Raw genomic sequence first — 102,448 nt, 5'->3', positions numbered from 1 at the left:
TCCGGTATAGTAGCTGGTACCGGCGTCATTTTATCCACGGTGACCATGATGGCCCCGATCGCTGTTCCAATCGCTATCTCCGCGGCGACAACAATTGCTGGAGTCGCCAACGCAATCACTAGAAAGATATCATCGTGTTCTCAAAAAAAACTCAACGAGTATACAGTAAAACATCAAATAGTATCCGACGCGTACTCGAAATTATCCGGGTTGATCTCATTGTCGATTGATAATTCGTTCCTATCCGATGTTGAATTCTCCACGATGGTCCAGTTGTATGGCTCCGCGATGTAAAAAATCGAAAATTTCCAACTGGAAGCCGGAAACCACGTCGCTGAAACCACTTCAATGGGCTTAAAACATTCTCCTGAAAACAAGCAGGTTGTTAATATTCGGTGTTGAAATTAAACACTAAAAACACCGAATAATAATAATGTCGCTGAACCCCGAAGGGTTTCAATTACTTCAACGGATCGCGGAGAACACCACTCCGGTACAAACAAGTATGATATCGATAACGTCAACGAAACCCGAATTCAGTGTGAACTTCCCATCATCGGTTCCAGCAAAAGGAAATAGCGCTGGCAAAATTGCGAGTATATCACAGTTGGCCTAATATCCGAGCGGACGCATTTAACGGACAACAACCTAATAACTCGGCGCGCAGAAGGTATTAATTAAACCAAATGACGATTGGACGATCCCCCCGACGACGACGTCGTTTTTTTTTTACCAGGCGCTGACGACACCGGATCCGCTGAGTGCAGAAAGTATTAATTAAACCAAATGACGATTCGACAAAATGTCCGATTCGCCCCCCCCCCCTGCTGCTGGTAATACAATAGCAACGAATCCTAAAATCCAATTGAAAATCAAATATAAGATCCAGTGGTGTTCACTAATTTCATGGCTGCTTCTAAACGTCTTTCTCAAAGAAATTTGAAATCGAGGAGAATAAAAGACATTAGTTTGTTGCTGTCACGATCATAAAATTCAATCAGATCATGCAGGATTTTCTTGACAGTTATATCATGAAAAGGAAATAAGGAATAACCGCCATGCAATTTGCCTACAACAAAATCAGCTATCATTGTATCATTATAATCATTTTTGCATTGTTATGATCAAGAAAGTTACCAGCATCAAGGTGAAATCATCAAATCTTTAAAAACATCTGCAATCTCATCTTAACCAGTAAACTCTTTATTACTGACAACAGTTCTTGCAATTTGACATCTGTACAATGAAGGTCCCGATATCTTTTGAAACTATTTTCAATGTTACTTGTCAAACGTTATCGTATGGGCTTTCTCGTAAGAGTAATTACACTATTTCTTCATTTCTTAAAGCTACCTAATCTACTATTTCAGTCAGTGACATAATAAGTGATCGTCTCAAACCTCTTATGAAGGGAATCTGCTTGTAATGCTAGTATCTAATGAGGGTTATGACCTGGTCGCGAAAGACTCTCAAATATTCATTATAGAAGCTATTGGCATCATAAAGTCAAGGACCCTAAATTTAAATGCGAATTGAAGAATTTGATAAGTAATAAAAACGCTTAAAAATGGTATGGCAAAATAGTATGGTTCCGCTGGGGGTCGATCCCAGGACCTCTCGCGTGTGAGGCGAGCGTGATAACCACTACACTACGGAACCATTGGTTCGAAGGTTACAAACTACACTTTGTGATGACATCTGTACCTTTCATGGTCCTTTCATTAGTAATTATAGTTCATTCGGCACAGCATCATCAATATTATACGCATTTGTAGCTCAGTGACATGTCATGTCATGTCCGTATCTCAAAATGAAGTTAACATTACCGAATTCGTTTTGCTCAGGAACAATTTCAACACCATAATGATCAAAGTACAGCTCAAAGCTACTCATTCGATACATGATTCAAATCATGGTATGCATGATGTTGATCCTGGGGATATGGAAAGGTTCCTATTTAATGGAGAATTCAGATGTTATGCGTATTGCCATATGGCACATGTAAACCAGCAACATATGCATCATTTATTTGTCATTCTATTACTTTTCATTTCTACTAAATCTGTGCTTATGGTGCGATTTGTTTACTACGTAGACCACGTATGTCTTTCTGTGACACGCAACGGCTGTCAAATCTTCGTTTGTTAATGATGTGATATATTAACAGTATTTACACCATGGCAAATAGATTAGATAGTTCAGTGCTTTGTCCTAGCGACATCTTCTCGATTGCATAGTTACCTCCCTTTGAATGTAATGTCAACTAACCAATAGCGTGTAACAACGGTGCTTTGTGCATGGGCCGAAAATGGTAGGGACGATTCACTTCAGAAGGATACTTTGTCGGTTCAGCAATGACATACCACCACAGAGAAGCCATTACAAGTGTATTTCTATGAAAGGCTATATTTGTACATAAAACGTATCGCCATTGGAATATCGCTTATTTATCAGTCTATTGAAGCTGTGATCTCCCCTCTCGATCATGTAGAAAGAGTGTTCAAGTTTTGGAGTAGCTGATTTTGACTATATGCGGTGGCTTGCCTCTACTTCTCATTAGATTAATTGACCCAAAATTCTGCAGCGTCTGATTGACCCGCCATTGTGTTAATAGGGTTAACATATAGGAACCATGCCTAGCGAAGATGTTGCTGTCATGAGAGTTCAGTCGTGTCTAAGAAATAGATCCTTCTATAACTGAAGGGCCAACATTGCGTAACACATAAACACGGGACTCTCTCTATCTCTCTCCATGTAAAGAAGTGGTATTGATATTAGTAGTCTACCTCTTGCATGTACGCGGTTCTAATTGAATGCTAAAGCTGTCATCGAAGCAGAAGACCAGGATTCACACCGAGGTGTTTTTCACATACATCTTTCTTGTTTGTAACAATGTATACATAAGACTATCAACTGGAACGACTTTAGTTTATTCCAGCTAAAAGGTGTGTGTAACCAAAATGAGTCTACTTGACCTCTAAACAATCAAAGAGTTTAAGGCCGCCATTCGGAATACAGCATCTGCACATCATCACATTGTTAAGGTTTCAGTGTATATGAGATTAGGTTATCGTTAGTAACATCAAAGAGTTTTCTTGGGGTCAACAATTAAGATGTTTCAGCTAATCTAGTTAGCAAAGTAATACAGGAGTAACGAATCCTAAAATACAATTGAAAATCAAGTATAAGATTCAGTGCTGTTCACTAATTCCATGGCTGCTTCTAAACTTCTTTCTCAAAGACATTTGAAATCGAGGAGAATAAAAAATATTAAATTCTTGCTGTCAGGATCATAAAATCCAATCAGGTCATTCAGGATTTTCTTGACAGTTATATCATGAAAACGAAATAAGGAATAAGCGCCATGCAATTTGTCTACAACAAGATCAGCTATCATTGTATCATTGTAATCCTTTATGCATAGTTATGATCAAGAGGTTTACCAGCATCAAGGTGAAATTGTCAAATCTTTATAAGTAAAACATCTGCAATCTCATCTTAACCAGTGAACCCTTTATTACTGACAACAGTTCTTGCAATTTCACATTTGTATAATGAAGGTCCCGATATCTTTTGTTACTATTTTTAAAGTTATTTGTTAAACATTCTCGTATGGGCTTTCTCGCAAGATTAATTACACTATTTCTTCATTTCTTAAAGCTCACTAAATCTCTTATTTCAGTCAGTGACATAATATGTGATCGTTTCAAAGGTCAAATGAAGGGAATCTCCTTATAATGCTAGTATCTAATGAGGGTTATGGCCTGGTCGCGAAACACTCTCAAACATTCATGATAGAAGCTATTGGCATCATAAAGTCAATGACCCTAAATTCAAAGCGAACTGAAGAATTTGATAAGTAATAAAAGCGCTTAAAAATGGTATGGCAAAATATTATGGTTCCGCTGGGGGTCGATCCCAGGACCTCTCGCGTGTGAGGCGAGCATGATAACCACTACACTACGGAACCATTGGTACTCAGCTTCCAAACTACACTTTGTGATGACAACTGTACCTTTCATGGTCCTTCCATTAGTTTTTATAGTTCATTCGGCACAGCATCATCAGTGCTATCCGCGTTTGTAGCTCAGTAACATGTTATGTCTGTGTCTCAAAATGAAGTCAAAATTAGCTGAATTCGTTTTGCTCACGAACAATTTCAGCACCATAATCATCAATGTCAAGCTCAACGCTACTCATTCGATACATAGGTGATACACGCGAGCTGGATGGAGACAAAAAAAAAACACATTATCTGAAGGAGAATTCTTGTATAGAGCGAGAAAATTACCTTAGATAACCCCCATGATCCTTTCTGACATAGGACCCTCTCTATCATAATATATAAGAGGGAAGGTACGTAACTTCCAAATATTTAGTTCCACCCATGACCCTCGATTTCCTTCTTCTCTTTCCGTCTATAAAGGCACACGACCATACTATATGGCTTGTTCTACTCCGGAGATATTTTTCTATTCATCAAGCCATATTGACTTTTCTGCGTTGTACCAAACTGAAGTTACGGGCTCCGAAACGTGCGATTTCGCGAATTTTGTCTCTTGGGACAAGTACGTGCACATGTGGAAACCGGTGAACAGAGCTACATGTACCATGTTTGCGACTCTACGATGCAACCATCCTTGAATTACAGAAAAGTGGGAGATGCAAACGTAATTTTTACTTCCCATTAACTCGATTCAACTTAATGAACCATGTTCCATGCAAGAATTAGACATTGTCTTCTTCACTGCACATACATCGCATACATGAGACACGATTTTCAAAGTAGGTAATCTATGCGGCACACACGTCAACGCCGAAATATGATTGGCTCAAAAGGTTATACTTATTATCACGTGAGCTCGGACTTGTCCCAGCAGCTAATCTAATCAGCGTGGTAATACAATAGCAACGAATCCTAAAATCCAATTGAAAATCAAATATAAGATCCAGTGGTGTTCACTAATTTCATGGCTGCTTCTAAACGTCTTTCTCAAAGAAATTTGAAATCGAGGAGAATAAAAGACATTAGTTTGTTGCTGTCACGATCATAAAATTCAATCAGATCATTCAGGATTTTCTTGACAGTTATATCATGAAAAGGAAATAAGGAATAACCGCCATGCAATTTGCCTACAACAAAATCAGCTATCATTGTATCATTATAATCATTTTTGCATTGTTATGATCAAGAAAGTTACCAGCATCAAGGTGAAATCATCAAATCTTTAAAAACATCTGCAATCTCATCTTAACCAGTAAACTCTTTATTACTGACAACAGTTCTTGCTATTTGACATCTGTATAATGAAGGTCCCGATATCTTTTGATACTATTTTCAATGTTACTTGTTATACATTCTCGTATGGGCTTTCTCGCAAGAGTAATTACACTATTTCTTCATTTCTTAAAGCTACCTAATCTACTATTTCAGTCAGTGACATAATAAGTGATCGTCTCAAACCTCTTATGAAGGGAATCTGCTTGTAATGCTAGTATCTAATGAGGGTTATGACCTGGTCGCGAAAGACTCTCAAATATTCATTATAGAAGCTATTGGCATCATAAAGTCAAGGACGCTAAATTTAACAGCGAATTGAAGAATTTGATAATTAATAAAAACGCTTAAAAATGGTTTGGCAAAATATTATGGTTCCGCTGAGGGTCGATCCCAGGACCTCTCGCGTGTGAGGCGAGCGTGATAACCACTACACTACGGAACCATTGGTTCGAAGGTTACAAAATACACTTTCTGATGATATCTGTACCTTTCATCGTCCTTCCATTAGTAATTATAGTTCATTCGGCACAGCATCATCAATATTATACGCATTTGTAGCTCAGTGACATGTCATGTCATGTCCGTATCTCAAAATGAAGTTAACATTACCGAATTCGTTTTGCTCACGAACAATTTCAACACCATAATGATCAACGTACAGCTCAAAGCTACTCATTCGATCCATGATATAAATCATGGTATGCATGATGTTGATCCTGGGGATATGGAAAGGTTCCTATTTGATGGAGAATTCAGATGTTATGCGTATTGCCATATGGCACATGTAAACCAGCAACATATGCATCATTTATTTGTCATTCTATTACTTTTCATTTCTACTAAATCTGTGCTTATGGTGCGATTTGTTTACTACGTAGACCACGTATATCTTTCTGTGACACGCAACGGCTGTCAAATCTTCGTTTGTTAATGATTTGATATATTAACAGTATTTACACCATGGCAAATAGATTAGATAGTTCAGTGCTTTGTCCTAGCGACATCTTCTCGATTGCATAGTTACCTCCCTTTGAATGTAATGTCAACTAACCAATAGCGTGTAACAGCGGTGCTTTGCGCATGGGCCGAAAATGGTAGGGACGATTCACTTCAGAAGGATACTTTGTCGGTTCAGCAATGACATACCACCACAGAGAAGCCATTACAAGTGTATTTCTATGAAAGGCTATATTTGTACATAAAACGTATCGCCATTGGAATATCGCTTATTTATCAGTCTATTGCAGCTGTGATCTCCCCTTTCGATCATGTAGAAAGAGTGTTCAAGTTTTGGAGTAGCTGATTTTGACTATATGCGGTGGCTTGCCTCTACTTCTCATTAGATTAATTGACCCAAAATTCTGCAGCGTCTGATTGACCCGCCATTGTGCTGATAGGGTTAACATATAGGAACCATGCCTAGCGAAGATGTTGCTGTCATGACTGTTCAGTCGTGTCTAAGAAATAGATCCTTCTATAACTGAAGGACCAACATTGCGTAACACATAAACACGGGACTCTCTCTATCTCTCTCCATGTAAAGAAGTGGTATTGATATTAGTAGTCTACCTCTTGCATGTACGCGGTTCTAATTGAATGCTAAAGCTATCATCGAAGCAGAAGACCAGGATTCACACCGAGGTGTTTTTCACATACATCTTTCTTGTTTGTAACAATGTATACATAAGACTATCAACTGGAACGACTTTAGTTTATTCCAGCTAAAAGGTGTGTGTAACCAAAATGAGTCTACTTGACCTCTAAACAATCAAAGAGTTTAAGGCCGCCATTCAGAATACAGCATCTGCACATCATCACATTGTTAAGGTTTCAGTGTATATAAGATTAGGTTATCGTTAGTAACATCAAAGAGTTTTCTTGGGGTCAACAATTAAGATGTTTCAGCTAATCTAGTTAGCAAAGTAATACAGGAGTAACGAATCCTAAAATACAATTGAAAATCAAGTATAAGATTCAGTGCTGTTCACTAATTCCATGGCTGCTTCTAAACTTCTTTCTCAAAGACATTTGAAATCGAGGAGAATAAAAAATATTAAATTCTTGCTGTCAGGATCATAAAATCCAATCAGGTCATTCAGGATTTTCTTGACAGTTATATCATGAAAACGAAATAAGGAATAAGCGCCATGCAATTTGTCTACAACAAGATCAGCTATCATTGTATCATTGTAATCCTTTATGCATAGTTATGATCAAGAGGTTTACCAGCATCAAGGTGAAATTGTTAAATCTTTATGAGTAAAACATCTGCAATCTCATCTTAACCAGTGAACCCTTTATTACTGACAACAGTTCTTGCAATTTCACATTTGTATAATGAAGGTCCCGATATCTTTTGTTACTATTTTTAAAGTTATTTGTTAAACATTCTCGTATGGGCTTTCTCGCAAGATTAATTACACTATTTCTTCATTTCTTAAAGCTCACTAAATCTACTATTTCAGTCAGTGACATAATATGTGATCGTTTCAAAGGTCAAATGAAGGGAATCTCCTTGTAATGCTAGTATCTAATGAGGGTTATGGCCTGGTCGCGAAACACTCTCAAACATTCATGATAGAAGCTATTGGCATCATAAAGTCAATGACCCTAAATTCAAAGCGAATTGAAGAATTTGATAAGTAATAAAAGCGCTTAAAAATGGTATGGCAAAATATTATGGTTCCGCTGGGGGTCGATCCCAGGACCTCTCGCGTGTGAGGCGAGCGTGATAACCACTACACTACGGAACCATTGGTACTCAGCTTCCAAACTACACTTTGTGATGACAACCGTACCTTTCATGGTCCTTCCATTAGTTTTTATAGTTCATTCGGCACAGCATCATCAGTGCTATCCGCGTTTGTAGCTCAGTAACATGTTATGTCTGTGTCTCAAAATGAAGTTAAAATTAGCTGAATTCGTTTTGCTCACGAACAATTTCAGCACCATAATCATCAATGTCAAGCTCAACGCTACTCATTCGATACATAGGTGATATACGCGAGCTGGATGGAGACAAAAAAAAAAAACACATTATCTGAAGGAGAATTCTTATATAGAGTGACAAAATTACCTTAGATAACCCCCATGATCCTTTCTGGCATAGGACCCTCTCTATCATAATATATAAGAGGGAAGGTACGTAACTTCCAAATATTTAGTTCCACCCATTATCCTCGATTTCCTTCTTCTCTTTCCGTCTATAAAGGCACACGACCATACTATATGGCTTGTTCTACTCCGGAGATATTTTTCTATTCATCAAGCCATATTGACTTTTCTGAAGTTACGGGCTCCGAAACGTGCGATTTCGCGAATTTGGTCTCTTGGGACAAGTACGTGCACATGTGGAAACCGGTGAACAGAGCTACATGTACCATGTTTGCGACTCTACGATGCAACCATCCTTGAATTACAGAAAAGTGGGAGATGCAAACGTAATTTTTACTTCCCATTAACTCGATTCAACTTAATGAACCATGTTCCATGCAAGAATTAGACATTGTCTTCTTCACTGCACATACATCGCATACATGAGACACGATTTTCAAAGTAGGTAATCTATGCGGGACACACGTTAACGCCGAAATATGATTGGCTCAAAAGGTTATACTTATTAGCACGTGAGCTCGGACTTGTCCCAGCAGCTAATCTAATCAGCGTGGTAAAGCAGCGGGGGGGGGGGGGGGCGAATCGGACATTTTGTCGAATCGTCATTTGGTTTAATTAATACTTTCTGCACTCAGCGGATCCGGTGTCGTCAGCGCCTGGTAAAAAAAAAACGACGTCGTCGTCGGGGGGATCGTCCAATCGTCATTTGGTTTAATTAATACCTTCTGCGCGCCGATCCCAGCGTCGTCAGCGTCCGGTAAAAAAGCGCGACGACCGCGTCGATGTCATCCCCCCCCCCGCTGCTAAGTGGCTATTTACAATGAAAATTATTTACAACTAACCGAATATTTGGTCAAGTCCGATACGATATCGTGTCCGAGGATCATGTAAATTTATCGTTACAAATCCATGTGGGGTCGACTGAGCATGACTAAAAAAGTTTCGAAAAACATTAAAGTCTATGTCACTGCCGCACCATGTCTGCCAAATATTTCGTAGCGTGTGTGTATCAACGCCGTTGAATACAGCAAGAATATTGCAGTTGTCTCTGATTACTTTTGGAATCTGAGTGTATCGTTGAGTGACATATATCACGTCAGTGTTTTTATGCCTGCCTCTGGAAAATATCCTAGCTGGGTTTTTTTGATTGTCTAACATAACATCATCGTACACGACTAGATTGTTAACGTCGCCATCAATATCATCGATACCTGGTGCATCATTGATATCTGTAATAAACTCAAGAACATTTTTTTCAGCGATCGCTGATGCATTCTCGTAAAAATCTTTCAACACATCGTAGCATCGTTGATCATCCACGCTAGGGGCGATTAAATACAACTTATCCCACTTCATCCATCTCATTATTAAATTGAGTAACAATTGCGTCTTGCCGGATCCAGATGGTCCGATGATAATCATCCGGATCGAGTTTGGTAACGCTGCAACATGCTTAACTGGTTCTCTTGTTTTAGTCGCCGAAAAATCAATTATATTCATATCTCTATACATAAATTATGGATCTATATTGTGTGAAGTGTAGAGTGCGTACTGGCACAAATGATATGACAACCGTTACAACAAGAAATAACAGATCGGCACTTACTGGTAAGTGTGTACAATGCGGTATAAAGAAATTTAGATTTATTTCTATTAGACCCGGAGATGTTTTAAAAAAAAAGCGAGGAGGTGACATCGCAGCCAAGTTATCAAAACTCCCCGGAACCCCGTGGGCAAAGTATCCAGGAGAAAAGCACCTCCCAGGATATAGCTACTGTGGCCCCGGAACACGATTAGATATCAGACTCGATGATCAAAATCAACCCAAACCCGGTGAGTATCCAATAAACGCTATCGATAAGGCGTGTCATGCTCATGATGTTGCTTACTACAAAAGTAGCGATCTGCAACAGCGTCATATCGCGGATGTAAAATTAATTCACGCGTTAAATGCTATTCCTGATAAATCCTTCAAGGAAAAATTGGCCTCATGGTTGGTAAAATCGGCTATGAAAGGTAAATTAATGATTGGAAGCGGAGCTTCTGGCGCTGGTAATTGAAAACGCTAGCGTTTATAATAACAACATGGAATCCATCTATTATTCTCCGAGAGGATACTGGAAGGGGAGGGCCGCAATTGGTAAGCTTGCAAGCGCTGCAAAAGTAACGAGGGCCACTGCGGCTAATTGGTTATCCAAACAGGCTATATGGCAAATTTATCTACCACCGCCTAAACAAATCAACTTCTCGCGCTTTGATGTCAGCGTACCTAATGAAGTTCATCAGGCTGATATACTATTTCTACCGCATGACAACGGTTACAAATACGCGCTAACCGTAGTTGATGTTGCGAGTCGATACAAACAAGCGGAACCGTTAAAAACAAAGTCGGCAACTGAAGTAGCCGATGCGTTTGAGCGGATTTATCGAAGAGGTCCTCTGCGCTGGCCAAATCTATTACAAGTTGATCCTGGTAGTGAATTTCGCGGCGCTGTTCTATCAACGCTGAAACATCATAGCGTCGCGATACGACGAGGTCATACTGCGATACATCGTGATCAGGCAATTCAATCGGACTCTTGCTGAACGGTTATTTGGATATCAATACGCAAAAGAATTCATCCAAGAAAAACGATCTCGTGAATGGGTCAAAAGGTTGCCAGGCGTAATTGCAGCGTTAAATAACGAGATTACCCGAGCAATCAACATGAAGCCCAGCGACGCGATTAAAAAAAAGCATATACCCGGAAGATCAAAAATAAATAGCGTTTCCAAGCCGATTCTCGGCGATGTCACTGTTAGATATCTATATGAACCAGGAGAGCTTGAAGGCGGTAAAAAAAGAGCTACTGATCCTATCTGGAGTGTTACCACACATAACATATCAACGATAACACGATCAACTGATAGACCACCGATCTATAGACTGGATTCAACTGCCCCACAGCGGGGGTTTACACGCGAGCAACTACAAGTGATACCTGACGATACTCAATTACCCCCGCGTGGTCTTAACTAGCGCCGTTGCGTCTATTACACTCAAGACAGGTCAACCTCACATTGGTTTTGACATGACCGAGACTGTTATCGATCCTGTCCACGGTAAATTGGCGAGCGTCTTTATCCGAATAACGCCAACGCATTACACAATTATAACTCGCGCAGTGATTATTCTGTTGTTGTCGTAACGCAATTATTAATTCGGCATCAATATCAAAACGCCGCTGTTTTTTTTTATCCTGTTGGCGGTAACCCGAGAGTTTTCTATCAATGACGCTTGCATCGATGATGTCGTTGGTGACTCCGTCACTGGCTTCGTCAATAACAATTCTTCGAAGCTGATTTATCCTCCGTACTCTGGACACTGCAAGATAGACTAGATTTGACCATTCGATGCGATTATCAACCATCCAAACAATTGTGTCCGTGATGGTTAGTCCCTGCGAGGAATGTATTGTTGTTGCGTATCCTAGCGTCCACGGGGATTTATCAGCACGTAGCGCGTCCTCGACGACGCTGATATCAACGAGCACGATATCATTCAGCACGAGAATTTGTTTTTTTGTCCCCGACGCTGTCGGGCCTGGAATCTCAACTTCAATGTTCTGCCGCCGTGTATCCGCGGGTCTATAACATAACGGCACTGGACGCGTTGGAAACTTTTCCTTATGCAACGTAAACAACTTTTGCTGAAGTGTGTCTCTGACTATCTTTCTACTCGCTACAATCAAATCGTTTGGTCTCCATGTTTCCCAGAATTCATTTAACGGCGTTTCCGGAATCACCTCGCGGATTATTTCACATTGAATTCTATCCGGCTGTAATCTGATTAATTTCTTAACCCCGCGCAGTTGTTCATCAAGTGCTCGGTAATCAGTATCGGTTTCTTCATAATAGTCCACAAAACCCTTTAACCAATCATGTGGACCCTCGCCGACAAATGGTGGTGGTTGACCATGATCTCCGCACATTATCACCGCTGTATTCGCGCGCAGCAACCACTCAAGAAACATTTGTAAAACATCTAACGAAACAGTACATATCTCATCCCAGATGATAACCTCAGGAATAAATTTTTCACCCATTCGATCAGGAGTCCACACACCACCGCTGTATCGAAAAAAGCTGTGATAAGTAACGGCGTCAACATTTCGTTGTTTTATCTCTCGCGCTAGTCTATGGGTTGGTGTAAGCACGATTATACTTGCCCGCGTTCGAAATAATTCAATTGCCCGAGTCGTCTTTCCTGACCCGCCACAGCCGCTTAAATAAACTGTTTTGTGCCTACAAATTGGATCAGAACACGGTGGTGCATTAGACCATTCTGATAGATTATCACCGCGTAGGTAATTGTTTTCAACGGTGACATCTGCTGACGGGGAATAATCGCGTCGTATTTCTTTTTTAATTCTCCATGTACCCCAACTTTCGTCCGGACTAGTAAACTCGGCTATGTTTCCCTTATACTTTACGTCTATGTAAAATGAATCAACGGCTACTCTAACCGCGGTGTCGGGAAATCTATTTAACATTGAAAATAAATTTATGCAAGCATAACCCAGCATAGACGCCCTCAAATGCGGGTATGCTGGGCTGTCTCCGTCGCTGTAAGTAACAACTGTACCCAACCTTGTTCCATTGGACAAGAAAGCTGTTTTGCAGTTCACGTATCTATTTTTTGCCACTGCGTCCTTGATTACGAGATCATATTCTGCGTCATCTATAATCAGCCGTGAGCAATATCGTTTGTAGTCGCAGTTTTTTCCACCTTGTGTGAACTTACCGATTATTCTTCTACCGAGATCTTTTGCCTCTCTGTTTCGTTGGTTGAATATCTTTTTGGACCATTCGATGATATATTCCTCGTTGGCATCAATGTGTTTTCTGGACTCGTCAATTATGCTATCTAGACGCTCCGGTTCTGGTAACCAGACTTCAGTCTGCGCTCGATATGATATAATCGCGTCACTGACAATCAACGAAACTAGCATTTTACAATCAATCATATACCGTAGCAGCGCTATTGGCAACCACTTCTTTTCAGCCATGTGTCTACCGATCCAAATATAGCAACAGCGATGAAGTCCTGCCGCGAATTCAAATGATACTATGCGAGCGAATCCGGTTAAATCAAAATCAGGCAGTGGTCCATTAATAGCAACACGAGTCATTTCATGTCTGGGGTGTCCAAATCGTTTAAAGTACTCAGCGGCGGATCCATACCCGAGAAAACTCGCTGGATAACAGGCAACCATATCAACCGAGATCATAGCGTCGCGGTTGTATCCAGTGTTCCATAGTCCACCGTGATAGTATTCCAAACAACTGGATTGTACATCCGGTAGAAATTCCTTGCGTGTTGGACTCCACGCATTTTTCCTTGCTGCAACATGAGCCACAACCGATGGAATCGTAAAACAATTTGTTAGCAGTTGTTCATCATGCTCTTCAAATTCCATGGCGGTTTTTTTCATCTTGTTGTGGAACGCTTCAGTGCGATATAATTCACCGTTTGGTCTTACAAACTGATCAAAGGTATCCGCATCGTTTTCAGCGCTGCGAAGTAACCACACTGATACAGGGTCGTTTTTACACAAGCAGGCAATAGCATCAAATAGTTTCCTCTCCGCGAAAAAACCGTCCTCTCCCAGGAATTCCCCCGGGATATACTTTACTGTTCTATCCCGTGGAAATACTGTGATCGCGGGCGTCCACGCGTGTTCGTTATGATCAATAATTTTGATTGGGGTTCCCTTTGATTTGTACTTTGATTCGTATAATACTTCACCGGTTATCGTTGTAACGGTTATTGGAAATCTCAACGACGTTTCTAATCTCGCTATGTCGCTGATGGTTGCTCCTCGCTCGCGCACTGTCTCCTCCCACTGGTTTATTTTGCTACGTCGTAAATCGGTCAGTTTATTTCCTCGACACGCATTTGTAAAATGCTCTATTATTCGTTCTGCTACACAATTTATCCCCGTTGACTGTTTCATCGGCGCTAGTTTTCTGATATCAGGTTTCTTATTTAACGGGTATATTCCATAAACAACTGCTGTTTCAGGATACGCTCGTTCATAGTATGGTCTGTCAATTCCGGTTAACAGCCCGGGCTTGGAGTCGCGGCTAACAATGACTGTTTTCTTGTCGCTGAGAACTGGTTCAAATTTATCACGTATGATCCAATTACCTGATTCCACCCGGACAATAAATTTTACTCTAAAGAAATACTTTTTACCGTCAAGTTGTAATATTATCGTTGCTGCGCGGTTGTCGTTCATGGTAGCATCAACAACGCCATCAATTCGAAATGTTGACCAACTATGAGATGCACCATCACGCTTGAATTCATTGATACAATCACGGATTTTATTTAACAGGGTTCTATCGTTTATTAACGCTTTTGGTGCGCCCTCGAGGGCTCTATCGAGATTAAACCTAATATTTTTCCAGGGCTTAATTGCTGCTAATTTCTTGAACTCCTCCTCCATATAATTAAAACAAGTATTTAAATGAAAGAATATAGTATAATGAATCACTGCAAATGGTTGATGATTGGGTCGACAACCCCGTGCAATAAATCATGTAGAGGTGAATTCTGCGGGTATCATTTACAAAGCGTTCGTAATGGTTCTCTTGGCTCCCTCCCGTGCTTGGTTTGCCATGTTGGTGTAAGAGGAAAATCGCAGTTGTGTATTAATTGTGGCGGAAAGCGATACAGGGAGCTAAAACGCTATTATGACAAACGAATAAAAAATGCCGTCATTGACCCCACCGCTGACTCCGTCAAGGACAAAATCATCAAAACTCCTCAAGACTACATTGAAAGGTTTATGATTAAACCAAATAATGAATTAGACAAGTAGTATTATTATACAAATGGACCAAGAGTTCAGACCTCACCCTGTGCTCGTTAATTACGAGGCATCTCGCGACGGCGTTGTTCGAAACCGCAGACTGAAGAAGCCGGTTGGTACCGTAAATAATCACGGGTATTTGGTGTTTGGTGCCGGGGGGGAAATTTATCTTGTTCACAGGGTGGTATATGAAGCGTTTAACGGACCAATCGAGGACGGTCTCGTTATTGATCATATTGATGGATGCCCTCAAAATAATTCTCTTATAAACCTGCAAGCTATCTCTCAGAGTGAAAATAGTAAAAAAGGCCAAACTGGTAAATGCTCAAAGCAAGCAAGGGGTGTCAAATCGTTTGATACAATAACGCACGAGGAAAAAACATTTCACTCTATAAATGCGGCAGGAAAATATTTCGACATTTGTAGGGCCTCAGTACGATTTGTTGCAGAACGAGTATATCAAACAGCTTTATCAGGTAAAAATGTACACAGAATTCGATTTTCGTACATAAATAAACCCTCCGATTATATCAGCGAGTGACAAGGTCACCATGACGAATTGTCTGTAATACTTCATACTATCAATAGTGATAGATAACACACCTCGGGATTGATACGCAGGGTTCATTTTGTAAAATAATTTTTTTTATATTTAAAAATAAGGTGTTTTATAAGAATATGAATATCGAAGACATCAATAATATATTAACCGAGATTTCAAAATTAAAAAATCAAGGAATTGAATTATCCGATGGTCTGAACAGCGAAAGAATATTATCCGATTATGAAATTATTAACGAACAATCGAAACGGGGGCGTTTTACCCTGGCCCGCGAGTACGCTTTTATAAAACGATTACAACATACGATTAATGAGAACCTGTACCACAATGACGTAAATGCATTCATTGGACTATTCACTGCCGTTGAAATAGTACGAAAAAAACTTGGACGTGTTTATGAACGACGCCGGGAGATTTCTAGTAAGATCAAAAACATTAGAAGGATTATAGACGAAAACTCCGTGGAGCCCCCGATGGCGCATTAAATGTATACATATTTCCCCCCCCCCCCCATTCCTGCCACACTCGGCGGGGAATTAGAAATTGCGGAGCAATTGCAATAATGGTAGGTAAATCACTTACTACTCGGCTAGCCAGAGAGCGGCTAGCGGCGCTTAAAAAGTTCATACCGTTACGAGACAGGGTCCGAGAACAACTTCAAACGCGGCAGCAACTACAAACTGATTTTACTGTTGGAAGTGAACAACTCTTTGCTCCGATAACGAGTGCAACCAAGGACGTGAAAACAGCGATATACGGGGATATTTCCGACGAAGAAAGAAAGAAAAAGGCGCCACTGCTTGGCGTACTTGAAAAGATAGCGGCTCAGACCAAACAAACAAAAAGGTCTTTAGAAACACTTCCTGCGGAAATAGCGGTTGCTACAACACACCAACGGAGGGAGAGGCCACCACCACTCGCTATAACGGACCCACAAGAACCTTATGTTACAATGGCCGACGAAGAAGAACTAGGTGCTACCGCAAGAGAACCAGAAGAAGAAATACCCGAAGAAATACCCGAAGAAATGCCGGAACAAGAAAAGATAAGGGCGGGGAATATACCCCGTAATGTACTTAAAAAGGACACAATAGATAAAATTAGAGGCTTCGACAGCGATGAAGAATTGATTAATTTTATTGTTACAAATTTTGATAAGGACGTTCAAAAGGAGTATATCAACAAAGGTTACGAAAAGTATGTAAGGTCGACGGATAATTGGGCAAGAATCGTGTATTTAGCAAGTAGATATAAAGACGAATTATCACGTCGTGGTGATGCCGATTACAAAGCATTCCTCAAGAAAGTAAAAAGTACAAAACCAAAAAAAGGAAAAGGATACAGCGGTGTGGTTGAAAACGCTTGTCCAGGTAGTGTTCTCAGTGATATATCACGGCTGGAAGTACTAATCGGAGGAAAACGAGCCGGAAATAACTCTCCGGAAATAATCAATGAGGCCGCTGATATTTGCAGGCGGTTATTTGCAGGCGGTATTATGGACATTAATGTATATCGAACGCTCATAGACGAGCTCGTGGATGATTAATTGGAAAACTGGTGTTTTTATAATAAAGACGATTATACACTACAACCATGATAAACCAGTCAGCGTCTACGTGGTAAACTCGCGATTGCCTGTTTACCGCGCGTACTATGGAGATGGTCTCGGTAATACCATTGCGGGGTTATTTACAAGAATGGCTCCAAAAGTAGCGCCGTTAGCCAAACAATTAGGAATGAAGGCTATTGATGTTATTCGTGATAGGGGTATTAGTGCTATTGGAGATGTTGCCGGAAAGGCGTTTTCTGCAGCAAAGGACAAACTAATGTCGTTGGTGAGAAAAAGAAAACAGAAACCACCGGTGATGCCATCAACGACAGTGATGCCTGCAAATGTCAGCAGGGTAATAAATAACGCGGTGGAAAAAAAACTAGCGTCGATGGCTTCGCCAACGACCCCGCCGTCGATGGCTTCGCCATTGATGGCAACAACGGAGCCATCCGCCGATGCAACAATCAGCGCTATCATGAACGCGATAGCGGGAAGTGGTCTTAAACAGAATTCAAAGAACTTACGACGAAAACGACGTTGATGAATCGCAATTGAAAACACTCACATGATAATAATAAAATGTTTGCCGAACCGCTGATCCCGCGTTTGATATGGATGCCCCAGTGCGCAGGGATGATTCTGTCCGTGATTATCAATTTTATTCCTATCAACCACCACAAGCCGACCTACGATCGCGAATTGAACTTCAAGTCCAAGATACCAGTAGATACTTTTTGCCGTGTGAAGCGTTTATCGAAATTGAGGGGGAACTCGTGACAAATGTTGCCGCTAATACACCATACGCAGATGACCCTCGTGTTCGAGTTGGCTTTGTCAACAACGGCATCATGGCGTTATTTGGGAGTGCTAGATATCTCATTGACGGGCGAGAAATTGAATCAATAGAAAACGATGTTGATGTTGCAACAACGATAATTGGATTAGCGAGATACTCGGATGATTATACAAGATCGGCGGGCCCATCTATGATTTTCGCGAAGGATACCACTGATAACGCTGATCACCTTCAGTACATTAACGTGCTGACGAAAGAAAATACCGCAGTTGACCAGGCTGAAGCAGCTAACCCAGACCGCAGAGCAAAACCAGGCGCTGATTTCACTGTTATAAAAAGTATTAACGGTAATCACAATCTAGGATTCGCAACACGATTAGGGATGTTGCAAGGACAACGCCGACGTTTTTCATGCGCGATTCCACTCCATCACATATTCGGATTTTGTAGAAATGTCAGAAAAGTTATCTATGGGGCTAAGCATACAATTGTGCTAGCGCGAAGGGGCGATGATAACAATGCAATATGGCGTGCTGCTGGCGTCGATAACGGTAAAGTCGTTTTAACTAAAATAGCATTGTGGATGCCGGTGTTGACTCCATCAGTTACCACGGAAGCACGATTGTTATCGTTTATGGAACAGGGAGGGAAATCGTTGTTAAGTTGGCTAGCGGTAACAACTGATGCTAAAGAGGATAATGTTGCTGATACATTTACATGGCATTTGGCATCAAAACAAGGCGTTTCAGCCCCGCGTCATATATTTATAGCGCTACAGAATAAGGATCGATTGGGCAATCAAGAACACAGCCATATGATATTTGATCAATTAGGAGTCAGGGATGTTTCGCTGAGAATAAACGGACAACAGGAACCATCCGAGGATATACAGCTTAATTACGGCGACAATCATGTCGCACGTGTGTACCATCGATTGCTGTCATATATGGGTCGTGATCAAAACGTCGACACTGGTTTGCAAATATCACAACTTGATTTTAAAAACCTGTATCCGATTTATTATTTTTCGTTGGAACATCTTGATTTAACGAGACAATCCGTCGTTGATATACACTTCCGAGCTCGTATAGCCCCGGGTGGTGTTAATTATAGAGCGGTTGCTGTCATTCTCAGCGATAAATCAATGCTGCTAGAAGGCGTTGGTGGACGAATGAGAATCGTTGATGCGCCAGTGGAAAACATGTAATTGAAAACACAAACGCGTTTACAATAAAATGTCGTATAGTGTTGTCGGCGTTACACTAACTGATGGTCAAGTCAAGAAATTACGATCAAAGTCGGCTAAACAATGCGGGATCACAATAACGCTGAAGCCGTCGCAGATGGCAGGTGGTAATCATAGGATATCGTTGACGGCGCGTCAAATAAAACATTTCAATGATGCGATGAGGAATAAAAAGGGTGTTCAAATAGATTTTTCGGCCGCAGCGATTAAAAACATGGAAAAGACCGGTGGGATATTTCCGCTGTTAGCTGTGATTCCAGCGTTGATTGCCGCGGCCGCACCAGCAGTGGCTAAGGCGGCGGCGTTGGGGGCCGTTGGAACCGCGGCGGGGATGGCATTGAAGAAGGCAACCGGGAGAGGCTATAAAAAAAAGAAACGAGGACGATCCGTGGCCGGAAAGGGTCTAAGACTACCGGGAACCCCGTATTCATGGTATTCGGGAAAGGGTCTAAGACTACCGGGAACCGTTTATTAACGCAAGAGTCAATGACTCCTATGTCTAATTTTGATTTAATAGATGCCGCCGACGCGTTAGCGATAAAAAACTTCAGAGGTGTTTTTATGAGGGATCAATTACCGGCGGCACCAAGGAATATTGAGACCGGCATAATTAACCTCGATAAATCCTCCGGAGCGGGAACTCATTGGGTTGCGTACGCGATTGATCCGCGTGCGATCGTCTATTTTGATTCATACGGGTTAGCCCCGCCGAACGAGTTCATGCGGTATATCCGGGCGTGTTCAGCCCCGGTTTTTTATTCCACGCTGCCAACACAGCAATTAAGTGACCCACCGATATGTGGCCGTGAGGTATTGAACGTACTCGCGGCGATTTCATCATCGCGGAAACCACCTCATGTGGTTGTAAACGAATACACTAGTGGGGTCGTAGAGGCCCGGCGGGTTAATTAAAAACACTGGTTTTTTTTACAATAACGATGATTGATATTTGGGGACGACCTATCTCGGCGCTGAAAGAATCCACGGAAACGCCCGCCACCAATGACATAAAAAAACTAATCGAGGATGAAATCGCTGAAACGTTGAACCTAACCAGTGTTGACCCGGGCGAAATAGTTGTATTTCAAGACCGCCAGGGTAAATTGAAATCCAGTAATGTGTCGCTGGATGACGTTTTAACACGACAGCGTGATGCCGCCGAGAACGCTATCGCGCTGTATACCAGCGACGGACGACTCAAACCGGGTGAACATCTACTGACGATAACGAATAGGGTAACATTAATCCAAGACGGTTTTATAAGGTTGGATAGATTGGTGACCGAACTTGACACGCAGGTGAAAAAATCTGTCACCGAGGTGAAAAAATCTGTCACCGATATACAACTCACTACCGCTAGTTTTTTTGGGACCCCGACGGTAACCGAACCGAATATTACAACAATAAAAAATACTATTTCGGAGTTTACAACGCTGTCGGGCCAATTTTACACGTTACGAAAAAATGTTAACAGGATCGATGACAACTTTGATAAATTTTTTGGTAAAAAAAATACCAAGCTGGATGAAATTACAACAACTATAAATGATATCACTGCGTATGGACAGGAAATAAGAACAATCAAAACTGATGTTGCAGCGAACAAAGGGAATATAGACGCGCATACAGGGGAAATAAAAACAATCAAAACTGATGTTGAAGCGAACAAAAAAAATGTAGACGCGTATGGAGGGGAAATAAGAACGATCAAAACTGATGTCGCAGCGAACAAAAAAAGTATAGACGCGTATGGAGGGGAAATAAGAACGATCAAAACTGATGTTGCAGCGAACAAGAATAATGTAGACGCGCATACAGGGGAAATAAGAACGATCAAAACTGATGTCGCAGCGAACAAAAAAAATGTAGACGCGTATGGAGGGGAAATAAGAACAATCAAAACTGATGTTGCAGCGAACAAAAAAAGTATAGACGCGTATGGAGGGGAAATAAGAACGATCAAAACTGATGTTGCAGCGAACAAAAAAAGTATAGACGCGAATACAGGGGAAATAGTAACGCTCAAAACTGATGTTGCAGCGAACAAAAAAAGTATAACCGAGAATACACGGGAAATAAATATACTCATTACTAAGGTTGCAGCGAACAAAAGGAATATAGACGCGCATACAGGGGAAATAGGAACGATCAAAACTGATGTTGCAGCGAACGGAAAAAATGTAGACGCGCATACACAGGAAATAAATACACTCATTACTAAGGTTGCAGCGAACAAAAGGAATATAGACGCGTATACAGGGGAAATAGGAACAATCAAACTTGATGTTGCAGCGAACAAAAAAAGTATAACCGAGAATACACGGGAAATAGAAACAATCAAAACTGATGTTGAAGCAAACAAAAAAAATGTAGACGCGCATACACAGGAAATAGTAACGCTCAAAACTAATGTTGGAGCGAACAAAAAAAATGTAGACGCGCATACACAGGAAATAGTAACGCTCAAAACTAATGTTGGAGCGAACAAAAAAAATGTAGACGCGCATACACAGGAAATAGTAACGCTCAAAACTAATGTTGGAGCGAACAAAAAAATGTAGACGCGCATACACAGGAAATAGTAACGCTCAAAACTAATGTTGAAGCAAACAAAAAAAATGTAGACGCGTATGGAGGGGAAATAGTAACGCTCAAAACTAATGTTGAAGCGAACAAAAAAAGTATAGACGCGTATGGAGGGGAAATAAAAACAATCAAAACTGATGTTGCAGCGAACAGAAAAAGTATAACCGAGAATACACGGGAAATAGGAACGATCAAAACTGATGTTGCAGCGAACAAAAAAAGTATAGACGCGCATGTATATGAAATAGGAACAATCAAACTTGATGTTACAGCGAACAGAAAAAGTATAACCGAGAATACACGGGAAATAGGAACGATCAAAACTGATGTTGAAGCGATTAAAGACAGACTACCTAGAATGACAGAGCAACTCGAAAAAATAAAAATCCCTCATGAGAACGCCATCAACACAGTATACACAATTCGGCATGGATCATTCGATTGGACTCCTACGGATAATACAGTAAATATCACCGCAACTGTTAAGGGCATTTATCGATTGACATTGATTTCAGCGATGCAGTTCAGTATATCATCGTCGAGTTCATCCGGGTTTAACAATACAATATCAACAATCGTTGACAAAAATGCAACCGAACGGTTTACAATTAGAGCCGTTGATAGCGGTCTATTTAGGACAAACATGACATGGTATGTGGAATTTGTAGTGGATTTAAGTGAGTAATTGAAAACAATAGTTCTTTTAAAATAAAATGACCACCAAGGTAATTGAATCAGAGGTATCACCGACGTCACATCAATATCGATTCGATACCGTAAAAGAGTTCTCCGCGAACTTGAAAACGCTTTCCGAACAATACCGCGCAAAAATAAAAAAATACCGCCGAAAAATAACCACCATCGACGTGGCCGTGTACTCGGTGTCCGGTATAGTAGCTGGTACCGGCGTCATTTTATCCACGGTGACCATGATGGCCCCGATCGCTGTTCCAATCGCTATCTCCGCGGCGACAACAATTGCTGGAGTCGCCAACGCAATCACTAGAAAGATATCATCGTGTTCTCAAAAAAAACTCAACGAGTATACAGTAAAACATCAAATAGTATCCGACGCGTACTCGAAATTATCCGGGTTGATCTCGTTGTCGATTGATAATTCGTTCCTATCCGATGTTGAATTCTCCACGATGGTCCAGTTGTATGGCTCCGCGATGTAAAAAATCGAAAATTTCCAACTGGAAGCCGGAAACCACGTCGCTGAAACCACTTCAATGGGCTTAAAACATTCTCCTGAAAACAAGCAGGTTGTTAATATTCGGTGTTGAAATTAAACACTAAAAACACCGAATAATAATAATGTCGCTGAACCCCGAAGGGTTTCAATCACTTCAACGGATCGCGGAGAACACCACTCCGGTACAAACAAGTATGATATCGATAACGTCAACGAAACCCGAATTCAGTGTGAACTTCCCATCATCGGTTCCAGTAAAGGAAATAGCGCTGGCAAAATTGCGAGTATATCACAGTTGGCCTAATATCCGAGCGGACGCATTTAACGGACAACAACCTAATAACTCGGCGCGCAGAAGGTATTAATTAAACCAAATGACGATTGGACGATCCCCCCGACGACGACGTCGTTTTTTTTTTACCAGGCGCTGACGACACCGGATCCGCTGAGTGCAGAAAGTATTAATTAAACCAAATGACGATTGGACAAAATGTCCGATTCGCCCCCCCCCCCCTGCTGCTGGTAATACAATAGCAACGAATCCTAAAATCCAATTGAAAATCAAATATAAGATCCAGTGGTGTTCACTGATTTCATGGCTGCTTCTAAACGTCTTTCTCAAAGAAATTTGAAATCGAGGAGAATAAAAGACATTAGTTTGTTGCTGTCACGATCATAAAATTCAATCAGATCATGCAGGATTTTCTTGACAGTTATATCATGAAAAGGAAATAAGGAATAACCGCCATGCAATTTGCCTACAACAAAATCAGCTATCATTGTATCATTATAATCATTTTTGCATTGTTATGATCAAGAAAGTTACCAGCATCAAGGTGAAATCATCAAATCTTTAAAAACATCTGCAATCTCATCTTAACCAGTAAACTCTTTATTACTGACAACAGTTCTTGCAATTTGACATCTGTACAATGAAGGTCCCGATATCTTTTGAAACTATTTTCAATGTTACCTGTCAAACGTTATCGTATGGGCTTTCTCGCAAGAGTAATTACACTATTTCTTCATTTCTTAAAGCTACCTAATCTACTATTTCAGTCAGTGACATAATAAGTGATCGTCTCAAACCTCTTATGAAGGGAATCTGCTTGTAATGCTAGTATCTAATGAGGGTTATGACCTGGTCGCGAAAGACTCTCAAATATTCATTATAGAAGCTATTGGCATCATAAAGTCAAGGACCCTAAATTTAAATGCGAATTGAAGAATTTGATAAGTAATAAAAACGCTTAAAAATGGTATGGCAAAATATTATGGTTCCGCTGGGGGTCGATCCCAGGACCTCTCGCGTGTGAGGCGAGCGTGATAACCACTACACTACGGAACCATTGGTTCGAAGGTTACAAACTACACTTTGTGATGACATCTGTACCTTTCATGGTCCTTTCATTAGTAATTATAGTTCATTCGGCACAGCATCATCAATATTATACGCATTTGTAGCTCAGTGACATGTCATGTCATGTCCGTATCTCAAAATGAAGTTAACATTACCGAATTCGTTTTGCTCACGAACAATTTCAACACCATAATGATCAAAGTACAGCTCAAAGCTACTCATTCGATACATGATTCAAATCATGGTATGCATGATGTTGATCCTGGGGATATGGAAAGGTTCCTATTTAATGGAGAATTCAGATGTTATGCGTATTGCCATATGGCACATGTAAACCAGCAACATATGCATCATTTATTTGTCATTCTATTACTTTTCATTTCTACTAAATCTGTGCTTATGGTGCGATTTGTTTACTACGTAGACCACGTATGTCTTTCTGTGACACGCAACGGCTGTCAAATCTTCGTTTGTTAATGATGTGATATATTAACAGTATTTACACCATGGCAAATAGATTAGATAGTTCAGTGCTTTGTCCTAGCGACATCTTCTCGATTGCATAGTTACCTCCCTTTGAATGTAATGTCAACTAACCAATAGCGTGTAACAACGGTGCTTTGTGCATGGGCCGAAAATGGTAGGGACGATTCACTTCAGAAGGATACTTTGTCGGTTCAGCAATGACATACCACCACAGAGAAGCCATTACAAGTGTATTTCTATGAAAGGCTATATTTGTACATAAAACGTATCGCCATTGGAATATCGCTTATTTATCAGTCTATTGCAGCTGTGATCTCCCCTCTCGATCATGTAGAAAGAGTGTTCAAGTTTTGGAGTAGCTGATTTTGACTATATGCGGTGGCTTGCCTCTACTTCTCATTAGATTAATTGACCCAAAATTCTGCAGCGTCTGATTGACCCGCCATTGTGTTGATAGGGTTAACATATAGGAACCATGCCTAGCGAAGATGTTGCTGTCATGAGAGTTCAGTCGTGTCTAAGAAATAGATCCTTCTATAACTGAAGGGCCAACATTGCGTAACACATAAACACGGGACTCTCTCTATCTCTCTCCATGTAAAGAAGTGGTATTGATATTAGTAGTCTACCTCTTGCATGTACGCGGTTCTAATTGAATGCTAAAGCTGTCATCGAAGCAGAAGACCAGGATTCACACCGAGGTGTTTTTCACATACATCTTTCTTGTTTGTAACAATGTATACATAAGACTATCAACTGGAACGACTTTAGTTTATTCCAGCTAAAAGGTGTGTGTAACCAAAATGAGTCTACTTGACCTCTAAACAATCAAAGAGTTTAAGGCCGCCATTCGGAATACAGCATCTGCACATCATCACATTGTTAAGGTTTCAGTGTATATGAGATTAGGTTATCGTTAGTAACATCAACGAGTTTTCTTGGGGTCAACAATTAAGATGTTTCAGCTAATCTAGTTAGCAAAGTAATACAGGAGTAACGAATCCTAAAATACAATTGAAAATCAAGTATAAGATTCAGTGCTGTTCACTAATTCCATGGCTGCTTCTAAACTTCTTTCTCAAAGACATTTGAAATCGAGGAGAATAAAAAATATTAAATTCTTGCTGTCAGGATCATAAAATCCAATCAGGTCATTCAGGATTTTCTTGACAGTTATATCATGAAAACGAAATAAGGAATAAGCGCCATGCAATTTGTCTACAACAAGATCAGCTATCACTGTAATCCTTTATGCATAGTTTATGATCAAGAGGTTTACCAGCATCAAGGTGAAATCGTGAAATCTTTATGAGTAAAACATCTGCAATATCATCTTAACCAGTGAACCCTTTGTTACTGACAACAGTTCTTGCAATTTCACATTTGTATAATGAAGGTCCCGATATCTTTTGTTACTATTTTTAAAGTTACTTGTTAAACATTCTCGTATGGGCTTTCTCGCAAGATTAATTACACTATTTCTTCATTTCTTAAAGCTCACTAAATCTACTATTTCAGTCAGTGACATAATATGTGATCGTTTCAAAGGTCAAATGAAGGGAATCTCCTTGTAATGCTAGTATCTAATGAGGGTTATGGCCTGGTCGCGAAAGACTCTAAAACATTCATGATAGAAGCTATTGGCATCATAAAGTCAATGACCCTAAATTTAAAGCGAATTGAAGAATTTGATAAGTAATAAAAGCGCTTAAAAATGGTATGGCAAAATATTATGGTTCCGCTGGGGGTCGATCCCAGGACCTCTCGCGTGTGAGGCGAGCGTGATAACCACTACACTACGGAACCATTGGTACTCAGCTTTCAAACTACACTTTGTGATGACAACTGTACCTTTCATGGTCCTTCCATTAGCTTTTATAGTTCATTCGGCACAGCATCATCAATGCTATCCGCGTTTGTAGCTCAGTAACATGTTATGTCTTTGTCTCAAAATGAAGTTAAAATTAGCTTAATTCGTTTTGCTCACGAACAATTTCAGCACCAGAATCATCAATGTCAAGATGAACGCTACTCATTCGATACATAGGTATTAGACGCGAGCTGGATGGAGAGAAAAAAAACATAATCTGAAGGAGAATTCTCATATAGAGTGACAAAATTACCTTAGATAACCCCCATGATCCTTTCTGGCATAGGACCCTCTCTATCATAATATATAAGAGGGAAGGTACGTAACTTCCAAATATTTAGTTCCACCCATGACCCTCGATTTCCTTCTTCTCTTTCTGTCTATAAAGGCACACGACCATACTATATGGCTTGTTCTACTCCGGAGATATTTTTCTATTCATCAAGCCATCATTGACTTTTCTGCGTTGTACCAAACTGAAGTTACGGGCTCCGAAACGTGCGATTTTGCGAATTTTGTCTCTTGGGACAAGTACGTGCACATGTGGAAACCGGTGAACAGAGCTACATGTACCATGTTTGCGACTCTACGATGCAACCATCCTTGAATTACAGAAAAGTGGGAGATGCAAACGTAATTTTTACTTCCCATTAACTCGATTCAACTTAATGAACCATGTTCCATGCAAGAATTAGACATTGTCTTCTTCACTGCACATACATCGCATACATGCGACACGATTTTCAAAGTAGGTAATCTATGCGGCACACACGTCAACGCCGAAATATGATTGGCTCAAAAGGTTATACTTATTATCACGTGAGATCGGACTTGTCCCAGCAGCTAATCTAGTCATCGTAGTATTACAATAGCAACGAATCCAAAAATCCAATTGAAAATCAAATATAAGATCCAGTGGTGTTCACTAATTTCATGGCTGCTTCTAAATGTCTTTCTCAAAGAAATTTGAAATCGAGGAGAATAAAAGACATTAGTTTGTTGCTGTCACGATCATAAAATTCAATCAGATCATGCAGGATTTTCTTGACAGTTATATCATGAAAAGGAAATAAGGAATAACCGCCATGCAATTTGCCTACAACAAAATCAACTATAATTGTATCATTATAATCATTTTTGCATTGTTATGATCAAGAAAGTTACCAGCATCAAGGTGAAATCATCAAATCTTTAAAAACATCTGCAATCTCATCTTAACCAGTAAACTCTTTATTATTGACAACAGTTCTTGCAATCTGACATCTGTACAATGAAGGTCCCGATATCTTTTGAAACTATTTTCAATGTTACTTGTCAAACGTTCTCGTATGGGCTTTCTCGCAAGAGTAATTACACTATTTCTTCATTTCTTAAAGCTACCTAATCTACTATTTCAGTCAGTGACATAATAAGTGATCGTCTCAAACCTCTTATGAAGGGAATCTGCTTGTAATGCTAGTATCTAATGAGGGTTATGACCTGGTCGCGAAAGACTCTCAAATATTCATGATAGAAGCTATAGGCATCATAAAGTCAAGGACCCTAAATTTAAATGCGAATTGAAGAATTTGATAAGTAATAAAAACGCTTAAAAATGGTATGGCAAAATATTATGGTTCCGCTGGGGGTCGATCCCAGGACCTCTCGCGTGTGAGGCGAGCGTGATAACCACTACACTACGGAACCATTGGTTCGAAGGTTACAAAATACACTTTCTGATGATATCTGTACATTTCATGGTCCTTCCATTAGTTATTATAGTTCATTCGGCACAGCATCATCAATATTATACGCATTTGTAGCTCAGTGACATGTCATGTCATGTCCGTATCTCAAAATGAAGTTAACATTACCGAATTCGTTTTGCTCAGGAACAATTTCAACACCATAATGATCAACGTACAGCTCAAAGCTACTCATTCGATACATGATACAAATCATGGTATGCATGATGTTGATCCTGGGGATATGGAAAGGTTCCTATTTAATGGAGAATTCAGATGTTATGCGTATTGCCATATGGCACATGTAAACCAGCAACATATGCATCATTTATTTGTCATTCTATTACTTTTCATTTCTACTAAATCTGTGCTTATGGTGCGATTTGTTTACTACGTAGACCACGTATGTCTTTCTGTGACACGCAACGGCTGTCAAATCTTCGTTTGTTAATGATGTGATATATTAACAGTATTTACACCATGGCAAATAGATTAGATAGTTCAGTGCTTTGTCCTAGCGACATCTTCTCGATTGCATAGTTACCTCCCTTTGAATGTAATGTCAACTAACCAATAGCGTGTAACAGCGGTGCTTTGTGCATGGGCCGAAAATGGTAGGGACGATTCACTTCAGAAGGATACTTTGTCGGTTCAGCAATGACATACCACCACAGAGAAGCCATTACAAGTGTATTTCTATGAAAGGCTATATTTGTACATAAAACGTATCGCCATTGGAATATCGCTTATTTATCAGTCTATTGCAGCTGTGATCTCCCCTCTCGATCATGTAGAAAGAGTGTTCAAGTTTTGGAGTAGCTGATTTTGACTATATGCGGTGGCTTGCCTCTACTTCTCATTAGATTAATTGACCCAAAATTCTGCAGCGTCTGATTGACCCGCCATTGTGTTGATAGGGTTAACATATAGGAACCATGCCTAGCGAAGATGTTGCTGTCATGAGAGTTCAGTCGTGTCTAAGAAATAGATCCTTCTATAACTGAAGGACCAACATTGCGTAACACATAAACACGGGACTCTCTCTATCTCTCTCCATGTAAAGAAGTGGTATTGATATTAGTAGTCTACCTCTTGCATGTACGCGGTTCTAATTGAATGCTAAAGCTGTCATCGAAGCAGAAGACCAGGATTCACACCGAGGGGTTTTTCACATAAATCTTTCTTGTTTGTAACAATGTATACATAAGACTGTCAACTGGAACGACTTTAGTTTATTCCAGCTAAAAGGTGTGTGTAACCAAAATGAGTCTACTTGACCTCTAAACAATCAAAGAGTTTAAGGCCGCCATTCGGAATACAGCATCTGCACATCATCACATTGTTAAGGTTTCAGTGTATATGAGATTAGGTTATCGTTAGTAACATCAAAGAGTTTTCTTGGGGTCAACAATTAAGATGTTTCAGCTAATCTAGTTAGCAAAGTAATACAGGAGTAACGAATCCTAAAATACAATTGAAAATCAAGTATAAGATTCAGTGCTGTTCACTAATTCCATGGCTGCTTCTAAACTTCTTTCTCAAAGACATTTGAAATCGAGGAGAATAAAAAATATTAAATTCTTGCTGTCAGGATCATAAAATCCAATCAGGTCATTCAGGATTTTCTTGACAGTTATATCATGAAAACGAAATAAGGAATAAGCGCCATGCAATTTGTCTACAACAAGATCAGCTATCACTGTAATCCTTTATGCATAGTTTATGATCAAGAGGTTTACCAGCATCAAGGTGAAATCGTGAAATATTTATGAGTAAAACATCTGCAATATCATCTTAACCAGTGAACCCTTTGTTACTGACAACAGTTCTTGCAATTTCACATTTGTATAATGAAGGTCCCGATATCTTTTGTTACTATTTTTAAAGTTACTTGTTAAACATTCTCGTATGGGCTTTCTCGCAAGATTAATTACACTATTTCTTCATTTCTTAAAGCTCACTAAATCTACTATTTCAGTCAGTGACATAATATGTGATCGTTTCAAAGGTCAAATGAAGGGAATCTCCTTGTAATGCTAGTATCTAATGAGGGTTATGGCCTGGTCGCGAAAGACTCTAAAACATTCATGATAGAAGCTATTGGCATCATAAAGTCAATGACCCTAAATTTAAAGCGAATTGAAGAATTTGATAAGTAATAAAAGCGCTTAAAAATGGTATGGCAAAATATTATGGTTCCGCTGGGGGTCGATCCCAGGACCTCTCGCGTGTGAGGCGAGCGTGATAACCACTACACTACGGAACCATTGGTACTCAGCTTTCAAACTACACTTTGTGATGACAACTGTACCTTTCATGGTCCTTCCATTAGCTTTTATAGTTCATTCGGCACAGCATCATCAATGCTATCCGCGTTTGTAGCTCAGTAACATGTTATGTCTTTGTCTCAAAATGAAGTTAAAATTAGCTTAATTCGTTTTGCTCACGAACAATTTCAGCACCAGAATCATCAATGTCAAGATGAACGCTACTCATTCGATACATAGGTATTAGACGCGAGCTGGATGGAGAGAAAAAAAACATAATCTGAAGGAGAATTCTCATATAGAGTGACAAAATTACCTTAGATAACCCCCATGATCCTTTCTGGCATAGGACCCTCTCTATCATAATATATAAGAGGGAAGGTACGTAACTTCCAAATATTTAGTTCCACCCATGACCCTCGATTTCCTTCTTCTCTTTCTGTCTATAAAGGCACACGACCATACTATATGGCTTGTTCTACTCCGGAGATATTTTTCTATTCATCAAGCCATCATTGACTTTTCTGCGTTGTACCAAACTGAAGTTACGGGCTCCGAAACGTGCGATTTTGCGAATTTTGTCTCTTGGGACAAGTACGTGCACATGTGGAAACCGGTGAACAGAGCTACATGTACCATGTTTGCGACTCTACGATGCAACCATCCTTGAATTACAGAAAAGTGGGAGATGCAAACGTAATTTTTACTTCCCATTAACTCGATTCAACTTAATGAACCATGTTCCATGCAAGAATTAGACATTGTCTTCTTCACTGCACATACATCGCATACATGCGACACGATTTTCAAAGTAGGTAATCTATGCGGCACACACGTCAACGCCGAAATATGATTGGCTCAAAAGGTTATACTTATTATCACGTGAGATCGGACTTGTCCCAGCAGCTAATCTAGTCATCGTAGTATTACAATAGCAACGAATCCAAAAATCCAATTGAAAATCAAATATAAGATCCAGTGGTGTTCACTAATTTTATGGCTGCTTCTAAACGTCTTTCTCAAAGAAATTTGAAATCGAGGAGAATAAAAGACATTAGTTTGTTGCTGTCACGATCATAAAATTCAATCAGATCATGCAGGATTTTCTTGACAGTTATATCATGAAAAGGAAATAAGGAATAACCGCCATGCAATTTGCCTACAACAAAATCAACTATAATTGTATCATTATAATCATTTTTGCATTGTTATGATCAAGAAAGTTACCAGCATCAAGGTGAAATCATCAAATCTTTAAAAACATCTGCAATCTCATCTTAACCAGTAAACTCTTTATTACTGACAACAGTTCTTGCAATCTGACATCTGTACAATGAAGGTCCCGATATCTTTTGAAACTATTTTCAATGTTACTTGTCAAATGTTCTCGTATGGGCTTTCTCGCAAGAGTAATTACACTATTTCTTCATTTCGTAAAGCTACCTAATCTACTATTTCAGTCAGTGACATAATAAGTGATCGTCTCAAACCTCTTATGAAGGGAATCTGCTTGTAATGCTAGTATCTAATGAGGGTTATGACCTGGTCGCGAAAGACTCTCAAATATTCATGATAGAAGCTATTGGCATCATAAAGTCAAGGAACCTAAATTTAAAAGCGAATTGAAGAATTTGATAAGTAATAAAAACGCTTAAAAATGGTATGGCAAAATATTATGGTTCCGCTGGGGGTCGATCCCAGGACCTCTCGCGTGTGAGGCGAGCGTGATAACCACTACACTACGGAACCATTGGTTCGAAGGTTACAAAATACACTTTCTGATGATATCTGTACATTTCATGGTCCTTCCATTAGTTATTATAGTTCATTCGGCACAGCATCATCAATATTATACGCATTTGTAGCTCAGTGACATGTCATGTCATGTCCGTATCTCAAAATGAAGTTAACATTACCGAATTCGTTTTGCTCAGGAACAATTTCAACACCATAATGATCAACGTACAGCTCAAAGCTACTCATTCGATACATGATTCAAATCATGGTATGCATGATGTTGATCCTGGGGATATGGAAAGGTTCCTATTTGATGGAGAATTCAGATGTTATGCGTATTGCCATATGGCACATGTAAACCAGCAACATATGCATCATTTATTTGTCATTCTATTACTTTTCATTTCTACTAAATCTGTGCTTATGGTGCGATTTGTTTACTACGTAGACCACGTATGTCTTTCTGTGACACGCAACGGCTGTCAAATCTTCGTTTGTTAATGATGTGATATATTAACAGTATTTACACCATGGCAAATAGATTAGATAGTTCAGTGCTTTGTCCTAGCGACATCTTCTCGATTGCATAGTTACCTCCCTTTGAATGTAATGTCAACTAACCAATAGCGTGTAACAGCGGTGCTTTGTGCATGGGCCGAAAATGGTAGGGACGATTCACTTCAGAAGGATACTTTGTCGGTTCAGCAATGACATACCACCACAGAGAAGCCATTACAAGTGTATTTCTATGAAAGGCTATATTTGTACATAAAACGTATCGCCATTGGAATATCGCTTATTTATCAGTCTATTGCAGCTGTGATCTCCCCTCTCGATCATGTAGAAAGAGTGTTCAAGTTTTGGAGTAGCTGATTTTGACTATATGCGGTGGCTTGCCTCTACTTCTCATTAGATTAACTGACCCAAAATTCTGCAGCGTTTGATTGACCCGCCATTGTGTTGATAGAGTTAACATATAGGAACCATGCCTAGCGAAGATGTTGCTGTCATGACTGTTCAGTCGTGTCTAAGAAATAGATCCTTCTATAACTGAAGGACCAACATTGCGTAACACATAAACACGGGACTCTCTCTATCTCTCTCCATGTAAAGAAGTGGTATTGATATTAGTAGTCTACCTCTTGCATGTACGCGGTTCTAATTGAATGCTAAAGCTGTCATCGAAGCAGAAGACCAGGATTCACACCGAGGGGTTTTTCACATAAATCTTTCTTGTTTGTAACAATGTATACATAAGACTGTCAACTGGAACGACTTTAGTTTATTCCAGCTAAAAGGTGTGTGTAACCAAAATGAGTCTACTTGACCTCTAAACAATCAAAGAGTTTAAGGCCGCCATTCGGAATACAGCATCTGCACATCATCACATTATTAAGGTTTCAGTGTATATGAGATTAGGTTATCGTTAGTAACATCAAAGAGTTTTCTTGGGGTCAACAATTAAGATGTTTCAGCTAATCTAGTTAGCAAAGTAATACAGGAGTAACGAATCCTAAAATACAATTGAAAATCAAGTATAAGATTCAGTGCTGTTCACTAATTCCATGGCTGCTTCTAAACTTCTTTCTCAAAGACATTTGAAATCGAGGAGAATAAAAAATATTAAATTCTTGCTGTCAGGATCATAAAATCCAATCAGGTCATTCAGGATTTTCTTGACAGTTATATCATGAAAACGAAATAAGGAATAAGCGCCATGCAATTTGTCTACAACAAGATCAGCTATCACTGTAATCCTTTATGCATAGTTTATGATCAAGAGGTTTACCAGCATCAAGGTGAAATCGTGAAATCTTTATGAGTAAAACATCTGCAATATCATCTTAACCAGTGAACCCTTTGTTACTGACAACAGTTCTTGCAATTTCACATTTGTATAATGAAGGTCCCGATATCTTTTGTTACTATTTTTAAAGTTACTTGTTAAACATTCTCGTATGGGCTTTCTCGCAAGATTAATTACACTATTTCTTCATTTCTTAAAGCTCACTAAATCTACTATTTCAGTCAGTGACATAATATGTGATCGTTTCAAAGGTCAAATGAAGGGAATCTCCTTGTAATGCTAGTATCTAATGAGGGTTATGGCCTGGTCGCGAAAGACTCTAAAACATTCATGATAGAAGCTATTGGCATCATAAAGTCAATGACCCTAAATTTAAAGCGAATTGAAGAATTTGATAAGTAATAAAAGCGCTTAAAAATGGTATGGCAAAATATTATGGTTCCGCTGGGGGTCGATCCCAGGACCTCTCGCGTGTGAGGCGAGCGTGATAACCACTACACTACGGAACCATTGGTACTCAGCTTTCAAACTACACTTTGTGATGACAACTGTACCTTTCATGGTCCTTCCATTAGCTTTTATAGTTCATTCGGCACAGCATCATCAATGCTATCCGCGTTTGTAGCTCAGTAACATGTTATGTCTTTGTCTCAAAATGAAGTTAAAATTAGCTTAATTCGTTTTGCTCACGAACAATTTCAGCACCAGAATCATCAATGTCAAGATGAACGCTACTCATTCGATACATAGGTATTAGACGCGAGCTGGATGGAGAGAAAAAAAACATAATCTGAAGGAGAATTCTCATATAGAGTGACAAAATTACCTTAGATAACCCCCATGATCCTTTCTGGCATAGGACCCTCTCTATCATAATATATAAGAGGGAAGGTACGTAACTTCCAAATATTTAGTTCCACCCATGACCCTCGATTTCCTTCTTCTCTTTCTGTCTATAAAGGCACACGACCATACTATATGGCTTGTTCTACTCCGGAGATATTTTTCTATTCATCAAGCCATCATTGACTTTTCTGCGTTGTACCAAACTGAAGTTACGGGCTCCGAAACGTGCGATTTTGCGAATTTTGTCTCTTGGGACAAGTACGTGCACATGTGGAAACCGGTGAACAGAGCTACATGTACCATGTTTGCGACTCTACGATGCAACCATCCTTGAATTACAGAAAAGTGGGAGATGCAAACGTAATTTTTACTTCCCATTAACTCGATTCAACTTAATGAACCATGTTCCATGCAAGAATTAGACATTGTCTTCTTCACTGCACATACATCGCATACATGCGACACGATTTTCAAAGTAGGTAATCTATGCGGCACACACGTCAACGCCGAAATATGATTGGCTCAAAAGGTTATACTTATTATCACGTGAGATCGGACTTGTCCCAGCAGCTAATCTAGTCATCGTAGTATTACAATAGCAACGAATCCAAAAATCCAATTGAAAATCAAATATAAGATCCAGTGGTGTTCACTAATTTCATGGCTGCTTCTAAATGTCTTTCTCAAAGAAATTTGAAATCGAGGAGAATAAAAGACATTAGTTTGTTGCTGTCACGATCATAAAATTCAATCAGATCATGCAGGATTTTCTTGACAGTTATATCATGAAAAGGAAATAAGGAATAACCGCCATGCAATTTGCCTACAACAAAATCAACTATAATTGTATCATTATAATCATTTTTGCATTGTTATGATCAAGAAAGTTACCAGCATCAAGGTGAAATCATCAAATCTTTAAAAACATCTGCAATCTCATCTTAACCAGTAAACTCTTTATTATTGACAACAGTTCTTGCAATCTGACATCTGTACAATGAAGGTCCCGATATCTTTTGAAACTATTTTCAATGTTACTTGTCAAACGTTCTCGTATGGGCTTTCTCGCAAGAGTAATTACACTATTTCTTCATTTCTTAAAGCTACCTAATCTACTATTTCAGTCAGTGACATAATAAGTGATCGTCTCAAACCTCTTATGAAGGGAATCTGCTTGTAATGCTAGTATCTAATGAGGGTTATGACCTGGTCGCGAAAGACTCTCAAATATTCATGATAGAAGCTATAGGCATCATAAAGTCAAGGACCCTAAATTTAAATGCGAATTGAAGAATTTGATAAGTAATAAAAACGCTTAAAAATGGTATGGCAAAATATTATGGTTCCGCTGGGGGTCGATCCCAGGACCTCTCGCGTGTGAGGCGAGCGTGATAACCACTACACTACGGAACCATTGGTTCGAAGGTTACAAAATACACTTTCTGATGATATCTGTACATTTCATGGTCCTTCCATTAGTTATTATAGTTCATTCGGCACAGCATCATCAATATTATACGCATTTGTAGCTCAGTGACATGTCATGTCATGTCCGTATCTCAAAATGAAGTTAACATTACCGAATTCGTTTTGCTCAGGAACAATTTCAACACCATAATGATCAACGTACAGCTCAAAGCTACTCATTCGATACATGATACAAATCATGGTATGCATGATGTTGATCCTGGGGATATGGAAAGGTTCCTATTTAATGGAGAATTCAGATGTTATGCGTATTGCCATATGGCACATGTAAACCAGCAACATATGCATCATTTATTTGTCATTCTATTACTTTTCATTTCTACTAAATCTGTGCTTATGGTGCGATTTGTTTACTACGTAGACCACGTATGTCTTTCTGTGACACGCAACGGCTGTCAAATCTTCGTTTGTTAATGATGTGATATATTAACAGTATTTACACCATGGCAAATAGATTAGATAGTTCAGTGCTTTGTCCTAGCGACATCTTCTCGATTGCATAGTTACCTCCCTTTGAATGTAATGTCAACTAACCAATAGCGTGTAACAGCGGTGCTTTGTGCATGGGCCGAAAATGGTAGGGACGATTCACTTCAGAAGGATACTTTGTCGGTTCAGCAATGACATACCACCACAGAGAAGCCATTACAAGTGTATTTCTATGAAAGGCTATATTTGTACATAAAACGTATCGCCATTGGAATATCGCTTATTTATCAGTCTATTGCAGCTGTGATCTCCCCTCTCGATCATGTAGAAAGAGTGTTCAAGTTTTGGAGTAGCTGATTTTGACTATATGCGGTGGCTTGCCTCTACTTCTCATTAGATTAATTGACCCAAAATTCTGCAGCGTCTGATTGACCCGCCATTGTGTTGATAGGGTTAACATATAGGAACCATGCCTAGCGAAGATGTTGCTGTCATGAGAGTTCAGTCGTGTCTAAGAAATAGATCCTTCTATAACTGAAGGACCAACATTGCGTAACACATAAACACGGGACTCTCTCTATCTCTCTCCATGTAAAGAAGTGGTATTGATATTAGTAGTCTACCTCTTGCATGTACGCGGTTCTAATTGAATGCTAAAGCTGTCATCGAAGCAGAAGACCAGGATTCACACCGAGGGGTTTTTCACATAAATCTTTCTTGTTTGTAACAATGTATACATAAGACTGTCAACTGGAACGACTTTAGTTTATTCCAGCTAAAAGGTGTGTGTAACCAAAATGAGTCTACTTGACCTCTAAACAATCAAAGAGTTTAAGGCCGCCATTCGGAATACAGCATCTGCACATCATCACATTGTTAAGGTTTCAGTGTATATGAGATTAGGTTATCGTTAGTAACATCAAAGAGTTTTCTTGGGGTCAACAATTAAGATGTTTCAGCTAATCTAGTTAGCAAAGTAATACAGGAGTAACGAATCCTAAAATACAATTGAAAATCAAGTATAAGATTCAGTGCTGTTCACTAATTCCATGGCTGCTTCTAAACTTCTTTCTCAAAGACATTTGAAATCGAGGAGAATAAAAAATATTAAATTCTTGCTGTCAGGATCATAAAATCCAATCAGGTCATTCAGGATTTTCTTGACAGTTATATCATGAAAACGAAATAAGGAATAAGCGCCATGCAATTTGTCTACAACAAGATCAGCTATCACTGTAATCCTTTATGCATAGTTTATGATCAAGAGGTTTACCAGCATCAAGGTGAAATCGTGAAATATTTATGAGTAAAACATCTGCAATATCATCTTAACCAGTGAACCCTTTGTTACTGACAACAGTTCTTGCAATTTCACATTTGTATAATGAAGGTCCCGATATCTTTTGTTACTATTTTTAAAGTTACTTGTTAAACATTCTCGTATGGGCTTTCTCGCAAGATTAATTACACTATTTCTTCATTTCTTAAAGCTCACTAAATCTACTATTTCAGTCAGTGACATAATATGTGATCGTTTCAAAGGTCAAATGAAGGGAATCTCCTTGTAATGCTAGTATCTAATGAGGGTTATGGCCTGGTCGCGAAAGACTCTAAAACATTCATGATAGAAGCTATTGGCATCATAAAGTCAATGACCCTAAATTTAAAGCGAATTGAAGAATTTGATAAGTAATAAAAGCGCTTAAAAATGGTATGGCAAAATATTATGGTTCCGCTGGGGGTCGATCCCAGGACCTCTCGCGTGTGAGGCGAGCGTGATAACCACTACACTACGGAACCATTGGTACTCAGCTTTCAAACTACACTTTGTGATGACAACTGTACCTTTCATGGTCCTTCCATTAGCTTTTATAGTTCATTCGGCACAGCATCATCAATGCTATCCGCGTTTGTAGCTCAGTAACATGTTATGTCTTTGTCTCAAAATGAAGTTAAAATTAGCTTAATTCGTTTTGCTCACGAACAATTTCAGCACCAGAATCATCAATGTCAAGATGAACGCTACTCATTCGATACATAGGTATTAGACGCGAGCTGGATGGAGAGAAAAAAAACATAATCTGAAGGAGAATTCTCATATAGAGTGACAAAATTACCTTAGATAACCCCCATGATCCTTTCTGGCATAGGACCCTCTCTATCATAATATATAAGAGGGAAGGTACGTAACTTCCAAATATTTAGTTCCACCCATGACCCTCGATTTCCTTCTTCTCTTTCTGTCTATAAAGGCACACGACCATACTATATGGCTTGTTCTACTCCGGAGATATTTTTCTATTCATCAAGCCATCATTGACTTTTCTGCGTTGTACCAAACTGAAGTTACGGGCTCCGAAACGTGCGATTTTGCGAATTTTGTCTCTTGGGACAAGTACGTGCACATGTGGAAACCGGTGAACAGAGCTACATGTACCATGTTTGCGACTCTACGATGCAACCATCCTTGAATTACAGAAAAGTGGGAGATGCAAACGTAATTTTTACTTCCCATTAACTCGATTCAACTTAATGAACCATGTTCCATGCAAGAATTAGACATTGTCTTCTTCACTGCACATACATCGCATACATGCGACACGATTTTCAAAGTAGGTAATCTATGCGGCACACACGTCAACGCCGAAATATGATTGGCTCAAAAGGTTATACTTATTATCACGTGAGATCGGACTTGTCCCAGCAGCTAATCTAGTCATCGTAGTATTACAATAGCAACGAATCCAAAAATCCAATTGAAAATCAAATATAAGATCCAGTGGTGTTCACTAATTTTATGGCTGCTTCTAAACGTCTTTCTCAAAGAAATTTGAAATCGAGGAGAATAAAAGACATTAGTTTGTTGCTGTCACGATCATAAAATTCAATCAGATCATGCAGGATTTTCTTGACAGTTATATCATGAAAAGGAAATAAGGAATAACCGCCATGCAATTTGCCTACAACAAAATCAACTATAATTGTATCATTATAATCATTTTTGCATTGTTATGATCAAGAAAGTTACCAGCATCAAGGTGAAATCATCAAATCTTTAAAAACATCTGCAATCTCATCTTAACCAGTAAACTCTTTATTACTGACAACAGTTCTTGCAATCTGACATCTGTACAATGAAGGTCCCGATATCTTTTGAAACTATTTTCAATGTTACTTGTCAAATGTTCTCGTATGGGCTTTCTCGCAAGAGTAATTACACTATTTCTTCATTTCGTAAAGCTACCTAATCTACTATTTCAGTCAGTGACATAATAAGTGATCGTCTCAAACCTCTTATGAAGGGAATCTGCTTGTAATGCTAGTATCTAATGAGGGTTATGACCTGGTCGCGAAAGACTCTCAAATATTCATGATAGAAGCTATTGGCATCATAAAGTCAAGGAACCTAAATTTAAAAGCGAATTGAAGAATTTGATAAGTAATAAAAACGCTTAAAAATGGTATGGCAAAATATTATGGTTCCGCTGGGGGTCGATCCCAGGACCTCTCGCGTGTGAGGCGAGCGTGATAACCACTACACTACGGAACCATTGGTTCGAAGGTTACAAAATACACTTTCTGATGATATCTGTACATTTCATGGTCCTTCCATTAGTTATTATAGTTCATTCGGCACAGCATCATCAATATTATACGCATTTGTAGCTCAGTGACATGTCATGTCATGTCCGTATCTCAAAATGAAGTTAACATTACCGAATTCGTTTTGCTCAGGAACAATTTCAACACCATAATGATCAACGTACAGCTCAAAGCTACTCATTCGATACATGATTCAAATCATGGTATGCATGATGTTGATCCTGGGGATATGGAAAGGTTCCTATTTGATGGAGAATTCAGATGTTATGCGTATTGCCATATGGCACATGTAAACCAGCAACATATGCATCATTTATTTGTCATTCTATTACTTTTCATTTCTACTAAATCTGTGCTTATGGTGCGATTTGTTTACTACGTAGACCACGTATGTCTTTCTGTGACACGCAACGGCTGTCAAATCTTCGTTTGTTAATGATGTGATATATTAACAGTATTTACACCATGGCAAATAGATTAGATAGTTCAGTGCTTTGTCCTAGCGACATCTTCTCGATTGCATAGTTACCTCCCTTTGAATGTAATGTCAACTAACCAATAGCGTGTAACAGCGGTGCTTTGTGCATGGGCCGAAAATGGTAGGGACGATTCACTTCAGAAGGATACTTTGTCGGTTCAGCAATGACATACCACCACAGAGAAGCCATTACAAGTGTATTTCTATGAAAGGCTATATTTGTACATAAAACGTATCGCCATTGGAATATCGCTTATTTATCAGTCTATTGCAGCTGTGATCTCCCCTCTCGATCATGTAGAAAGAGTGTTCAAGTTTTGGAGTAGCTGATTTTGACTATATGCGGTGGCTTGCCTCTACTTCTCATTAGATTAACTGACCCAAAATTCTGCAGCGTTTGATTGACCCGCCATTGTGTTGATAGAGTTAACATATAGGAACCATGCCTAGCGAAGATGTTGCTGTCATGAGAGTTCAGTCGTGTCTAAGAAATAGATCCTTCTATAACTGAAGGACCAACATTGCGTAACACATAAACACGGGACTCTCTCTATCTCTCTCCATGTAAAGAAGTGGTATTGATATTAGTAGTCTACCTCTTGCATGTACGCGGTTCTAATTGAATGCTAAAGCTGTCATCGAAGCAGAAGACCAGGATTCACACCGAGGGGTTTTTCACATAAATCTTTCTTGTTTGTAACAATGTATACATAAGACTGTCAACTGGAACGACTTTAGTTTATTCCAGCTAAAAGGTGTGTGTAACCAAAATGAGTCTACTTGACCTCTAAACAATCAAAGAGTTTAAGGCCGCCATTCGGAATACAGCATCTGCACATCATCACATTATTAAGGTTTCAGTGTATATGAGATTAGGTTATCGTTAGTAACATCAAAGAGTTTTCTTGGGGTCAACAATTAAGATGTTTCAGCTAATCTAGTTAGCAAAGTAATACAGGAGTAACGAATCCTAAAATACAATTGAAAATCAAGTATAAGATTCAGTGCTGTTCACTAATTCCATGGCTGCTTCTAAACTTCTTTCTCAAAGACATTTGAAATCGAGGAGAATAAAAAATATTAAATTCTTGCTGTCAGGATCATAAAATCCAATCAGGTCATTCAGGATTTTCTTGACAGTTATATCATGAAAACGAAATAAGGAATAAGCGCCATGCAATTTGTCTACAACAAGATCAGCTATCATTGTATCATTGTAATCCTTTATGCATAGTTATGATCAAGAGGTTTACCAGCATCAAGGTGAAATTGTCAAATCTTTATAAGTAAAACATCTGCAATCTCATCTTAACCAGTGAACCCTTTATTACTGACAACAGTTCTTGCAATTTCACATTTGTATAATGAAGGTCCCGATATCTTTTGTTACTATTTTTAAAGTTATTTGTTAAACATTCTCGTATGGGCTTTCTCGCAAGATTAATTACACTATTTCTTCATTTCTTAAAGCTCACTAAATCTACTATTTCAGTCAGTGACATAATATGTGATCGTTTCAAAGGTCAAATGAAGGGAATCTCCTTATAATGCTAGTATCTAATGAGGGTTATGGCCTGGTCGCGAAACACTCTCAAACATTCATGATAGAAGCTATTGGCATCATAAAGTCAATGACCCTAAATTCAAAGCGAACTGAAGAATTTGATAAGTAATAAAAGCGCTTAAAAATGGTATGGCAAAATATTATGGTTCCGCTGGGGGTCGATCCCAGGACCTCTCGCGTGTGAGGCGAGCATGATAACCACTACACTACGGAACCATTGGTACTCAGCTTCCAAACTACACTTTGTGATGACAACTGTACCTTTCATGGTCCTTCCATTAGTTTTTATAGTTCATTCGGCACAGCATCATCAGTGCTATCCGCGTTTGTAGCTCAGTAACATGTTATGTCTGTGTCTCAAAATGAAGTCAAAATTAGCTGAATTCGTTTTGCTCACGAACAATTTCAGCACCATAATCATCAATGTCAAGCTCAACGCTACTCATTCGATACATAGGTGATACACGCGAGCTGGATGGAGACAAAAAAAAAACACATTATCTGAAGGAGAATTCTTGTATAGAGCGACAAAATTACCTTAGATAACCCCCATGATCCTTTCTGGCATAGGACCCTCTCTATCATAATATATAAGAGGGAAGGTACGTAACTTCCAAATATTTAGTTCCACCCATGACCCTCGATTTCCTTCTTCTCTTTCCGTCTATAAAGGCACACGACCATACTATATGGCTTGTTCTACTCCGGAGATATTTTTCTATTCATCAAGCCATATTGACTTTTCTGCGTTGTACCAAACTGAAGTTACGGGCTCCGAAACGTGCGATTTCGCGAATTTTGTCTCTTGGGACAAGTACGTGCACATGTGGAAACCGGTGAACAGAGCTACATGTACCATGTTTGCGACTCTACGATGCAACCATCCTTGAATTACAGAAAAGTGGGAGATGCAAACGTAATTTTTACTTCCCATTAACTCGATTCAACTTAATGAACCATGTTCCATGCAAGAATTAGACATTGTCTTCTTCACTGCACATACATCGCATACATGAGACACGATTTTCAAAGTAGGTAATCTATGCGGCACACACGTCAACGCCGAAATATGATTGGCTCAAAAGGTTATACTTATTATCACGTGAGCTCGGACTTGTCCCAGCAGCTAATCTAATCAGCGTGGTAATACAATAGCAACGAATCCTAAAATCCAATTGAAAATCAAATATAAGATCCAGTGGTGTTCACTAATTTCATGGCTGCTTCTAAACGTCTTTCTCAAAGAAATTTGAAATCGAGGAGAATAAAAAACATTAGTTTGTTGCTGTCACGATCATAAAATTCAATCAGATCATTCAGGATTTTCTTGACAGTTATATCATGAAAAGGAAATAAGGAATAACCGCCATGCAATTTGCCTACAACAAAATCAGCTATCATTGTATCATTATAATCATTTTTGCATTGTTATGATCAAGAAAGTTACCAGCATCAAGGTGAAATCATCAAATCTTTAAAAACATCTGCAATCTCATCTTAACCAGTAAACTCTTTATTACTGACAACAGTTCTTGCAATTTGACATCTGTATAATGAAGGTCCCGATATCTTTTGATACTATTTTCAATGTTACTTGTTATACATTCTCGTATGGGCTTTCTCGCAAGAGTAATTACACTATTTCTTCATTTCTTAAAGCTACCTAATCTACTATTTCAGTCAGTGACATAATAAGTGATCGTCTCAAACCTCTTATGAAGGGAATCTGCTTGTAATGCTAGTATCTAATGAGGGTTATGACCTGGTCGCGAAAGACTCTCAAATATTCATTATAGAAGCTATTGGCATCATAAAGTCAAGGACGCTAAATTTAACAGCGAATTGAAGAATTTGATAATTAATAAAAACGCTTAAAAATGGTTTGGCAAAATATTATGGTTCCGCTGAGGGTCGATCCCAGGACCTCTCGCGTCTGAGGCGAGCGTGATAACCACTACACTACGGAACCATTGGTTCGAAGGTTACAAAATACACTTTCTGATGATATCTGTACCTTTCATCGTCCTTCCATTAGTAATTATAGTTCATTCGGCACAGCATCATCAATATTATACGCATTTGTAGCTCAGTGACATGTCATGTCATGTCCGTATCTCAAAATGAAGTTAACATTACCGAATTCGTTTTGCTCACGAACAATTTCAACACCATAATGATCAACGTACAGCTCAAAGCTACTCATTCGATCCATGATATAAATCATGGTATGCATGATGTTGATCCTGGGGATATGGAAAGGTTCCTATTTGATGGAGAATTCAGATGTTATGCGTATTGCCATATGGCACATGTAAACCAGCAACATATGCATCATTTATTTGTCATTCTATTACTTTTCATTTCTACTAAATCTGTGCTTATGGTGCGATTTGTTTACTACGTAGACCACGTATATCTTTCTGTGACACGCAACGGCTGTCAAATCTTCGTTTGTTAATGATTTGATATATTAACAGTATTTACACCATGGCAAATAGATTAGATAGTTCAGTGCTTTGTCCTAGCGACATCTTCTCGATTGCATAGTTACCTCCCTTTGAATGTAATGTCAACTAACCAATAGCGTGTAACAGCGGTGCTTTGCGCATGGGCCGAAAATGGTAGGGACGATTCACTTCAGAAGGATACTTTGTCGGTTCAGCAATGACATACCACCACAGAGAAGCCATTACAAGTGTATTTCTATGAAAGGCTATATTTGTACATAAAACGTATCGCCATTGGAATATCGCTTATTTATCAGTCTATTGCAGCTGTGATCTCCCCTTTCGATCATGTAGAAAGAGTGTTCAAGTTTTGGAGTAGCTGATTTTGACTATATGCGGTGGCTTGCCTCTACTTCTCATTAGATTAATTGACCCAAAATTCTGCAGCGTCTGATTGACCCGCCATTGTGCTGATAGGGTTAACATATAGGAACCATGCCTAGCGAAGATGTTGCTGTCATGACTGTTCAGTCGTGTCTAAGAAATAGATCCTTCTATAACTGAAGGACCAACATTGCGTAACACATAAACACGGGACTCTCTCTATCTCTCTCCATGTAAAGAAGTGGTATTGATATTAGTAGTCTACCTCTTGCATGTACGCGGTTCTAATTGAATGCTAAAGCTATCATCGAAGCAGAAGACCAGGATTCACACCGAGGTGTTTTTCACATACATCTTTCTTGTTTGTAACAATGTATACATAAGACTATCAACTGGAACGACTTTAGTTTATTCCAGCTAAAAGGTGTGTGTAACCAAAATGAGTCTACTTGACCTCTAAACAATCAAAGAGTTTAAGGCCACCATTCAGAATACAGCATCTGCACATCATCACATTGTTAAGGTTTCAGTGTATATAAGATTAGGTTATCGTTAGTAACATCAAAGAGTTTTCTTGGGGTCAACAATTAAGATGTTTCAGCTAATCTAGTTAGCAAAGTAATACAGGAGTAACGAATCCTAAAATACAATTGAAAATCAAGTATAAGATTCAGTGCTGTTCACTAATTCCATGGCTGCTTCTAAACTTCTTTCTCAAAGACATTTGAAATCGAGGAGAATAAAAAATATTAAATTCTTGCTGTCAGGATCATAAAATCCAATCAGGTCATTCAGGATTTTCTTGACAGTTATATCATGAAAACGAAATAAGGAATAAGCGCCATGCAATTTGTCTACAACAAGATCAGCTATCATTGTATCATTGTAATCCTTTATGCATAGTTATGATCAAGAGGTTTACCAGCATCAAGGTGAAATTGTTAAATCTTTATAAGTAAAACATCTGCAATCTCATCTTAACCAGTGAACCCTTTATTACTGACAACAGTTCTTGCAATTTCACATTTGTATAATGAAGGTCCCGATATCTTTTGTTACTATTTTTAAAGTTATTTGTTAAACATTCTCGTATGGGCTTTCTCCCAAGATTAATTACACTATTTCTTCATTTCTTAAAGCTCACTAAATCTACTATTTCAGTCAGTGACATAATATGTGATCGTTTCAAAGGTCAAATGAAGGGAATCTCCTTGTAATGCTAGTATCTAATGAGGGTTATGGCCTGGTCGCGAAACACTCTCAAACATTCATGATAGAAGCTATTGGCATCATAAAGTCAATGACCCTAAATTCAAAGCGAACTGAAGAATTTGATAAGTAATAAAAGCGCTTAAAAATGGTATGGCAAAATATTATGGTTCCGCTGGGGGTCGATCCCAGGACCTCTCGCGTGTGAGGCGAGCGTGATAACCACTACACTACGGAACCATTGGTACTCAGCTTCCAAACTACACTTTGTGATGACAACCGTACCTTTCATGGTCCTTCCATTAGTTTTTATAGTTCATTCGGCACAGCATCATCAGTGCTATCCGCGTTTGTAGCTCAGTAACATGTTATGTCTGTGTCTCAAAATGAAGTTAAAATTAGCTGAATTCGTTTTGCTCACGAACAATTTCAGCACCATAATCATCAATGTCAAGCTCAACGCTACTCATTCGATACATAGGTGATATACGCGAGCTGGATGGAGACAAAAAAAAAAACACATTATCTGAAGGAGAATTCTTATATAGAGTGACAAAATTACCTTAGATAACCCCCATGATCCTTTCTGGCATAGGACCCTCTCTATCATAATATATAAGAGGGAAGGTACGTAACTTCCAAATATTTAGTTCCACCCATTATCCTCGATTTCCTTCTTCTCTTTCCGTCTATAAAGGCACACGACCATACTATATGGCTTGTTCTACTCCGGAGATATTTTTCTATTCATCAAGCCATATTGACTTTTCTGAAGTTACGGGCTCCGAAACGTGCGATTTCGCGAATTTGGTCTCTTGGGACAAGTACGTGCACATGTGGAAACCGGTGAACAGAGCTACATGTACCATGTTTGCGACTCTACGATGCAACCATCCTTGAATTACAGAAAAGTGGGAGATGCAAACGTAATTTTTACTTCCCATTAACTCGATTCAACTTAATGAACCATGTTCCATGCAAGAATTAGACATTGTCTTCTTCACTGCACATACATCGCATACATGAGACACGATTTTCAAAGTAGGTAATCTATGCGGGACACACGTTAACGCCGAAATATGATTGGCTCAAAAGGTTATACTTATTAGCACGTGAGCTCGGACTTGTCCCAGCAGCTAATCTAATCAGCGTGGTAAAGCAGCGGGGGGGGGGGGGGGGCGAATCGGACATTTTGTCGAATCGTCATTTGGTTTAATTAATACTTTCTGCACTCAGCGGATCCGGTGTCGTCAGCGCCTGGTAAAAAAAAAACGACGTCGTCGTCGGGGGGATCGTCCAATCGTCATTTGGTTTAATTAATACCTTCTGCGCGCCGATCCCAGCGTCGTCAGCGTCCGGTAAAAAAGCGCGACGACCGCGTCGATGTCATCCCCCCCCCCCCGCTGCTAAGTGGCTATTTACAATGAAAATTATTTACAACTAACCGAATATTTGGTCAAGTCCGATACGATATCGTGTCCGAGGATCATGTAAATTTATCGTTACAAATCCATGTGGGGTCGACTGAGCATGACTAAAAAAGTTTCGAAAAACATTAAAGTCTATGTCACTGCCGCACCATGTCTGCCAAATATTTCGTAGCGTGGGTGTATCAACGCCGTTGAATACAGCAAGAATATTGCAGTTGTCTCTGATTACTTTTGGAATCTGAGTGTATCGTTGAGTGACATATATCACGTCAGTGTTTTTATGCCTGCCTCTGGAAAATATCCTAGCTGGGTTTTTTTGATTGTCTAACATAACATCATCGTACACGACTAGATTGTTAACGTCGCCATCAATATCATCGATACCTGGTGCATCATTGATATCTGTAATAAACTCAATAACATTTTTTTCAGCGATCGCTGATGCATTCTCGTAAAAATCTTTCAACACATCGTAGCATCGTTGATCATCCACGCTAGGGGCGATTAAATACAACTTATCCCACTTCATCCATCTCATTATTAAATTGAGTAACAATTGCGTCTTGCCGGATCCAGATGGTCCGATGATAATCATCCGGATCGAGTTTGGTAACGCTGCAACATGCTTAACTGGTTCTCTTGTTTTAGTCGCCGAAAAATCAATTATATTCATATCTCTATACATAAATTATGGATCTATATTGTGTGAAGTGTAGAGTGCGTACTGGCACAAATGATATGACAACCGTTACAACAAGAAATAACAGATCGGCACTTACTGGTAAGTGTGTACAATGCGGTATAAAGAAATTTAGATTTATTTCTATTAGACCCGGAGATGTTTTAAAAAAAAGCGAGGAGGTGACATCGCAGCCAAGTTATCAAAACTCCCCGGAACCCCGTGGGCAAAGTATCCAGGAGAAAAGCACCTCCCAGGATATAGCTACTGTGGCCCCGGAACACGATTAGATATCAGACTCGATGATCAAAATCAACCCAAACCCGGTGAGTATCCAATAAACGCTATCGATAAGGCGTGTCATGCTCATGATGTTGCTTACTACAAAAGTAGCGATCTGCAACAGCGTCATATCGCGGATGTAAAATTAATTCACGCGTTAAATGCTATTCCTGATAAATCCTTCAAGGAAAAATTGGCCTCATGGTTGGTAAAATCGGCTATGAAAGGTAAATTAATGATTGGAAGCGGAGCTTCTGGCGCTGGTAATTGAAAACGCTAGCGTTTATAATAACAACATGGAATCCATCTATTATTCTCCGAGAGGATACTGGAAGGGGAGGGCCGCAATTGGTAAGCTTGCAAGCGCTGCAAAAGTAACGAGGGCCACTGCGGCTAATTGGTTATCCAAACAGGCTATATGGCAAATTTATCTACCACCGCCTAAACAAATCAACTTCTCGCGCTTTGATGTCAGCGTACCTAATGAAGTTCATCAGGCTGATATACTATTTCTACCGCATGACAACGGTTACAAATACGCGCTAACCGTAGTTGATGTTGCGAGTCGATACAAACAAGCGGAACCGTTAAAAACAAAGTCGGCAACTGAAGTAGCCGATGCGTTTGAGCGGATTTATCGAAGAGGTCCTCTGCGCTGGCCAAATCTATTACAAGTTGATCCTGGTAGTGAATTTCGCGGCGCTGTTCTATCAACGCTGAAACATCATAGCGTCGCGATACGACGAGGTCATACTGCGATACATCGTGATCAGGCAATTCAATCGGACTCTTGCTGAACGGTTATTTGGATATCAATACGCAAAAGAATTCATCCAAGAAAAACGATCTCGTGAATGGGTCAAAAGGTTACCAGGCGTAATTGCAGCGTTAAATAACGAGATTACCCGAGCAATCAACATGAAGCCCAGCGACGCGATTAAAAAAAAGCATATACCCGGAAGATCAAAAATAAATAGCGTTTCCAAGCCGATTCTCGGCGATGTCACTGTTAGATATCTATATGAACCAGGAGAGCTTGAAGGCGGTAAAAAAAGAGCTACTGATCCTATCTGGAGTGTTACCACACATAACATATCAACGATAACACGATCAACTGATAGACCACCGATCTATAGACTGGATTCAACTGCCCCACAGCGGGGGTTTACACGCGAGCAACTACAAGTGATACCTGACGATACTCAATTACCCCCGCGTGGTCTTAACTAGCGCCGTTGCGTCTATTACACTCAAGACAGGTCAACCTCACATTGGTTTTGACATGACCGAGACTGTTATCGATCCTGTCCACGGTAAATTGGCGAGCGTCTTTATCCGAATAACGCCAACGCATTACACAATTATAACTCGCGCAGTGATTATTCTGTTGTTGTCGTAACGCAATTATTAATTCGGCATCAATATCAAAACGCCGCTGTTTTTTTTTATCCTGTTGGCGGTAACCCGAGAGTTTTCTATCAATGACGCTTGCATCGATGATGTCGTTGGTGACTCCGTCACTGGCTTCGTCAATAACAATTCTTCGAAGCTGATTTATCCTCCGTACTCTGGACACTGCAAGATAGACTAGATTTGACCATTCGATGCGATTATCAACCATCCAAACAATTGTGTCCGTGATGGTTAGTCCCTGCGAGGAATGTATTGTTGTTGCGTATCCTAGCGTCCACGGGGATTTATCAGCACGTAGCGCGTCCTCTACGACGCTGATATCAACGAGCACGATATCATTCAGCACGAGAATTTGTTTTTTTGTCCCCGACGCTGTCGGGCCTGGAATCTCAACTTCAATGTTCTGCCGCCGTGTGTCCGCGGGTCTATAACATAACGGCACTGGACGCGTTGGAAACTTTTCCTTATGCAACGTAAACAACTTTTGCTGAAGTGTGTCTCTGACTATCTTTCTACTCGCTACAATCAAATCGTTTGGTCTCCATGTTTCCCAGAATTCATTTAACGGCGTTTCCGGAATCACCTCGCGGATTATTTCACATTGAATTCTATCCGGCTGTAATCTGATTAATTTCTTAACCCCGCGCAGTTGTTCATCAAGTGCTCGGTAATCAGTATCGGTTTCTTCATAATAGTCCACAAAACCCTTTAACCAATCATGTGGACCCTCGCCGACAAATGGTGGTGGTTGACCATGATCTCCGCACATTATCACCGCTGTATTCGCGCGCAGCAACCACTCAAGAAACATTTGTAAAACATCTAACGAAACAGTACATATCTCATCCCAGATGATAACCTCAGGAATAAATTTTTCACCCATTCGATCAGGAGTCCACACACCACCGCTGTATCGAAAAAAGCTGTGATAAGTAACGGCGTCAACATTTCGTTGTTTTATCTCTCGCGCTAGTCTATGGGTTGGTGTAAGCACGATTATACTTGCCCGCGTTCGAAATAATTCAATTGCCCGAATCGTCTTTCCTGACCCGCCACAGCCGCTTAAATAAACTGTTTTGTGCCTACAAATTGGATCAGAACACGGTGGTGCATTAGACCATTCTGATAGATTATCACCGCGTAGGTAATTGTTTTCAACGGTGACATCTGCTGACGGGGAATAATCGCGTCGTATTTCTTTTTTAATTCTCCATGTACCCCAACTTTCGTCCGGACTAGTAAACTCGGCTATGTTTCCCTTATACTTTACGTCTATGTAAAATGAATCAACGGCTACTCTAACCGCGGTGTCGGGAAATCTATTTAACATTGAAAATAAATTTATGCAAGCATAACCCAGCATAGACGCCCTCAAATGCGGGTATGCTGGGCTGTCTCCGTCGCTGTAAGTAACAACTGTACCCAACCTTGTTCCATTGGACAAGAAAGCTGTTTTGCAGTTCACGTATCTATTTTTCGCCACTGCGTCCTTGATTACGAAATCATATTCTGCGTCATCTATAATCAGCCGTGAGCAATATCGTTTGTAGTCGCAGTTTTTTCCACCTTGTGTGAACTTACCGATTATTCTTCTACCGAGATCTTTTGCCTCTCTGTTTCGTTGGTTGAATATCTTTTTGGACCATTCGATGATATATTCCTCGTTGGCATCAATGTGTTTTCTGGACTCGTCAATTATGCTATCTAGACGCTCCGGTTCTGGTAACCAGACTTCAGTCTGCGCTCGATATGATATAATCGCGTCACTGACAATCAACGAAACTAGCATTTTACAATCAATCATATACCGTAGCAGCGCTATTGGCAACCACTTCTTTTCAGCCATGTGTCTACCGATCCAAATATAGCAACAGCGATGAAGTCCTGCCGCGAATTCAAATGATACTATGCGAGCGAATCCGGTTAAATCAAAATCAGGCAGTGGTCCATTAATAGCAACACGAGTCATTTCATGTCTGGGGTGTCCAAATCGTTTAAAGTACTCAGCGGCGGATCCATACCCGAGAAAACTCGCTGGATAACAGGCAACCATATCAACCGAGATCATAGCGTCGCGGTTGTATCCAGTGTTCCATAGTCCACCGTGATAGTATTCCAAACAACTGGATTGTACATCCGGTAGAAATTCCTTGCGTGTTGGACTCCACGCATTTTTCCTTGCTGCAACATGAGCCACAACCGATGGAATCGTAAAACAATTTGTTAGCAGTTGTTCATCATGCTCTTCAAATTCCATGGCGGTTTTTTTCATCTTGTTGTGGAACGCTTCAGTGCGATATAATTCACCGTTTGGTCTTACAAACTGATCAAAGGTATCCGCATCGTTTTCAGCGCTGCGAAGTAACCACACTGATACAGGGTCGTTTTTACACAAGCAGGCAATAGCATCAAATAGTTTCCTCTCCGCGAAAAAACCGTCCTCTCCCAGGAATTCCCCCGGGATATACTTTACTGTTCTATCCCGTGGAAATACTGTGATCGCGGGCGTCCACGCGTGTTCGTTATGATCAATAATTTTGATTGGGGTTCCCTTTGATTTGTACTTTGATTCGTATAATACTTCACCGGTTATCGTTGTAACGGTTATTGGAAATCTCAACGACGTTTCTAATCTCGCTATGTCGCTGATGGTTGCTCCTCGCTCGCGCACTGTCTCCTCCCACTGGTTTATTTTGCTACGTCGTAAATCGGTCAGTTTATTTCCTCGACACGCATTTGTAAAATGCTCTATTATTCGTTCTGCTACACAATTTATCCCCATTGACTGTTTCATCGGCGCTAGTTTTCTGATATCAGGTTTCTTATTTAACGGGTATATTCCATAAACAACTGCTGTTTCAGGATACGCTCGTTCATAGTATGGTCTGTCAATTCCGGTTAACAGCCCGGGCTTGGAGTCGCGGCTAACAATGACTGTTTTCTTGTCGCTGAGAACTGGTTCAAATTTATCACGTATGATCCAATTACCTGATTCCACCCGGACAATAAATTTTACTCTAAAGAAATACTTTTTACCGTCAAGTTGTAATATTATCGTTGCTGCGCGGTTGTCGTTCATGGTAGCATCAACAACGCCATCAATTCGAAATGTTGACCAACTATGAGATGCACCATCACGCTTGAATTCATTGATACAATCACGGATTTTATTTAACAGGGTTCTATCGTTTATTAACGCTTTTGGTGCGCCCTCGAGGGCTCTATCGAGATTAAACCTAATATTTTTCCAGGGCTTAATTGCTGCTAATTTCTTGAACTCCTCCTCCATATAATTAAAACAAGTATTTAAATGAAAGAATATAGTATAATGAATCACTGCAAATGGTTGATGATTGGGTCGACAACCCCGTGCAATAAATCATGTAGAGGTGAATTCTGCGGGTATCATTTACAAAGCGTTCGTAATGGTTCTCTTGGCTCCCTCCCGTGCTTGGTTTGCCATGTTGGTGTAAGAGGAAAATCGCAGTTGTGTATTAATTGTGGCGGAAAGCGATACAGGGAGCTAAAACGCTATTATGACAAACGAATAAAAAATGCCGTCATTGACCCCACCGCTGACTCCGTCAAGGACAAAATCATCAAACTCCTCAAGACTACATTGAAAGGTTTATGATTAAACCAAATAATGAATTAGACAAGTAGTATTATTATACAAATGGACCAAGAGTTCAGACCTCACCCTGTGCTCGTTAATTACGAGGCATCTCGCGACGGCGTTGTTCGAAACCGCAGACTGAAGAAGCCGGTTGGTACCGTAAATAATCACGGGTATTTGGTGTTTGGTGCCGGGGGGGAAATTTATCTTGTTCACAGGGTGGTATATGAAGCGTTTAACGGACCAATCGAGGACGGTCTCGTTATTGATCATATTGATGGATGCCCTCAAAATAATTCTCTTATAAACCTGCAAGCTATCTCTCAGAGTGAAAATAGTAAAAAAGGCCAAACTGGTAAATGCTCAAAGCAAGCAAGGGGTGTCAAATCGTTTGATACAATAACGCACGAGGAAAAAACATTTCACTCTATAAATGCGGCAGGAAAATATTTCGACATTTGTAGGGCCTCAGTACGATTTGTTGCAGAACGAGTATATCAAACAGCTTTATCAGGTAAAAATGTACACAGAATTCGATTTTCGTACATAAATAAACCCTCCGATTATATCAGCGAGTGACAAGGTCACCATGACGAATTGTCTGTAATACTTCATACTATCAATAGTGATAGATAACACACCTCGGGATTGATACGCAGGGTTCATTTTGTAAAATAATTTTTTTTATATTTAAAAATAAGGTGTTTTATAAGAATATGAATATCGAAGACATCAATAATATATTAACCGAGATTTCAAAATTAAAAAATCAAGGAATTGAATTATCCGATGGTCTGAACAGCGAAAGAATATTATCCGATTATGAAATTATTAACGAACAATCGAAACGGGGGCGTTTTACCCTGGCCCGCGAGTACGCTTTTATAAAACGATTACAACATACGATTAATGAGAACCTGTACCACAATGACGTAAATGCATTCATTGGACTATTCACTGCCGTTGAAATAGTACGAAAAAAACTTGGACGTGTTTATGAACGACGCCGGGAGATTTCTAGTAAGATCAAAAACATTAGAAGGATTATAGACGAAAACTCCGTGGAGCCCCCGATGGCGCATTAAATGTATACATATTTCCCCCCCCCCCATTCCTGCCACACTCGGCGGGGAATTAGAAATTGCGGAGCAATTGCAATAATGGTAGGTAAATCACTTACTACTCGGCTAGCCAGAGAGCGGCTAGCGGCGCTTAAAAAGTTCATACCGTTACGAGACAGGGTCCGAGAACAACTTCAAACGCGGCAGCAACTACAAACTGATTTTACTGTTGGAAGTGAACAACTCTTTGCTCCGATAACGAGTGCAACCAAGGACGTGAAAACAGCGATATACGGGGATATTTCCGACGAAGAAAGAAAGAAAAAGGCGCCACTGCTTGGCGTACTTGAAAAGATAGCGGCTCAGACCAAACAAACAAAAAGGTCTTTAGAAACACTTCCTGCGGAAATAGCGGTTGCTACAACACACCAACGGAGGGAGAGGCCACCACCACTCGCTATAACGGACCCACAAGAACCTTATGTTACAATGGCCGACGAAGAAGAACTAGGTGCTACCGCAAGAGAACCAGAAGAAGAAATACCCGAAGAAATACCCGAAGAAATGCCGGAACAAGAAAAGATAAGGGCGGGGAATATACCCCGTAATGTACTTAAAAAGGACACAATAGATAAAATTAGAGGCTTCGACAGCGATGAAGAATTGATTAATTTTATTGTTACAAATTTTGATAAGGACGTTCAAAAGGAGTATATCAACAAAGGTTACGAAAAGTATGTAAGGTCGACGGATAATTGGGCAAGAATCGTGTATTTAGCAAGTAGATATAAAGACGAATTATCACGTCGTGGTGATGCCGATTACAAAGCATTCCTCAAGAAAGTAAAAAGTACAAAACCAAAAAAAGGAAAAGGATACAGCGGTGTGGTTGAAAACGCTTGTCCAGGTAGTGTTCTCAGTGATATATCACGGCTGGAAGTACTAATCGGAGGAAAACGAGCCGGAAATAACTCTCCGGAAATAATCAATGAGGCCGCTGATATATTTGCAGGCGGTTATTTGCAGGCGGTATTATGGACATTAATGTATATCGAACGCTCATAGACGAGCTCGTGGATGATTAATTGGAAAACTGGTGTTTTTATAATAAAGACGATTATACACTACAACCATGATAAACCAGTCAGCGTCTACGTGGTAAACTCGCGATTGCCTGTTTACCGCGCGTACTATGGAGATGGTCTCGGTAATACCATTGCGGGGTTATTTACAAGAATGGCTCCAAAAGTAGCGCCGTTAGCCAAACAATTAGGAATGAAGGCTATTGATGTTATTCGTGATAGGGGTATTAGTGCTATTGGAGATGTTGCCGGAAAGGCGTTTTCTGCAGCAAAGGACAAACTAATGTCGTTGGTGAGAAAAAGAAAACAGAAACCACCGGTGATGCCATCAACGACAGTGATGCCTGCAAATGTCAGCAGGGTAATAAATAACGCGGTGGAAAAAAAACTAGCGTCGATGGCTTCGCCAACGACCCCGCCGTCGATGGCTTCGCCATTGATGGCAACAACGGAGCCATCCGCCGATGCAACAATCAGCGCTATCATGAACGCGATAGCGGGAAGTGGTCTTAAACAGAATTCAAAGAACTTACGACGAAAACGACGTTGATGAATCGCAATTGAAAACACTCACATGATAATAATAAAATGTTTGCCGAACCGCTGATCCCGCGTTTGATATGGATGCCCCAGTGCGCAGGGATGATTCTGTCCGTGATTATCAATTTTATTCCTATCAACCACCACAAGCCGACCTACGATCGCGAATTGAACTTCAAGTCCAAGATACCAGTAGATACTTTTTGCCGTGTGAAGCGTTTATCGAAATTGAGGGGGAACTCGTGACAAATGTTGCCGCTAATACACCATACGCAGATGACCCTCGTGTTCGAGTTGGCTTTGTCAACAACGGCATCATGGCGTTATTTGGGAGTGCTAGATATCTCATTGACGGGCGAGAAATTGAATCAATAGAAAACGATGTTGATGTTGCAACAACGATAATTGGATTAGCGAGATACTCGGATGATTATACAAGATCGGCGGGCCCATCTATGATTTTCGCGAAGGATACCACTGATAACGCTGATCACCTTCAGTACATTAACGTGCTGACGAAAGAAAATACCGCAGTTGACCAGGCTGAAGCAGCTAACCCAGACCGCAGAGCAAAACCAGGCGCTGATTTCACTGTTATAAAAAGTATTAACGGTAATCACAATCTAGGATTCGCAACACGATTAGGGATGTTGCAAGGACAACGCCGACGTTTTTCATGCGCGATTCCACTCCATCACATATTCGGATTTTGTAGAAATGTCAGAAAAGTTATCTATGGGGCTAAGCATACAATTGTGCTAGCGCGAAGGGGCGATGATAACAATGCAATATGGCGTGCTGCTGGCGTCGATAACGGTAAAGTCGTTTTAACTAAAATAGCATTGTGGATGCCGGTGTTGACTCCATCAGTTACCACGGAAGCACGATTGTTATCATTTATGGAACAGGGAGGGAAATCGTTGTTAAGTTGGCTAGCGGTAACAACTGATGCTAAAGAGGATAATGTTGCTGATACATTTACATGGCATTTGGCATCAAAACAAGGCGTTTCAGCCCCGCGTCATATATTTATAGCGCTACAGAATAAGGATCGATTGGGCAATCAAGAACACAGCCATATGATATTTGATCAATTAGGAGTCAGGGATGTTTCGCTGAGAATAAACGGACAACAGGAACCATCCGAGGATATACAGCTTAATTACGGCGACAATCATGTCGCACGTGTGTACCATCGTTTGCTGTCATATATGGGTCGTGATCAAAACGTCGACACTGGTTTGCAAATATCACAACTTGATTTTAAAAACCTGTATCCGATTTATTATTTTTCGTTGGAACATCTTGATTTAACGAGACAATCCGTCGTTGATATACACTTCCGAGCTCGTATAGCCCCGGGTGGTGTTAATTATAGAGCGGTTGCTGTCATTCTCAGCGATAAATCAATGCTGCTAGAAGGCGTTGGTGGACGAATGAGAATCGTTGATGCGCCAGTGGAAAACATGTAATTGAAAACACAAACGCGTTTACAATAAAATGTCGTATAGTGTTGTCGGCGTTACACTAACTGATGGTCAAGTCAAGAAATTACGATCAATGTCGGCTAAACAATGCGGGACCACAATAACGCTGAAGCCGTCGCAGATGGCAGGTGGTAATCATAGGATATCGTTGACGGCGCGTCAAATAAAACATTTCAATGATGCGATGAGGAATAAAAAGGGTGTTCAAATAGATTTTTCGGCCGCAGCGATTAAAAACATGGAAAAGACCGGTGGGATATTTCCGCTGTTAGCTGTGATTCCAGCGTTGATTGCCGCGGCCGCACCAGCAGTGGCTAAGGCGGCGGCGTTGGGGGCCGTTGGAACCGCGGCGGGGATGGCATTGAAGAAGGCAACCGGGAGAGGCTATAAAAAAAAGAAACGAGGACGATCCGTGGCCGGAAAGGGTCTAAGACTACCGGGAACCCCGTATTCATGGTATTCGGGAAAGGGTCTAAGACTACCGGGAACCGTTTATTAACGCAAGAGTCAATGACTCCTATGTCTAATTTTGATTTAATAGATGCCGCCGACGCGTTAGCGATAAAAAACTTCAGAGGTGTTTTTATGAGGGATCAATTACCGGCGGCACCAAGGAATATTGAGACCGGCATAATTAACCTCGATAAATCCTCCGGAGCGGGAACTCATTGGGTTGCGTACGCGATTGATCCGCGTGCGATCGTCTATTTTGATTCATACGGGTTAGCCCCGCCGAACGAGTTCATGCGGTATATCCGGGCGTGTTCAGCCCCGGTTTTTTATTCCACGCTGCCAACACAGCAATTAAGTGACCCACCGATATGTGGCCGTGAGGTATTGAACGTACTCGCGGCGATTTCATCATCGCGGAAACCACCTCATGTGGTTGTAAACGAATACACTAGTGGGGTCGTAGAGGCCCGGCGGGTTAATTAAAAACACTGGTTTTTTTTACAATAACGATGATTGATATTTGGGGACGACCTATCTCGGCGCTGAAAGAATCCACGGAAACGCCCGCCACCAATGACATAAAAAAACTAATCGAGGATGAAATCGCTGAAACGTTGAACCTAACCAGTGTTGACCCGGGCGAAATAGTTGTATTTCAAGACCGCCAGGGTAAATTGAAATCCAGTAATGTGTCGCTGGATGACGTTTTAACACGACAGCGTGATGCCGCCGAGAACGCTATCGCGCTGTATACCAGCGACGGACGACTCAAACCGGGTGAACATCTACTGACGATAACGAATAGGGTAACATTAATCCAAGACGGTTTTATAAGGTTGGATAGATTGGTGACCGAACTTGACACGCAGGTGAAAAAATCTGTCACCGAGGTGAAAAAATCTGTCACCGATATACAACTCACTACCGCTAGTTTTTTTGGGACCCCGACGGTAACCGAACCGAATATTACAACAATAAAAAATACTATTTCGGAGTTTACAACGCTGTCGGGCCAATTTTACACGTTACGAAAAAATGTTAACAGGATCGATGACAACTTTGATAAATTTTTTGGTAAAAAAAATACCAAGCTGGATGAAATTACAACAACTATAAATGATATCACTGCGTATGGACAGGAAATAAGAACAATCAAAACTGATGTTGCAGCGAACAAAGGGAATATAGACGCGCATACAGGGGAAATAAAAACAATCAAAACTGATGTTGAAGCGAACAAAAAAAATGTAGACGCGTATGGAGGGGAAATAAGAACGATCAAAACTGATGTCGCAGCGAACAAAAAAAGTATAGACGCGTATGGAGGGGAAATAAGAACGATCAAAACTGATGTTGCAGCGAACAAGAATAATGTAGACGCGCATACAGGGGAAATAAGAACGATCAAAACTGATGTCGCAGCGAACAAAAAAAATGTAGACGCGTATGGAGGGGAAATAAGAACAATCAAAACTGATGTTGCAGCGAACAAAAAAAGTATAGACGCGTATGGAGGGGAAATAAGAACGATCAAAACTGATGTTGCAGCGAACAAAAAAAGTATAGACGCGAATACAGGGGAAATAGTAACGCTCAAAACTGATGTTGCAGCGAACAAAAAAAGTATAACCGAGAATACACGGGAAATAAATATACTCATTACTAAGGTTGCAGCGAACAAAAGGAATATAGACGCGCATACAGGGGAAATAGGAACGATCAAAACTGATGTTGCAGCGAACGGAAAAAATGTAGACGCGCATACACAGGAAATAAATACACTCATTACTAAGGTTGCAGCGAACAAAAGGAATATAGACGCGTATACAGGGGAAATAGGAACAATCAAACTTGATGTTGCAGCGAACAAAAAAAGTATAACCGAGAATACACGGGAAATAGAAACAATCAAAACTGATGTTGAAGCAAACAAAAAAAATGTAGACGCGCATACACAGGAAATAGTAACGCTCAAAACTAATGTTGGAGCGAACAAAAAAAATGTAGACGCGCATACACAGGAAATAGTAACGCTCAAAACTAATGTTGGAGCGAACAAAAAAAATGTAGACGCGCATACACAGGAAATAGTAACGCTCAAAACTAATGTTGGAGCGAACAAAAAAATGTAGACGCGCATACACAGGAAATAGTAACGCTCAAAACTAATGTTGAAGCAAACAAAAAAAATGTAGACGCGTATGGAGGGGAAATAGTAACGCTCAAAACTAATGTTGAAGCGAACAAAAAAAGTATAGACGCGTATGGAGGGGAAATAAAAACAATCAAAACTGATGTTGCAGCGAACAGAAAAAGTATAACCGAGAATACACGGGAAATAGGAACGATCAAAACTGATGTTGCAGCGAACAAAAAAAGTATAGACGCGCATGTATATGAAATAGGAACAATCAAACTTGATGTTACAGCGAACAGAAAAAGTATAACCGAGAATACACGGGAAATAGGAACGATCAAAACTGATGTTGAAGCGATTAAAGACAGACTACCTAGAATGACAGAGCAACTCGAAAAAATAAAAATCCCTCATGAGAACGCCATCAACACAGTATACACAATTCGGCATGGATCATTCGATTGGACTCCTACGGATAATACAGTAAATATCACCGCAACTGTTAAGGGCATTTATCGATTGACATTGATTTCAGCGATGCAGTTCAGTATATCATCGTCGAGTTCATCCGGGTTTAACAATACAATATCAACAATCGTTGACAAAAATGCAACCGAACGGTTTACAATTAGAGCCGTTGATAGCGGTCTATTTAGGACAAACATGACATGGTATGTGGAATTTGTAGTGGATTTAAGTGAGTAATTGAAAACAATAGTTCTTTTAAAATAAAATGACCACCAAGGTAATTGAATCAGAGGTATCACCGACGTCACATCAATATCGATTCGATACCGTAAAAGAGTTCTCCGCGAACTTGAAAACGCTTTCCGAACAATACCGCGCAAAAATAAAAAAATACCGCCGAAAAATAACCACCATCGACGTGGCCGTGTACTCGGTGTCCGGTATAGTAGCTGGTACCGGCGTCATTTTATCCACGGTGACCATGATGGCCCCGATCGCTGTTCCAATCGCTATCTCCGCGGCGACAACAATTGCTGGAGTCGCCAACGCAATCACTAGAAAGATATCATCGTGTTCTCAAAAAAAACTCAACGAGTATACAGTAAAACATCAAATAGTATCCGACGCGTACTCGAAATTATCCGGGTTGATCTCGTTGTCGATTGATAATTCGTTCCTATCCGATGTTGAATTCTCCACGATGGTCCAGTTGTATGGCTCCGCGATGTAAAAAATCGAAAATTTCCAACTGGAAGCCGGAAACCACGTCGCTGAAACCACTTCAATGGGCTTAAAACATTCTCCTGAAAACAAGCAGGTTGTTAATATTCGGTGTTGAAATTAAACACTAAAAACACCGAATAATAATAATGTCGCTGAACCCCGAAGGGTTTCAATCACTTCAACGGATCGCGGAGAACACCACTCCGGTACAAACAAGTATGATATCGATAACGTCAACGAAACCCGAATTCAGTGTGAACTTCCCATCATCGGTTCCAGTAAAGGAAATAGCGCTGGCAAAATTGCGAGTATATCACAGTTGGCCTAATATCCGAGCGGACGCATTTAACGGACAACAACCTAATAACTCGGCGCGCAGAAGGTATTAATTAAACCAAATGACGATTGGACGATCCCCCCGACGACGACGTCGTTTTTTTTTTACCAGGCGCTGACGACACCGGATCCGCTGAGTGCAGAAAGTATTAATTAAACCAAATGACGATTGGACAAAATGTCCGATTCGCCCCCCCCCCCCCTGCTGCTGGTAATACAATAGCAACGAATCCTAAAATCCAATTGAAAATCAAATATAAGATCCAGTGGTGTTCACTGATTTCATGGCTGCTTCTAAACGTCTTTCTCAAAGAAATTTGAAATCGAGGAGAATAAAAGACATTAGTTTGTTGCTGTCACGATCATAAAATTCAATCAGATCATGCAGGATTTTCTTGACAGTTATATCATGAAAAGGAAATAAGGAATAACCGCCATGCAATTTGCCTACAACAAAATCAGCTATCATTGTATCATTATAATCATTTTTGCATTGTTATGATCAAGAAAGTTACCAGCATCAAGGTGAAATCATCAAATCTTTAAAAACATCTGCAATCTCATCTTAACCAGTAAACTCTTTATTACTGACAACAGTTCTTGCAATTTGACATCTGTACAATGAAGGTCCCGATATCTTTTGAAACTATTTTCAATGTTACCTGTCAAACGTTATCGTATGGGCTTTCTCGCAAGAGTAATTACACTATTTCTTCATTTCTTAAAGCTACCTAATCTACTATTTCAGTCAGTGACATAATAAGTGATCGTCTCAAACCTCTTATGAAGGGAATCTGCTTGTAATGCTAGTATCTAATGAGGGTTATGACCTGGTCGCGAAAGACTCTCAAATATTCATTATAGAAGCTATTGGCATCATAAAGTCAAGGACCCTAAATTTAAATGCGAATTGAAGAATTTGATAAGTAATAAAAACGCTTAAAAATGGTATGGCAAAATATTATGGTTCCGCTGGGGGTCGATCCCAGGACCTCTCGCGTGTGAGGCGAGCGTGATAACCACTACACTACGGAACCATTGGTTCGAAGGTTACAAACTACACTTTGTGATGACATCTGTACCTTTCATGGTCCTTTCATTAGTAATTATAGTTCATTCGGCACAGCATCATCAATATTATACGCATTTGTAGCTCAGTGACATGTCATGTCATGTCCGTATCTCAAAATGAAGTTAACATTACCGAATTCGTTTTGCTCAGGAACAATTTCAACACCATAATGATCAAAGTACAGCTCAAAGCTACTCATTCGATACATGATTCAAATCATGGTATGCATGATGTTGATCCTGGGGATATGGAAAGGTTCCTATTTAATGGAGAATTCAGATGTTATGCGTATTGCCATATGGCACATGTAAACCAGCAACATATGCATCATTTATTTGTCATTCTATTACTTTTCATTTCTACTAAATCTGTGCTTATGGTGCGATTTGTTTACTACGTAGACCACGTATGTCTTTCTGTGACACGCAACGGCTGTCAAATCTTCGTTTGTTAATGATGTGATATATTAACAGTATTTACACCATGGCAAATAGATTAGATAGTTCAGTGCTTTGTCCTAGCGACATCTTCTCGATTGCATAGTTACCTCCCTTTGAATGTAATGTCAACTAACCAATAGCGTGTAACAACGGTGCTTTGTGCATGGGCCGAAAATGGTAGGGACGATTCACTTCAGAAGGATACTTTGTCGGTTCAGCAATGACATACCACCACAGAGAAGCCATTACAAGTGTATTTCTATGAAAGGCTATATTTGTACATAAAACGTATCGCCATTGGAATATCGCTTATTTATCAGTCTATTGAAGCTGTGATCTCCCCTCTCGATCATGTAGAAAGAGTGTTCAAGTTTTGGAGTAGCTGATTTTGACTATATGCGGTGGCTTGCCTCTACTTCTCATTAGATTAATTGACCCAAAATTCTGCAGCGTCTGATTGACCCGCCATTGTGTTGATAGGGTTAACATATAGGAACCATGCCTAGCGAAGATGTTGCTGTCATGAGAGTTCAGTCGTGTCTAAGAAATAGATCCTTCTATAACTGAAGGGCCAACATTGCGTAACACATAAACACGGGACTCTCTCTATCTCTCTCCATGTAAAGAAGTGGTATTGATATTAGTAGTCTACCTCTTGCATGTACGCGGTTCTAATTGAATGCTAAAGCTGTCATCGAAGCAGAAGACCAGGATTCACACCGAGGTGTTTTTCACATACATCTTTCTTGTTTGTAACAATGTATACATAAGACTATCAACTGGAACGACTTTAGTTTATTCCAGCTAAAAGGTGTGTGTAACCAAAATGAGTCTACTTGACCTCTAAACAATCAAAGAGTTTAAGGCCGCCATTCGGAATACAGCATCTGCACATCATCACATTGTTAAGGTTTCAGTGTATATGAGATTAGGTTATCGTTAGTAACATCAAAGAGTTTTCTTGGGGTCAACAATTAAGATGTTTCAGCTAATCTAGTTAGCAAAGTAATACAGGAGTAACGAATCCTAAAATACAATTGAAAATCAAGTATAAGATTCAGTGCTGTTCACTAATTCCATGGCTGCTTCTAAACTTCTTTCTCAAAGACATTTGAAATCGAGGAGAATAAAAAATATTAAATTCTTGCTGTCAGGATCATAAAATCCAATCAGGTCATTCAGGATTTTCTTGACAGTTATATCATGAAAACGAAATAAGGAATAAGCGCCATGCAATTTGTCTACAACAAGATCAGCTATCACTGTAATCCTTTATGCATAGTTTATGATCAAGAGGTTTACCAGCATCAAGGTGAAATCGTGAAATCTTTATGAGTAAAACATCTGCAATATCATCTTAACCAGTGAACCCTTTGTTACTGACAACAGTTCTTGCAATTTCACATTTGTATAATGAAGGTCCCGATATCTTTTGTTACTATTTTTAAAGTTACTTGTTAAACATTCTCGTATGGGCTTTCTCGCAAGATTAATTACACTATTTCTTCATTTCTTAAAGCTCACTAAATCTACTATTTCAGTCAGTGACATAATATGTGATCGTTTCAAAGGTCAAATGAAGGGAATCTCCTTGTAATGCTAGTATCTAATGAGGGTTATGGCCTGGTCGCGAAACACTCTCAAACATTCATGATAGAAGCTATTGGCATCATAAAGTCAATGACCCTAAATTTAAAGCGAATTGAAGAATTTGATAAGTAATAAAAGCGCTTAAAAATGGTATGGCAAAATATTATGGTTCCGCTGGGGGTCGATCCCAGGACCTCTCGCGTGTGAGGCGAGCGTGATAACCACTACACTACGGAACCATTGGTACTCAGCTTTCAAACTACACTTTGTGATGACAACTGTACCTTTCATGGTCCTTCCATTAGCTTTTATAGTTCATTCGGCACAGCATCATCAATGCTATCCGCGTTTGTAGCTCAGTAACATGTTATGTCTTTGTCTCAAAATGAAGTTAAAATTAGCTTAATTCGTTTTGCTCACGAACAATTTCAGCACCAGAATCATCAATGTCAAGATGAACGCTACTCATTCGATACATAGGTATTAGACGCGAGCTGGATGGAGAGAAAAAAAACATAATCTGAAGGAGAATTCTCATATAGAGTGACAAAATTACCTTAGATAACCCCCATGATCCTTTCTGGCATAGGACCCTCTCTATCATAATATATAAGAGGGAAGGTACGTAACTTCCAAATATTTAGTTCCACCCATGACCCTCGATTTCCTTCTTCTCTTTCTGTCTATAAAGGCACACGACCATACTATATGGCTTGTTCTACTCCGGAGATATTTTTCTATTCATCAAGCCATCATTGACTTTTCTGCGTTGTACCAAACTGAAGTTACGGGCTCCGAAACGTGCGATTTTGCGAATTTTGTCTCTTGGGACAAGTACGTGCACATGTGGAAACCGGTGAACAGAGCTACATGTACCATGTTTGCGACTCTACGATGCAACCATCCTTGAATTACAGAAAAGTGGGAGATGCAAACGTAATTTTTACTTCCCATTAACTCGATTCAACTTAATGAACCATGTTCCATGCAAGAATTAGACATTGTCTTCTTCACTGCACATACATCGCATACATGCGACACGATTTTCAAAGTAGGTAATCTATGCGGCACACACGTCAACGCCGAAATATGATTGGCTCAAAAGGTTATACTTATTATCACGTGAGATCGGACTTGTCCCAGCAGCTAATCTAGTCATCGTAGTATTACAATAGCAACGAATCCAAAAATCCAATTGAAAATCAAATATAAGATCCAGTGGTGTTCACTAATTTCATGGCTGCTTCTAAACGTCTTTCTCAAAGAAATTTGAAATCGAGGAGAATAAAAAACATTAGTTTGTTGCTGTCACGATCATAAAATTCAATCAGATCATGCAGGATTTTCTTGACAGTTATATCATGAAAAGGAAATAAGGAATAACCGCCATGCAATTTGCCTACAACAAAATCAACTATAATTGTATCATTATAATCATTTTTGCATTGTTATGATCAAGAAAGTTACCAGCATCAAGGTGAAATCATCAAATCTTTAAAAACATCTGCAATCTCATCTTAACCAGTAAACTCTTTATTATTGACAACAGTTCTTGCAATCTGACATCTGTACAATGAAGGTCCCGATATCTTTTGAAACTATTTTCAATGTTACTTGTCAAACGTTCTCGTATGGGCTTTCTCGCAAGAGTAATTACACTATTTCTTCATTTCTTAAAGCTACCTAATCTACTATTTCAGTCAGTGACATAATAAGTGATCGTCTCAAACCTCTTATGAAGGGAATCTGCTTGTAATGCTAGTATCTAATGAGGGTTATGACCTGGTCGCGAAAGACTCTCAAATATTCATTATAGAAGCTATTGGCATCATAAAGTCAAGGACCCTAAATTTAAAAGCGAATTGAAGAATTTGATAAGTATTAAAAACGCTTAAAAATGGTATGGCAAAATATTATGGTTCCGCTGGGGGTCGATCCCAGGACCTCTCGCGTGTGAGGCGAGCGTGATAACCACTACACTACGGAACCATTGGTTCGAAGGTTACAAAATACACTTTCTGATGATATCTGTACATTTCATGGTCCTTCCATTAGTTATTATAGTTCATTCGGCACAGCATCATCAATATTATACGCATTTGTAGCTCAGTGACATGTCATGTCATGTCCGTATCTCAAAATGAAGTTAACATTACCGAATTCGTTTTGCTCAGGAACAATTTCAACACCATAATGATCAACGTACAGCTCAAAGCTACTCATTCGATACATGATACAAATCATGGTATGCATGATGTTGATCCTGGGGATATGGAAAGGTTCCTATTTAATGGAGAATTCAGATGTTATGCGTATTGCCATATGGCACATGTAAACCAGCAACATATGCATCATTTATTTGTCATTCTATTACTTTTCATTTCTACTAAATCTGTGCTTATGGTGCGATTTGTTTACTACGTAGACCACGTATGTCTTTCTGTGACACGCAACGGCTGTCAAATCTTCGTTTGTTAATGATGTGATATATTAACAGTATTTACACCATGGCAAATAGATTAGATAGTTCAGTGCTTTGTCCTAGCGACATCTTCTCGATTGCATAGTTACCTCCCTTTGAATGTAATGTCAACTAACCAATAGCGTGTAACAGCGGTGCTTTGTGCATGGGCCGAAAATGGTAGGGACGATTCACTTCAGAAGGATACTTTGTCGGTTCAGCAATGACATACCACCACAGAGAAGCCATTACAAGTGTATTTCTATGAAAGGCTATATTTGTACATAAAGCGTATCGCCATTGGAATATCGCTTATTTATCAGTCTATTGCAGCTGTGATCTCCCCTCTCGATCATGTAGAAAGAGTGTTCAAGTTTTGGAGTAGCTGATTTTGACTATATGCGGTGGCTTGCCTCTACTTCTCATTAGATTAATTGACCCAAAATTCTGCAGCGTCTGATTGACCCGCCATTGTGTTGATAGGGTTAACATATAGGAACCATGCCTAGCGAAGATGTTGCTGTCATGAGAGTTCAGTCGTGTCTAAGAAATAGATCCTTCTATAACTGAAGGACCAACATTGCGTAACACATAAACACGGGACTCTCTCTATCTCTCTCCATGTAAAGAAGTGGTATTGATATTAGTAGTCTACCTCTTGCATGTACGCGGTTCTAATTGAATGCTAAAGCTGTCATCGAAGCAGAAGACCAGGATTCACACCGAGGTGTTTTTCACATAAATCTTTCTTGTTTGTAACAATGTATACATAAGACTGTCAACTGGAACGACTTTAGTTTATTCCAGCTAAAAGGTGTGTGTAACCAAAATGAGTCTACTTGACCTCTAAACAATCAAAGAGTTTAAGGCCGCCATTCGGAATACAGCATCTGCACATCATCACATTGTTAAGGTTTCAGTGTATATGAGATTAGGTTATCGTTAGTAACATCAAAGAGTTTTCTTGGGGTCAACAATTAAGATGTTTCAGCTAATCTAGTTAGCAAAGTAATACAGGAGTAACGAATCCTAAAATACAATTGAAAATCAAGTATAAGATTCAGTGCTGTTCACTAATTCCATGGCTGCTTCTAAACTTCTTTCTCAAAGACATTTGAAATCGAGGAGAATAAAAAATATTAAATTCTTGCTGTCAGGATCATAAAATCCAATCAGGTCATTCAGGATTTTCTTGACAGTTATATCATGAAAACGAAATAAGGAATAAGCGCCATGCAATTTGTCTACAACAAGATCAGCTATCATTGTATCATTGTAATCCTTTATGCATAGTTATGATCAAGAGGTTTACCAGCATCAAGGTGAAATTGTCAAATCTTTATAAGTAAAACATCTGCAATCTCATCTTAACCAGTGAACCCTTTATTACTGACAACAGTTCTTGCAATTTCACATTTGTATAATGAAGGTCCCGATATCTTTTGTTACTATTTTTAAAGTTATTTGTTAAACATTCTCGTATGGGCTTTCTCGCAAGATTAATTACACTATTTCTTCATTTCTTAAAGCTCACTAAATCTACTATTTCAGTCAGTGACATAATATGTGATCGTTTCAAAGGTCAAATGAAGGGAATCTCCTTATAATGCTAGTATCTAATGAGGGTTATGGCCTGGTCGCGAAACACTCTCAAACATTCATGATAGAAGCTATTGGCATCATAAAGTCAATGACCCTAAATTCAAAGCGAACTGAAGAATTTGATAAGTAATAAAAGCGCTTAAAAATGGTATGGCAAAATATTATGGTTCCGCTGGGGGTCGATCCCAGGACCTCTCGCGTGTGAGGCGAGCATGATATCCACTACACTACGGAACCATTGGTACTCAGCTTCCAAACTACACTTTGTGATGACAACTGTACCTTTCATGGTCCTTCCATTAGTTTTTATAGTTCATTCGGCACAGCATCATCAATGCTATCCGCGTTTGTAGCTCAGTAACATGTTATGTCTGTGTCTCAAAATGAAGTTAAAATTAGCTGAATTCGTTTTGCTCACGAACAATTTCAGCACCATAATCATCAATGTCAAGCTCAACGCTACTCATTCGATACATAGGTGATACACGCGAGCTGGATGGAGACAAAAAAAAAAACACATTATCTGAAGGAGAATTCTTGTATAGAGCGACAAAATTACCTTAGATAACCCCCATGATCCTTTCTGGCATAGGACCCTCTCTATCATAATATATAAGAGGGAAGGTACGTAACTTCCAAATATTTAGTTCCACCCATGACCCTCGATTTCCTTCTTCTCTTTCCGTCTATAAAGGCACACGACCATACTATATGGCTTGTTCTACTCCGGAGATATTTTTCTATTCATCAAGCCATATTGACTTTTCTGCGTTGTACCAAACTGAAGTTACGGGCTCCGAAACGTGCGATTTCGCGAATTTTGTCTCTTGGGACAAGTACGTGCACATGTGGAAACCGGTGAACAGAGCTACATGTACCATGTTTGCGACTCTACGATGCAACCATCCTTGAATTACAGAAAAGTGGGAGATGCAAACGTAATTTTTACTTCCCATTAACTCGATTCAACTTAATGAACCATGTTCCATGCAAGAATTAGACATTGTCTTCTTCACTGCACATACATCGCATACATGCGACACGATTTTCAAAGTAGGTAATCTATGCGGCACACACGTCAACGCCGAAATATGATTGGCTCAAAAGGTTATACTTATTATCACGTGAGATCGGACTTGTCCCAGCAGCTAATCTAATCAGCGTGGTAATACAATAGCAACGAATCCTAAAATCCAATTGAAAATCAAATATAAGATCCAGTGGTGTTCACTAATTTCATGGCTGCTTCTACACGTCTCTCTCAAAGAAATTTGAGATCGAGGAGAATAAAAGACATTAGTTTGTTGCTGTCACGATCATAAAATTCAATCAGATCATGCAGGATTTTCTTGACAGTTATATCATGAAAAGGAAATAAGGAATAACCGCCATGCAATTTGCCTACAACAAAATCAACTATCATTGTATCATTATAATCATTTTTGCATTGTTATGATCAAGAAAGTTACCAGCATCAAGGTGAAATCATCAAATCTTTAAAAACATCTGCAATCTCATCTTAACCAGTAAACTCTTTATTACTGACAACAGTTCTTGCAATTTGACATCTCTACAATGAAGGTCCCGATATCTTTTGAAACTATTTTCAATGTTACCTGTCAAACGTTATCGTATGGGCTTTCTCGTAAGAGTAATTACACTATTTCTTCATTTCTTAAAGCTACCTAATCTACTATTTCAGTCAGTGACATAATAAGTGATCGTCTCAAACCTCTTATGAAGGGAATCTGCTTGTAATGCTAGTATCTAATGAGGGTTATGGCCTGGTCGCGAAACACTCTCAAATATTCATTATAGAAGCTATTGGCATCATAAAGTCAAGGACCCTAAATTTAAATGCGAATTGAAGAATTTGATAAGTAATAAAAACGCTTAAAAATGGTATGGCAAAATATTATGGTTCCGCTGGGGGTCGATCCCAGGACCTCTCGCGTGTGAGGCGAGCGTGATAACCACTACACTACGGAACCATTGGTTCGAAGGTTACAAACTACACTTTGTGATGACATCTGTACCTTTCATGGTCCTTCCATTAGTAATTATAGTTCATTCGGCACAGCATCATCAATATTATACGCATTTGTAGCTCAGTGACATGTCATGTCATGTCCGTATCTCAAAATGAAGTTAACATTACCGAATTCGTTTTGCTCAGGAACAATTTCAACACCATAATGATCAACGTACAGCTCAAAGCTACTCATTCGATACATGATTCAAATCATGGTATGCATGATGTTGATCCTGGGGATATGGAAAGGTTCCTATTTAATGGAGAATTCAGATGTTATGCGTATTGCCATATGGCACATGTAAACCAGCAACATATGCATCATTTATTTGTCATTCTATTACTTTTCATTTCTACTAAATCTGTGCTTATGGTGCGATTTGTTTACTACGTAGACCACGTATGTCTTTCTGTGACACGCAACGGCTGTCAAATCTTCGTTTGTTAATGATGTGATATATTAACAGTATTTACACCATGGCAAATAGATTAGATAGTTCAGTGCTTTGTCCTAGCGACATCTTCTCGATTGCATAGTTACCTCCCTTTGAATGTAATGTCAACTAACCAATAGCGTGTAACAACGGTGCTTTGTGCATGGGCCGAAAATGGTAGGGACGATTCACTTCAGAAGGATACTTTGTCGGTTCAGCAATGACATACCACCACAGAGAAGCCATTACAAGTGTATTTCTATGAAAGGCTATATTTGTACATAAAACGTATCGCCATTGGAATATCGCTTATTTATCAGTCTATTGAAGCTGTGATCTCCCCTCTCGATCATGTAGAAAGAGTGTTCAAGTTTTGGAGTAGCTGATTTTGACTATATGCGGTGGCTTGCCTCTACTTCTCATTAGATTAATTGACCCAAAATTCTGCAGCGTCTGATTGACCCGCCATTGTGTTGATAGGGTTAACATATAGGAACCATGCCTAGCGAAGATGTTGCTGTCATGAGAGTTCAGTCGTGTCTAAGAAATAGATCCTTCTATAACTGAAGGGCCAACATTGCGTAACACATAAACACGGGACTCTCTCTATCTCTCTCCATGTAAAGAAGTGGTATTGATATTAGTAGTCTACCTCTTGCATGTACGCGGTTCTAATTGAATGCTAAAGCTGTCATCGAAGCAGAAGACCAGGATTCACACCGAGGTGTTTTTCACATACATCTTTCTTGTTTGTAACAATGTATACATAAGACTATCAACTGGAACGACTTTAGTTTATTCCAGCTAAAAGGTGTGTGTAACCAAAATGAGTCTACTTGACCTCTAAACAATCAAAGAGTTTAAGGCCGCCATTCGGAATACAGCATCTGCACATCATCACATTGTTAAGGTTTCAGTGTATATGAGATTAGGTTATCGTTAGTAACATCAAAGAGTTTTCTTGGGGTCAACAATTAAGATGTTTCAGCTAATCTAGTTAGCAAAGTAATACAGGAGTAACGAATCCTAAAATACAATTGAAAATCAAGTATAAGATTCAGTGCTGTTCACTAATTCCATGGCTGCTTCTAAACTTCTTTCTCAAAGACATTTGAAATCGAGGAGAATAAAAAATATTAAATTCTTGCTGTCAGGATCATAAAATCCAATCAGGTCATTCAGGATTTTCTTGACAGTTATATCATGAAAACGAAATAAGGAATAAGCGCCATGCAATTTGTCTACAACAAGATCAGCTATCACTGTAATCCTTTATGCATAGTTTATGATCAAGAGGTTTACCAGCATCAAGGTGAAATCGTGAAATCTTTATGAGTAAAACATCTGCAATATCATCTTAACCAGTGAACCCTTTGTTACTGACAACAGTTCTTGCAATTTTACATTTGTATAATGAAGGTCCCGATATCTTTTGTTACTATTTTTAAAGTTACTTGTTAACATTCTCGTATGGGCTTTCTCGCAAGATTAATTACACTATTTCTTCATTTCTTAAAGCTCACTAAATCTACTATTTCAGTCAGTGACATAATATGTGATCGTTTCAAAGGTCAAATGAAGGGAATCTCCTTGTAATGCTAGTATCTAATGAGGGTTATGGCCTGGTCGCGAAACACTCTCAAACATTCATGATAGAAGCTATTGGCATCATAAAGTCAATGACCCTAAATTTAAAGCGAATTGAAGAATTTGATAAGTAATAAAAGCGCTTAAAAATGGTATGGCAAAATATTATGGTTCCGCTGGGGGTCGATCCCAGGACCTCTCGCGTGTGAGGCGAGCGTGATAACCACTACACTACGGAACCATTGGTACTCAGCTTTCAAACTACACTTTGTGATGACAACTGTACCTTTCATGGTCCTTCCATTAGCTTTTATAGTTCATTCGGCACAGCATCATCAATGCTATCCGCGTTTGTAGCTCAGTAACATGTTATGTCTTTGTCTCAAAATGAAGTTAAAATTAGCTTAATTCGTTTTGCTCACGAACAATTTCAGCACCAGAATCATCAATGTCAAGATGAACGCTACTCATTCGATACATAGGTATTAGACGCGAGCTGGATGGAGAGAAAAAAAACATAATCTGAAGGAGAATTCTCATATAGAGTGACAAAATTACCTTAGATAACCCCCATGATCCTTTCTGGCATAGGACCCTCTCTATCATAATATATAAGAGGGAAGGTACGTAACTTCCAAATATTTAGTTCCACCCATGACCCTCGATTTCCTTCTTCTCTTTCTGTCTATAAAGGCACACGACCATGCTATATGGCTTGTTCTACTCCGGAGATATTTTTCTATTCATCAAGCCATCATTGACTTTTCTGCGTTGTACCAAACCGAAGTTACGGGCTCCGAAACGTGCGATTTTGCGAATTTTGTCTCTTGGGACAAGTACGTGCACATGTGGAAACCGGTGAACAGAGCTACATGTACCATGTTTGCGACTCTACGATGCAACCATCCTTGAATTACAGAAAAGTGGGAGATGCAAACGTAATTTTTACTTCCCATTAACTCGATTCAACTTAATGAACCATGTTCCATGCAAGAATTAGACATTGTCTTCTTCACTGCACATACATCGCATACATGCGACACGATTTTCAAAGTAGGTAATCTATGCGGCACACACGTCAACGCCGAAATATGATTGGCTCAAAAGGTTATACTTATTATCACGTGAGATCGGACTTGTCCCAGCAGCTAATCTAGTCATCGTAGTATTACAATAGCAACGAATCCAAAAATCCAATTGAAAATCAAATATAAGATCCAGTGGTGTTCACTAATTTCATGGCTGTTTCTAAACGTCTTTCTCAAAGAAATTTGAAATCGAGGAGAATAAAAGACATTAGTTTGTTGCTGTCACGATCATAAAATTCAATCAGATCATGCAGGATTTTCTTGACAGTTATATCATGAAAAGGAAATAAGGAATAACCGCCATGCAATTTGCCTACAACAAAATCAACTATCATTGTATCATTATAATCATTTTTGCATTGTTATGATCAAGAAAGTTACCAGCATCAAGGTGAAATCATCAAATCTTTAAAAACATCTGCAATCTCATCTTAACCAGTAAACTCTTTATTACTGACAACAGTTCTTGCAATCTGACATCTGTACAATGAAGGTCCCGATATCTTTTGAAACTATTTTCAATGTTACTTGTCAAACGTTCTCGTATGGGCTTTCTCGCAAGAGTAATTACACTATTTCTTCATTTCTTAAAGCTACCTAATCTACTATTTCAGTCAGTGACATAATAAGTGATCGTCTCAAACCTCTTATGAAGGGAATCTGCTTGTAATGCTAGTATCTAATGAGGGTTATGACCTGGTCGCGAAAGACTCTCAAATATTCATTATAGAAGCTATTGGCATCATAAAGTCAAGGACCCTCAATTTAACAGCGAATTGAAGAATTCGATAAGTAATAAAAACGCTTAAAAATGGTATGGCAAAATATTATGGTTCCGCTGGGGGTCGATCCCAGGACCTCTCGCGTGTGAGGCGAGCGTGATAACCACTACACTACGGAACCATTGGTTCGAAGGTTACAAACTACACTTTGTGATGACATCTGTACCTTTCATGGTCCTTTCATTAGTAATTATAGTTCATTCGGCACAGCATCATCAATATTATACGCATTTGTAGCTCAGTGACATGTCATGTCATGTCCGTATCTCAAAATGAAGTTAACATTACCGAATTCGTTTTGCTCAGGAACAATTTCAACACCATAATGATCAACGTACAGCTCAAAGCTACTCATTCGATACATGATTCAAATCATGGTATGCATGATGTTGATCCTGGGGATATGGAAAGGTTCCTATTTAATGGAGAATTCAGATGTTATGCGTATTGCCATATGGCACATGTAAACCAGCAACATATGCATCATTTATTTGTCATTCTATTACTTTTCATTTCTACTAAATCTGTGCTTATGGTGCGATTTGTTTACTACGTAGACCACGTATGTCTTTCTGTGACACGCAACGGCTGTCAAATCTTCGTTTGTTAATGATGTGATATATTAACAGTATTTACACCATGGCAAATAGATTAGATAGTTCAGTGCTTTGTCCTAGCGACATCTTCTCGATTGCATAGTTACCTCCCTTTGAATGTAATGTCAACTAACCAATAGCGTGTAACAACGGTGCTTTGTGCATGGGCCGAAAATGGTAGGGACGATTCACTTCAGAAGGATACTTTGTCGGTTCAGCAATGACATACCACCACAGAGAAGCCATTACAAGTGTATTTCTATGAAAGGCTATATTTGTACATAAAACGTATCGCCATTGGAATATCGCTTATTTATCAGTCTATTGAAGCTGTGATCTCCCCTCTCGATCATGTAGAAAGAGTGTTCAAGTTTTGGAGTAGCTGATTTTGACTATATGCGGTGGCTTGCCTCTACTTCTCATTAGATTAATTGACCCAAAATTCTGCAGCGTCTGATTGACCCGCCATTGTGTTGATAGGGTTAACATATAGGAACCATGCCTAGCGAAGATGTTGCTGTCATGAGAGTTCAGTCGTGTCTAAGAAATAGATCCTTCTATAACTGAAGGGCCAACATTGCGTAACACATAAACACGGGACTCTCTCTATCTCTCTCCATGTAAAGAAGTGGTATTGATATTAGTAGTCTACCTCTTGCATGTACGCGGTTCTAATTGAATGCTAAAGCTGTCATCGAAGCAGAAGACCAGGATTCACACCGAGGTGTTTTTCACATACATCTTTCTTGTTTGTAACAATGTATACATAAGACTATCAACTGGAACGACTTTAGTTTATTCCAGCTAAAAGGTGTGTGTAACCAAAATGAGTCTACTTGACCTCTAAACAATCAAAGAGTTTAAGGCCGCCATTCGGAATACAGCATCTGCACATCATCACATTGTTAAGGTTTCAGTGTATATGAGATTAGGTTATCGTTAGTAACATCAAAGAGTTTTCTTGGGGTCAACAATTAAGATGTTTCAGCTAATCTAGTTAGCAAAGTAATACAGGAGTAACGAATCCTAAAATACAATTGAAAATCAAGTATAAGATTCAGTGCTGTTCACTAATTCCATGGCTGCTTCTAAACTTCTTTCTCAAAGACATTTGAAATCGAGGAGAATAAAAAATATTAAATTCTTGCTGTCAGGATCATAAAATCCAATCAGGTCATTCAGGATTTTCTTGACAGTTATATCATGAAAACGAAATAAGGAATAAGCGCCATGCAATTTGTCTACAACAAGATCAGCTATCACTGTAATCCTTTATGCATAGTTTATGATCAAGAGGTTTACCAGCATCAAGGTGAAATCGTGAAATCTTTATGAGTAAAACATCTGCAATATCATCTTAACCAGTGAACCCTTTGTTACTGACAACAGTTCTTGCAATTTCACATTTGTATAATGAAGGTCCCGATATCTTTTGTTACTATTTTTAAAGTTACTTGTTAAACATTCTCGTATGGGCTTTCTCGCAAGATTAATTACACTATTTCTTCATTTCTTAAAGCTCACTAAATCTACTATTTCAGTCAGTGACATAATATGTGATCGTTTCAAAGGTCAAATGAAGGGAATCTCCTTGTAATGCTAGTATCTAATGAGGGTTATGGCCTGGTCGCGAAAGACTCTAAAACATTCATGATAGAAGCTATTGGCATCATAAAGTCAATGACCCTAAATTTAAAGCGAATTGAAGAATTTGATAAGTAATAAAAGCGCTTAAAAATGGTATGGCAAAATATTATGGTTCCGCTGGGGGTCGATCCCAGGACCTCTCGCGTGTGAGGCGAGCGTGATAACCACTACACTACGGAACCATTGGTACTCAGCTTTCAAACTACACTTTGTGATGACAACTGTACCTTTCATGGTCCTTCCATTAGCTTTTATAGTTCATTCGGCACAGCATCATCAATGCTATCCGCGTTTGTAGCTCAGTAACATGTTATGTCTTTGTCTCAAAATGAAGTTAAAATTAGCTTAATTCGTTTTGCTCACGAACAATTTCAGCACCAGAATCATCAATGTCAAGATGAACGCTACTCATTCGATACATAGGTATTAGACGCGAGCTGGATGGAGAGAAAAAAAAACATAATCTGAAGGAGAATTCTCATATAGAGTGACAAAATTACCTTAGATAACCCCCATGATCCTTTCTGGCATAGGACCCTCTCTATCATAATATATAAGAGGGAAGGTACGTAACTTCCAAATATTTAGTTCCACCCATGACCCTCGATTTCCTTCTTCTCTTTCTGTCTATAAAGGCACACGACCATACTATATGGCTTGTTCTACTCCGGAGATATTTTTCTATTCATCAAGCCATCATTGACTTTTCTGCGTTGTACCAAACTGAAGTTACGGGCTCCGAAACGTGCGATTTTGCGAATTTTGTCTCTTGGGACAAGTACGTGCACATGTGGAAACCGGTGAACAGAGCTACATGTACCATGTTTGCGACTCTACGATGCAACCATCCTTGAATTACAGAAAAGTGGGAGATGCAAATGTAATTTCTACTTCCCATTAACTCGATTCAACTTAATGAACCATGTTCCATGCAAGAATTAGACATTGTCTTCTTCACTGCACATACATCGCATACATGCGACACGATTTTCAAAGTAGGTAATCTATGCGGCACACACGTCAACGCCGAAATATGATTGGCTCAAAAGGTTATACTTATTAGCACGTGAGCTCGGACTTGTCCCAGCAGCTAATCTAATCAGCGTGGTAAAGCAGCAAGGGGGGGGGGGGCGAATCGGACATTTTGTCCAATCGTCATTTGGTTTAATTAATACTTTCTGCACTCAGTGGATCCGGTGTCGTCAGCGCCTGGTAAAAAAAAAACGACGTCGTCGTCGGGGGGATCGTCCAATCGTCATTTGGTATAAGTAATACCTTCTGCGCGCCGATCCCAGCGTCGTCAGCGTCCGGTAGAAAAGCGCGACGACCGCGTCGATGTCATCGCCCCCCCCCCGCTGCTAAGTGGCTATTTACAATGAAAATTATTTACAACTAACCGAATATTTGGTCAAGTCCAATACGATATCGTATCCGAGGATCATGTAAATTTATCGTTACAAATCCATGTGGGGTCGACTGAGCATGACTAAAAAAGTTTCGAAAAACATTAAAGTCCATGTCACCGCCGCACCATGTCTGCCAAATATTTCGTAGCGTGTGTGTATCAACGCCGTTGAATACAGCAAGAATATTGCAGTTGTCTCTGATTACTTTTGGAATCTGAGTGTATCGTTGAGTGACATATATCACGTCAGTGTTTTTATGCCTGCCTCTGGAAAATATCCTAGCTGGGTTTTTTTGATTGTCTAACATAACATCATCGTACACGACTAGATTGTTAACGTCGCCATCAATATCATCGATACCTGGTGCATCATTGATATCTGTAATAAACTCAATAACATTTTTTTCAGCGATCGCTGATGCATTCTCGTTAAAATCTTTCAACACATCGTAGCTTCGTTGATCATCCACGCTAGGGGCGATTAAATACAACTTATCCCACTTCATCCATCTCATTATTAAATTGAGTAACAATTGCGTCTTGCCGGATCCAGATGGTCCGATGATAATCATCCGGATCGAGTTTGGTAACGCTGCAACATGCTTAACTGGTTCTCTTGTTTTAGTCGCCGAAAAATCAATTATATTCATATCTCTATACATAAATTATGGATCTATATTGTGTGAAGTGTAGAGTGCGTACTGGCACAAATGATATGACAACCGTTACAACAAGAAATAACAGATCGGCACTTACTGGTAAGTGTGTACAATGCGGTATAAAGAAATTTAGATTTATTTCTATTAGACCCGGAGATGTTTTAAAAAAAAGCGAGGAGGTGACATCGCAGCCAAGTTATCAAAACTCCCCGGAACCCCGTGGGCAAAGTATCCAGGAGAAAAGCACCTTCCAGGATATAGCTACTGTGGCCCCGGAACACGATTAGATATCAGACTCGATGATCAAAATCAACCCAAACCCGGTGAGTATCCAATAAACGCTATCGATAAGGCGTGTCATGCTCATGATGTTGCTTACTACAAAAGTAGCGATCTGCAACAGCGTCATATCGCGGATGTAAAATTAATTCACGCGTTAAATGCTATTCCTGATAAATCCTTCAAGGAAAAATTGGCCTCATGGTTGGTAAAATCGGCTATGAAAGGTAAATTAATGATTGGAAGCGGAGCTTCTGGCGCTGGTAATTGAAAACGCTAGCGTTTATAATAACAACATGGAATCCATCTATTATTCTCCGAGAGGATACTGGAAGGGGAGGGCCGCAATTGGTAAGCTTGCAAGCGCTGCAAAAGTAACGAGGGCCACTGCGGCTAATTGGTTATCCAAACAGGCTATATGGCAAATTTATCTACCACCGCCTAAACAAATCAACTTCTCGCGCTTTGATGTCAGCGTACCTAATGAAGTTCATCAGGCTGATATACTATTTCTACCGCATGACAACGGTTACAAATACGCGCTAACCGTAGTTGATGTTGCGAGTCGATACAAACAAGCGGAACCGTTAAAAACAAAGTCGGCAACTGAAGTAGCCGATGCGTTTGAGCGGATTTATCGAAGAGGTCCTCTGCGCTGGCCAAATCTATTACAAGTTGATCCTGGTAGTGAATTTCGCGGCGCTGTTCTATCAACGCTGAAACATCATAGCGTCGCGATACGACGAGGTCATACTGCGATACATCGTGATCAGGCAATTGTTGAACGATTCAATCGGACTCTTGCTGAACGGTTATTTGGATATCAATACGCAAAAGAATTCATCCAAGGAAAACGATCTCGTGAATGGGTCAAAAGGTTGCCAGGCGTAATTGCAGCGTTAAATAACGAGATTACCCGAGTAATCAACATGAAGCCCAGCGACGCGATTAAAAAAAAGTATATACCCGGAAGATCAAAAATAAATAGCGTTTCCAAGCCGATTCTCGGCGATGTCACTGTTAGATATCTATATGAACCAGGAGAGCTTGAAGGCGGTAAAAAAAGAGCTACTGATCCTATCTGGAGTGTTACCACACATAACATATCAACGATAACACGATCAACTGATAGACCACCGATCTATAGACTGAATTCAACTGCCCCACAGCGGGGGTTTACACGCGAGCAACTACAAGTGATACCTGACGATACTCAATTACCCCCGCGTGGTCTTAACTAGCGCCGTTGCGTCTATTACACTCAAGACAGGTCAACCTCACATTGGTTTTGACATGACCGAGACTGTTATCGATCCTGTCCACGGTAAATTGGCGAGCGTCTTTATCCGAATAACGCCAACGCATTACACAATTATAACTCGCGCAGTGATTATTCTGTTGTTGTCGTAACGCAATTATTAATTCGGCATCAATATCAAAACGCCGCTGTTTTTTTTATCCTGTTGGCGGTAATCCGAGAGTTTTCTATCAATGACGCTTGCATCGATGATGTCGTTGGTGACTCCGTCACTGGCTTCGTCAATAACAATTCTTCGAAGCTGATTTATCCTCCGTACTCTGGACACTGCAAGATAGACTAGATTTGACCATTCGATGCGATTATCAACCATCCAAACAATTGTGTCCGTGATGGTTAGTCCCTGCGAGGAATGTATTGTTGTTGCGTATCCTAGCGTCCACGGGGATTTATCAGCACGTAGCGCGTCCTCGACGACGCTGATATCAACGAGCACGATATCATTCAGCACGAGAATTTGTTTTTTTGTCCCCGACGCTGTCGGGCCTGGAATCTCAACTTCAATGTTCTGCCGCCGTGTATCCGCGGGTCTATAACATAACGGCACTGGACGCGTTGGAAACTTTTCCTTATGCAACGTAAACAACTTTTGCTGAAGTGTGTCTCTGACTATCTTTCTACTCGCTACAATCAAATCGTTTGGTCTCCATGTTTCCCAGAATTCATTTAACGGCGTTTCCGGAATCACCTCGCGGATTATTTCACATTGAATTCTATCCGGCTGTAATCTGATTAATTTCTTAACCCCGCGCAGTTGTTCATCAAGTGCTCGGTAATCAGTATCGGTTTCTTCATAATAGTCCACAAAACCCTTTAACCAATCATGTGGACCCTCGCCGACAAATGGTGGTGGTTGACCATGATCTCCGCACATTATCACCGCTGTATTCGCGCGCAGCAACCACTCAAGAAACATTTGTAAAACATCTAACGAAACAGTACATATCTCATCCCAGATGATAACCTCAGGAATAAATTTTTCACCCATTCGATCAGGAGTCCACACACCACCGCTGTATCGAAAAAAGCTGTGATAAGTAACGGCGTCAACATTTCGTTGTTTTATCTCTCGCGCTAGTCTATGGGTTGGTGTAAGCACGATTATACTTGCCCGCGTTCGAAATAATTCAATTGCCCGAGTCGTCTTTCCTGACCCGCCACAGCCGCTTAAATAAACTGTTTTGTGCCTACAAATTGGATCAGAACACGGTGGTGCATTAGACCATTCTGATAGATTATCACCGCGTAGGTAATTGTTTTCAACGGTGACATCTGCTGACGGGGAATAATCGCGTCGTATTTCTTTTTTAATTCTCCATGTACCCCAACTTTCGTCCGGACTAGTAAACTCGGCTATGTTTCCCTTATACTTTACGTCTATGTAAAATGAATCAACGGCTACTCTAACCGCGGTGTCGGGAAATCTATTTAACATTGAAAATAAATTTATGCAAGCATAACCCAGCATAGACGCCCTCAAATGCGGGTATGCTGGGCTGTCTCCGTCGCTGTAAGTAACAACTGTACCCAACCTTGTTCCATTGGACAAGAAAGCTGTTTTGCAGTTCACGTATCTATTTTTTGCCACTGCGTCCTTGATTACGAAATCATATTCTGCGTCATCTATAATCAGCCGTGAGCAATATCGTTTGTAGTCGCAGTTTTTTCCACCTTGTGTGAACTTACCGATTATTCTTCTACCGAGATCTTTTGCCTCTCTGTTTCGTTGGTTGAATATCTTTTTGGACCATTCGATGATATATTCCTCGTTGGCATCAATGTGTTTTCTGGACTCGTCAATTATGCTATCTAGACGCTCCGGTTCTGGTAACCAGACTTCAGTCTGCGCTCGATATGATATAATCGCGTCACTGACAATCAACGAAACTAGCATTTTACAATCAATCATATACCGTAGCAGCGCTATTGGCAACCACTTCTTTTCAGCCATGTGTCTACCGATCCAAATATAGCAACAGCGATGAAGTCCTGCCGCGAATTCAAATGATACTATGCGAGCGAATCCGGTTAAATCAAAATCAGGCAGTGGTCCATTAATAGCAACACGAGTCATTTCATGTCTGGGGTGTCCAAATCGTTTAAAGTACTCAGCGGCGGATCCATACCCGAGAAAACTCGCTGGATAACAGGCAACCATATCAACCGAGATCATAGCGTCGCGGTTGTATCCAGTGTTCCATAGTCCACCGTGATAGTATTCCAAACAACTGGATTGTACATCCGGTAGAAATTCCTTGCGGCTCATGTTGCATTTTTCCTTGCTGCAACATGAGCCGCAACCGATGGAATCGTAAAACAATTTGTTAGCAGTTGTTCATCATGCTCTTCAAATTCCATGGCGGTTTTTTTCATCTTGTTGTGGAACGCTTCAGTGCGATATAATTCACCGTTTGGTCTTACAAACTGATCAAAGGTATCCGCATCGTTTTCAGCGCTGCAAAGTAACCACACTGATACAGGGTCGTTTTTACACAAGCAGGCAATAGCATCAAATAATTTCCTCTCCGCGAAAAAACCGTCCTCTCCCAGGAATTCCCCCGGGATATACTTTACTGTTCTATCCCGTGGAAATACTGTGATCGCGGGCGTCCACGCGTGTTCGTTATGATCAATAATTTTGATTGGGGTTCCCTTTGATTTGTACTTTGATTCGTATAATACTTCACCGGTTATCGTTGTAACAGTTATTGGAAATCTCAACGACGTTTCTAATCTCGCTATGTCGCTGATGGTTGCTCCTCGCTCGCGCACTGTCTCCTCCCACTGGTTTATTTTGCTACGTCGTAAATCGGTCAGTTTATTTCCTCGACACGCATTTGTAAAATGCTCTATTATTCGTTCTGCTACACAATTTATCCCCGTTGACTGTTTCATCGGCGCTAGTTTTCCGATATCAGGTTTCTTATTTAACGGGTATATTCCATAAACAACTGCTGTTTCAGGATACGCTCGTTCATAGTATGGTCTGTCAATTCCGGTTAACAGCCCGGGCTTGGAGTCGCGGCTAACAATGACTGATTTCTTGTCGCTGAGAACTGGTTCAAATTTATCACGTATGATCCAATTACCTGATTCCACCCGGACAATAAATTTTACTCTAAAGAAATACTTTTTACCGTCAAGTTGTAATATTATCGTTGCTGCGCGGTTGTCGTTCATGGTAGCATCAACAACGCCATCAATTCGAAATGTTGACCAACTATGAGATGCACCATCACGCTTGAATTCATTGATACAATCACGGATTTTATTTAACAGGGTTCTATCGTTTATTAACGCTTTTGGTGCGCCCTCGAGGGCTCTATCGAGATTAAACCTAATATTTTTCCAGGGCTTAATTGCTGCTAATTTCTTGAACTCCTCCTCCATATAATTAAAACAAGTATTTAAATGAAAGAATATAGTATAATGAATCACTGCAAATGGTTGATGATTGGGTCGACAACCCCGTGCAATAAATCATGTAGAGGTGAATTCTGCGGGTATCATTTACAAAGCGTTCGTAATGGTTCTCTTGGCTCCCTCCCGTGCTTGGTTTGCCATGTTGGTGTAAGAGGAAAATCGCAGTTGTGTATTAATTGTGGCGGAAAGCGATACAGGGAGCTAAAACGCTATTATGACAAACGAATAAAAAATGCCGTCATTGACCCCACCGCTGACTCCGTCAAGGACAAAATCATCAAAACTCCTCAAGACTACATTGAAAGGTTTATGATTAAACCAAATAATGAATTAGACAAGTAGTATTATTATACAAATGGACCAAGAGTTCAGACCTCACCCTGTGCTCGTTAATTACGAGGCATCTCGCGACGGCGTTGTTCGAAACCGCAGACTGAAGAAGCCGGTTGGTACCGTAAATAATCACGGGTATTTGGTGTTTGGTGCCGGGGGGAAAATTTATCTTGTTCACAGGGTGGTATATGAAGCGTTTAACGGACCAATCGAGGACGGTCTCGTTATTGATCATATTGATGGATGCCCTCAAAATAATTCTCTTATAAACCTGCAAGCTATCTCTCAGAGTGAAAATAGTAAAAAAGGCCAAACTGGTAAATGCTCAAAGCAAGCAAGGGGTGTCAAATCGTTTGATACAATAACGCACGAGGAAAAAACATTTCACTCTATAAATGCGGCAGGAAAATATTTCGACATTTGTAGGGCCTCAGTACGATTTGTTGCAGAACGAGTATATCAAACAGCTTTATCAGGTAAAAATGTACACAGAATTCGATTTTCGTACATAAATAAACCCTCCGATTATATCAGCGAGTGACAAGGTCACCATGACGAATTGTCTGTAATACTTCATACTATCAATAGTGATAGATAACACACCTCGGGATTGATACGCAGGGTTCATTTTGTAAAATAATTTTTTTTATATTTAAAAATAAGGTGTTTTATAAGAATATGAATATCGAAGACATCAATAATATATTAACCGAGATTTCAAAATTAAAAAATCAAGGAATTGAATTATCCGATGGTCTGAACAGCGAAAGAATATTATCCGATTATGAAATTATTAACGAACAATCGAAACGGGGGCGTTTTACCCTGGCCCGCGAGTACGCTTTTATAAAACGATTACAACATACGATTAATGAGAACCTGTACCACAATGACGTAAATGCATTCATTGGACTATTCACTGCCGTTGAAATAGTACGAAAAAAACTTGGACGTGTTTATGAACGACGCCGGGAGATTTCTAGTAAGATCAAAAACATTAGAAGGATTATAGACGAAAACTCCGTGGAGCCCCCGATGGCGCATTAAATGTATACATATTTCCCCCCCCCCCCCCATTCCTGCCACACTCGGCGGGGAATTAGAAATTGCGGAGCAATTGCAATAATGGTAGGTAAATCACTTACTACTCGGCTAGCCAGAGAGCGGCTAGCGGCGCTTAAAAAGTTCATACCGTTACGAGACAGGGTCCGAGAACAACTTCAAACGCGGCAGCAACTACAAACTGATTTTACTGTTGGAAGTGAACAACTCTTTGCTCCGATAACGAGTGCAACCAAGGACGTGAAAACAGCGATATACGGGGATATTTCCGACGAAGAAAGAAAGAAAAAGGCGCCACTGCTTGGCGTACTTGAAAAGATAGCGGCTCAGACCAAACAAACAAAAAGGTCTTTAGAAACACTTCCTGCGGAAATAGCGGTTGCTACAACACACCAACGGAGGGAGAGGCCACCACCACTCGCTATAACGGACCCACAAGAACCTTATGTTACAATGGCCGACGAAGAAGAACTAGGTGCTACCGCAAGAGAACCAGAAGAAGAAATACCCGAAGAAATACCCGAAGAAATGCCGGAACAAGAAAAGATAAGGGCGGGGAATATACCCCGTAATGTACTTAAAAAGGACACAATAGATAAAATTAGAGGCTTCGACAGCGATGAAGAATTGATTAATTTTATTGTTACAAATTTTGATAAGGACGTTCAAAAGGAGTATATCAACAAAGGTTACGAAAAGTATGTAAGGTCGACGGATAATTGGGCAAGAATCGTGTATTTAGCAAGTAGATATAAAGACGAATTATCACGTCGTGGTGATGCCGATTACAAAGCATTCCTCAAGAAAGTAAAAAGTACAAAACCAAAAAAAGGAAAAGGATACAGCGGTGTGGTTGAAAACGCTTGTCCAGGTAGTGTTCTCAGTGATATATCACGGCTGGAAGTACTAATCGGAGGAAAACGAGCCGGAAATAACTCTCCGGAAATAATCAATGAGGCCGCTGATATATTTGCAGGCGGTTATTTGCAGGCGGTATTATGGACATTAATGTATATCGAACGCTCATAGACGAGCTCGTGGATGATTAATTGGAAAACTGGTGTTTTTATAATAAAGACGATTATACACTACAACCATGATAAACCAGTCAGCGTCTACGTGGTAAACTCGCGATTGCCTGTTTACCGCGCGTACTATGGAGATGGTCTCGGTAATACCATTGCGGGGTTATTTACAAGAATGGCTCCAAAAGTAGCGCCGTTAGCCAAACAATTAGGAATGAAGGCTATTGATGTTATTCGTGATAGGGGTATTAGTGCTATTGGAGATGTTGCCGGAAAGGCGTTTTCTGCAGCAAAGGACAAACTAATGTCGTTGGTGAGAAAAAGAAAACAGAAACCACCGGTGATGCCATCAACGACAGTGATGCCTGCAAATGTCAGCAGGGTAATAAATAACGCGGTGGAAAAAAAACTAGCGTCGATGGCTTCGCCAACGACCCCGCCGTCGATGGCTTCGCCATTGATGGCAACAACGGAGCCATCCGCCGATGCAACAACCAGCGCTATCATGAACGCGATAGCGGGAAGTGGTCTTAAACAGAATTCAAAGAACTTACGACGAAAACGACGTTGATGAATTGCAATTGAAAACACTCACATGATAATAATAAAATGTTTGCGCGAACCGCTGATCCCGCGTTTGATATGGATGCCCCAGTGCGCAGGGATGATTCTGTCCGTGATTATCAATTTTATTCCTATCAACCACCACAAGCCGACCTACGATCGCGAATTGAACTTCAAGTCCAAGATACCAGTAGATACTTTTTGCCGTGTGAAGCGTTTATCGAAATTGAGGGGGAACTCGTGACAAATGTTGCCGCTAATACACCATACGCAGATGACCCTCGTGTTCGAGTTGGCTTTGTCAACAACGGCATCATGGCGTTATTTGGGAGTGCTAGATATCTCATTGACGGGCGAGAAATTGAATCAATAGAAAACGATGTTGATGTTGCAACAACGATAATTGGGTTAGCGAGATACTCGGATGATTATACAAGATCGGCGGGCCCATCTATGATGTTCGCGAAGGATACCACTGATAACGCTGATCACCTTCAGTACATTAACGTGCTGACGAAAGAAAATACCGCAGTTGACCAGGCTGAAGCAGCTAACCCAGACCGCAGAGCAAAACCAGGCGCTGATTTCACTGTTATAAAAAGTATTAACGGTAATCACAATCTAGGATTCGCAACACGATTAGGGATGTTGCAAGGACAACGCCGACGTTTTTCATGCGCGATTCCACTCCATCACATATTCGGATTTTGTAGAAATGTCAGAAAAGTTATCTATGGGGCTAAGCATACAATTGTGCTAGCGCGAAGGGGCGATGATAACAATGCAATATGGCGTGCTGCTGGCGTCGATAACGGTAAAGTCGTTTTAACTAAAATAGCATTGTGGATGCCGGTGTTGACTCCATCAGTTACCACGGAAGCACGATTGTTATCATTTATGGAACAGGGAGGGAAATCGTTGTTAAGTTGGCTAGCGGTAACAACTGATGCTAAAGAGGATAATGTTGCTGATACATTTACATGGCACTTGGCATCAAAACAAGGCGTTTCAGCCCCGCGTCATATATTTATAGCGCTACAGAATAAGGATCGATTGGGCAATCAAGAACACAGCCATATGATATTTGATCAATTAGGAGTCAGGGATGTTTCGCTGAGAATAAACGGACAACAGGAACCATCCGAGGATATACAGCTTAATTACGGCGACAATCATGTCGCACGTGTGTACCATCGATTGCTGTCATATATGGGTCGTGATCAAAACGTCGACACTGGTTTGCAAATATCACAACTTGATTTTAAAAACCTGTATCCGATTTATTATTTTTCGTTGGAACATCTTGATTTAACGAGACAATCCGTCGTTGATATACACTTCCGAGCTCGTATAGCCCCGGGTGGTGTTAATTATAGAGCGGTTGCTGTCATTCTCAGCGATAAATCAATGCTGCTAGAAGGCGTTGGTGGACGAATGAGAATCGTTGATGCGCCAGTGGAAAACATGTAATTGAAAACACAAACGCGTTTACAATAAAATGTCGTATAGTGTTGTCGGCGTTACACTAACTGATGGTCAAGTCAAGAAATTACGATCAAAGTCGGCTAAACAATGCGGGACCACAATAACGCTGAAGCCGTCGCAGATGGCAGGTGGTAATCATAGGATATCGTTGACGGCGCGTCAAATAAAACATTTCAATGATGCGATGAGGAATAAAAAGGGTGTTCAAATAGATTTTTCGGCCGCAGCGATTAAAAACATGGAAAAGACCGGTGGGATATTTCCGCTGTTAGCTGTGATTCCAGCGTTGATTGCCGCGGCCGCACCAGCAGTGGCTAAGGCGGCGGCGTTGGGGGCCGTTGGAACCGCGGCGGGGATGGCATTGAAGAAGGCAACCGGGAGAGGCTATAAAAAAAAGAAACGAGGACGATCCGTGGCCGGAAAGGGTCTAAGACTACCGGGAACCCCGTATTCATGGTATTCGGGAAAGGGTCTAAGACTACCGGGAACCGTTTATTAACGCAAGAGTCAATGACTCCTATGTCTAATTTTGATTTAATAGATGCCGCCGACGCGTTAGCGATAAAAAACTTCAGAGGTGTTTTTATGAGGGATCAATTACCGGCGGCACCAAGGAATATTGAGACCGGCATAATTAACCTCGATAAATCCTCCGGAGCGGGAACTCATTGGGTTGCGTACGCGATTGATCCGCGTGCGATCGTCTATTTTGATTCATACGGGTTAGCCCCGCCGAACGAGTTCATGCGGTATATCCGGGCGTGTTCAGCCCCGGTTTTTTATTCCACGCTGCCAACACAGCAATTAAGTGACCCACCGATATGTGGCCGTGAGGTATTAAACGTACTCGCGGCGATTTCATCATCGCGGAAACCACCTCATGTGGTTGTAAACGAATACACTAGTGGGGTCGTAGAGGCCCGGCGGGTTAATTAAAAACACTGGTTTTTTTACAATAACGATGATTGATATTTGGGGACGACCTATCTCGGCGCTGAAAGAATCCACGGAAACGCCCGCCACCAATGACATAAAAAAACTAATCGAGGATGAAATCGCTGAAACGTTGAACCTAACCAGTGTTGACCCGGGCGAAATAGTTGTATTTCAAGACCGCCAGGGTAAATTGAAATCCAGTAATGTGTCGCTGGATGACGTTTTAACACGACAGCGTGATGCCGCCGAGAACGCTATCGCGCTGTATACCAGCGACGGACGACTCAAACCGGGTGAACATCTACTGACGATAACGAATAGGGTAACATTAATCCAAGACGGTTTTATAAGGTTGGATAGATTGGTGACCGAACTTGACACGCAGGTGAAAAAATCTGTCACCGAGGTGAAAAAATCTGTCACCGATATACAACTCACTACCGCTAGTTTTTTTGGGACCCCGACGGTAACCGAACCGAATATTACAACAATAAAAAATACTATTTCGGAGTTTACAACGCTGTCGGGCCAATTTTACACGTTACGAAAAAATGTTAACAGGATCGATGACAACTTTGATAAATTTTTTGGTAAAAAAAATACCAAGCTGGATGAAATTACAACAACTATAAATGATATCACTGCGTATGGACAGGAAATAAGAACAATCAAAACTGATGTTGCAGCGAACAAAGGGAATATAGACGCGCATACAGGGGAAATAAAAACAATCAAAACTGATGTTGAAGCGAACAAAAAAAATGTAGACGCGTATGGAGGGGAAATAAGAACGATCAAAACTGATGTCGCAGCGAACAAAAAAAGTATAGACGCGTATGGAGGAGAAATAAGAACGATCAAAACTGATGTTGCAGCGAACAAGAATAATGTAGACGCGCATACAGGGGAAATAAGAACGATCAAAACTGATGTCGCAGCGAACAAAAAAAATGTAGACGCGTATGGAGGGGAAATAAGAACAATCAAAACTGATGTTGCAGCGAACAAAAAAAGTATAGACGCGTATGGAGGGGAAATAAGAACGATCAAAACTGATGTTGCAGCGAACAAAAAAAGTATAGACGCGAATACAGGGGAAATAGTAACGCTCAAAACTGATGTTGCAGCGAACAAAAAAAGTATAACCGAGAATACACGGGAAATAAATATACTCATTACTAAGGTTGCAGCGAACAAAAGGAATATAGACGCGCATACAGGGGAAATAGGAACGATCAAAACTGATGTTGCAGCGAACGGAAAAAATGTAGACGCGCATACACAGGAAATAAATACACTCATTACTAAGGTTGCAGCGAACAAAAGGAATATAGACGCGTATACAGGGGAAATAGGAACAATCAAACTTGATGTTGCAGCGAACAAAAAAAGTATAACCGAGAATACACGGGAAATAGAAACAATCAAAACTGATGTTGAAGCAAACAAAAAAAATGTAGACGCGCATACACAGGAAATAGTAACGCTCAAAACTAATGTTGGAGCGAACAAAAAAAATGTAGACGCGCATACACAGGAAATAGTAACGCTCAAAACTAATGTTGGAGCGAACAAAAAAAATGTAGACGCGCATACACAGGAAATAGTAACGCTCAAAACTAATGTTGGAGCGAACAAAAAAATGTAGACGCGCATACACAGGAAATAGTAACGCTCAAAACTAATGTTGAAGCGAACAAAAAAAATGTAGACGCGTATGGAGGGGAAATAGTAACGCTCAAAACTAATGTTGAAGCGAACAAAAAAAGTATAGACGCGTATGGAGGGGAAATAAAAACAATCAAAACTGATGTTGCAGCGAACAGAAAAAGTATAACCGAGAATACACGGGAAATAGGAACGATCAAAACTGATGTTGCAGCGAACAAAAAAAGTATAGACGCGCATGTATATGAAATAGGAACAATCAAACTTGATGTTACAGCGAACAGAAAAAGTATAACCGAGAATACACGGGAAATAGGAACGACCAAAACTGATGTTGAAGCGATTAAAGACAGACTACCTAGAATGACAGAGCAACTCGAAAAAATAAAAATCCCTCATGAGAACGCCATCAACACAGTATACACAATTCGGCATGGATCATTCGATTGGACTCCTACGGATAATACAGTAAATATCACCGCAACTGTTAAGGGCATTTACCGATTGACATTGATTTCAGCGATGCAGTTCAGTATATCATCGTCGAGTTCATCCGGGTTTAACAATACAATATCAACAATCGTTGACAAAAATGCAACCGAACGGTTTATAATTAGAGCCGTTGATAGTGGTCTATTTAGGACAAACATCACATGGTATGTGGAATTTGTAGTGGATTTAAGTGAGTAATTGAAAACAATAGTTCTTTTAAAATAAAATGACCACCAAGGTAATTGAATCAGAGGTATCACCGACGTCACATCAATATCGATTCGATACCGTAAAAGAGTTCTCCGCGAACTTGAAAACGCTTTCCGAACAATACCGCGCAAAAATAAAAAAATACCGCCGAAAAATAACCACCATCGACGTGGCCGTGTACTCGGTGTCCGGTATAGTAGCTGGTACCGGCGTCATTTTATCCACGGTGACCATGATGGCCCCGATCGCTGTTCCAATCGCTATCTCCGCGGCGACAACAAATGCTGGAGTCGCCAACGCAATCGCTAGAAAGATATCATCGTGTTCTCAAAAAAAACTCAACGAGTATACAGTAAAACATCAAATAGTATCCGACGCGTACTCGAAATTATCCGGGTTGATCTCGTTGTCGATTGATAATTCGTTCCTATCCGATGTTGAATTCTCCACGATGGTCCAGTTGTATGGCTCCGCGATGTAAAAAATCGAAAATTTTCAACTGGAAGCCGGAAACCACGTCGCTGAAACCACTTCAATGGGCTTAAAACATTCTCCTGAAAACAAGCAGGTTGTTAATATTCGGTGTTGAAATTAAACACTAAAAACACCGAATAATAATAATGTCGCTGAACCCCGAAGGGTTTCAATTACTTCAACGGATCGCGGAGAACACCACTCCGGTACAAACAAGTATGATATCGATAACGTCAACGAAACCCGAATTCAGTGTGAACTTCCCATCATCGGTTCCAGTAAAGGAAATAGCGCTGGCAAAATTGCGAGTATATCACAGTTGGCCTAATATCCGAGCGGACGCATTTAACGGACAACAACCTAATAACTCGCTGCTTTTTGCATGGACAAATAAGCCCGATGGGACCCCAAACTGGAAGGAGGTTACAATACCAACTGGGTCATACCAAATAGAACAAATCAATAAAGAATTTCAACGCAGGATAAAATCGATCACAGGAAAAGAATCAAAAATCGCTATTACGGTTCATGAACCGACGTTATCGTCGACGATTGAAATAAGCACACCGGGGTATATGGTTGATATTTATAACAGTTCAATAAGAACCATACTAGGATGGCCTAAGAATCTACCTCATGGAATCGCCGCGGACTTACACACGAATGCGCAATCGTATCATGAGATTACCCCCCGGTATCGAGATGATTTGTCTATTATAAAAAGCACGTTATTACCCAGCAGGTTTATATTTCAAAACAGGAATACCATGCAATGGTATTTTCCGTATAAGGAAACTCCTGAATCATCCGCCGTGGTCACAGTTAGTTTAAATGATATCACTGATGCGTTTGCCGAAATTAATCGTAATTACCGATCACAACTAGAACAGATACGGAAAACAAAAGCACGAAAACACGTTGAGGTGTTAAATCAACTTATATCAGACATGGAATATATTAATGAACGAATCGTTAAAACAATATCTGCTAACAGCGATGATAATAAATAAAAATTCCTAACCGAGTATAATATCACAGAAGCCAATTTACCCGATTTCAAGTTTCCAGGATACAACGCACCAGAACTAAGAAAATCTCTTAATGATTTTCTCGCCCCATCAACTATCCTCAGACACGATAACGGAGAGGATGGTAGGCATATTGCTCCATACAACGTAAATATTACGTCTGTGATAGCAATCAATCTAGTGTGTGATGTTATCGAAGGGAGTTATCAGGTGAATACCAAGCAATCAAATCAGGCTCAACAGGGGTATATCCTTTATTCATTTTCACCAACAGCCCCTCCGGGATTTTTAATCGTTGAGAGTCCGATTAATCCGGTCTATATGCGATGCCATAATCGGTTTTTAACAAGAATTAATTTTAAACTTACCGATCAGTCAAATAACCTAATTGATCTACAAGAGGAGGAGTTAGTGATCACTCTGTTTGTAAGATCATTGTAAATAGCCACTTAGCAGCAGGGGGCGCGATGACATCTACGCGGTCGTCGGGCTTTTTTGCCGGACGCTGACGACGCTGGGATCGGCGCGCAGAAGGTATTAATTAAACCAAATGACGATTGGACGATCCCCCCGACGACGACGTCGTTTTTTTTTTACCAGGCGCTGACGACACCGGATCCGCTGAGTGCAGAAAGTATTAATTAAACCAAATGACGATTGGACAAAATGTCCGATTCGCCCCCCCCCCCCTGCTGCTGGTAATACAATAACAACGAATCCTAAAATCCAATTGAAAATCAAATATAAGATCCAGTGGTGTTCACTAATTTCATGGCTGCTTCTAAACGTCTTTCTCAAAGAAATTTGAAATCGAGGAGAATAAAAAACATTAGTTTGTTGCTGTCACGATCATAAAATCCAATCAGATCATTCAGGATTTTCATGACAGTTATATCATGAAAAGGAAATAAGGAATAACCGCCATGCAATTTGCCTACAACAAAATCAGCTATCATTGTATCATTATAATCATTTTTGCATTGTTATGATCAAGAAAGTTACCAGCATCAAGGTGAAATCATCAAATCTTTAAAAACATCTGCAATCTCATCTTAACCAGTAAACTCTTTATTACTGACAACAGTTCTTGCAATTTGACATCTGTATAATGAAGGTCCCGATATCTTTTGATACTATTTTCAATGTTACTTGTTAAACATTCTCGTATGGGCTTTCTCGCAAGAGTAATTACACTATTTCTTCATTTCTTAAAGCTACCTAATCTACTATTTCAGTCAGTGACATAATAAGTGATCGTCTCAAACCTCTTATGAAGGGAATCTGCTTGTAATGCTAGTATCTAATGAGGGTTATGACCTGGTCGCGAAACACTCTCAAATATTCATTATAGAAGCTATTGGCATCATAAAGTCAAAGACGCTAAATTTAAAGCGAATTGAAGAATTTGATAATTAATAAAAACGCTCAAAAATGGTATGGCAAAATATTATGGTTCCGCTGGGGGTCGATCCCAGGACCTCTCGCGTGTGAGGCGAGCGTGATAACCACTACACTACGGAACCATTGGTTCGAAGGTTACAAAATACACTTTTTGATGATATCTGTACCTTTCATGGTCCTTTCATTAGTAATTATAGTTCATTCGGCACAGCAACATCAATATTATATGCATTTGTAGCTCAGTGACATGTCATGTCATGTCCGTATCTCAAAATGAAGTTAACATTACCGAATTCGTTTTGCTCACGAACAATTTCAACACCATAATGATCAACGTACAGCTCAAAGCTACTCATTCGATACATGTTACAAATCATGGTATGCATGATGTTGATCCTGGGGATATGGAAAGGTTCCTATTTAATGGAGAATTCAGATGTTATGCGTATTGCCATATGGCACATGTAAACCAGCAACATATGCATCATTTATTTGTCATTCTATTACTTTTCCTTTCTACTAAATCTGTGCTTATGGTGCGATTTGTTTACTACGTAGACCACGTATGTCTTTCTGTGACACGCAACGGCTGTCAAATCTTCGTTTGTTAATGATGTGATATATTAACAGTATTTACACCATGGCAAATAGATTAGATAGTTCAGTGCTTTGTCCTAGCGACATCTTCTCGATTGCATAGTTACCTCCCTTTGAATGTAATGTCAACTAACCAATAGCGTGTGACAGCGGTGCTTTGTGCATGGGACGAAAATGGTAGGGACGATTCACTTCAGAAGGATACTTTGTCGGTTCAGCAATGACATACCACCACAGAGAAGCCATTACAAGTGTATTTCTATGAAAGGCTATATTTGTACATAAAACGTATCGCCATTGGAATATCGCTTATTTATCAGTCTATTGCAGCTGTGATCTCCCATCTCGATCATGTAGAAAGAGTGTTCAAGTTTTGGAGTAGCTGATTTTGACTATATGCGGTGGCTTGCCTCTACTTCTCATTGGATTAACTGACCCAAAATTCTGCAGGGTTTGACTGTCCCGCCATTGTGTTGATAGGGTTAACATATAGGAACCATGCCTAGCGAAGATGTTGCTGTCATGACTGTTCAGTCGTGTCTAAGAAATAGATCCTTCTATAACTGAAGGACCAACATTGCGTAACACATAAACACGGGACTCTCTCTATCTCTCTCCATGTAAAGAAGTGGTATTGATATTAGTAGTCTACCTCTTGCATGTACGCGGTTCTAATTGAATGCTAAAGCTGTCATCGAAGCAGAAGACCAGGATTCACACCGAGGTGTTTTTCACATACATCTTTCTTGTTTGTAACAATGTATACATAAGACCATCAACTGGAACGACTTTAGTTTATTGCAGCTAAAAGGTGTGTGTAACCAAAATGAGTCTACTTGACCTCTAAACAATCAAAGAGTTTAAGGCCGCCATTCGGAATACAGCATCTGCACATCATCACATTGTTAAGGTTTCAGTGTATATAAGATTAGGTTATCGTTAGTAACATCAAAGAGTTTTCTTGGGGTCAACAATTAAGATGTTTCAGCTAATCTAGTTAGCAAAGTAATACAGGAGTAACGAATCCTAAAATACAATTGAAAATCAAATATAAAATTCAGTGCTGTTCACTAATTCCATGGCTGCTTCTAAACTTCTTTCTCAAAGACATTTGAAATCGAGGAGAATAAAAAATATTAAATTCTTGCTGTCAGGATCATAAAATCCAATCAGGTCATTCAGGATTTTCTTGACAGTTATATCATGAAAACGAAATAAGGAATAAGCGCCATGCAATTTGTCTACAACAAGATCAGCTATCACTGTAATCCTTTATGCATAGTTTATGATCAAGAGGTTTACCAGCATCAAGGTGAAATCGTGAAATCTTTATGAGTAAAACATCTGCAATATCATCTTAACCAGTGAACCCTTTGTTACTGACAACAGTTCTTGCAATTTCACATTTGTATAATGAAGGTCCCGATATCTTTTGTTACTATTTTTAAAGTTACTTGTTAAACATTCTCGTATGGGCTTCCTCGCAAGATTAATTACACTATTTCTTCATTTCTTAAAGCTACCTAATCTACTATTTCAGTCAGTGACATAATATGTGATCGTTTCAAAGGTCAAATGAAGGGAATCTCCTTGTAATGCTAGTATCTAATGAGGGTAATGGCCTGGTCGCGAGACACTCTCAAACATTCATGATAGAAGCTATTGGCATCATAAAGTCAATGACCCTAAATTTAAAGCGAATTGAAGAATTTGATAAGTAATAAAAGCGCTTAAAAATGGTATGGCAAAATATTATGGTTCCGCTGGGGGTCGATCCCAGGACCTCTCGCGTGTGAGGCGAGCGTGATTTTTTTTTTTTTCTTTCTTTATTTAAAAAACGCTTTGTACAGTATATAAGTTAAAAATATACAGTCAGTATGTACATAGTAGTTTGTAATGCTATATTACTAAATAATGGTTCTACAATAGTATTTTGTAATGCTATATTACAAAACAATGATTCTACAATAGTATTTTCTTAAGCTATATTACAGAACAATGATTCTAAAATTTTATTTTGTAATGCTGTAGTACAAAACAATGATTCTATAAAGTAATAAACACTTTATCCTCTTCTATTCTCATTAAAGGATTATCTTTTACAAAATACTTCGTAATCAAAGTCTGATTTTTGTCTTTGTAATGTTGATACGCATATAATATATATTTTCTAGTCAAATATTGGAACAATCTTTCTATGTCTATTTGTTTCCCTAATAAAGACATAATGTTTCTTCTTTTGTAAATGCACAATCGAGCAATGCTCAGAATGTAGTTCAAAAAATAACTATTTACTGATTTTGTTTCTTTGTTATATCCTATCATGAGCATTTGTTCAAAAGAAGTGCTATTGAGAACACCAACTCTACAATTTTTAAAAAGAATCTCAACTATATATACAATATAATTCTTAAAAGAGCTTAATTCAGGACATTTCAAAAACATGTGAAATAAATCTTCTGTTTCCAACTGGCACACTGGACATAAGTCATTATCAATTTTGCCATAGTATTTTAGTCTCTCTTTTGTAAATATTCGATTGTGCATTATTCTGTAATCCAAATCTATACAATCTGGGGTCTTGAAAGGTAGGTGTATCAATTTCCAGTATTTATGCTTTTCCAAACTAAATATCTTACTCCAAAAGGAAACAGAAGCTGGTTCTTGAAAAATCAACGTACATAAAAGCTTGTAAAATAGTTGTGTTGTACATAAACAGAGGTCATATAATTTTGTATCAACTCTGAGAAACATTATTTCTCCCATTGGTTACAGTGGGTTTTGACTCTGTTGCAACAATATTTCTCCAGCCTAATGGTATACTTTCTATTATGCAATTATAGTCTTTTTTATCTTATCTGTTTTGATCTCAGAATTTGATTTGTATATCATTTCTTGAATAGCTCTATAAGGTAGTATTCCAGGTACAAATTCATATGTAATATCCTGAACACGAACAATTCCTGCTTCTATAAATTCTGCGAAAAACAACGTTTTACCAGCACATGTAATATTAGGATTTAAAAAGAGAGGTTGTTCAAAAACATTCCTCACATCAATATTTGTATCGATATTATTTCTAAGTTTTTCCCATGCATGAAACATTTCTCTGTAAAATATAGGTAGGGTATTCAATTGTTGCTTATTTAAAGACATGAGAAACAACTCTTTGGTCAACCTCATGTTCAGGACAGTAGATAAAAAGTGATCAAAGGTATTTTTCCACATAGCATGGCAATTCACATCAAAGTATCTTTTTAAAAATTTTAGTCTGAATGCATACATTTTCATCTTTATATCAGTTAACTGTAGTCCGCCATTTCGCTTATCACCAATTATTGTATAATAGTGAACCAAATGGGACTTTCCTGACCAGATAAATCTGAGAAATAATTGCTTCAATTCATCAGCAATCATATCAGGAAGAGGCTGAACTGACACTATGTACAATACTCTAGAAACTAATAAGTTATTAACAACTGTTACTTTTCCTTGTATTGTCAAATATCTCTGTGACCACAGTTGCAATAAGTTTTTAATTTTAGACAATCTATCATTCCAGTTCAGTTGCTCACATAACTTTGCACATTTTCCCACATAAGCTCCCAAAATTAAGATGACTTGATCACACATTTGAATTTGTAATTGTTTGCAATAATCATCAGTAAGTTTACCAGATCCAATACACAGAAGTTCTGTCTTTTCCTTGTTCACCTTTGCACCAGATCCTTTACAATACAAGTCAAGTACATTAAAAGATTGATTAATGGATTGTGTGTCCGCTAATGTCAAGGTTGTATCATCTGCATGTTGAAAAACTTTACTTGTATTACTAGACAGTGGGAGTGGAATACCTTTGATAGTGGGATTTGCTTTGATAGCGAGTCCTAAGGGTTCTGCTGCTAATACATATAACATTGCTGATATAGGACAACCTTGTCTGACTGAATTTTTAATTAAAAAGGGTTTCGTTAGATGACCATTGCATTTAACACTACTTTTAATTTCATTATAAAATATCTTTATCCACTGAATAAAATTGTCACCAAAACCGAACTTTCGTAAAACAGAAATCAAATATGAGTGGCAAACTCTGTCAAACGCTTTTTCTTGATCAATTTTTAAGATATATCCCTCAAGATTGTCTCTCTCAACCATATCTATAATATCTCTTACAGTGACTATAGTATCAGCAATATCTCTCCCAACTATACAACATGTCTGAGTTTGAGAAATAATTTTGGGTAATACCATTTTTAAACGTGTAGACAAAATCCTTGCCAAAATTTTATAATCTACATTAAGTAAACTGATAGGACGCCAATTTTGCAATCTTCTATTATCCCCCTTATTTTTATAAATAAGTGATATAACCCCAAATCTCATTGATCTCGACATAATATTGTCATTCTTAACACTCTGAAAGATGTGCAACAGAATATCATATATACAATCATAAAATTTACAATACCACTCTACTGTCAATCCGTCCGGGCCGGGGCTTTTATTTTTAGCCATCCCTTTTATAGCTGTATGTATTTCATCAACTGTTATTATGGCATCACACATATCTTTCTCCTCATCAGATACAGAACAGTTTACAAAATTTAAAAGTGAATCAGTACAATTATCATCAACAGTTACCGAAGAATATAAATGACTATAAAACTGATGTATTTCATCTAAGATTCCGCTTGTATTTGAAATAATTACACCATCATCATCAATCAATTCATTGATTACATTTTTGTTGTGTCGATATTTCTCAAGATTTAGAAAATATTTAGTATTTCTATCGCTTTCAATTGCCCATTTGGCCTTAGATCTCAATATAGCACCCCGACAAAAATCAGTTTCATAGTCACTTAGCTGATGTTTTAGTTCTTCATATTTGTTAATGTCATATGGTTCTTTATTTGCGACTTTTTCTGAAAATGATTTTAATTTATTTTGCAATGTAAAGTATTCTTGTAATCTTTCCTTATTTCTTCTTGTACAGTATACTTGGGAAAATTTTTTAATTTTGTATTTTACATTATCCCACCAAATGAGTGGTTCACTGAAATACATTTCGTCAGTTTTTCCTTCGGTAAGAATTGATTTCACTCTTTGTACATATTTTTTCTCAAAAAGAACATTGTTATTTAATATCCATAATCCGGGCCCTGTTTCCACTTTGCAGGTATTTAGTTTAAGGTATACAAAAGAATGATCACTAAAGGATGTATCTGCATAATAAATATTTTGCACATTGGAGTGCAATTTTGAGGAAATCAAAAAATAATCTATTCTACTCTGCTTCATTTCGCCTAGTACAACTTGTTTTCTGGAGAAACTACGAGTACTAAGATTTCGTGATCTCCATAAATCGGTAATATTCCTATCATGAATAATTTTATAAAGTTCACGCATTGCTACATCATCAATATGTAAGGCTTTGTTATGTCGATCAATACCTGCTAAAGTTGTATTAAAATCACCAGCCAGGATAGTGCTATCACTAGTACTGTTATGTAAATATGTATTTAGCTTCATGAAAAAGTTAAACTTTTCCTTCACAACATTTGGAGCATAAATATTGATTAAATCAATCACTTTATCATCAATAGCTATTTTAAGATGTAAAATCCTACCCTTTTCAATCATTTCTTGTGTCACCTGATTTCTCAATTCTCTCACTACTAAAACAGCAACACCTGCCCTCCTATTGTCAGCATTACTATAAAATATGTCACCATTCCAAATCTCATTTTCTCTAATACTTTCAACAAACTCATCATCCCAAAAGGTTTCTTGCAATAATAAAATATGGCCTCTTTTCTCTTTAAATATTTCTAAAACAGACTTTAGTTTATTCAAATTACGCAAGCCATTTACATTTAGAGATACAATATTTAAAGCCATGATTCTGATGAGTGTATTGAAAATATTAAAAAATGTTGAGTGTTTGATCATTTCTTCATAGGTGTTCGTCGCATGCTATTCATCTTCATATTAGGTACTGGATTAAACCTTCTCCTTCTCCTTTGTACTACTTTGAAATTTTCGATATTAGTACCGTTTTCTTGACATGTACGTGATTCGTTTGATCTTTCAACAACGTCTGCAGCCATCTTCCTGTCATCATCTGAATCTGTCCCCGATCCATCTCCAATTGTATGAT

At 39.5% G+C, this 102,448-nt stretch overlaps 25 non-coding genes across 25 annotated transcripts; all 25 read right to left on the bottom strand.

The window, feature by feature from the left end:
- Window positions 1-1,586: 1,586 nt before the first annotated feature.
- Window positions 1,587-1,659, bottom strand: Trnav-cac (transfer RNA valine (anticodon CAC)). Its single transcript has one exon. It is a non-coding gene; the product is annotated as a tRNA-Val (tRNA).
- Window positions 1,660-3,897: 2,238 nt separating this feature from the next.
- On the bottom strand, window positions 3,898-3,970 carry Trnav-cac (transfer RNA valine (anticodon CAC)). The gene has a single exon. It is a non-coding gene; the product is annotated as a tRNA-Val (tRNA).
- A 1,680-nt stretch (window positions 3,971-5,650) lies between these two features.
- On the bottom strand, window positions 5,651-5,723 carry Trnav-cac (transfer RNA valine (anticodon CAC)). The gene has a single exon. It is a non-coding gene; the product is annotated as a tRNA-Val (tRNA).
- A 2,238-nt stretch (window positions 5,724-7,961) lies between these two features.
- Trnav-cac (transfer RNA valine (anticodon CAC)) lies at window positions 7,962-8,034 on the bottom strand. Its single transcript has one exon. It is a non-coding gene; the product is annotated as a tRNA-Val (tRNA).
- A 16,430-nt stretch (window positions 8,035-24,464) lies between these two features.
- Trnav-cac (transfer RNA valine (anticodon CAC)) lies at window positions 24,465-24,537 on the bottom strand. Its single transcript has one exon. It is a non-coding gene; the product is annotated as a tRNA-Val (tRNA).
- Window positions 24,538-26,768: 2,231 nt separating this feature from the next.
- Window positions 26,769-26,841, bottom strand: Trnav-cac (transfer RNA valine (anticodon CAC)). The gene has a single exon. It is a non-coding gene; the product is annotated as a tRNA-Val (tRNA).
- A 1,677-nt stretch (window positions 26,842-28,518) lies between these two features.
- On the bottom strand, window positions 28,519-28,591 carry Trnav-cac (transfer RNA valine (anticodon CAC)). The gene has a single exon. It is a non-coding gene; the product is annotated as a tRNA-Val (tRNA).
- Window positions 28,592-30,822: 2,231 nt separating this feature from the next.
- Trnav-cac (transfer RNA valine (anticodon CAC)) lies at window positions 30,823-30,895 on the bottom strand. Its single transcript has one exon. It is a non-coding gene; the product is annotated as a tRNA-Val (tRNA).
- A 1,677-nt stretch (window positions 30,896-32,572) lies between these two features.
- Window positions 32,573-32,645, bottom strand: Trnav-cac (transfer RNA valine (anticodon CAC)). Its single transcript has one exon. It is a non-coding gene; the product is annotated as a tRNA-Val (tRNA).
- Window positions 32,646-34,876: 2,231 nt separating this feature from the next.
- On the bottom strand, window positions 34,877-34,949 carry Trnav-cac (transfer RNA valine (anticodon CAC)). The gene has a single exon. It is a non-coding gene; the product is annotated as a tRNA-Val (tRNA).
- Window positions 34,950-36,626: 1,677 nt separating this feature from the next.
- Window positions 36,627-36,699, bottom strand: Trnav-cac (transfer RNA valine (anticodon CAC)). The gene has a single exon. It is a non-coding gene; the product is annotated as a tRNA-Val (tRNA).
- Window positions 36,700-38,930: 2,231 nt separating this feature from the next.
- Window positions 38,931-39,003, bottom strand: Trnav-cac (transfer RNA valine (anticodon CAC)). The gene has a single exon. It is a non-coding gene; the product is annotated as a tRNA-Val (tRNA).
- Window positions 39,004-40,680: 1,677 nt separating this feature from the next.
- On the bottom strand, window positions 40,681-40,753 carry Trnav-cac (transfer RNA valine (anticodon CAC)). Its single transcript has one exon. It is a non-coding gene; the product is annotated as a tRNA-Val (tRNA).
- A 2,238-nt stretch (window positions 40,754-42,991) lies between these two features.
- Window positions 42,992-43,064, bottom strand: Trnav-cac (transfer RNA valine (anticodon CAC)). The gene has a single exon. It is a non-coding gene; the product is annotated as a tRNA-Val (tRNA).
- Window positions 43,065-44,744: 1,680 nt separating this feature from the next.
- Trnal-cag (transfer RNA leucine (anticodon CAG)) lies at window positions 44,745-44,817 on the bottom strand. Its single transcript has one exon. It is a non-coding gene; the product is annotated as a tRNA-Leu (tRNA).
- Window positions 44,818-47,055: 2,238 nt separating this feature from the next.
- Trnav-cac (transfer RNA valine (anticodon CAC)) lies at window positions 47,056-47,128 on the bottom strand. Its single transcript has one exon. It is a non-coding gene; the product is annotated as a tRNA-Val (tRNA).
- Window positions 47,129-63,559: 16,431 nt separating this feature from the next.
- Window positions 63,560-63,632, bottom strand: Trnav-cac (transfer RNA valine (anticodon CAC)). Its single transcript has one exon. It is a non-coding gene; the product is annotated as a tRNA-Val (tRNA).
- A 2,231-nt stretch (window positions 63,633-65,863) lies between these two features.
- Trnav-cac (transfer RNA valine (anticodon CAC)) lies at window positions 65,864-65,936 on the bottom strand. Its single transcript has one exon. It is a non-coding gene; the product is annotated as a tRNA-Val (tRNA).
- Window positions 65,937-67,613: 1,677 nt separating this feature from the next.
- Window positions 67,614-67,686, bottom strand: Trnav-cac (transfer RNA valine (anticodon CAC)). The gene has a single exon. It is a non-coding gene; the product is annotated as a tRNA-Val (tRNA).
- A 2,238-nt stretch (window positions 67,687-69,924) lies between these two features.
- Trnav-cac (transfer RNA valine (anticodon CAC)) lies at window positions 69,925-69,997 on the bottom strand. Its single transcript has one exon. It is a non-coding gene; the product is annotated as a tRNA-Val (tRNA).
- Window positions 69,998-71,678: 1,681 nt separating this feature from the next.
- On the bottom strand, window positions 71,679-71,751 carry Trnav-cac (transfer RNA valine (anticodon CAC)). The gene has a single exon. It is a non-coding gene; the product is annotated as a tRNA-Val (tRNA).
- A 2,230-nt stretch (window positions 71,752-73,981) lies between these two features.
- Trnav-cac (transfer RNA valine (anticodon CAC)) lies at window positions 73,982-74,054 on the bottom strand. Its single transcript has one exon. It is a non-coding gene; the product is annotated as a tRNA-Val (tRNA).
- Window positions 74,055-75,731: 1,677 nt separating this feature from the next.
- On the bottom strand, window positions 75,732-75,804 carry Trnav-cac (transfer RNA valine (anticodon CAC)). Its single transcript has one exon. It is a non-coding gene; the product is annotated as a tRNA-Val (tRNA).
- Window positions 75,805-78,035: 2,231 nt separating this feature from the next.
- On the bottom strand, window positions 78,036-78,108 carry Trnav-cac (transfer RNA valine (anticodon CAC)). The gene has a single exon. It is a non-coding gene; the product is annotated as a tRNA-Val (tRNA).
- A 17,629-nt stretch (window positions 78,109-95,737) lies between these two features.
- Trnav-cac (transfer RNA valine (anticodon CAC)) lies at window positions 95,738-95,810 on the bottom strand. The gene has a single exon. It is a non-coding gene; the product is annotated as a tRNA-Val (tRNA).
- Window positions 95,811-102,448: the final 6,638 nt, after the last annotated feature.

The sequence above is a fragment of the Sinohyriopsis cumingii genome, chromosome 4, assembly GCF_028554795.1.
Source record: "Sinohyriopsis cumingii isolate HCF-2022 chromosome 4, ASM2855479v2, whole genome shotgun sequence".
Taxonomy (NCBI): domain Eukaryota; kingdom Metazoa; phylum Mollusca; class Bivalvia; order Unionida; family Unionidae; genus Sinohyriopsis; species Sinohyriopsis cumingii.
This window is presented reverse-complemented; position numbering and strand designations above follow the sequence as displayed.